This window comes from Syzygium oleosum, unplaced genomic scaffold (genome assembly GCF_021117445.2).
Source record: "Syzygium oleosum isolate NSW1041296 unplaced genomic scaffold, Sole_v2.1 Sole_v2.04, whole genome shotgun sequence".
Taxonomy (NCBI): Eukaryota; Viridiplantae; Streptophyta; class Magnoliopsida; order Myrtales; family Myrtaceae; genus Syzygium; species Syzygium oleosum.
In genome coordinates, this window is record NW_026607488.1 from 7821851 (window position 1) to 7960975 (window position 139125).

Sequence of the window (139125 nt, forward strand, 5' to 3'; positions counted from 1 at the left end):
ACCAAGAACAACTTAGACGAAATAGGAAGATTCAAACTCTCTTAAGAGATCACTTTTGCGGCTTTTGAACCTACTATCATGTCCGACAGATAAAAGTGCATTGAACACATTGATTCTAGCCTAACTTTGCAGGTTTGGATGTATTTTCCCCCACCAACTATATAGATCTTTGTACAGGTTTGAAACCTATTTCGTAACCGGGAAAGTAATTGGGGTTTATTTTGGAAAACCTTTAAAGGGGGTCCGTTTTTGTTGCTTCCGATCATCTCTTCATGTGTATATGAAAGACAACTAATAGAAAAGAGTTTGGTGGTGATATGTACAACAAAGATAAAAGTTTATAAATACAGGACATTGTTCAAAAGCTGTTTATGTTCAATTTTTTCTTAATTTTACTTAACAATTAAACCAGAAATTTATTCAACAATATGAAAATTATAAGTTTTCTTGAAAATTACTCTCTTCGATAAAGCTATTATGTATAGAGATATAATCTAATGATACAAAAAAGAATACATAGTGCTTTTAATGTGCGTTGTGAGTTTCGCGGTTTCATTTCTGATCGATTTATTTTATTATATTTTTTAGGAAAAACTCTTAGCTAGATTGTTTGGCATCTTGGCATTCAGTTTATTCTCCGAAATTTGCCGTCCATACATGTCTTTTCCTGCAATAAAATTGGTTACGGCTCAATCTCTCTTCTCCAATTGAGAGGAAATTAAAATCGAAGAATGAAAAACAGATGAATATAGTTGCTATTAAACTGTAGGATTAATATCACGAAAAACCTTAAACTAGTACACTTATGACAAATGTATCACAAACTAATTTTTTGACCATGAAAAACTCCAAACTGGTACATCTGTGACAATCTTATCCTCTTTTAGTTTCTGTTAAATTTTACCATCAAATTTCTAAGTTAGATGACACGTGGCAGTTGACGGGTATACTAGTTTGGGGTTTTGTATACTATTTTGTGATTTTTCGTGATATTAGTTGTAACGACCTGAGTCCCACTCGCAAGATATTGTCCACTTTGGACACTAAGTCCTCACGGTTTTGTTCCTCCGAGGGCAATCCATACTACCCCCAAAAAAGGCCTCTTGCAAGTTAAGGCTTCCCAAGCCCTTATAAACTAGCCCAGGACTCCCCCCTAGGCAATGTGGGACAAGAGACATGCCTCCCCTTGCCATCCTAGAAGCCTGCCAAGAGCCGCTCCTTGTCCAGGCCCTCTGGCCCCGGCAACCACTCCCCGCCCTCGTCGGACCGGGTCGTTACATTAATCCAATTTAACGGAGGGTAAATTTATCACAAATGTACTAGTTTGGAGTTTTTGGTGGTCACAAAATTAGTTTAGAGTAAGTCTGTCACAAGTGTACCAGTTTGAGGTTTTTTATGATCAAAAAATTAGTTTGGGATAAATTTATCATAGATATACCAGTTTAAATTTTTCGTGATATTAACCCTAAACTATATTAATAGGCGAAAGCGGCGAAACTCGAGCACATTTTTGACACTCAAAAAGCAATTTCACATATTACTAGTTTTCTAATTTATATTCTATAGACACACACTTTGGCTTTTTTTTCTAATTTCCAATACCTGAAACTCTTACAACATTGGAATGTCAACATGTAAATTGGCGGATAAAATTTTCATAAAATCTTGACATTTCAAATAATATTTTAACTGCAATGGTATATGAAAGGTTGTTTCTTTGCTTTTAATCATACAAATAAACAAAAAATCAAATTCTGAACTTGGGATAATGACATTACAAGTGTTATAATTTTCGTACGGTGCTTACTTGAAAAGTATAACTTTTTTTCAATCACTCAAGTGCCATAACTTCTAAAAATCATTAATTTGTACTTTCAATCGATTACTTAAGTACCATAACTTTTAACAAATGTTCACCAAAATGCTGGAAATTTAATGTAATATGGTACTTGCAAAAAAAGTAATCAATTTAAAAGTTTATATGACATTACATTCAAATTTTCAAAAAAAAAATTATGATATTCAAATAAGCATCCTATAAAAATCATGATATTTATAGCATGCTTTTCGCTCCTTTTATTCGGGAGTTTGGCAGGTAATTCTGACAAATAATTGATCGTTCCTTCGTTCGAGAAAGTAACAAAACATCGCAACTGGGGACTTTTGTCCTTGGATCCCATTATTGCTTTGAGGTTATTAGTGACCTCAAACAGCAACCTTTGTACTTGTACTTATGGCTGAGTTTCAAGGTTTCAGAGCAGTGGTTGGTTGCTGCTTTGCCACGAGACCCTCGACCGTGCTTGATGTGACCTTTCCAGAAAATATCAAGGGAAAGTAGTTGCTGCCAAAGGCCCTAAGGAATTCAAGTGAGACCGGGAGTCTACCTTGCGTTACATCGTGTACCTCCCCGCATGCTGCTGCAGGAAATCGCGCGTGCAATTATTGTATAGCATCCGTTCCATTGGCACGAAGAGTCTTGGACCATTGGATGGCAAGAGCGCAGCGCAATTTGGGTTAAGGTTTTTCATGACTGAGAAGATATATTGGTCCTGGCCACATTTACGATTGAAAATTTCTAGTCGGACTCGAACAGTGCAAATTCAGATGTGGGTCCAATTTTTTTAGTCCCACGTGATATCACAGATGGGATGGGATAGCGATCGACCATGCACATGCATCCTGCCAAAAAGAGACAAGGGATTGTCGGAACCTATATTTTAATTGAAATTAGTTGGTAAAGAATATGCTTGCCGACTGGGGCCATCTCTATTGCTCGTTAGTTTTCTCTTTTGACAAATTTATAATTTTAAATTAATATATTCGTGATAAATTTATCCCACATTAATTTATTTATCATAAAAAATTTTAAACTGATAAATATTTATGATAAATTTACCCTCTATTAATTTCTATTAAATTGAATTAATATCACGAAAAATTACAAATCGGTAAACTATCAAACTGATACGCTCATCAATTGTTGCATGTCATCAAACGAATAATACAGTGCTTGGGGAGAAAGACAAAATAGCTGTTGAAATGCGATTTTTGTTATTTTTCTTTTCCTTTTATGGCATTAAGAATTCTTACTTTTCACTGCATATGTGCACACTATTATATTCCGTTGCACTTTGCTTCGTCCTCTACAGTAACATTTGGAACAAAATTTGTATCAGTATTTGCCTTGGTCCTTCAGTGTCCTTGGCCATGACTATTGACGAATTGAAGAGGTAGAAGCGTGGTGTAGTTGGTCCTGTCGTGTCGGCGAAGCCTTCTTAGATACTGAAGAATAACACCATTAATGAGCCTGGGGAATTTGTCGTGATTGTGGTCTCGATGGTAGCCTTCAATATATTCACAAGTTTGAGAGAAATATACAAGTAAAGCAATAACTAAATCTGTTAAAATGGGTCATTAACTTATTTTTTAACTCATATTTGATGGGCTAGATTGTACGCGCCGGATTCGTAAATTGACTCGCTCGGGGTACTGTCTATTTAAATAACCGGATTTAATATTCAATCCACCTTAAACGGCGATTACGAGATGACTGCACCTATGAATTTAGCGGTCATCTGGCGATTTCCTAATGAAATAAGTTTGAAGTTTCCGCTTCACTACTTTTATGCTAACGCACGTGCCTTCATCATCAGGCGTAAACATGCGCCAGCGAAAAAAGAGGGAATCTAATTTTTTTGATTAAATTAGTTAGCGGTGGAGAGTATGATTACCAACCAGGAGCAATGCGCGTTGGTTCTCTTTTTCTGTTTTCTTTTACTAATAGAAAAAGAGCAGGTCAAAGTCAAAAAGTCACCTGCAGAGGTTCCAGTTCCACGCGCCTCCTCCCCTCCCGCTTTACTGCTGAGGAAATCAGGCGCGCGATAATTTGCCCTTTCCGCGCAGCATGCATCGCAGCGGTTCGATCGGCACGAAGAGTCTTGCACCGTTGGATGGCAAGAAAGCATGCACGCACAGTAGAGTGCGTTGTTATGTTGGTGATATAATGTCGGGAAAATGACGTAAAGAGTATGATCCTTAAATTTTTAATTTTTTAAATATAATTTTAGAATTTTAATTTAATATGTAATGGGATTTTTAAATTATTAATTTATTCAATATAGAATTTAAATTTTTTGTATATGTTCAATTTAATCCATAAACTGTATGAAAATGTTTAATATTATCCATGATGTTAAATTAATGAAAAGACTAAATCGAACATTTTCATAGAACATTTATAAAAAATTCAGAGATCATATTGAATAAATTAAAAGTTTATGAACCACATTGAGCATTGGCCTAAAGTGCAGGAATCATATTAAATAAATTAAAAATTTATAAATCACTTTTTACATTAAATCAAAATTTAGAAATTATTTATACCATTATCCATAAAATGTCCAAGGCTTAGGATCAGTGGAGATCACGGCAGTGATAAAAGTATTCTATATAATTCTTTTTTCGTGATGATGATCATTGAGTCTAGCAACATTTGCGATTGACAAATCTATTCGGACGCAGACGGTGCAAATTTAGATGTGGGGTCCAATTTGTTTGTTCCCTGGTGATATTATAGATGGGATGGGACAGCTACCGGCCCTGCGCAACCGTCCTGCGAAGAAAGACTAGGCGTTATGGCAATCTATATTTTTAATCGAAATTGGTTGGTGGAGAATATGATTAGTATTCATTGATTGCCAACTCAAGCAGGGAGCATCTCTATTGCACGTCGGCTTTCTGTTCTGTTTATTTTTTTATCAATACAAAAAGCAAATCAAGTAAAGTCATGCAGGATCTCAAAGCGCCAAGGACCAGGAGACACGTGAGTATGTGTCGGTGTGCATGTGAACACGTGAGTATTGCTCGTCAGGTTCCCCGCACCTTCCGCGCAATGCCGCGGAAATTACACGTGCAGTAATTATCCCCCCTCCAATAACGGGAGTCAAATTTTTTATGTTTTCAATCGATTTACCTATTTGCTGGAAAATTGTTTTATTTCAGGAGCCAAAACAAATAATAAAGCGATTGGGGAGAAGACGAAATAGCTCTTGAACAGCGATTTTTGTTATTTTTCTTTTCCTTTATGACATTAAGAATTCTTATTTGTCACTTCATATGTGTTATTCCCTTGCATTTTGCTTTGTCCTTTACGGTAACATTGGAACAAAATTTGCATTATTATTTGCCTTTGTCCTTTAGTGTCCTCGTCCATGACTACTGACGAATTGAAGTGGTAGAAGCATGGTGCAGTTGGTCCTGTCGTGTGAGCGAAGCTTTCTTAGATAACGAAGCACAACATCTTTAAAGAGACCGAGAAATTCATTGTGATTATGGTCTCAATGTTAGCCTTCCATTATATTTATAAGTTTGAGAGAGATATACAAATAAAATAACAACTAGACTTGTCAAAATGGATCATCAACTTATTTCTTAACCCATATTTGATGGGCTGAGTTGTTATATTGATTAGTTATATTCAATAAATGGGTTCACAACTTACTTAGATCTAACTCATCTCTATTTTTCTCTCTTTATTCTCTCTTGCCCTCACTTGATCTCTCGCTCACTCACTCCGTGCTCTCATCTCAGTTTGGGTATGATTTTTCCCGAATTGTGTCAATATTGGTCGGGTATGGATTAGGTCTGGTGTATATCACTAGATTATATTGCATGAAAATGGGTCAAAACGGGTTAAATTGATCAATTTAGGTATGACCATTTTCAATCCTACTAGACCCACCCGTTTGACAGGCCTAATAATAGCTACAGGTGAGACCATAAATAATAATCATGAGCATTAATTAGACTCACCACAGAAAAGAAGCGAAATTAAACAAGAAGATGATGATTGAGGAACAAACACTAAAATTTTGCTTTAAAATGATTTAACAATATTTTATGATTTTCTTAGGATTGTTTTAATGTAACACAACTAGTGTATCAGTTGTGTGTGTTGAAGACCCAAACGTAAAGATTACTTGAAACTTTCGTTAAGGTTTTTTTTTATCAATGGAAGCTGGACATTCTCTGGTTTTAAATATTATAAATAGATATATATGTTCTATCTAGCAACCTTTATAATTGCAAAATCTACTCGGACTCGGACAGGTTTTCTCTCGAAATGCAAAGTCCAAAGTAATGAGACTGACCCACCCATGGGTAGCTCAGTTGGTTAGGGTGTACTTGAGATTATGTGGTTAGGCGCACTAGTCCCAGGTTCGATTCCCCAGCTGAGCACTTGTGATTTAAGTAGGGGGCCATGGCGGTGGGTTGCTGTGCTAGTCTCTCCCGAAGAATAGTCGAGGTGTGCGTAAGCTGGCTCGGACACCTCGGTTATCCAAAAAAAAAAAAAGTAACGAGACTGGGCAGTTGCAATGAGAAAAATAATCGTGAAGAATATTCAGTTCCCAACTCACGTTGTCCGCAAAGGAATTAGTTTAATCAATAAAAAAATTGTTTCTTGAAGACTTTTACAAATTCCCAAAAAAAAAAAAGTTCCATCTATAAGTACGTGTGCGCAATCCGCAGATACCATAACTATGACAAAACCATTATTACTTCTTCATCGTAGAAAACCTCATGTTAATAGTCAATGAAAGAAACTTTGCATGTGAATTAGGCGCACGACAGATGTATGATAATTTACACTATCATTCTTAACGAATATTAAATTATTTAGGCTCTATTTATTTCATAAAAAATAAATGATTTATAAAAGATCTTTCTAAATATGATCGGAAAATATTTTCATCATCTACGGAAAAAATTAGACATAAATTATTGTCGATAATGAAAACGTATTTCATTGACTAATTATTTCAAGAGATCATTTTTTTTTAAAAAAATATTTTTCAAATCATTTATTTTCTGACAAACAAATAGAGCATTAATTATATTTTGTATTCAATACTACATAATTAATGAGGTTCACTGGGCTATATAACAAAAATGTGATTGATAAAATGTGATTTTCAACGTGGTTTTATGAGAATCTGTTAGGATCCAATATTGGAACAATATATACCCAAATAATTAAAAAAGCAGTCATTGATTAACATTTAGTGAGAGAACTTTTGTACTTTTAATAGTTAATGAAAAAGTTTTCATTATCAATAACAATTTATATGTAAACATTGCCATGCATGATCAAAAATATTTTTAGTTCATCCATTTTTATAAGCAATAAATACGATTATTTTTAGAAATATATTTATAATTTTCTTTATTTTTGAGAAATAAAGGGTATGGGTGATCGGTTCCTGGTATGGTCCGGTTCCACCTAGGAACAGGGAATTGGACCGGGAGGATCGGTTCTCAAAACTAGGAACCGACGAGTCCGATCCGATTCAGTTCAATGTAACTAGTCACATAAAAGTGCTTGCTGTTCTAAAACTTCTTTCTGTCCTTAGCATTAAGCAAATGAAATATCTACCAAACTTATTTTTTTTGCAAACAGATGACATGAAACCTGAACAAATCTGTGGAAAGAGTTGATCATATTACATTGAGAAAAATCATCAAGCTCCTTGGGACCTGTCTTTGCTGAATGTGAAGAAGATGCGCATGAACAACTTAACAAAAAATTAAAGGATCATGTTGTTTCCACCAAAGTTTCCACCACCGAGGGAGATGAGAGATCAAACGGCAATCTTTCTTGAAATGTTTGGCCTGAACTCAAATGGTGCCGAAGTGAAGGGACAAGAAAAGAGTGGTTTAAGAAAGGTCAGAAGGATCCATGTAGCGACATTAATCTTGCATAATCTCAGCAATTAAAAGAAGAAGACATCGATGACAAACTAAACACTTCAATCATCGAGAAATAAGGATTATTTTGCAACTATAAATGATCAAACATTAGTAATGATCCTCATATTGAAAAATGGAACCAAAAAACGAGCGCAAGTTGAAGCTCGCAACGACAAAACGTGGGAAAGAAGAGACGACGGGACAAAGGAGAGACGACTGCAGACGATGGACGAGCCAAAGGAGAGATGACCGCAGACGGCAAACGACGAACCGATGCTGGCGAGAATTTCAGAAGGGAGGACGAGAAGTCGATTGTCAAGGACTGAAGCGAAATTAAGGTTTCACAGATCAACTTTATTTTACTTAATTTTTTGAAGGAATAAAATATATATAATATATATATATATAGTTGGTCCGATTCCCATCCTGAAATCGGGAACCGCACCGACACTTTCTGAAATCGCACAAAATCGATCGATCCGGTCCGGTCCGTGCAATCTCCAATTCGATTGATCCGTCTTACACGCCCTTAATAAAGGGAGTCTTAAGTGAAAATTGAATTTTCTTTTCTGTTTTCCAACTTTATTAAAATGGGGATCACTTTATAGATCCAGTACATTATTCTAATTTAATTTTCTCTCTTTATTGATAGGCAAGTCCCATTATAAAAACCAAATATATATATTTTCATCTAATCAATTTTCGTGGAGCCCACTCTTTTTTGTCTTTTCTTTCATCCTTATCAGCTGTGCGTCCTCGTGACCTGACAGGCTGACATCTCTCTCTTAACTCGGTCCTCGCGCGCCACACACTCACACGCTCGCGGAGCGCGTGCGCGCGCGCGTTGCCCAAATGTTGTACTCGCTTATTGCAGATTGGGGGATCCACGACGACTAGATCAACGAGTTTTCAAGTACCCTCTGTATCTTTTGTTTCACTTTAGTGAAAATATAGATTTTCTATTTATTTACCAGCTTTATTTGTTATTTATTTTACACGTTTACTGCAGAAAGTCAAGCGAGGTCCAGATCAAAACTCACCTTTGATTTTATCTTGATGCTAGCGAGGAACATTCAGAGAGAGAGAGAGAGAGAGAGAAGATAGAGAGAATAGAGAGAGAGACCTTAATTTGCAAAGTGAAGCTCCTATGGCGAACTCAGACGCTGGAACGAGTAGCAGCAACGCAAGGGGAGCCGAGTATCAAGTTTTCTTGAATTTCCGTGGCGGAGATACTCGATTTGGATTCACCAGCTTCCTTCATCAAGACTTGGTACGTAATTCTATTCGTGCCTTCATAGACGAGGAAGAACTTCGAGTCGGCGAAGAAATCGGTGGAGAGCTTCTGCAAGCAATCGACAACTCCCAGATCTACATACCCATCTTCTCAAGAAATTATGCTGATAGCAAATGGTGTCTTCGTGAGCTCGCAAGGATGGTAGACAACACATCCAAGTCAAAGGAGAAAAAGATTCTACCTATTTTTTACGATGTGGAGCCAGATGACGTTGACCTTAAAACCCCAGTATACAGAACGGCCATAGATGAACACAAGAAGAAGTTACCTCGTCACAAAGTAGAATCCTGGGAGGAGGCTCTTAAGAAGGTCGACAAAATCAAGGGCTGGGTGCTGCCAAAATGTAAAAGGTAAGCTCTAAAGATCCCTGCCTTTCTAGCTCTAGAATCAAGCCCGTCCAATACAAGGAACGTTGGGAAATAAATAAATTAGCAAATCTTCACATCTTAAAAAAAAAAAAAAATCAAGTACAATCATATGCAAGAGTTATTAAGGGTAAATAAAGTAGTACACCGTTTTTTGGATTTAGAGGCGTACATGTTAATCTGTATTAATCACCGCCCTCAGCGGCTGCGCTGACTTTGGGCTTCCCTCCCCCACGAAGGGTAGGAGTTCGAATCCCAGCGCTGGTGTTAGGAATTCTTAAGCGTGACGTCGTGGTGGTGGGTCTTGCGCTAGCGTCACCCCGAATTTATCTCCTCGGCTGTCGGCCGTGCGGGGATTCCCGGGTTACCAAAAAAAAAAAAAATGTTAATCTGTACTATCAATATAGCTTTTGTAACTAATGAACTGGCTTCTATTTATGGCAGCCAAGCGGAACTTGTGGACTTGGTAGTTAAAGAGGTTTTGCATGGGCTGAAGAGAAAACATAAGTTTGTGACTAAAGATTTAGTTGGACTTGATGATCGAGTGGCAAAAGTTCTCGAATTGTTAGGTGTTGACTGTAGTGATGAAGTGAGGCTGGTCGGACTTCATGGAATGGGGGGTATCGGTAAAACCACTCTAGCCCGGCTTATCTACAATGAACTTTCTTCTCGCTTTGGAAAGTGTTGCGCCTTCCTTGACGATGTTCGAGAAATGTCAAAGAAGGAGGGTTTAGTCTGGTTGCAGAAGAAGTTACTAACAGAAATTGATAGTTCTAGTGCAGCAGAAATTATTAGTGGAGTTGATCACGGAAGGGAGACGATAGAGGCAACACTTGTCAGTAAGAAAGTTCTCATTATTCTTGATGACGTGGATGAGAAAGAACAAATTGAGAATCTAATGGGACAAGGTCGGTTGCATCCCGGAACAAGAATAATTATCACCACTAGGAACACAAGTGTGCTGAAGATTATTAGGCAAAGAATGGCTCGTCAAATGAAGGAGAAGAATTCTGGCCATGCACTCCAAATTCTGCCTTATGAAATGAAGGAGATGAATTTTGACCATGCACTTCAACTTTTCAAGAGGCATGCGTTTCTTGAAGGCCCTCTGGCAGAGGATTTTGACCACCTCTCAAGAGATATTGTCTCCACTACCGGGGGCCTTCCTTTGGCTCTTGAAGTTATAGGTTCGTTACTTTGTGGAGAGTCCAAAGCGAGATGGGAGAAATCATTAGACAAGTTAAAGGATATACCACATGAAGATGTACAAAAGAAGTTGATGATTAGCTATGACGCCCTAAATGATTATCAGCGCGAAATTTTTCTTGATGTCGCATGCTTTTTGATCAATGCGGATATTACTAATGCCAATTACATGTGGGAGGCTTGTGAATTTCATCCTGAAATTGAGGACCTTGTTAGAATGTCCTTGATAAAGATAAAAGATAACAACAAATTTTGGATGCATGACCAACTGAGAGACCTGGGACGAGAAATTGTTCGTCGAGAAAGTCGTCAAAATCTTGGGGAGCAGAGTAGGCTGTGGACTAGCGAGGAGGTCCTTGATTTCATAACAACCGACAAGGTAAGACAACTATTAGGTTCAAATGAAAAAAGCGACATCCTGCATTTGAGGATTCAACTTTCTGCTCATGATTTTTTTCTTCCATTTCATTCATTCAAGTGATGAATAAAATTACTAGTTACCGACAAACTTCGACTAATCACTGCAATTTTTTATTGGCAGAGGAAGAAAAAGGTTAAAGCGATTGATCTACGGCAAAGCAATTCTCATATCTCAATTAGAAACGAAGAAATTGAAAGGTTCGAGAGTTTGGCGTTCCTGAGATTATCCAATGGGACATTTCTTGGGGATTCCATCATTCGTCTACCAGAGTTGAGATGGATGTCCTGGTCTTCTCCCCTACCAGATTGTAGTGTGGCTAGTATGCATTCAAAGAATTTAGTTGTCCTTGAACTTTTTGACAATCACTTCACAGATGATTCGAAAGTATGGGACTTAATTAAGGTATGGTTTCCATCTCAATTTATGACAGTTGTCTCGTACATTATTTGGCTTCTTTTTGTAACGTTTATTCTTCCGTTTTGCAGATGGCAACCAAACTTAAAAGTCTATCTCTTGTAGATTGTCATCGCATTACTAGAACTCCAGACTTGTCGAAATGCCTGACTTTAGAGAGGTTGACTTTTGATTATTGTTGGGAGCTGAGGGAAATCAACAACTCCATTGGAAAGCTAACGTGCTTGCGCGACTTGAATATCACTAATTGTAAGCTCGTTGAACGAGTGCCTGATGAAATTGGAGGGCTAGTGAAGCTTGAGCGCTTCTCTTTGCAGAGATGCTACAAAGTGCGCGGACTCCCCACCTCTATCGGCAAATTAGCATCATTAAGGAAGTTGGACCTTTCAAATACGAGAATTACAAGCCTGCCGGATTCCATCGGAAAGCTGCGGTGTTTGTCAGATCTCAACCTACAACGCTTAGCAATCACTGAAATTCCAGACGAAATTGAAGGGTTGGTGGAACTGCGACATCTTTGTTTGGAAGGCACTATGATTAAACAACTTCCGGATTCCATTGGAAAATTAAAATCATTGTGCACTCTGAATTTGTCACATTACACGTATGAGGAATCAAATTCAAATCGATGGAAGTTACCCAAAGATATCGGAATGTTGGACAAACTAGAAGAGCTTGATTTTGGTCATCGGAGAGAGTTGGTAGGCGAAATTCCTTATGAAATAGGAAATCTATCCTCTCTAAGAGTCCTAAATTTATGTAACACCAGTATCTCTGGAGTTTCGGGAACAATCAACAAGCTTTCTCACCTCTCAACACTTGACTTAAAAGGGTGTCATGAGATTACAGAGTTGCCTGAGCTTCCAACGAGTTTAGTCCGTTTATATATTCTGTCTTACTCACTGAAGGTAATCCCAAATCTCTCGAGGCTTACCAATCTGGTAGAGTTGGTCCTATCCGATTGCTTTTATAATCGAAAATCATCAAACATAATGCACACATGTGACTTGGGGTGGATTGGAGGGCTATCCAAACTAAAGAAATTGGATTTGACTCTTCTCAATGTCGTTGTACCGCCTACAAGGTTGGGTCCCCTTTCTCTTCTAGAAGATCTTGACTTGTGTGGTCTACATCCGCACCCCCTCGAGCAGCCACGGCCTTCTTTACTTCCTTTAGAACTTGACAATTTCAGCTCAACAGGATCGCCACTGTCCAACTTGAAAATTCTGTCAATTTTGACGCGTGGTTTCTCGCGGTTGCAAGAAATTCAATTCAACGGTCTTTTGCAATTGCGGCACTTACGTTTGCACGAGTGTTCCCTTCAGAGCTTATCTATACCATCTAGCTTAACGCAACTGGGATTATATGATTGCCCTAATTTGATTGAGATTCAGTTTCTTGGTATGTCGGCATCACTGGAGGACTTATATATTGGAGACTGCGGGTCAATTGAAAGGATAGTATTTTGCGGTGAGGTAGGATCTCTCGGTGTCCTCGATCAATCAGAGTCTTCTTCGAGTGAGTCAACCTATTTTGCACCAGGAGTACTTCTTCTTCCCAATGCCTTGAAGAAACTAAAAACACTTATAGTGGTGCGTTGCAAAAACCTACTTGAGATTCAAGTCATCGAGTTATCAAACTCGAAGAACCTTCATTATTTGGAAATCCATGAGTGCTCTAAGCTGCGGGTTGTCAAGGGCGTTAACGAACTAGAGTTTTTGACTGAGTTGGTTGTCTACGATTGTCCTTCACTGGAAACATTGCTCGACATATCGAACTTGAAAATACCTGATAATTGCCGAATACTAGTCAGAGGGTGCAGGGAGTCGCTTAACACTTTATCACGAGGTACTTTTATTCCTTTCAGGCATTACAAAAGGACGGCCCAACAAGGTGCGCCTCAACCAGAGACAAACAAGGTGAGCCTCCACCAGGATTTTATCATAAGGCCAAAGAATTTCACCAAAATTGCGACTAGATGTAAATTTCTTTTCTGCAACTTATTCTAACATAATTAGTTAGAAGCACGCCACTGCACACACCTATCGTATTTCAGATAAATTTATAGAATGTTCAAGAATTGAATCAACAATGTAAATTTACCAAAAATTATAACAGCCTTCAACCAGTCTATAGAATCATTTCTTCACTTGCAAATGTCTAGGACTCTCAAATTTTCCCTACCATAACAAACTAAAAGTCGCCATATGAGAGGAGAAATCTGATACAGGCGATGGCATCGCGCTTTCCTTTCCATTTTCTTTGGCCCCCTCTCTTTGGTCATATTCTTCCATTCATTGACTTTATCTGCAATTTCTGTTTATACAGACACGAAAACGGAACTTTGAACTCGTAGACTGGATATAGATGTCATGTTTCATGTAGTGCATATTTATTTTAGTTTCCTGTAGTAATACTGTCTTTTCCTTTTGCTTCTTTCAGAAATACATTCAACTTCAGTCAACTGAATGTAAGAAATTCAAGGTTAAGAGATTTTCACTTCTGGACATTCTGAGGGATATGGAAGGTCATAAGGTGCTTCGTAGAGGAACTTAATTTGGAAAAGAAAAACCGACTTTGAAGGGAGAAAATGGAAGATTTTACACTGCATGGACTACTGAATCATCATCATTCAGGAGTATATAGACTCATGATGTCTAGCACATAGGAGCCATGAGTTTGTTGTACCCTTGTTTGTGAAAATAGAGAAAGCAATGTTAAGAAAAAGATTTATTTGATTACAACTGCATTTTCTCACCTACAATACTGGCTAAAGAAAATCTTATTTTTCATGTAGGAGGAGGCTAAAATGGAAGGGGACGCCAAAGAGCCCAATGAGCTTCAGCTTCAGTTACATCCATCTGCAAGTTCTCGGGATCATGAAATTAGCGAAGAGCCTCCCATTGACAATGTTGGAGAACGGACTCTGCCTCGAAATCAAAATCAGACGACGGAGCAAGACTTGAACCCTTTAAGTATATCACCACTATTGTCTATGTTTCGATCTACTGTCATCAAGTCAAAGACTGGAGGTATACATTGAATTTAATCACAACCTGTTTTTGCAGGTCTTGACGAACGTGGAAAGCAAAATCAAACAACAGAGCAAGACTCAAACTCTTTAAGTATATCATCACTATTGTCTATGTTTCGATCTACTGTCATCAAGTCAATGATTGAAGAGGTATATATTGTACTTAATCACAACCTGTTTTTGTAGGTCTTGACAAATGTGGAAAGCAAAATCAAACGACGGAGCAAGACTTGAACTATTTACGTATATCACCACTACTGTCTATGTTTCAATCTACTGTTATAAAGTCACAGACTGAAGAGGTATATATTGAACTCAATGATAACCTATTTTTGCAGGTCTTGACAAACCTGGAAAGCAAAATCAGACGACGGAGCAAGACTCGAACCCTTTAAGTATATCACCACTATTGTTTATGTTTTGATATACTATTATCAAGTCACAGACTAAAGATGTACATATTGAACTTACTCACAACCTGTTTTTGCAGGTCTTGACGAACTTGCGCCACCAAGAACATTTTGTGATAGGTTCAAGACATGCTTGGTGAGCATATTGGAATGTATCTGCAACCGCGATCTTTCCTAGCAGTTACGCTGGATTCTTTGGAGTTTGAAATGGAAAAAGCATTTTAAGGTTAATTCGGAATTCGTGGACATGGAAGGGCTTAGTCAAGTCTCGTCATTTGGTTGATTGAAGAGCCAAGTGATGGCTTCAAAAGACAATTTTCAGACTCCTCTTGATCAATCTCCAAGGCAACTACAGTTGAGGGACTAAGTGTTCCAGAAACAAGAACTCAGATTGCATAGGAATTTCCTCTACGCTTGCGTGAGACAGTTTCTTCAACCTTGGACGGCATGTGATAAACCAACGGACGCACTGACAGGCTGCTGATTGGTGTTGGCATTGTCAAGCAATGATTAGGTGGCTGGTTAGCAGTGATCTCTATAAACATTCATTGGCCAAGGTTTACTAGAAGCTGCTTGATATTGGAGGCAGCGAGTTTCTAAAAATGGACTCGGTGCATTTTGTAATAAAAGTTTCATCATCTAGTATGCACTTTTCATTGACAAGGGAATCCTGTCTCCAGAGTTGATAATCCGGTAGTCCTTCGATATTTGCTAAATTGCTCATGAATTGTTTGATCGTAGCAAGGAAGCCAGAGAAAGGATTTCACTTGTGGCCATGAGCTCTAAGGACCCTGATATCAAGCTTTCTCTTGGCTTGTTTCTCATGCCCACTTGGGAACCAAGAACAACTTACCAAAATAGGAAGATTCAAACTCACTTATCAAATCACTGCTATTATAATTGTAACCAACTTTCATGTCATACAGATAAGAGCGCATTGAACATATTAACTCTAGCCTAACTTTGTAGGTTTGGATGTATTTCCCCCCACCAACTATACAGATCTTTGTACAGGTTTGAAACCTTTTTCACAAGGAAATTAAGACCTATTTGCAAGACTAATTTGAATGAATTTCCCTCCACCAACCATGTAGATTCTAGAATCTGTGAAGGTCATATTGACATAGTAATTTTAGCATTTCACTATGCTTGGAGGATTTGCTGTTTTTGGTACTTTTGGATCCTATTCCCGGGCCTCTGCCCTTTATATATATGGAAGTCGCCTCATAGTTATGCCTTTCGATTTCAACGTCGAAAAATACATGCAATTGTCTCTGCTCCAGCTTTAATGAAGCAGCGAAGAAGAATATTGTGCTAAAATGCTCTGTTGGAGTGTAATTTCAAAATATCCAAGCAACATTGAGAAAGACTAGCAGTGCATAAACAAATAACCAACAAACCAGAGAGAGCTGGTGATTATGGTACAGTTGCTTTTTCATCTTATTGGGCTGGTGCTTTGTCTGTGTGGAATTTTTGGGAGGAAGATTTCGCATACAAGGAAAACATGATTAGCAGATCTTGAACTGTCGAGGGTATGCGAGATAAAATTAAATCACACAGTTTAATATCTAACCAACAAAACTGAAGATGGTGAAAACTCATCAGCATTCATACATGTCATATGGAGGGTTCTCGCGAGGCAGTGGGTAGTTCTAGCTCAGGCTCGGATATAAGTGGGGAGACACAAAAGTCGACCATATCCTTGGTTACTTCTTCCAAACTTGGAGGATCCCACTGCACATTGTTGGAAAAACCCACAATAATTTCTGTCATGTAAGTTGAGAAAATGCGTAAGGTTGGAAAAATTGGGACTTAATTTTACCTTCGGAGCGAAGTCCTTATCCACTAACCGTGCCCGAACACCCTACAGATGGCAAAGAGTACTATTAATCAGAACATAAACTATATCTTTGCAAACCCACATATGGCAAAGAGTACAATCATCTGACGATAAGGAGAGAAAAAAAAAAAAACCACAAGATTCAATCATACAATTGCAGTAGATGTTGAAGATTTGCATACCTCACAAAAGTCTTTGGAAACTTCTCCAGAGATTCCACGAAGGGATATTCGGTATTCCCGAGTTAAACATTGATCAAGAGTCTGGAATCTGCCTTCGCGAATCTGAAAAGTAATAATTATAACCAACTAAATGTCTGGAGAAGGAATCTATGTCCAACAAAAAAAATCAAAAGAATGGTCACTCACTGATCTTAAGGTGACTTTTAAGCTCAATGGAGAAGCTTCCCTTAGTTTCTTGAGGGTCATTGCACACCATTCACCATAAGAGTCAGCTTCTTCAATTTCCTAAGCAACACCAATTTAATAAGATGTTAATAAAAGAACATCTAGGATACTATCTATGCTGACTCATTGCATTTCTCAGTTGATCAGTGCCAATTCTAAAATCACGCATCTTGCAAAATAAAACATCAGTCAAACCATCTCAAAGACCAGTATGATGTCAAGCATTATGGACTTTCCAACAATAAACATAAGAGTCCTTTTCAGGGTCTCCCATCCAACTTACCAGTGCATGTATAATTTCCTCGACTGTGTCATGGCTAAAGCATTTATCGATCACATCAATCCTGAGTCAACACTAAAATATTGTAAGAGAACAAGAAAAAGATACCCTATTTAAAAAATTATTCAATACACATTTCAATAACTGCAAGAAATAAAACTTAAGAGATTAGAAAGCAAAAGAATTGCTGGCAGTAACCAAAACAAAATATGCAGGTTCATTATTTAATAAACGCATGAAGGAATATACTTGCACAGAGAAGGAAGAAACTTCTTTCCATAAAAGCAGCAATCACTATGCTATCTGGAACATTTACTTGTGCCCTGCACAGTTCTAATGTGCACAACAACTGATCATATGTCATAACTAATAACTTATCATGTATATTTTAAGTATTTAGAATGATTGATTCATAGATCTACTCAGGTTTGGATAAAACAGAATCAACCTCAGAAAAGTGTGAAAATAGCTAGTGCATACAAAAGGTTATGTGTGGTAGAATGCAATCTACTCACAATGTACATCATTTATTAGCTACATCACAAACTTCTCTAGTGTGTTCCCTAGACAGATGTATAACGTGAAGTTATACCGCATTGATCCAAAAGCATACGGTCATCCACACAGAGGAAAATAAATGTAAAGAAAACCATGCTGCAAAGATTCCAGAAGCTGTAGACTAAAGTTGAACATTACTTATGAATGGTACTCCTCCTGTCCGGATAAACAAGATCACCATATTGTGAAAGGGATGTCTCTATAACAGATGGATCATCGGTAGTCAGTCTACCAAGACGCTCTTCAATCAAAGCTAATCTCTGTCAAGGTCATTAATTGTAACTCAGAATAGATTATCAAGGTATGTAGTGTAAAAACACTGAAGCAGCAGTCAAAGGGGCATTGAAAACAAACCGCATTTAGTGAATAGTGAGTAGCCAAGCGACAGGCAACCATTTCCGCACCATTAAGCTTATCCCCCGTGAGAGCCAGGTATTCCCCTGGAAGAATAAGGCCACACATTCTAAGACAGAATCCTAACGCTAGTTATCGACAATTGCGATTCAAAGAGAAAGAGTAGTAAACCATGCAAAGACAATACTGTGGAAACTATATAAGCTTTACATTACAAACAGAAGGACAAACCATCAATATGATTTCCATGGTTTCAATAATTAAGTATATTGCAAACAAAGGCTTCCCTTTAGCGCAATGCATAGGATGGTCTTCAAACTAATTTCTGCAGGCCAAAAGGGAACTAATGGATACAGAAAAACATTCGCACATGCTGTAAAGATTACATTTACGAAGAACTTCTAGTTTACAGACACCAACAGAACATTTTGAGGCTTAAATGTTATCCGACCCTTCTGGCCTATTTTAAATTTGGTGAATGATCACCTTATTTCATGACACGGTTTAGCCAAGACCTCCCTTTTGTTTGCAGAGACAATGTACCTAGATAGCCAGGTAAACGGGAAAGGTGGAAGGAAGCTCCTGCATCTGGATGAAATCCTATTTGAACCTCTGGATGGGAAAAAACCTGCAATTGGAAGCATTAGCTCAAGCATTTACTTTGCAGAATTGCTGCGTATGAAACCAGGTGCATTATATGTTTGTTTGTTCAAGTTAGTCCTTCCATCAAAAAACTAAACAAAAAAGGTGAAGTAGCTGTCACAAGGCTGAAACATGCCACCTTGGCATCTACGCAGCCACGTAGGGTCCACGTGGCTATTACACAGTTAAAAAACATAAAAATAAAGTAGTGGTTCCACAAAAAAAATTGAGAAAAGAAAAAAAGGAAAACCATCTTCAGCTTGCTCTGGCAAATAGAGGGCAGTCACGCACCGACAGCCACCGGCAAGGGTGGCCAGACCCTCCCAGGCTCAGGTGACAGTGGCCAGACCTTCACAGAGCTTAGGCATGGTGCAGCCCCCATCCATCACAGAGGCACACACCTGGTGAGAGAGATACGAGGGAAAAGCAGTCCTGGTCCTCAGCCGCCCCTCGGCACACAGCGGCAAGGGCCACAGCCCTTGCAACAGATCTTGGTGAGGGTCACGGCCTCACGTTAGATCTGCAGTGGTTCTGCCAGATTTAACTTAGTCCCAAAAAGACGGACTATGAAAATTTCATGCATTTGTTGCCAAACCATTGTCGATAAATACCAAAAACTAGATCATAAGATTGAGTAAACCACAAGTGCTTGGTGATTTGGAGAGAAATCCCAACATTAAATTAAATGTTGCCAACGGAAGTTGAATAAACACAACCCCAACGAGCACATAAACGAAAGCAGTTAACATTTATATCAGTATTAAGGAAAAGTCACATACAGTTTTATCAGTTGCTAATCGAAACATTCCAGGAAGAGAAATCCCAGCTCCACTTGCCATAGTGACACCGTCCAAAATAGCCAGCTGCCCAAGAGTGAAGTAAATAAAAAGTGACCGACTCATAAGTTGAAACTAACGCAAGCGCTGAGACATTCAAACAACTTTGATTGACTAAAAATTAAATCCAAGAAATTGGACATTACACCTACTAAATGGTTAACGCTTGCAGTTTTTACTGTAAAATTTTGATAGAATATTAAATGCCAAAAAATAAATAATGAAAGTAACTTGGAGTACATCATGCAATTACTTTAGAAACAGAATCCTGCTTGACATGGAAGAAACTGTGCCTATAAGATGACTACTATAAACCAATTGCAGTAAATGTCACTCGCTTTACATTTGACTCAAGGTACAAAGAGGGAAACGTAAATGATTTTAATTGTTCTTCTTTCTTAATTAAGCATAGAGTAATAAGTTGACAAGAGCTAAACATCAAAAGGACTTACTTTTGCTCCAAGAAGAATCATGTCAAGAATCACAAGGACTTACTTTCTCCTCTCATCTCACCATGAATTGCCTTACACATAAAGATCGTGGTCAAGCAGATCATTAGTCAAAGATTGTTTTACTGATCATGCCACCAATGCGGAGGTACCTCATCTTCTTGAGATTTATCAGTAACAAAGTATGTCCACCTTAGTGACCTAGACTGCTTATGCTACAGAAAATGGTGCCGAAGCGGAATGGAGTAGATCACATGTTAAGAAGAACTATATCCAACTAGTAGGTTCAATAATTTTAATAATTTAGATCGTGATAGAGCTCCAAGGATTCATCCACCATCACTCACTTTGTAACACAGAAAGTTTCTTTTGCCAGTTTTTGTTCCATGATTACGAGTTTAGAGCAAGATTTAATTTAACGTTACTAAAATCACTAATCCAAGTTATTTCCAAGATTTCAAAAGTTTGCGTAAACGCTTTCTAATTGTATAGTGAACTGGTTTTGTTCGGATTGCCAATTTTAGCGATCCACAATGTAAGAGTACCCTATATCAGCATGTGTACATGAGTTGTAGTTTGCAGGGATATTAGCAATCTCCATATCACTGGAATCCAGTAATACCGCAAGATGTGAGATTCAAGCTTTTCATCCATGACAAGAAAACTAACACTTAAGCATACTTCAATCACTTATTCACAAAACTTGAAGCATCAATTAAAAAACTATAAGATGAAATTTTTGTAGTATCAACTATATAATTAATCAGAATCATAGGAATTTAGGGTGAAAGTTCCGTTTCTCATCCAGCCAGGAGAAATCATACCCTACTCTATGATGTCTGGCCAATAATATATTGTGTCAAGAGGTCATTACACAAACCAAGAGAATTTCGGAGGAAAATCCAAGCCCTGAAATTATCCATTACACAGTAGGCTGATTCTACATCTCAAAGAGCTAACAGTTTATAAACTTTAAAAGGAGGTACTCACATGTGGTTTCAAATACGTCCCTTGCACGTAAACAAACTTATATAAAGTATCAAAGAAAGTTTTGCACTCCTCAATGTTCCCTGCATGTATGTTGACTATTTGGTTAGAAACAAAAATAAGGAAAGAAAAGTAAAAGAACCAAAAGATCATAATCAAGGGAATAAAAGAAGATGATAGCAAAGTTGCATGCTCTTTGAAGAGCACTTGAGGGGCATTATTTCAGACCTTCCACCTTAGTTTATCTATCACATCCCACCTGATTCAATCTTTAGTTCCCCTCAAACACATTAGTTCCTAATCCGACCTTTTCTCTACAACCACAAATCCACCATTGCATATCGCCTCCAGTTATAAAAATTACCTTCACATGTTGATATTTAACACCCCAACATTGTCACGTATATAATATTCTTGCCCTCGAACGAATCCTCTACTTCTAATTCTTAAAAAAATAAATAGCAAAGAAAAAGGACATAAAAACCATGAGAGAAAAAAATGTCCAAAATAGAAAGCCAAATAAATGAAAGGATTCATCACCGTCCGACCTTCAGTGAGCAAATGATAAAGGGTAACGACATCTCCACCGGAGCAGAAAGCTTTGCCACTACCCTTCAGATCAGACAAAAAAGTTCATGTTAATTCAAAGACTGTGAACCCTGACAATAACAAAAGGAATGCCTGGAATGTGAATTCACTTCTCCTTCTGTTTAGACTCTAGACAAAACAAAACCAGGATCTATTGGATTCTATCAGCTCTTGGACGAGAGCATCTACCGGTAATACCTTCATCGACACAAACCCGACGTTTGGATTCTCTTCCCACGATTCATAGAGCCTCTTCAGCCTGGCCACCTGTGGAAAACATCAGCACAAAGTTGAAGCTTTAATTATCCCAGAAAAGAAAACTGAACCGGGTATCAAGAAACGCGAAAAATGAAAAGGCTTTCCGTTCCCATTGGGGTTGGTGAGAAATTATTTCGGGTCGGAGAGAGAGAGAGAGAGGAAGAACCAAACCATTGAGGTAGTGAGAGAATTAAGAGCGGATGGTCTGTTGAGGATCGCGGTTCTTGAGCTGGCTCTTCCATCCACTAGAACCTGACGCCACACAAACATACATGAATCGAAATAAAAGCACCCAATCTAAAACGAATCAAAATGGCTAGCAGGACAAGCTGCATCAAATGAACAAATTGAAACCCAGAGAGAGAGAGAGAGAGAGGGACCTGGTCTTGGACGTCGTCGTGGCTAGCGTAATGGGGCTGAGCGGACAGACTTCTCTGGTGCGGGAAAGAGCCGAGCTGGCGAAGCGAACGCCTGGCTCTCGCTAAACCCTTCAAGCTATGCATCTCTCCCTCTCTCTCTGTCTCCTTCTCTTGCTGTTGTTTGAACACCCTACAAAGGTTTTTGAAGGGTGTTTCTCCGGAGCAATGCCTGAACCTGTCCCTCCAGCATCCCGTCAAAACGAGAAGCGAACGCTGAACAGTGCACACTGAGAAGGCGAAGGAGAAGAGAACGGCAAAGCAAAGATCAAGCGGCCATTCGAATAAGGTTATTGTCCGAGTCGTAATCGAACGAGAGAACTTCCATTGGGCTTTTGTCATCTGGGCTTTATATGGACCGGTCTATGATCTGGACGATAAGGCCTGCCGAAATCAAGCTCTTGCGGTACCTCCTCCCCCGAATCGTGGGAAAATGACGTGAATGCTCCGTGAACTTTAACTCCATATATAATGTCATCTCTGAACTTTCGATTTATTTAATGTCATCCCTAAATTTTTAATTTATTCAATATAGTTCCTGAATTCTTAATTTGTTCATGTAGTCACGTAACTTTCGATAACATTTTTATATAGTTCAGAGACTAGATCGAATATGTATCAAAAGTTTAGAGACCACATTGAATAAATAAAAAATTAAGAGACAATATTGCACATTAAACTAAATTTCATATTAAGTCAAAGTTCAAAGATCACTTGTGTCGTTATCCCCCGAATTTTCCTTTAGTCCCATGACCAAATTTTGTGTCTTTGAGTTAATTTTTTTTCCATGCGATTTTTCTACAAATTCATGCTTGTATTCCAGCATTTCATGTTCAGCTAGTGTCAACTTTATGTTCTTAATAAGCTCCACCCGCTTTCATCTCGTGTTGATGATTTTGGTGTAGCTTAAAGAAATGCTGTCTTGAGATAATGTATACAAGCAATGAAGCTGGTTCTTTTCAGTTTGAGATTAAAAAGCGGAAAGAAATGCTTTATTCCATTGTTAACTACAAACGAATCATTCTGGTCAAATTGAAGTCCAAACAAATGTCCTCGTCTCAAAGAGCAGCACGACTCCATTGGCCGTACCCTTCGTGTTAGAAGACTTCATTTGATTGTCGTTGTGCCCCTTTCGGTTAACTGTAGCCGGTCCGTAACTCGTGTGTAGGCACTAGTCAGCTCGAAAACGAGTGCCCCTCCTCGGACTCTTCCACAGGAACAGCATATGGTGAATCCCAATCAGCATCGAAGACTTCTTGAAGCTGCGAAACTATGTCCTGGTCATACGTCCCGAAGCCGACGCCAGCAGTAGTATAGAAATAGTCCCATATGAGGTTGCTTGTTCCAACGTGGGCTCTCACATCGCTAACAGCATACTTTCCATGGTTGACCCGGGTGTAACCAGGATACAGATTCCCGGTGCTAGTCCCTTTCCTAATCGCAGCTCCAGTCATGTTAAAACCCGGCACTTTGTAGTATTTGATCTCAACTTTGCCAGAACACTTGTTGTATTTTGAAGAGGAGCAGAGGACATTGGAATAGAGGAGAGATTTCAGGTAAACATCAGTGTTGTTTATGAAATGTGCCCAATGTGCTACCAATATCTTCACTTTGGCATGCTTAGAAAAGACAACCTGAAAATTATCGTTCCCTCAGAAAATATGTTCCCAGTAACAGCATGTGGGAGGAAATAAAGTTGGCCAAAAAAGATAAATAAAAAATAGCCTGTGTGATTAACCCATTTTGTCAGTGAGCAGTTCATCACAGCAAAAGCTTTACACATTTTCCTTATTCATTTCAAAACAAAAGTGGCGTATGGTGATAGCAGGAAAATACTACTGCTTACAACAAGCTGAAAGCATTGTCATTTTTCTGTTCCAAGCAAAACAAGAAGCCAATGACAGCCATCTCCATAAAAGAAAATGGAATCGGGCAGATGCAAGACTGAAATGATTCTAAAAGAACATCATATTGACTTTTATCAGATGATTTGGATTTACACATACAAACAAGGGCAGCAACTGTCGCAAGAAAGGAGCCTACCTCTGACACAGCAGAAGAAATGGATGACCAATAAACAGTTTGATCAGCATATTGTGATTGACCAAGCCAGTCCATTGTGCTGATCCTAACGGTGGCTCCACTTCCAACTGATTTAATCGTGTCAACCCACGCCTGTTCGTCAGCCTGGACCTTGCCAAATGACAGCTGCAATGGCAGTATATTGTATGTTAAAGATAGAACTTGTCAGATGAAACTTAGGGGATCCTCAAAAAGGATCAGTGGAGCAATCGCAATGTGATCCAATCTACTTAAAAGTTGAGCACCCTCATTATTCATGAAGGAATCCACACAGAAAAAGTTTACTTGCTAAGATATCAGATAGAAGACAATAGACAACTAGACTGGGTCAATTAGCCAAATTCTAATTGAGCACATAGACACCGGAACTGCGATATCGCAAATCAACAAACTTAATAAACTCAACTTAAAATGCAACCATTCATTCTTTATCTTTTGATTCAACAACAATTATACGATGAAACAAGTCTAACCTGTGATGGCTAACTATTTTGATGATGTCTAAATGCAATTCTTACTTTCTATATCAAGACAAAATTACAAATGTTAAATAGATAGGTTTACAAGTTACCTCTGGAGGAGCAAAAGAAAGATAGCTAAGTTGAGATTGGGAAGATGTATGATTACGTCCAGGAGTATCTAATGGAAGACGAAACATGTGAGGATGTGACAGGACTGGATAGCCTGCTACATGAGGAACCTCCACAGATCGAGGAAGAGGCGACCTGCCATGACATATTTGCTCATAACAATAAGTGGACCCAGAAAATGTCAAAATCAACCTTCACCAGATCATTATGATGGCAAGTGAACTCAAAGCAAATCAAGCACAAAACCATTTAATTGAGCACTAAACTGATCGAATGGTTACGACATCACACCACCGGCTAATATCAGACCAAGAATAAGCTGCTGATTTCAAATTTAAGAATAACTTTTTGACAGAAGCCTGCGACCAAGTCTAAGCATTGGAGTTGCCAAACCAGAGTCAGCCGTGTCTATCCAGTTATAGACAGGCATCCAACTAGAAGTCCTCAAGAGAGTAAATCCTGTCCTTGTCTCTTATTTTAGAAACTTCTTTCTTCTTTTAAAGGCTATGTACCATGCACTGGAGAATATCTGCTTACTCATCAGTCCCGCAGAACAGCATTTCCAAAATGAACAGTTTGAAAAAATAAAATCCAATATCTTCCTTTCAATCTGGATATTTTTACTTTTCTTCTTTCAAAAGCTATTTACCATACATAAGAACTGTTCTACTTTCTCTTTACTCATATCGTTCAATCTTCTGGGAGAAAACAAACTGAAAAATAAGAAGCAAATGCAAGGAATAAGTATTTAAGATACATTTGGCAAACATTTATAGCTGATCCAACCTAGTGGGATAAGGCTTGGTTTGTTGTTGTCGTCATAACCATTTTGAAAGAACTCCGACAAAGATAAAACTAAAAAATCTATTAAAAACTTTAAGCTGCAGCACCAAAAACAATCTTAACAAACAACAGAAGATTCCAATTACCCATCACTTATCAATCATCATAACCTCAGGAGTTTCAGACCTGAGCCTAGAGTTAATCTGATGGTTGAAAGACCAAAAAAGGAAATTCCTTGACTAAAAGTGATACAGCAGAAAATCCTATGGAGCAGAGACATTCTTTATGAAATAAAAATGAACTTTTCTATCACCCAAAGAAACAAAGAAAATGAACAATGCAACCAAATGCAAGGGGTTAAAAAAAGAAGAGCATAATGATTCACAAATTCTTAAATTATGCAGGCAAAAGAGTCGCACAAGAAAAGGTGCAATATGGATGCTTTTGTCATACTTGCATCGCTCTTCAGATTCAAGGAAATGTGACCAACAGGGAACTTTTCTGGTGATCTGCCATTGTTGATCCCAGACATTCTTTGTGTAAGCTGAAGCATTGAGAGAGGAAAGTTTCCACAAGTTGTCATTGTAGGATTCCACCTTCTTTGCTATTTTGGGACAATTAACAAGGTATATTCCAAGTTCCTTCACCTGTAAAGATTTGATCATTATAATTCTTCTATATGGCTCTAATACACAAACAAATCTACAGATTGTAGAGATGAAAAATAGGCGATATGTCTTAAAAATGGTGTAAGTGTGGCACAATCTCCTACAATCTTACTTGCCAACAAGAATGGGACGCTTATAGCTGAGAACCCTCACCTCTTCTTTTGTTCAGTCAAAATTTATTTAGCCACAGTCGGATCGTTATCCTCACCAATAATAAATGGAGAAAAGGCAATACTATATTCCTGAGAAAGGGACTTCTTAAGTAAAGCATGTACCTGAGAAAGGGACTTCCAATCATTGTTCGCGGATCCAATATAAACATCTCGATTATCTGATATCCACACTTTGGCATGAACTATGCCTGATCCCCACCATTTGGTAAATAACAGAGTTGCAGACTTGACGTTTGTCCTTCCTGAAGCAAGGTCATTTGGTTCTTTGTCATAGTCAGGATACACTCCTGAGTGCTGTAAAAGCCTGATAAAGTTTAATATTTTTCAGAGGTGGGCTAATGTTTGCAAGAAGTAAATGAGAACATCTCTAATAGATATGGTAAATATGAAAGCAGAAGCCTCGAGAAAATGAGTCCGGGCTTATGAAGCATATACATTTTGCTTTACTTCCTACATACTTAATATCGGGCTTCACACTTCTCTAAAGTAATGATTTTCTCACTGCTTTGGTAACTAATTCTGGCACTACAGTCGTTCACTATCTTCATCCATCGGATTAATCTCCTACCTGAGGCTCCCTTGGAACTTTTGGAGGACTAGGATTCTCCAATGGAGGTACTTTTACTTTCTCAAAGTGAAATGTACATCAAATTCCATCACTTAGCATTCATGCAGTTCTCCAAGATAGACGACTTCCGGGATTTTACTTTGGGAGAACATGTTAAGCAAATTACCTACCACGTGCTTCAGAAACTTACAATAAGCAATCGTTTGACATGTTGACACATAGTGTGATTAAAGGGCAGGAGCAACAAAACTATGAAACAAACTACCAGATACAAAACAAAAGGTGGCCACGATTATCCATTTGCGAAATACCCCAAAGGCAAAGCCCCAATGGCTACTTTACACCCCACAAATCAGCATATGCAAAGGGCACGAGCAAGCAATACCCGCAATTACCTGATGGTGACATTCCGATCAGCGGCATCTTCGATGGCTTTGTAAACACCCCGACCCAAATCGGCCCCGAACCGGAGCATATCAGACCGAGAGTAACCATAATCGCCGGAGCGGGGATCATCGGGGCGAGCATTCAGCTGCCAGTACTGCGCTATGATGTCCAGCTTCTTCGTCGAGTTCCCCGCCAACCACCGCAGCACATCCGCTAAAACCATTCGTTTACCCTATCAGCAACTAATACACTTAAAAAAAGATCCAATTTTTAACACCAGCCCCACTCTCTCCTACTCCGTTCCTTCAATTATACACTTCCTAAACCAAACTGCACCGCACTGCTCAGTCGAAACGCAATCGTCGCGGCGGAAGAGGGGAGGGGGGAGGCGCTTACCGGTGGAGAGGACGCCGGGGACGCGGCGGAGGAGGGGCATGTCGGTGGGGATGGACTGGACGAGCCATGCCTGGCAATGAGGCGAGCTCGCCGTGACGGCGGGCGCGGGGAGTTTGGCTATGGCGATGACGATGAGTGTCAGAGCCAAACTGAGCTTCATCTTCTGGGTTCAATTCGAATCACCGTGCGCTTACGTGTGAATCAAGATCAAGGTGGGGCATGCGACCATGGCTGAAGCAAGAGAGAGAGGGAGGGAGAGAGAGAGGTGAAGAAGGAAAGAGAAGATTTGCGAACAGAGAGGGAGATTCCCTCCTAGGGTTTGACTTTTCGAGTCCTCCGAGGTAAAAATTGGAAAAATGATCGCTTGACGGTCGGATGAGCCACTCATCCGTAGGGTGATCGATTTTCGATCCGGTCCGGCTCCGAATGTAACCGGAAACCGGACCGGGAAAACCGGTTCTCAATTTTGAGAATCGTGGACCGGATCGTTTGGTCCTAGGACCGGGAACCGGACCGGACCGTCGGTCCGGTTCCGGTCCGGTCCAATAGAACCGGTCACTTAGGATTTAGTTTTTTTTTTTGTCAAATACTTAGGATTTAGTTCACATTTTACTAATTTTTATCAATGAATTTATATCAATGAAGTTCACTTAGAGTTTAGTTCATATTTTACTAATTTTTATCAAATAATTTATGTCAATAAAGTTCACTTAGGATTTAGTTTACATTTTATTAATTTTTTTGAAGAAAAAATATGTCGGTCCGGTCCTGTCGGTTCGGTCTGGTCTGGTTCCCCCTTGGAACCGGGAACCGGACCGTCCGGACACCGGTTCCACTTTTAGGAACCGGGAACCGGACCGGCACCCCTTAGAACCGCCCAAATAGTGTCGGCCCAGTCCGGTCCAGGCGGTTCCCGGTTTGGGCGGTTCCGTTTGCACACCCCTAGTCATCCGGTCACCAATTTTCTTCACATTTAACAAGCATATGTCAAAGCATATTCGCACGAACGTACCAAAGGACTGATCGCATTGGCACGCTATCCATTCTGTGTTACCTATGATTATAATCAGCCAAAAAAATTAAAATTGCTAGGGCTGCATCTATTAATTATTTAACTATATAATCCAATACGTTATGTGTTAAGTATAACCACATTCGGTGAAGATCGTATCAAGTATGCTCTTATTTTGTTTTTCAATAATCTTGTACACGTTGGAGCAAGATGGTCCTATAACGTTTTGCAGTGTGACGGTTTGTTATTGACAGCGTAACTATTGCCCTGGAATCAGATAACTTGCTCTTCGATCCCAAGGAAGTTGCGGCTTTTTTAAAACAGTAGATAGCTTCCAAAAGGTTCTTTATTCTTAAGTTATGCTTAATTAAACAAAAATCGTTAATGATCATAGCCAGTGCACCTACATATTAATGCAATATTATTATATTTGAAATTGATCAAGATAAACAATCGATGACATGTAATTATGATCATACGCATTGTCAATAATGTGTCTCATTTTATATCATCGATGCAACATTTCAAGGCATAATATGCGACATCATCATTTGATTACATGAACTGCAATTTATGGAATCAATTTATCTCTATGATGAAACCGCTAGTTATAAATGATTCCATATAAATCGAGTGCATTTATGTTAGTTATATAAGTAGTATTTTCATGATTAAAAAGCCAGATAAAGATAAATTATGTGTAGCTTTTGTTCCTATGAAGCAGCTACTTGTTTATAATTTTAGAACTGTGAAGTAAGTTTGTTGATTTCAGAAGGCATTTTGAAGGAAAGCATTCAAAACTTACCATGAATCATTTGGGGTTTTTTGAAAATGGAAGATTTCTTCCCATTGTATAAATCCCGAAAGCAAGGCCAAACATAATTTCGTTTCTTTTGATTAAAAGAAGAAGAAAGTATTTTTTTTTTTTGGTAAGGAAGAAGAAAATATTTTATTAAGGAAAATTATCCAAAAAGTCATAAACCTATTACACTTTTACAATTCAGTGATAAACCTTTCAATTTTGTCAATTGAATCCATTCAGTCAATTTTGACTGGAAATCGTTGATATGGACAAATTTTGATAAATTTTAATATTTTTTTCTTTTTCTTCTCTTTTCCTTCTTTTCTTTTTTCTTCTTTTCTTTTTTTTCTTTCCCTTTTTCCCTCCGCCAGCCACCGTCGGGCCTCGTCGATGGCCGGCGGCGGTCGCTAACGTTGGGCGAGGAAAAGAGAAGAAAAGAATAAAAAATTAATAAAAAAACTATAATTATTAAAATATCATTAAAATTTATCTACATCAGCACCAGCTGTACCACATAGGACGGTCGGCGTCCACGTCAGCAATTTTCGGTCAAAATTGATCAGGTAGACTCAATTGGCAAAACGCTAAAAGATTGAGAACTTAATTGGCAAAATTGAAAAAGTTTATGAATGAATTAACAAAAATGCAATAGATTTAGAATTTTTTGAACAATTTTCTTAATTTTATTAGCAGAGTAGCATCAAATAACTAAGAAAATAACAATAATTAATGACATATTTGCCAAAGATTCTGGCAGCTAAGGATGACCCATCCTCACCTTTCGTCCTACCTGAATTACGTGGAATAAACATGCACTGTCCATACACATTTGACTTCGTTTTGAAGATAGGTCGCGAAATAGTCTTTGTTTTACCAGGGAAGAAGCGCCGAAGGGGCGTGGAGTACCATGCAGAAAGAAACCGCCAGTTGCAACGATGCTACGTACGAACGCTAAAGAACGACATTTGTAAGGACACAAACATGTGCCAGACCCACGGAGGGTCGCCTTTGCTCGACACCTACGTAAACGTGTTGGGTCAACCTTAACCGATTCCTACCCCATTTGATCAGACCTGTATCACCTTTGTTTCATTTCATCAACCTCAGGTCGGTGAGTTCTCTTAAGAGAGACAGAGAGAGCAGGAGATGGCAGTGGACGATGCGTACAAGGCGAGGGCGGGCGGGAGGAACTGGCCGATGAGCCCGAGGGCGATGTCGGTCGGCAGGATCCTCCTGGCGGCGGCGGCGGGTTATTACGTCTTCTACAAAGACAAGAGGAACACGAGGGACGCGCGCACCATAGTCGGGAACGGAGTCACCACCCACGACCCACCTTCGGATGTTCGTGCCAGGAAGTGAACATATACGACTCGCATGAGGGATGTTAACCTTGTAATTACGTGTTCTGGAGTCTTGGTCAGTCTATATGTATCGGCCTTCCGACTAGAAATGATCAAGCATTAGTTTTTTTCTTTTGGGGTCAAAGATCAAGCATTAGTTAATTCAAACTGAAAGGTACATCTTTTCGCTATGCTTGCTATTACGGATGATAGAGGAGCTGAGGTTCTGATGCATGTAAGCTCCTTTCATTTTTCAATTAGAATCTCCGAGTGATTGTGACGGCTCTCCTCCGAGTCTAGATTGAAAGTTTTCGAGTCTGATTGAATCTTTCTAAAGTTTGCTGCTTTCATAGTTTTGACTTTTAGGTTCTTGAAATTAAATTTGAGAAGTGAAATGTGGAGAGTCATATATAACTAGGTCTGCATGATTTTATAAACTGAACCTTCTAGTGGTCATGATGCTCGTCGCCAGTTGCAGGGCGTTCCGATGGAGTCAACCGATACTTCACATGTGAATTTAACACAAAACATGGCCCGTCATCAACAACACACTGCCTCCATCAACCCATTCCTCTCCTTTTCTTGCTCTTTGCCGCACCATTTGGTCCCGCCGTCCCCGACCCGGACGGTCGTGTCTTCACTTTGTCTCCCGACTCGGTCCCTGTCGCCGATGCTCTCTCCCTCTTTTGATCTAATCAGAAAGAAGTAGACATGTATCTCATCCTCTTGACGGTGGCTGATCTGGCTCCGTCTGAGCCGTCACCGGAGAACGAGCTAGCGGTACCCGTCATCATCGACCGAATCGATGCTAACTCCGCGGAGGACGGAGCCAATTCTGGCCAGAGCCGCTCCATCGACAACACCCCCACGATGCCGTCGCTGTCGTGGTGGATGCCAACAAACCAACCCACTTGTCCTGAGTGGCCCCTTTCGCCCAGGGGACATTATTGGCGGAGATAGATGTCGGGGACAGGGCGAGAACCTTCCCGTTGAATACGCCCTTGTTGCGTACTTTCACTTTTCATAAACAAGAACTGTCAGGATAGAATTCAATGGCGTTCTTACGAGGATGCTGCAGCTGTTCCAAGACACATGATTCGGGGCGAGGTCGACGTTATGGAAATCTCCGAGAGTCCGACCGTCGTTAATAGTCTGTCGTTGGAGAAGAGAAGATGGTACCGAATGAGGGAGGGGGTAAAAGAATACGTGTATTTTGATTTTTTTTCTCTTGTTTCTTTTTCTTTTTTCTTGGCCATTAAAATGTAATCTCTGTAAAAGAATACGTGGGAATGGATGCTCATTGGGCGGTAGCAAAACCCTTGTCCTTATCTGTAGTCTCTGCCCATGATATGATTAACTTTTTTAATTGACTCATTTATTCATAAATAATGGTTCAAAATGATTAATAAAAAACCGTCAAAAGGACTTTAAGCCCGCTATGGAATTGACCAGTGATAAAAGCAGTTTCATGCTTCCGATTTCGATTGTGGATTAAGAGAACTCGTTTTCAAGTGGGAAATCATAGCAACAGGGTGTTGCGCTAGTTCCATCCAGATAATCGATTAGGTACCGATAGAAATAGGGACAACTGTCAGTGAGAGAAGAGAATGAGAGAAGATTGTGTATTTGATTTCTGATTGTGTATTTGATTTCTGAGTTGTGAATTTTTTCGAATTAGTGATGACTTCTATATATATACATTTAGAAAGAATCTCAGGTAACAAATATTGACAATAGAATTGGTAACCACCGGCGGAGATAATTTTGAATCAATTGCATATAATGCGGATATTTTATTTGTGCTCTGGTTCTGGCGATAACCTTTGAATCAATCTCAGATTACTTAGTGCGTGGATATTTTATTTGTGCTCTGATTTTGGTGAGAATTGGAATAACTAGTCGTAGACTAGATCAACAGTTACGACCAAACCTCTAAATTGTCAAATTGTTAAAAAGAATGGTCGTTTCGCGAGCGAATTCTTCCATCCTTTTTTTCAACTATATAAAACAAACGAGTCAGTTTTACATATTAGACTAAATCAATCAAAAGCATGATAGCCGTGGGAAAGAAAAGCGAGATCATACGTTCACAAGGGACTGCGTAGGGCAACAAATTTGATCCCTGGAGTAATTTATTAATAAAACGACATACATTTTATTTTGTGACTTATTCATTTAAAATTTTATTTGTTTCATAAAAAATGAATAATTTGAAAAATATTTTCTTAAAATTGGTTACTTCTATCGCTTACAATAATTATTATTTGCAAATTAGTAGTCTTCAAAAATATCCCTCGACTACACAAAATCCATGGTGTTAGATATGTGGGTTCTTCCCTCTCCGATCGCGCCATGTACGTATATACGAAAAACCACGTGTCCCATGCTACAGGAAGAGGCAGACATGCAAACTGCCACGTGGTGTACGACGAAGCGCGCACTTCGGTCCCTCAACACCTCGATCTCCAAACCCGTCCGACATTATCCCGAGCGAAAGAAGAAGAAGACGATCAAGAAATCGAACGAGAAGGGAGATGGCGAAGGAAGGAGATCGAGATTGGCGGAAAATGGCGGACACCCACAAGATGAGCCCGGAAGAAGTGAGGGCCGCCGGAGTCGAGGCGTCGAAGCGGCCGCCCGGATGCGGGCCCGGCGAGGTCCTGCACCAGCGTCGCAGCCTGCCCTACAGCTTCCCCGCCATGGCCGTCGCCGGCTTGCTCATAACCGGGGCCGTCGGCTACTTCGCGCTCTACGTGCTGAAGAAGCCCGAGGCCGATGCCGGGGACGTCGCCAAGGTGGCCACCGGCGTCGCCAGGCCGGAAGACACTCACCCAAGGAAGTAGCCGGCGGCGGCTCTTGATTTCGGATTCTTTTTTGTTTCTCTTTTTATCAAGAAGGTTGTATCGAAGTTAAGGATCTCAGTGCTCGCCTAGTCGCCTGTTTATGTCGGCGCAACTGTTTTTTGAGTTTTACTTGGGAGGTCGACGTTTTGTGGAAGTTGGAACATTATCTCTGCGTGAAAAACCATCGTGCCTTTATTTTTCATGCATTTTTTTTTCACAAAATTCCTTCTACCTTCTTCTTTACATAGAATACGGCCAAGTCTTTTCTATAATTTTCACTGATATAGCTGCAAAGTTTACAAACGTCTGCTCTTGAGGTCCTGACGCATTTTTTAAGACGACCAATGTGAGCAATGTGGCTGCACTCGCGACACCATAAATTACAGAAATGAAATTACAGAAATGACGGTTTATAAACATTTGGTTTAATGTTCAATGTCCTCTTTGAATTTTTAATTTGTTGAAAATAATGCCCGAATTTTGATCCAACATGTTATGTCGTTCTCGCACTTTTTATTTATTCGGTATGGTTCATGAAATTTTGTGTAGTGTTCAATGTGGTCCATGAATTTTTAAATATATTTATATAATTTAATGATTACATTGAAATAATTTAAGAATTACATTGAACATTTATCAATAATTCATGGATCACATGAACAAACTAAAAGTTTTGGGATGACATTGCACGTTGGGGAAAAATTCAAGGATCACGTTGCATAAATTTATAATTCGAGAATAATATTACACATTAGATTAAAGTTAAGGAATTATTTGTGCTATTATCCTTGAATCATATTATGATCCTCTTGTCATTGGGCTGTCACGGTCCACCTTTCATTGCAAGAATAGCTTTTACCAAAAAGCCCATTCATCTCAAGCCCATGAGCATTTTCCGTGCCCTTCTCGTTTTCGACATCCGCTCGTCACCCTCGCGTAATCTCTTCGGCAGGCGAATGCAAGTGCAACCCCCCCTCTCTCTCGAACAAGTCAAGAGTTGAAACAACCTTAAAACCCCAACCATTTCTGCTTTAAAGCCCTAAAATTTTCTCGAGCGAGCGAGAGAGAGAGATTTTTGGTGATTCCGGAGATTGAATTCGTTCGGACGCTGCAATGGAAAGCGGTCCGAGGGAGAGCATGGTGCCGGAACCGGTGCTCCATTCGGCGAAGTCCACGTTGCTGGGCCTGGAGGCGCTGCGGACCCAGCTCCCGGAGTTCCTCTCCCTCGCCGACCCCGACGTCCTCGCCGAGCTGCCTCCGCTCCAGCGCGCCCGTGCCCTGCTCGTGCTCGCCAAGGCCGCTTCCACCCTCCTGGCCGGTAACACTCCTCCCCGTCGCATTTTCCCGGCCTTCGACCTTCTGGGTTTCCTCGATGATGGAAATTTGGGTTCCGGGTCTTGATTTTGGGCCGCGCATTTCGCTGGTTTTTGGGTTTTCTTGGATAGCTGATGGCTCGGTATTTTGTGCGTGATGCAGTGAGGTTGAGGTGTAATGGCGTCGACCCGGACGGCCATCCTATCAAATCTGAGCTGGTAAGTGCTGAAAATCTCACTGGGTATTCTCTTTTTTCAGTTCTGATTCCTTGTAGATGTCGATCACAACATATTCCTGGCTCGATGGTTTATATCTGGCGGTAGAATGAGCTTAATTTCTGCGTGACTCTGGCCTCTACTTGAACTTGATTGTGTGCAGCAATTTCTTTATGAGTGCTGGCTTACTTTGTGTGATCTTCTGTTTGTTCCTTTTCGACGTTTGTAGGAGAGGCTAAGCTTGTATGAAGGCAAACTCGAGCGGCTTGTGGATTTGAGTAAAGGTACTCGCTAAGTCGCTATGTTACTGGGATTTCATTCTTTCAGTTGAGGTGGCAAATTGGTATGTTTGAGTGGGTTACCGATATTCATTCATAGTTGCATAAATACGGTCGTGCCTAATCTGATCATAAGTAACCTTTATACATGCATTTAACCGTTTAGTCTATATACATTAGGTTTCCAATTTGAGTCTTTTAACTGATGTTGTTCGGCCAAGGAAGTCTAAATAGAGCGACATTATCGCATGTGATAAGTATCTGCCGGAGCATACTCACCATAATCGTCTGCTAGTATTTCGTATCGGAATGAGAAAAAAAACATATGGGAAAAGTGAATCATATAGAAAACCAACACCAGAGATCCTCCCATCAGCCTGGCAACTATTTGACAAATGCACAATCTACGGGAGAACTCAAAAGGCAGACACCGAAGTTAATGAGTGAATGCTTTTTCACTTCCACAGAAAGTTCACTATTCTCTTCACAAAGAGTATTACTGCTTTAGGCTCGCCAGAGAAGCACTTAACCCTAGCACAAAAGCTCAATTGATGGCAATTTCTATTGATGATATTTTTTCATTCGTCGCAACATAATCGAAGGACAAATACCATGCTGAGGTTGGTTGAGTAATTGCAATGATATTTTTCTTTTTATGGTCTGAATATGATCGTCGGGATCAGGATTCAGGACGAATGAAAAAATGAAAGAGAGATCAGCTGTTCGAAAGAGAGAGTTCATTGCGAACCCATTCTAACCCCCATAAGAAGAATTTGAGCTACAAAGCTCCTGGTTTAGTTAAATTTGAGTTAAAACTTGGGTTTATGACCCGTGTTGCCAGCTCTATTCTTGTTCAATCCCCTCATTAGTACTTCCAAGAAAGTCAGATGTTAAATAATGAGTCATGGCAAAGTTTCATATTACTTCTAGAACTTTATTTTTGTCACAAAATTTTTTGTGGGATGGGATGATCAGAATTGTTTGAAATGGTGAAATTCCTTGGTGTTGTCTGCTGCTTTTAATTGTTGTGCTAGATGATTCGCCAACAATTCTACTTAGCAGTTTGCCGTGCCTGGTATTTTAGTTTTAACCTGTTTACTGTACTGTTTACTGAAGATGTACTTGCATCCTTGTTTCTTCTTCCTGAAGCTCCACTTCGGCCTTCTACTACCTTGAATCACCAAGCAGCCACCCGCTTCATCGAGCATTCTTTGCCTGATCTCACCCCAGGTATGCCTTCAATCACTTTCTTCATAGGACATCGATTGTTGCCCACAGATCGCAGTAGGTTTCATGGAGAGGTTCTTTTGCAGACCAGAGGCAGAGTATGAGGGAACTAAGTAGAGGGGCGCCAAAGAGCTATGAGAGGAAGAGGAAGTATCAGTCTCCCGGGTACCAGTCTGTTCAAGCCACCACCAAGGCATTCCTGGAGAAAGCTGCGCAGGAGCTTCTTGGTAGCAATAAAACTGGTTTTAAGGGACCTCTGATCGACGATTCAGACGATGAAGACGACCATGAGGTCATCAAGGGATTGGTGGAGATTTCGTCGGATGAAGATTGATTTTGTTGCACAGGCCCTTTTTCTTGCTTTTCTGTAGAGCGGTGTCATGCTTGTACATTGCAATCTATATCTGCAGAGTTCTTTGGTCATTCCTGGTGCTCTTTTATTTGGCCTCGTTCGCATGATTCATGCCATTCGGGTAGCCGTGCACTTCAAATACTCTGACACATCAGCTTTTAATGTTGTTCTTTCTTTTCTTTGGCCAAAACATCAGCTGAATTTTGACAATGGTGAATTTTGACAGTGGTGAGGGGTGTGGAGTATTGTAGTTAAGCGCCTTGTTCTCAATGAGATGACATGGGGATATACTTTCTTCTCTGTTTAGGATTAGAGCGTACTAAAAAGGTAAATGCTGCACAATTTCTTTCTTCTTCAGAAAAAAATATGAATGAATTGCTCAAGCCAACAGTAATACATGTTAAATTCGATAGCCTGCAAAATTCCAAAGAATGAACGAATCATGGTAAACAAATCGAGAAGGGAACATCACAATTCCATCCCATCCCCCACACAAATCGGAAATCCTGTATCTTCAACTCAAAACAAGCCCAAGCCGAAGACCGCCAACATCGAGCCCGCCGCCAAGCCCAAACCCTTCTCGAGGCCCAGTCTCGCAGCCCCACTGGTCGGAGCCACTGCCGGCCCCTCGTGCTCCGCCGGAGCAGGAGCGGGAGCCGGAGAGCTCACCCTGGCGTAGGCATTCCTGGGCGACAACACGAGGACGATCAACTTCTGGCCCTTCTCGCAGTGACCCGGGGCCCCGCTGATGAAGTAGTAGGGGCCCGACCTCTCCAGCTCCACCTTGGCCTCGCCGCCCTTATTGACGTACTGCGCCACGGGGCTGGAGGCGCTGCAGCTCAGGTAGTCGGCCCTGGTGACCTGGAGGACGGAGTCCTGGGCGGCGTCGTACTTGAAGACGAGGGCGTCGCCTATCTGGAAGCGGGAGCTCTCGGCCCAGGCGTTGAGGGTGTAGGCCGTCTCCGAGGAGGGGATCCTCCACCCGCCGCCGTTGGCGGCTCCCCCCACGACGACCTCGCTCGCTCGCGACGAGGAGACCATGCTTATTAGGAGCAGGAGGAGAAGGGCCAGCGAGAGGGAAGATGGAAGAGAGGTTGCAGAGGCTGCCATTGGAAGAGAGGTTGATGGTGGGAAAGAAAAGCTTTATCTGCTTCTTCGCCGTCGATAGTAAGGCGATGATGGTGGTGTAGGTTTTACTTGTGACCTGTGAGGGTGCTTGTGGGGGATATATATATAGCGTGGAGAGATGAGAAGTGGAACTAGCCGTTGGAGAGAGAGAGAGAAGCTGGGATGGGAATGGTACTGTACATGACTGTTTGCTGTTTGCTGGTGTGGTGGGTGAGCTTTTTTTTGTACGTTCTCGAGGTAAGGGACAAGATGGACAGATGGCGTGTCGTAGAAGAAGGTGAGGAAAGGGGAAAGATTCAACGGTCCGAAATGAGCTGATGCTTGCTCACATTTTTTTTCTTTTATGTCGGGTCGGATCGGGTTAGTTAGCGTGTTAATTTGTGTGGGTACATTTTGCAAATTTTTTTGCGCACAACCAAGTCAATCACACACACAAAAAAAGTGAATCACACAACTCGATAGAATAATTGAGGCTACATTTGGTTGAGTTTTGGGGAAATGTAAGGTCATTTCCTCAAAGATATCTGGCTTATAGTGTATTCGCTCAAAAGCAAATACCATTTGGTTAATGGCTTTTGGAGTAATTTGTTGCAATCGATGTTGAAAAAAAATGGAAATTACAGGGGGAGTTATCGTTCATCGTCTTTAAGGGCTTAGGCTACAGACTAAAGCAACACGACAATACTCTCACTATTGCCCGGGGCGAAGGAGGCGATGTCTCCCTCGACAGCCGTGGCGCCGCCAGAGAGGATCAAGCGAGGGTTGTGGGACTTGGTGGTGGTGACGTGTGGCCCATACGGGGGTCGGGGGCATCCTCATCGATGTCCCAGTAAGTTTCAAGTTTCGAAAGGTCGGAGCCGGGTACAACCACGGCTTCAAACCCATAAAACAAAAGAGCACAAGCTTCACTAGAGAACCGAGCTCGAAATTCAATTGACCAGACCAAATCGAAACCCTAGAAAGGTAGTACATCGAGGAGGGCTCTAGATATTCATGAGCTGGTTGTCATGACTGATTCAAATCATAATTCGTGAATCAGTCGCCGTTCCGGCCACTGAGGTTTCTCGATTTGAGGATAAATGAATCACGGTGATGATGGGTTCTAGGTACTTCTGAGAGAAGGCGCGGGAATTGGATTAAGTTGAAACTTGAGAACGCTGAACCAAACGCATCTCAAATTTAGAATTCTACGGATCTTATGGGTAATGTGTGGAAAGTGGCGCATCTCATCAAACCATCTTACCACTGAACATTTTTATTTACTTTACCAGTCTTTTCGATTTCATATCGTCGAATTTAACATCCGGCAATCATCGGCTTCGCAGCTAGACCACTAGAAGTTAAGAGTTAGAACGTTGAGATCTAAATGCGCTCGTTTTGCCTGCGATGCGTATGACTTAGAAAGCGAGCAAAAAGTTTTGCGCGGATCTAGACCCAGTTGTTTATACAAAGGGAAAGTGGGCCTCCTCCTTTCATCTTGTCTTTTCCACGATGTGATGGACCAACTTTCCTTATAAAAGGCTCGTCCATCGGCATTGATATAAGAAAAGCAACTATGCCCTCAGCATGCTGTCTTAACTTTTTAAAGCAAAAACTCGATACTAGATGGTCGATTTTAGAGTTGTTTAGGGTTTGCGTATTGGAACTCGAAATCAGATCGGGTAGGGTCGATTCCCCGTACGTGAAATCGGGTTTTGACCCATCCTCCCTTGGAACCGACGTGTTTTCTTTTTCTTTCTTTTTTGGGTTTCCTTTCTTCTTCTTTCTGCTGGCCAAAAACAAAACGACAATGAAATAACAATACCGGTCCGGTCTGATCTTGTGGCTGAATCATAAGGATATGAGAATTTGGCCTAACAAAAACTTTCAAGGGCCAACGTCATGTATTATATTTATGAAGTTAGACTCAATCAAAATTTGGGTCAGTTTTGTCGATTGGATCCGGACTTTGAAACCGGGAACCAGACCAATCTTTACGGGAACCACCTAGAACAGTCGAATTTGGTCCGATTCCCAGTTCAACCCAGGACCAATGCTCACCCCTATGTGACCTACAAAATTGAAAATAGTTCAGCTCATCTCCATTATCATGTCGATCTACGACTTATCTCTTGCGTATTATCTCATGTACATACATATTTGGTCAAAATTACAAGCTTTTGGCCCATTTTGCCTAAATTAACCCGAGACCATAAGCTCCCGTGTCAAAATGGAATCTTTTCGTCTCTTGTCACTTGATTTTTCTGACAGTTCAATTAACAATATATAATAAAAAATTAGGAACCTATATTTCTAGTGAAGATGAGAGTCTACAGATAAGACATTAATCCAAGTGATGTTAAAACCGATATTCATAATTTTATGAGGGGTGGTGTTAGAGACGAGCAGTTCCAGGTTCTGTCTAAGTTTCTCCTAAAACTCGGAACTTACCTATTTGAACAAATTCCCTAATTTTTAGAACCTGAAATCTATCATGCATACTCAGGAATCCGGAACCTACCCTGCCACAGGTTTTAGGGTCTACCCAAGTTCCATCAGTACTTTTAATTAAACGATTACGGTAAATCATCGCATCTAATGACCATAATTTGCTAGAATCCACTTATCACAACTCATAGTTAGATACACAAAAAATATGAAACATAAACAAAATAAAAAGTCCCAACCATAGATATCGTCGGAAATGGAAGCTCATGTCAGTGGTTTCAGATTGCTCATTCATCATCGGACATCATGGAATGTCGCAGGATGCCTGAAAGACATAAAATAAGAAAAACACAAAGACTTGCTCCACGTTCTAGGTTCCACGTCTGCTCGTTGAAACAAGTTTCCAAATTTTTGGAACTTGAAACCTCCCTTACGTACCCTAGATCTCGAACCGGTTCCGGTGGAAACCGGTCCGATTCTCGAGTGCCCGATTTCACCCCAGAACCATGCTTACCCTTAGGTGGTGTGACGAACCGCAATTGAAAAATTCATGAAAAAATGAACACTATCTTTACAAAATTAAAAATGTTACGTATTCTGGAATTACCACAAATGAGGCCAAAACAAAAAACAAAGGGTTAATACCACGAAAAACCCTAAATTGGTACACTTGTGACACATTTACCCAAAACTATTTTTTTGACCATAAAAAACCCCAAACCGGTATACATGTGATAATTTTACCCCGAACTAATTTTTAATATTATTTTTAATTTTTTGAATTTTTTATTCTTTTCTTTTTTTTTTCTTCAATTTCAACCTCTGACCGGTCGCCGGTCCGGCGACCGACCAGAGGCGGAAGCCGGCGAGGGCCGCCCTCGGTAGCTGCTGGCAAGGGCCGCCCTCGCTCGACTCGGCAAGGGCGACCCTCGCCGGATCTAGCGAGGGCGGCCCTCGCCCGGACGCCGACGAGGGCGGCCCTCGCCGACCCGGGCGAGGTTGCCCTCGCCGGATCCGGCGAGTACGACCCTCGCCTACGTCGGGCGAGGGTCGCCCTCGCTCGGGTGGGCGAGGATAGCCCTCGCCCGACGCCGCCGAGGATAGCCCTCGCCCGACGCCGGCGAGGGCGGCCTCGCCCGACGCGGCAAGGGCGGCCCTCGCCGGCTTCCGCCTCTGGCCGGTCGCCGGACCGGCAATCGGCCAGAGGTTAAAGATGAAGAAAAAAAAATAAAAGGAAATAAATAAATAAAATAAATAAAAATTCGAAAAAAATAAAAATAAATAATATTAAAATTTTAATTCAGGGTAAAATTGTCACATATGTACCAGTTTGAGATTTTTTGTGGTAAGTTCAGGGTAAAATTGTCACAGGTGTACCAGTTTGGGGTTTTTGATGGTCAATAAAATAGTTCAGGGTAAAATTGTCATACGTGTACCAGTTAGGGGTTTTTTATGATCAAAAAAATAGTTTGAGATAAATGTGTCGTAAGTGTACCGGTTTAGGATTTTTCGTGATATTAACAAAAAAAACAAAAAGGAAGGAAAAAAGAAGAAGAAATTTCACTATTTGGGCCTCTCTCGCTTTCTGTTCCTCGCTTGTTTTCCACACAACCTCCACCCCCCGCTTATAATCGCAAGAAGGCCAGAAACTCCTCTCTTAGATCTACAAGCTCCACACCCCCTCGTTCCTTCCCTTCCATCTCACTGTCCGTCTCTCTCTCTCTCTCTCTCTCTCTCTCTCGCTCTTGCTCTCCCTCTCCCACCATGGATCCTCCGAGGAGATCTTCTCTCTCCTTCCGCTCCCTCGTCCTCCCCTTCCTCTTCCTCCTCCTGATCCATGGCGCCCGCTCCTTCTACCTCCCCGGCGTCGCTCCCGAGGACTTCGACAAGGTCAGTTCCCTCCCCCCCAACCGCCGCATCTGAGCCTCCCCGGCTCGAGGCGATTTTAGGTTTTCGAGAGATGCCGTGCGGATTTCGAGAGTGCTCGCGCGGCGTTCGCGGTGGCGACGCGTTCGTCAGTGTGTGGTGTGATACCCCTCCCCCCCGGCCCGGGCGGCGCGCTTCGAGGAGCGGCTCGATCCGCGCGCTTGGTTGCTGGATCTGGTCGATTCGCGGCTTCGGCCCGCGCCTGCGATCGCGTCGCGCTTCGGATCTGGCCCTTTTTCTTTCGGATTCGCGGTCGAGGAAGTCAAGAAGAGCGTTAGGGATTTACGTTTTCTGTGTCGGCGCGGCGATGATTTGTTCTTCTTCATTTTTTTTTGCACGTGGAGAACGTGGAACGGTACTTGATTGGATTTGCCCGGTTCTGATTGACTGCCGACGCTCTCGATGGAAGGAATTCGGCAGTAGAGATGGTGAAATGGCGTTGCATTGGTGCGTTGAGCTAATAATAGAGAGCCTCTAGGATTTAAGCCGTGGAAATGGCTACGCCTGCTTACTCTAGGAGGAGGAGGATCTCCAATCCCTGTTCTTTAGGTCACTGCTGTTTGAGCTCTAGAGTAAGTCGGTGTGGGGATAGGAGTGCCATCTTGTAGCCGTGTGCGGGCGAATCCTTAGATTGGGAGGCGGACCTTGTGATGTAGTTAGTTAGAATCGAATATTCATTTGATTAGCTAGATTTTACCCTTTGGGAACTTTTGGTCGTTGGGTTCGCGTAATAAATATGTGCGCTCGCGATTGTTATGGCTGTGTAATTGAATTTATGCGTCGTGCGAGTAAGCTGTAGAATGTGATACATTTTGTTGTTTCTTTTTACGTTAGCCGTATCTTATATGTTTCCTTACGTATTGTTAGTCTGTAGTTTTAGATCTGGCGAGCGGGGGAGCAAAGATTTGGAGATGTAGACAACTTAGCTTTAGATATGTATTTTTCAGCCGTAGAGCTTCGAGCAAATTATGATGACTTATACGGTGTTTGGCCGCGAGATGATGATGATAGCTTTTAACGTAAAAACTGATGTAGCTCGATTCATTTCGTTCTGCTGGAAGGCTCGAGAAATACATTGCATGCACTGCCCATGGAAGGCTCACGATCGATCTAGACTTTGTAGAAAGAAGAAACAAAGTCACAAAAGAGGATGGAAGACGAGATTTAGTAAATGGCGTAGGTGTTAAGCATTGCGGAATCTATTTACCTAATTCTCTGCTTTTAAATCACGATGATTGCTGGTCAGAAACTTGTTTTGAAAGAAATTAATTAAATTATGAAACTTCTCTCTTCGTTTCTTTGTGTTGTGACATATTTTGGATGCATGGCCAATGTATAGCAATCAAGCCACTTGTTAGGGGGATAATTTGGTCGTCGAGCTCTGCTTCCTGGCATATTAATGTGTTTTAGCAGTGCTACTTGTGGACTGATTTTCATCGTTTGTTTTTCTTTTTGTAATTCGAATATTTTTTTTTGCTGTACTTGCATTATATGTCCAATTTAAGCCATTTTATCGAAGATGAGTAGTGATGATATGTTATATCTAAAATTCTGTTGAAACTGTGTCTGTTGCCACTTGCCATGATTGTCTTGTTGTGCTATGCAGCCTTTTTTGAGCTGTAAATATCTGTGCCTATGTTATTTTGTGCTTTCTGATATATGAGCGTTTTACTCGGACATAATCCCATGTCGACTTCTCGTTTGTCGCGTTCTAAAATGCAGGGACATCCGCTGATGGTTAAAGTGAACAAATTGACATCTATTAAGACGCAGCTTCCTTATTCCTTCTATTCCCTACCGTTTTGCCGCCCCAAAAAGATATTGGACAGTGCTGAGAATCTTGGTGAAGTACTACGTGGGGACCGTATTGAGAACTCTCCTTATGAGGTTAGTTTTGTTGTTCGCAACCTTTTATCTTGAGAATGAATTTTTTATTTTGCTAATTACCTAATGGATTTCTGCAGTTTAAGATGCGGGAACCAAAGATGTGCAAAACTCTCTGCCATTTAATCCCTGATGCAAAGCAAACAAAGGATTTGAAAGAAAAGATCGCTGATGAGTATCGGGTCAATATGTAAGGAACATGCTGAACATGCTTTTGGACCAGTCTAGCTTCTGTTATTTTCTAGAGCACATTGCTCAATTCAATTTTCTTGATGTGCTGAATGACAGGATTCTTGACAACCTTCCTGTTGTTGTTCCCTTACGGAGATCAGAGCAGGACTCTACTCCTGTATATCAACTTGGTTTTCATGTTGGGCTTAAAGGCCACTATTCTGGGGTGTGTTCTCTCATAACAGAACAAACTTCTCACTCTCTTTTTATTTTTATTTTTATTTTTTAACATAGCATGATAAATTTTTCACTTTATCGTGCACAGAGCAAAGAGGAGAAGTATTTCATCCACAACCATTTGGCATTTACTGTCAAGTATCACAGAGATGCAGAGACCGACTTAGCAAGAATTGTGGGTTTTGAGGTCAAACCCTTTAGGTTGGTTTTGCTTGCTTTTCAAATATTACTATTTGCTATGTCTTCCTCCCCTTCTTGCGAAACCTGATTTGTTTGATTTTGATTTCGTGAATAGTGTCAAGCACGAATATGAAGGGACATGGAGTGAAAATACTCGGCTAACGACGTGTGATCCCCACTCAAAGCACACAGTGGTTAACTCAAACTCTCCTCAAGAGGTTGAGGAGAAAAAGGAAATTATATTTACATATGATGTTGAGTTCCAGGTGAGGTTCCTTCCTTCAATGGTAACCTTTTCGGTGATATGCTGAAGAACTTTCGACATTGATGATTTTCTTCACTTTCCTTCATATTACCTGTATCTTTCCTGTGGAGAGTCTTTTCATTAGCTGAAGCACTTTTTGACAGTAATTAATTTGTTTTCAGTTACCTTCAATTTAATCTTTTAGATGAGAGTTGTCTATATCCTGACTCATATCTCATTATAGTAACTCCCCTCTCCTTCATTTATCTTTCAGGAGAGCGATGTGAAGTGGGCTTCTCGGTGGGATACCTATCTTTTGATGAGTGATGACCAGATTCACTGGTTTTCAATCGTTAACTCTCTGATGATTGTCCTATTTCTCTCTGGAATGGTGGCCATGATAATGCTGCGGACACTTTACCGCGATATTTCCAAGTACAACGAGCTTGAGACTCAGGAAGAAGCCCAGGAAGAGACTGGATGGAAGCTGGTCCATGGTGATGTTTTCAGACCCCCTTCCAACTCAGATATGCTGTGTATCTATGTAGGAACAGGTGTTCAGTTTCTTGGCATGATTCTCGTAACGATGATCTTTGCCATCCTCGGGTTCCTCTCCCCTTCAAACCGGGGTGGTCTCATGACAGCCATGCTCTTACTTTGGGTATTCATGGGTCTCTTTGCTGGATATGCTTCTTCTCGTTTGTACAAAATGTTCAAAGGGACTGAGTGGAAGAACATAGCTCTGCGGACTGCAATTGTGTTCCCTGCAATCGTCTTTGCCATTTTCTTCGTCTTGAATGCGCTCATATGGGGCCAGAAGTCTTCTGGGGCAGTGCCGTTCGGTACCATGTTCGCTTTGGTATTCTTATGGTTTGGAATTTCAGTCCCTCTCGTTTTTGTGGGTGCCTACATCGGATTTAAGAAGCCGGCGATCGAGGATCCCGTCAAAACAAATAAAATTCCCAGGCAGATCCCAGAGCAGGCTTGGTACATGAATCCGGCCTTCTCAATCTTGATTGGTGGAATCCTTCCATTTGGAGCCGTCTTCATCGAACTCTTCTTCATCCTCACTTCGATCTGGCTGAACCAATTCTACTACATCTTCGGTTTCCTCTTCCTGGTCTTCATTATCTTGATCGTCACCTGTGCTGAAATTACCATTGTGCTCTGCTATTTCCAGTTGTGCAGCGAGGACTATCTTTGGTGGTGGAGATCCTACCTCACAGCTGGATCCTCAGCCTTGTACCTTTTCCTCTATGCCACTTTTTACTTCTTCACAAAGCTCGAGATCACGAAGCTAGTTTCTGGGGCGTTGTACTTCGGGTACATGCTGATTGTCTCCTATGCATTTTTCGTGCTGACCGGTACCATCGGCTTCTACGCTTGCTTCTGGTTCACAAGGCTCATTTACTCGTCAGTGAAGATCGACTGATCGATGCAATGAGGGCATGCGCCGGTTAGCTTCTTCCCTTAAAAGAATGAAAAACAATGTGACTGTTCCGATCTCAGATTTAAGGCGTCTTCAAATCATTCATATGTATTCTTGCGTTTTCAATTTTGTATGTCGGCAGAACTATAATTTTTGTTATAGTGATTCTAAAATTCTCATGTCAAAGTGGTATACCCTTCTAAAATTCGTGCTCGGTTGCTTGAAGTTAAGCTTGTCTCCATACTTGCTTGATAATGTAGATTCTCTTCAGAAAGCTCGCTTTGGTTTTTCTGAGGCCTAGTCCCTGTAAACCCTTTGTTTTTCAATCTCAATTTTCGAGTGCGCTTGATTGGTAGGATTAGCGGATCTTGTTGCTGCTCTTAGTGGCTAAGTTCCATTTATGCAAACTGGTTTTCTTTTCCTTTTCCTTTTCGATCGAACTTTTAAAGGAACGCAGTCTTTTCATTAAGACAGCTCCTAAAGTAGCTTGCTGAGTGCTGGAAATTCTTATGTACCTATACATCTACAACCATTATGGACTTGAATTATGATTTCCCTATTCGTGTTTGAGGGTGGCTTGAGTTGAACTTTGAACTAAGCTTGTATTGGGGTCGAGCGTGAGCTCTCGAAATTAATCTCGAGTATCAAGAGGTATATCGAGCTGTGTATAGTTTGTCAAATATCAAAGGCATTTTTGGCATTTTCGGCATTTGCGCTACATTTTATGATTGATGCATTACAAGGGAAGAAGAATTTATTTCGAAAAGCTAACTTGCCCAGAGAGGGAGGGAACCCAGCTCGTTGTAAGTTCCTGAATATCTCCATAGTTGCCCGTCACGAGACTTTGCCCGCAACTTTTTTCAAGATACTTTGGAAAAAGAAAGAATTACACATCTTAATAAATTTACTTAAAATAGTACATTTTACATTACCAGAACCTAAGTAATGAAAGCTCAACGATTGCTCAAGGGGGCACTTTTTAATATTTTCCTTCTGTTTTGAAACATTTATCGGGACAATAATCTGTATGAGCTTTTCAAAGCGATATGCTTCGTACCCACCATTTTGAGCGAGTAGGAAACACGTCCACTAAATTTTCAATTACACGAAGCATGATTTGGTACCTAGCAAAACCAACTTCCCAATTTGCCACTCAACAATCGGAAGTGCAAATGTCAGAACAAGAAGTAGCGAAACTAACAAGCAGCAAAACCGTGTCTAAGGCCTACCAATTATTCTTTACGCGTTGAAAATTCAGTCAAGACAACTCGATTACACTATGTCACATGCTTTTCCACCAAGTAGAAATCCTTTGCAATGCTACAATAAACTTTACATGAGAGAGAAAGCAAAAAAACATAAACAACGTATTTTCAAGAAATCGGAATCCTTTAAGAAGAGATCCCGCAACTAAAAACCCCGTGCATCGACCTCGGTCCGTTTCGAATTTACTCGGGTCTGGACCCATTATTCTCCGGTTTCGTCTCTGCATCAGTAGGGCTGAGGAGACGGAGATTGCTCCCCGGCAGGTGTGGAAGACTGGATGGGTTTCTTGAACTGGACCAAGATCATGGTCATGTTGTCACATCCCTCGCCAGTCACGGTGGATGGTGCCAAACATCTATCCAGAACTCTCTCGCACACCGCAGACAGCTTGGTTTCCTGCGTTGCATGCCAATTGAAATGAAGATGCGAGATCGCGTCGCTCTGGGACAAACATCCATATGAGCATAAGCAACTTACCGACTTCAGCTGATCGTGTATGAAATCCACTAGCTGCTGGCTCGACATGCAATCCCTGAACCAAAGTGAAGAAAAATCACATGACCATCTCTTCTCCCCCACCCCCCCCACCCCCCCCCCCCCCCCCTTCCTTTTTGACCATGACATGATCATCTTAACTTCAGGTAGATGCCGATAATTGCATTTCGTATACCGCCGTGTTGTAAAAGAATCAATCTAATGACACATGAGCGCAAAGTAACCATGTTTACAAAAGCATCAACTACATGGAATCAGATAACCTTGAGATTTACATGTGAAGCATGATACTAATGGACCCTTCCTCAAATTATATCATAGAGGTTATTTGGTTTAATCAATGCAGACCTCAAATCAAGTATGTTCTATTCCATTCAGGCACCCAAAAACTCGGACTTCTTAATAATGGAAGGGGGGGAGGAATGTAAGGTAAAAATTAATCATTGAATACAATCCACAGACTACTATATATGGCAAAATCTTCTCCCTTAATGTTAGTTAAGCAAGACATGAAGAATGTCGACATATACCAGATTCCATCACATGCCAGCACAATGAAATCGTCGTTGTCACAAAGCTCCACCTAAAGATGAAACAGTAAAAAGAAAGGGTTAGAAGTAGCAACTATATAAATCCAATAAGATTAAACACTATAATGAGGCACAGCCACACCAAAGTCCTAGTTAAACACTAAATGATAACAAAGAGAAACGAAGGAACTCTAGATCAGGAAATCTCCGCAACTACCATTTTTGCAATAATGTACCTAGAAAACAAAAGAGTGATCGTTTGGAACTATACATACAGTATTTATATCTGGGTTGGCAGTTACAATTTGCTTCTCGACAGGCAAAAATTTGTTCTGCTTGAATTCCATGTCACCTGCAATATGTGGAAAATGGTATGCTTAAATTACTAAAATTGCAAAGTGGTGTTTATCAATGCCACATGCTGCATAATAAGTTCCACTGCCCGATGCGAAGAGTCAAATTTGCCAATCACACCAACAATGCGAAAAAATAGAAATGAATAGACACGAATGGAACCTAGAATCAAATACGTGATACTCACAATATAAGCATGTAACATAAAAAATCCCAAGGAGGAAGGAAGTACCTATAGCCCTGGCAAGATTCAAACTTCCATTAACTCGTCCGGCATGGATGAAACCCCCAGCTTTTATAATCCTCTCCTTTTCAGCCTCCAATTCAGGTTTATGGTCTCGAGAAAGATTGTATGCCTTTTCAAGGAGAATCCAAGATAGAATGTTACAGTTCTTATACTACCTCTATCCAGATATACAGGAGACATACTACGTCTACCAATCAGAATATCTTGACCACCACAGCAGATTTTAAGTTATATGGTGTCCTTAGTCATCCATGGTGCAGAAGTTAAACATCATTTAATAAATCAATCCAAGATAATAGATAATCTAAAAAGGCATGCAAATGCATGATGACCTTTTCCAATAAACACAAGAAAGATTTTGAGCTGTGGCTTTAAAATCCTACCTGACCCTTCCTAGATATGACACACCGAGAATCACCAGCATTCGCAACAACAAGCTGGTTGTTTCTAACAATTGCAACACAGGCTGTACTCCCAGAAGTTGGTCCAGAGAAATCAGAATGAGGCCCCTGACAAAATGCCCAAAGGACGATGTCAGTATCACTGCTGTGAAATATCAATAGAAATTTAAGTAACAGCTGGGGCTACAACGATAATGAGGAAACTCTCGATGTATGGCTTGCTGCACCTACATCCTCAAAAGCCCAATCATCAATCCGGCCGTTAGCGTCACTGCCCCTTGGAGACCATATAAGCCCTTCTATAATACCGGAGAACTTGTTTATTTTGTCCCCAAGAACAGCTAGCTCCCTCCACCCTCTTTGGCCACGCATCATCTCATCCATTCTGCAAAAGCAAAACCAAGCAATCCCAGTTTTGAACCATGATGTTTCAACAAAACTATGCACGCGAGTCTGTCTAAGATAAAATATATTGAGCCGAACTAATCATCCCGATAGAGTCTCTTAAAATTCAAACTCTGTCTTGCAGATCTCACCATAATATGATTCATCAGACATTTTCTGCAGTACAGAAGCAATACTTAGCGAACTTCCATCATCTAACCGAACACAATATGATCGAACATTTATTCCAGAAGAAGCATTGAAGTTTTCAACCCATTTTTGGTCAGAAAATTTGGTTGATGATCTTGTCCACCATTTAATTTGTTAATGAATATACTTGATTTACAAAACTCATTTCTTCAGAATTTAAGCTTTTAGAAATTGTTGCATATCATAATATTTGAGTATAGGTCGAGTGTTCACACAGCCACGTTCTGTTTTATAATAATTTTGTCTTTTACTCTATTCCCCCATTGTTCGTTTGACATAATTATGTCCACATTCTGCATATTACATGTCACACTCAACTTACATATAAGAGGCAGCACTGCGATATCTTGACTCAGATTCTGGTCTAATTTATACAGTTGTTTTTTTTTTAATTTATAGTAGACTATCCTTAAATTTAACAAACACTTAACAAGGCCAACAAAAAGTTAAATTTTGAAGTTCTATCATTTGAAGCAGCAATCCATTTTGTCTTTTGACTTGTAAACTGTTATTTACAACACAAGAATGACATGAAAGATTAGGATGCCGTGTAACCGAAGGAAGAACCGCCTGTTTGGTTACAATCAGATCATTGAGGACCTACATCTCAAATCATAAAAAAAAAATAGACAAAGCTGCAAAGAGAAAGAAAAAGTTAAGCGAGCAACTATGCTCTCCATTTCATGTGTTAACTTTAGGGAACTAAATGATTTAGCCATACATATTCTGCACCCTATCCATAACAATGCATGCTTGCACAAGAGATCAAAGTCACACAAGCAGTAACCACGTACTAAAACTCAAAAATCCTTAACCTGGTGAGAAAGTGGAAATACGAATGAACAACAACACATTCAAACTCAAATATCAATGAGCAGCAACCTGAAAAATGCCTTCTGAACAGAAGTTTTAATGTCTCCAGCTGAACAAGCCTCGTCCTTCAAAACCTGCTGGTGAAGATATTTGGCACAAAACTTGGCAACCACCTTACCTGCAAGTGATGGAAAATTGTAGCTCTGGTGTAACTATCGATCTTGCGGACAAAAAAACAGAGAGTTCAGAAAAGTTATTGAAATTGAGAATATACCAAAAGCATGTCGTTACCTCCGTGACCATCATAAACACCAAAGAACGAGGTGGACGAGTCCAGATTGGGATAGGCAGCATGCTAGCAGCAACATATACAGTAGTAGTAACTAAGCAACATCAGTAATGGCATCAGCCACCAAAAGTCATGTAATGATCTCAAAGGCCAAACGGCAAATGACGATGAATTCACTCACGGCGTCTTCCATAGTGGCACGCCACCCTTGCATTGACGACAAACCATATCTGAGCCGGTCACCCTCGCCATCTTCTGAGAATTTCTCAGTTTTGGGAGTGCTCAAGTATACTCCCATCTCTGCTTTTCACCCAAAGTCAAACACATCAGGGGGTTGTAGATTGTCACTTCCACAAACTAATTATAATAATGGCTGCAACCAGTAATCAGGACCTCTTTTTATGGTTCAAAACTCTTAAGTTCACATGATTCAATCCCTTGTCAAAAGCCATAGAGAAATTTTACTTAAAAAAGCTTCCTTGCTAAAAAAAGCTTCCTTGCTAAAAAATAAGAAGCGATCTTGTAGCTCCTCAGCTCTCCCGGAAATATCACTATTCACACAATTTGAGAAATGCGATGCTCGAGACAGCACTCGTCACCGAACACGATCGCTTGGAATGGAAACATAAAAGAAACGGCAAATAAAAACAAAAAGAGTCAAATCCTCACACAACAGAGCAAGACCCAGAAGCGCCCTGCACTACACCCACGTATTGTTCCCAACTCAGGGCGAAGAGACAGACCGTATGAGGTAAAAAGACACGCGGATCACACCAGTTACCGACCCAGAAGCAGAGACCAAGGCCTCGTGTACGGCACCCACTTGACTTACACGCTTGATCGAGCTCCGCACAGGGTCCAGAAGTCCAGAGCGAAACGCAAACAAGACGGCGAGGCGAACTTTCCGCGATTCAGCCCGAGAAAAAGCAGACGGATTTTCCGACGAGTCAGGAAGATTCAACGAAGAATTAGGTTTGGTGGGTGGAGAGAGAGAGAGAGGAGGGACCCAAAAAGGAGACAACTTTAGCAAAGCGCCATGGAAGGCGAGGAAGACCCAGGAGGAAGAAGGGAGGAAGGAGATGAGAGGGCCCTCCTTTTTTGTCCGGCAACGAGCGCGTGGGGCGGTGTGGGGGAAGACTGTTGATCAACTTGGAGACGTGTGTAAGCGAAGTCGAAGAAGAAGCGCTCTGTCTCTCTCTCTCTCTCTATTTCTCTGTCTTTCTGTCAGACCATGTTGTAGTAAAGCGACACGTAAGATAAGAGGTTACTCTGTTTCTGGCCATTGAACCTATCCACTTCCAGATTTTCTTTTCCCTGACCTTTGTCTGTCCCACTCTTCTCTTTTCCTCTTTTAGGATATGCTTGCTCAGCTAAAAATTTCCCCAATAAAAAGAAATCATTTTCCATAAAAATTACTTTCAAGGAAAATCGGTTTCGTTTCTTTTCATTTCTTTTGATGGTTTGAAGAAAGTGATTCCATTCCTATTAGGAATGGAAGTCATATTTTCCCGATCTAAGCTTGTTTCTTTCTTTCGATACATGGAAAAATGATATTTTCTGTAGATCGATTAATTTTTCGTTTCGAAACATGGATGAAAAATATTGATTATATTTATTTCAAGCTAATTTTCGACTCACGTAACACTCGAAATCGGCACTGTCGTGATGCATTTGATCCGCACGACGAATGACCGCAAGTCAGACGAATCCGATGTGAAGAACGGCAGATCCGACATGAAAAATCTACGTGTATCAATTCGTATGTACTTTAACAGATGGTAGATTTGAGTTAAAGATATCAATTTGAGATATTTTTTCTTTTGTGAGACGAAAATTTGAGTTTTTTATGGGACGAAAATTAATTTAGAGGTAAAAGTGTCATACGGGTATTAATTGGAAATTTTTAAAGGTATAACTCCCGATAAAAATAATCGGTAGAATTATTATACCCATAATGTGACATACAGTCAATCAGTCATAGTTAAGGTCCCAAGAAATGCATTTATACGTCATTTAATATGCATATCGACTTTTTAAATCAAATTTAATATAATTAGTGTTGCTATTCTTTTCTGAAAACAGAGTAAACTGTTATATACTGCGGAGTTATTTGTTTTGCTACACTTTTTAATATACATATATGAGTGTATGTTTTTACTAAATAATGTTGCTTATTGAAGTTATAACAAAAAAAAAAAAGAAACTACCCCAAAATACCCATTTCTTGGTTAATTCCAAGAACAGATTTTCTCTTTCTCTTCTGAATTTTCTGTAATCAGGATTTGAATCCTAGTTAGTCTCTAAATCACAACGTTTGGTGTCCAAGAATTTATCCCCAAAAGCTTTTTTTGGACATGTTTTTTTTTTCCATCTTCCCCACAAAATTCAGTTGAATGACTGGATTTGGCCAGAGTTTAGCTCGTTTGAACACGGAAAGAAAATGGTTCTCTATCTTTCTCTGGGCTAACTGGAAAGAAAGTGATTGGAGCACAAGCATCAGAAAGGGAAATTTGTTGGACCTCTCCTGAAAATTATGTGTTTGAGCCACACGCTTTGCCTAGATAACTGCTGAAAGCAGAAAAGGAAGAACTTTCTCCGATGTCGAATTCACACGGATCTCGCTTGCACGTCAACTCTTGGACCAGAGTTCATTCTTGTGAAAACATTGTGAGCAGCAGTAAAAGGAATATCTGTCACCGTATCATCTTGAGCAGCGATGGGTTTTGCTTCAAGAAATTGGTCTTTTTCAGCATCTTTTTCTGACTTTCCGTATACTTCCGGAGATAAATCTGGGCTCGCACGTCACCGCCAGACATTACTGCCCTATCAGGTTGTGGTCCAGATTCCACTTTGTCCACGGCCTTCCAAATGCTTCTGTCCATTTGTGTGTGACAAAACGTATTCGGGACAACCCAACAAGAGCCTATCAGCAGCAACCCCCAATTCAAGAAACAGAACGCATGAAGCATTGTATTCTCTACAAGTTCAGCAATTTTTAATTTCAAAAAATCGCGTGATTGCTTCTACCTAAAACGATAATGAATTTGCTCATGTGATCGCCAGATTTGGATTTTGTTGCATTGGTAAGAGCTCCACCGTGCGGGGATACAGTTAATTTTTGGGGGGTTGCTATTAAAGGTGGTCTTTTTTAATGGGGGGTTAGAGATCGATGGGCTGCATCTGCAAAAGCAACTGTGTAATAATGTGAACGAAATCATCTTTTTGCATTGGAAAGGACAAGATTGCCACGAAGGCCAAAGGAGCGATGTTGAAAGTTATCAGCACCTAAAGAAGTATTAATAATCTGGTACTAGTTAGGTGGGACATCAACTTTACAGGCAGATTGAATAGAAATGAAGTGGTACGAAAAGAGGGAGAGAGAGAGAATTCAGGGGTCACTCTTATTCTGTGTGCTCAGAGTGCCATTTCAGTCAAAGCCAAATGAATGGCTAGAGCATGGCGGAGTCACTGAGAAAAGTCATGTGTGGGATCATAGAATATTGGCATTTCTATGTGCTGATGGATGAACCAAATTTGACTCGTCTCCCAACAGGAAAATATCCAATACTAAAGAGACAGGTGGAGGCGGAGGTGGAGGCGGAGGTGCAGGTCACTTGGACCATATGGGCACTGTGATTGATTTCAAGAGCTAGAAGACGGGGGAAAATTCATGAAAGGTTTAGAAAAGAAGAGCTAGTCATTAGCAAGACACTCCTTTGCTAGATAGATTTATGGTCCGTTTGATTCAATTTTCCAAATATTACTTGGGAGAATACAAATACCTTTAGGTTAAAGCCCCTTAGGGAAATGCAAATGACGTTTGGTAAAAAATTCTTTATAAAGGTACTTTGGCCTAAATAGTGTTTGTCAATTTTTTTTTTTGCAAAAAGACTTTGGGAATTATCTTTTTTATTAAAAAAAAAACCTACCGTACCCTTCGCCGAAGCCGGCGAAGGCCTACGGCGGCCGGCAGCCGTCGCCCGTGGTCAGGTGATCCCCGGCGAGCCAGATTTGCCGCCAGCAGCTGTCGCCCGACCCCGAGCGACCCAGGCAGCAGACGGCCTCGGGCGACCCAGGCCGGCGGTGCCTGGACGGTCGCGCGACCTCAGGTGGCCGTCGCCTGGGTCGTGCGACCTCGCCGGCCCGATCCGATGTCGGCCGCCCTCACTGGCCTCTCTTGCCGGCTGCCTCACGAAGAAGATGAATAGTAACGAGAGAGGCAAAATCGGAATAAGCCAAAATAAGTGAGGGTAGTTAGGGGACAAAACATTTGGATTCAACATTTCCCCAAGGGGCTTTCGAGGCCAAAAGCTCCTTCCAAATGCTGAACCAAACGGGGCCTTAGTCTAACTATACTGAAGAGTGCAGGTTAAGAGAACTTGTAATTCTGATCCAATTTTGATGAAATCAAGAAATTTGTAAGCTCGGCGAAGCTAGGATGTGTTTTAGTAATTAGCCGGATTGAGAAAAGTACCATTCCGACAAGCAATTGCACATTACACGCAAAACCAATCTCTAAATCATTGATCGTACAGACATTTTTAAGAGGGTCTTGTTAACAAAACCCTTCTTAAAAAGCCAACATTTGACCTGATCAATCAACATTCTGCTGAGTGGTACTCCCTTGGATGTCACTCTCATTTGCCGCAAGAGTTAGATTAAGAAATAGGTTAACCACGATGGGAAGAAACTAGAAACATTTTCATCTCCAAGGAAACCAAAACTTATAAAAGCTGAAAGTCTCATCAATGGGTTTATCATAAGGTCACAAGACACTTGACTAATCTAATTGGGACTGAGGAAGTTTCCTAGGTCCAGGCAATTATCTTATCTAAATTCTGCAGCTTATCTCACAATGGACCTTTCGTGACAACTAAAGAATAGAGCGGACTCCTAATAAAATGTTCAGCAATCCACTCGTATTAGTTAGATAATGAGGACAATTCTATCAATCCCTTCTTTAATCCTACTCGGTACATAATCGAGAAAAGGGTCACCCAACCAAGGAAAGATATACCAAGTCATTGGCATCACATGATCATTAAATGTCCGGAAAGTGACTTAAACCGATCGCAACGAGGGATTGCTCAAAAGAACATATGGATCCTGTTGCTGACTATGGTCGATCCAGCACAGATTAGATCTCATCATCCCAACTTAAAGGACTCGGGTAAATCTAAACACTCCCGCGCGCATCTTCACTACAAAGGTTTGTGCCAGGAAAAAGTGTAGCAGAAGAAGACCCGTCATCATCTGGTGCAGCAAGGAGAACACGATGAGAAGATTCATCTTCACAGGCCCAGGCCTGATGAATCTGTTCAACAGTAAACAGTTCTTTTTGGGCAACTTTTATTAACTCATTCCATGCCCAACTTATATGACATGATCCATTAGCAAAATTGTGGAACTTCGACCAAGTTGGGCTGCCCATGGTGGGCTGACCCCCCCCTGTGGAGGCCCCAACATGATTAGGTACATGAAACTAGTCTCAGGACATCAGATGAGTACTAATCTTGGATAGATTCGAAACTGCCTTTTCGCGAGGAAAACAAGAAATTGTGTTAGAGATTACTAATTATTGATTCGTACAACATTTACTTTTCCTAATATTAGAAATTGCTCACCGTATTACTTACTATGATTGGTAGATATACATTGATGTTTTTCACATGACAAGTTACATTTGCTTTCCTATCCAGTTATTTTGACAAACTTGAACTCTTTTTTCCACACATCCTAAAAAAGCATGAAAAGAAAGGCTCGAATGGTACGATCACTCCATCGCCCTGTAATGGAAGAAGTGATCTCGTAGCTCTTGGTATGTCAAGATATGTGGTTAGGTACTCCATTTTATTTTCTCATCGAGGCGGACCCTAAACCTCGGGCTCGAGAGAGAGCTAGCTGTATGGATTCTTGAGAAGAGAGGAACCGTGCTGATGCGGATCTCTCTGCCGAGGAAGGCCATGTCCTGAGAAACATTGAATTGAAGGCCTCGAGAAAGCCCTAAAGGCAAAAGGGGCCCTTGCTTAGAAAAAAGATCATGTTGCATGATTCTTGCTAATAAGGAGATCGCTCCATGTGCTCTGCTTCACTATTTTAATTTGTACTCACTAGCCTTACCAAAATGTTAAAAAAAAAAAAGGGTGTTTTTAACGTAGGTCTGCTTCTTGCTGAGCGAATCGAACAGGAAACATTTTGTCGGGCTATTGTTCTCTTATTTTGTCGTCGCAAATACTGCTATACTTGATTTTTTTTATCCTTCAATTTGTTTTATTCTTCGTTATAACAGTGGAATGAACCCGGAAAAAAACATTTCTTTTTTTTTTTCCTTTTTTTTTTCGGAAGACTGGTGAGACTCGGAGAGAAATGGATCAGAAAGGGACAAAGGGAAAAAAAAAATTCGTTAAACGCCCCCGTAAAAAAAAGAGTTGTGATTTTCAATAAATAATCTCATTTATATTTTATATAATCATTGCAATAAAAGTTTAAAATTATTAAGTTAACAAGATTCAAAAGAAGAAAAAATAAAAAGAGGACTAAAATTGAAAACTCGGCTGACATAATATCCACTAGGGGTGAGCGGTTCCCGATCCGGTTCTGTCCAACCCAAGAACTGGGAACCGGACCGGGAGGACCGATTCCCAGTTTCTAGGACCGAGGACCGAACCGGCTAGTCTTGGGATCGTGGATCGGACCGATTCCAATGGGACCAATATTAAATATTATTTGTGAATCGGGAATCAATTGTTCCGTTCTTTCTTTTGTAGTTCTGATTTGATTTCATAAGGCCATGGAAAAAATTGAAAAAATATATATAATATATGAAAAAATTGAACAATCTGTTTCAATGGGATCAATATTAAATATTTTTCATATATAAATTAAATATTATATATATGAAAAAATTAAAAAAATATATATTTATCTATCTGGTCTGGTCCGGTTCCCATCCTAGAACCGGGAACCGAACTGCTCGAAAACTTGTTCTATTTTTAGGAACCGAGAATTAGATCAATATTCTCGAGAATCTGACCAAATCAGTCAGTCTGGTCTTGGTTTAGTCAGTCCATCTCTCTGACTCCTAATATCCACGTGGAACAATGGAGAAAAACACCATTTCTCCGTACAAAACAGCACCACGTGGAGCAACACCTCCCGCTGCCAATCAAGTCCCACGAAATTCCACAGCGCCTTCTTCTTCTCCACTTCGCCATTGGCCGTTCGCCATTCTCGCGTCTTCTTTCTCTGCAACTCTCCAATCTTCCCTTCAACGAGACCTCAATTCCGCAGACCCGTCAGAGCATGGCTTCGACCCCTTTCTCGGCTGCTTTCTCCACTCCTTCGCACGGCTTCCATCGAGCCAGAACGAATCGGAGCTCCTCCGTTCCAACCTCTTCTTGGTCCCCGTTAGGATCCTCGCTTGGTTCCTGTGAATCGGCTTTTTTCGTTAACGGGTTGCCGTTGTCGCTTCCGAGCTCGTCGCGGCGACTCGGCCCCAGTTCTCGCTCGTCGGGTGTTCATGCTAGAGCTGCCACCGGGAAGACCCTCTACGATTTCACTGTGAAGGTATCGAAATTTCTCTTCTTGGTTGTGGCTGAAAGTTGGTTTTTGACGACATTTTCTTTTGTTGATCATCAGGGAGCTTCGTAATTCACTTAAAAACGACGTTTTTATTGATTTTTTTTTTGGTAAGGACGTTTTTATTGATTTATTTTCTGTAGAATCAAGCAATTACGATGACTTGCCCAATCTACTTTGGGAATTAGAAAAAATATATATCCTAATTGTCTCAGCCGCCACACTGTTTTCGCATCTTCTCTGTTTTATTGTTTCTTTTCGGTGACGAGGAAGCACATTTTAGCTACTTAATCTTGGTGCTTTCAATTTTGGACTGAAAGAAATTAAGCTGAAGCTGAAGTCTCTTATTTGCTGTTTGTGCGCATGGATGAACTGGTTTGCAAATTCTCCGAGGTACGCAAATCCTCGGAATTAAGAGTTGTGCTCTTCATGGCTAAGAATTCTCTGTTGTTTTGGCACCTCAGACTATAAGTGGGCACTATTTACTATACATTTTTCTGTATATATACTGAATTTTGGGTGGAACTACTTTATTCGTGATAATTGCTAATTGCTGCACACATTTTTCTGCATGGTTCAGGACATTGACAGTAAGGATGTTTCTCTGAGCAAATTCAAGGGAAAAGTCTTATTAATTGTGAACGTCGCTTCCAAATGGTAATTGCTTTGTCGCCTTCGATTGTCTGATTTGATTTATTGGACGTACAGTCTCATCGAAGAATTTTCTTGTGATTTAGTGGCTTGACGACATCAAACTACAAGGAGCTCTCGCACGTATATGAGAAGTACAAGACTCAAGGTGAGATGAAATTGTGAATAGAGTTATAGAATTCCTTAAAAGCTTCCTCTGTTTGGAAGTTAGACTACTATCTTCGAGCTAGTAGGGATCATAAATCAGTAAATATAGGCAATGAAATCGTGATTCAACCAAAGGATGTGGATCACCTTACTATGTTGGTGTCTTTTCCCACTCATCTGCAAACGTGCAATAGCGCTGGAGTTTTGTCCATCCTAGATGCCAAAAGATTCAAGTAGAAGTTTTCTTCAAGTTCTCGAGACCATCTAATTAGGTGCTGAATTTCCATCTACGACAAGTTGTGTCAATCATTATGCTTTTCAATTTTAGTTTTTGTCAATGACATGGGTTCCAACCACAATTTAAATCTTCTGAAGCAAGCTTTCTTTTGTTTGGTCTGTGATAGCGTGTCTTACACAGATCACTAAAAGGATTGTCCAATGGTCTTGCTGCAGTTGAGTGTAACAGTGTTCTAGAAGTCAGTTGTCCTTTACTATATTTTTCTGTGGGACTTTTACCAAATGCACAAGTGCACAGCTATTGGAGTGTTTGTTCGAGTCCATTTTCTGGTGATATATTTAGCCAATCGTGTTAGTTACATCCTTTTTTTTTTTTTGGTATTCATGCACATTTATGAAGGGCACAGTTAGAGATGCTTCCTCTGTGTGCGCGTGCGCGCGCGCGTGTGTGAGAGAGAGAGAGAGAGAGAGAGGGACGCAGTAGTATTTCCTGGATGAGTGGATGGAAAGATAGGGGTAGAGAAAGAAAGATGTACCTCCACTGACGAAGGGGAAGAGAGAGAGAGAGCTATATACTTTGCTATATCGGAGAGACAGGAAGAGATCCACTTCCTAGAGAGTGAAATACGTTCTTTGCTTTGATGTGAGGAGAGAGAGATAGAGAGGGAGAGACCTCTGGCTCTAATGGAAGGGAGGGATGGCTGTTTCTTCGCTGTGATGGAAAGAGTGGGAGACCTCTTCCCTATGATATCATATATATGTGCGTGCGTGCATGTTTGTGTGTGAATTTTCTCTGTGCATTTGGATTTGGTTAGTCCTCTTTCCAAATCTTTGAAATTGATGGGAAACACCTTGGGCTGTCCATGTTACAGGTTTTGAAATACTGGCTTTTCCTTGTAATCAATTTGGTGGCCAGGAGCCCGGTTCAAATCCTGAGATTAAGCAATTCGCCTGTACAAGGTTTAAAGCAGAGTTTCCGATATTTGATAAGGTTTGACTCCCACATACATTCTTTCCTCTATTTTAAGTGATGACTGGAATGAACAACTGAGTTCAAGTTCTGTTTGAAACAGGTCGACGTTAATGGACCAGGTACGGCCCCTGTATATCAGTTTCTGAAATCAACTGCAGGAGGTTTTTTGGGTGACCTGATCAAGTGGAACTTTGAGAAGTTTCTGGTTGATAAAAATGGCAAAGTTGTGGAGAGATATCCTCCAACAACGTCTCCTTTTCAAATAGAGGTACGTTTTTATTTAATTTGTGAAGTTTGGAGAGTTGCCTAAGTAACTGATGTTCTGAAGCATGGTAACTACTGGCTTTCATGACTGCTTGGGGATGGTTACAGTCTTGTATGTTTATCACTGTATCTACGGTGTGCTTTATAATCATTCACCTTGCTGTTCACATAGAAAAAGCCGGTCCTTACTCTTTCTCTTTCTGAGGCAGAGAGCGCTGCACGTCCATTGTAACTTCTGTGTTCTCAGTGCACTAATTCACCTGAGTCATTGACAATGATAAGTTTTTACACCTCCCATTCACCAGAAAGGAGATCTATATGTCACAGTTGGTGATTCTAGAAACAACTAACAAAAGACTTCAGTGCAGATAATCTTTTGAACACGATTTGAGCGGTTCTTTCGATTAATATTCTCGAGTCTTCTTGCAGAAGGACATTCAGAAGCTTCTTGCTGCTTGATCATTTATCCAACAGTAATTCTCTCATCGTAGGAGGAAACAAACTGAATGAGTTGGGGTTAAAGGTTCTGCGGCACCTCTTTTTTTCTATGAACAAGATGTATTTGCGACGTACATTTGGACATGCTGAACTGGAGTTAGTGGGTTGTTCATTCATCTACAATTGCCTTTAGTGCTCTTATAGATCGTATGAATATGAAGCGTTGCAAGGTCGATATCGGCCAGACGGGTAAGCAAACGTAGCATGTACTTCCGTTTGTGAAACTCAGTGTACAAACGAAGAATGTGCAGCACTGGATTTAGTCTAGCAGTTGAACTGCCATAGCATGGACCTTTTCCTAGAAACAGCATCTCTTTTCACATTAGGATGCTGGCGGAAAGGCGAAAAGTGTTAAAGAGTCGGCTCTCGACTCCCGCGTGCTTAGACCTGAAAGTTTGGGATGATGTGCTAGTGGAACGCGACTCGAGCTGCGGCGAGCGTTAATGGTCCCATTCATAGTAGTGAGAAAGACGCTCGAGAAATCGAAAAGGGGGTCTGATTTGGTGCACTGACCATTTTCCTGCTTTTACTTGCGGCACATTTCATGATGCCCAGTCGAGTGTCATGGTTCAGGCAGCTTCGAATCGATTTCACATGTCTTCATGGGTCATCTCTCTAATCTTCTTTTAAGATGTTGCCAATAGCCTCGTGAAAATGGCGCCGCCGACCATGGCGACCGCCCTATTTCGAGATTTCCCCGGCAATGAGCGCACCTCCTGAAAATAAACTTCCTACAGTGGTATTGAACAACATCTTGTGCTTCCTTCCGCCATGGATATGGCGCTCCTGAAAATAAACTTCCTACAGTGGTATTGAACAACATCTCGTGCTTCCTTCCGCCATGGATATGGCGCTTGAGTGGAGCAAGCAAACCTCACCTTGATGATCAATGGCAGCTTGTGCTTATTCGCAGATTCCGATTTTTGACATTCTTTTATGCAAGTGTGGACATACAAATCATTTATCAAAAGGGTGGTTGCGTTTGATTATGTCGCAACAACTGTCATCTCGTCCTAGAAAATTGGGGGAGTTCCCCCTCCCAAGTTCCAAACTCAAAGAAATGATTTCTCATATCCTCCGAATTTGAAGTCATTCTCCTCGAATTTCAAAGCTAAGTGTTAATCTACGAGTCACCCGCACGTGTTATTCTCGTGGGATAAAAAAAATTAACACTCATCAGTCCTCATCTTTGCTTCCAATCTACTAATCACATGTAACTTAAATATGCAGTCAAGTATTATATAATAATATTGATGATATTAGATCATATCTCTCATTCGAAGTTATTACCCACTTTATTTAAAGGTGAAGAAATATAAAAGCTACTATATTATTTAGCGAGCGATACCGAAAAATTAATGTAAATAAGTAGAGTCACGCTCGTGAGATTGTGATACTTTCGATAACCGACTATATACGAATAAGCATAAAGTAATCATGGTTCATTAAATTTTTCTTATTAATTATACATGTTTTTAACTCACGATTCTGAACAGCTAATGAAAGTTTTCTCGCGCAGGATATATGATTCCCTGCGAGGACGTACCCCGCCCCACCACACATGAGGCATGGGACGGTGGCGAGCACGGCGAATGCGATTCCCAGTCCTGCTCTGGTGCCCATCCCTACTTTACTCTACATAAATATTTCATATCTCCATTAAGAGATGGATAGTTAAGACCCTTTTTCCTTGTTTGGTTTTCAATGTACAAATATAAACTATAATCTAAATTAACCCCTCCCAACAAATCCTCCAAACCCCTCCCTTCACATCTCAGGTTAAGGGCTTCTTCTTTCTCTTGATGTGTGCAAGTGGAGCAAGTATAGAGGTGGGAATTTGAGAGGAGAACTCATATGGGGTGGGATGATCCTTGGACCACCTCATCATTTGCTTTCAAATTAATTGGAGACATGTGTAGATCATGCCCGATAAATTAATTCCCCACAAACAAAATTATATACTAAAGATGCACCAAGCACAATGCATGTCCCAACCCAAAAAAGTATTTTACTACTCTAACGAATAATTTTTGCATATATGTGAAAATTATAAGTATTGGGAAGGAACCTCCCTAAGTTCAATCTCTATATTGATTAAAGAATCCATTCGTGTAACCCAAACCTTACGCTTGCAGCAATGTATCCCCCAAGAGTCAACTCTTCCCTATGAAAAGACTCTCTCCCTCTCCCTGAAACCTCAGCAAAATGGGCTCCCTAGAAACCGAGAAACTGGTCCAAGAGTCCCTCTCCGACCACCACCGTCCGCCGCCCTCTGCCGCCGCCGCTTTCCAACCGAAAGCTTCCAAGAACCGCCTCTTCTCCCTCCTCCTCGAGCCCATCCAATGGCTCCAGATGCTGTCCGCCAACCTCAACCCGACCTTCATCCTCGGCGTCTTCGTCGTGTACGGCCTCAACCAGGGCTTCGCCGGCTCCTTCTTCAGGGTCGTCTCCGACTTCTACTGGAAGGACGTGCAGCGGGTCCAGCCCTCCTCCGTCCAGCTCTACAGCGGCCTCTACTACATCCCCTGGATCATGAAGCCCCTCTGGGGCCTCCTCACCGACGTCTTCCCCGTGATGGGCTACCGCCGGAGGCCCTACTTCGTCGCCGCAGGGGTCCTCGGGGCGACCTCGGCGATGGCGGTGGCGGCCGGGGGCAGGCTGCCGGTGCCGGAGGCGCTGGCGTTCCTGGTGGGGCTGACCGCCGCCGTGGCCATCGCCGACGTGACCATCGACGCGTGCGTGGCGCGCAACAGCATCGAGATGGCGGCGCTCGCGCCGGACATGCAGAGCCTCTGCGGGCTGTGCTCGTCCGCCGGAGCATTGATTGGGTACTCCACCAGCGGCTTCTTCGTTCACCATATCGGAGCTCAGGTCAGCTCAAAGTTTCTAATTTTTTCTTCTTAAGTTTAGTTTAGTCAAATTAAGAATATTTAGCTGGCATTTTTTATTGGATTAGTTAGATTATCAATTAACTAGATCTTGGACAATTGGGATTTCCTGGCCCTACAGGGCCTACACGTTAAAGAAAGGCTGACCATTTCACAGTCAAATTTAACTGCACGAATGTCAGCAAATCTTGAACAGAATTTCTTCGTTTGATGCTGACTTTATTTACCAGAGATGGAGGGTAAATATTCGTGTTTTGATCTCACTATGATTTTCTCAAGTGCTATGTTGGAAATGATTTCTCAGAACACTATACTTTGTCAATTGAAATACGTTCGAATGATCGGTGACCACACGTCCGAATTAATCAAACGTAAGATAGAGAGAATATCTAACTCTTTTAAAGCCTTCGTTAAAGAAAAATTTAAGGAAATGGGTGCGGTAATAATCAATTTCGCGGCACGCAAGATTTATCCTTTGGAAATTGCCACTAATCTTATTTTAGATGAATTTCAAATTATTTTTTGTTGTGGTGGTGATTTTTTTGCAGGGAGCTCTGGGGATATTAGCAATCCCGCCAGCTTTGTTGATAGGTCTTGGTTTTGTAATTCATGAAGGGAGGACAGACGCTCTACATTCCGAGAAGAAGCAAAAGGTCAGCAATAATTCTAATTCTCGCAATGCTTTTCTCATGGTCACATCTTTATTTTTTTTTGCGTGCTACGGATTAATTCTTAAATAATATTTCCGCAATACAAAGAAAACACCCATAGAAATATTCACCTCGAGCATCTCTAATTTATAGCTAAATTGGGTACGACCCTTAGAGCTTCGTCTTAGCTAATTGGCCAATCAATAAGTCAACGAACGTTAAAGTCAATGGAGATTTAAAGATGGACGTGTCTCCATCTAGGGTTTTGGTCAACTTTAATGACGGTAGCGAATCCAAATCTGAGAAGTGTGTGGCGTGAAGGTGTTCACAACGGATCGAAACTCAACCTTCCTTCTCGGGTCAGGGGGGTCAACGATGAAAGTTTAGGCGATTTGTCTCGTTCAAGTCCTACTTTCCCCCTTTTTTTCTTTTTACCAAGGAAAAACAGGGAAGAATTAAATTGAATAAGCTAAAACAAATGAATGAATCGTGGGCAAAGTTGCTTGCGGTGACGGGTTTCTAATCGTTAAAAAGGGTGTGAAAACGAAAGCTTGAACATCTTAATCAGGGTTTTGACCAAAACAAGAACATCTTAATCAGTGCTTTGTGGTTTAATTATAAGTAGATTATCTTTAGAGGTTAGGTTAAGCGGTGGACTTTCTGACTTGCATTGGCTTTTCAACCTCGGAAAAATACATATTTTTTTCATCGAAGTATAACAACCCAGAAGCACCTGCCTTAGAAACACTTCCTTTATTTACTAAAAATTATCTTTTAGCTAGAAAAAAAAACAAAGAAAATGGCCATGGAACTGCCATCTCCAGCCTGTATTATTCTCGAAAGAAAGCACGAGATCTCTCTTGAGATCCTCCGTGTTGAATTGCTCGTTTTATAAAGTTCGTGAACGAGGCGGGAGATGAGCGTAAATTAAAACGAATCGAAGTAAATATCGAAAAAAAAGGCGACGCTGTTTTCACGGCCGTAACTAGTTTTTCGGTTCAACAGGGTTACTGCAGCTTTGACTAGTGATTCCCTTTTCCGGGGTGATTTTTTGACCTAATCTCGTCACTCGGGCTTTTTATTAGGGGTGAACGGTTTCCGATCCGGTCCAATCCAACCCAAGAACCGGGAACTGGACCAGAAGGACCGATTCCCAGTTTCTAGGACCAGGGACCAGACCGGCTAGTCTTTGGACCGTGGATCGAACCGGTTCCAATAGGACTAATCATTTATTGGTAAACGCAAGAGGGAATTTGGGAAATTATATTAGGCTTTCTATTTTTTCAAAAATTTTAAAAAGTAAATAAATATATATATATATATATATATATGAAAAAATTAGAAAAATATATATTTATCGGTTCGGTTCCTACCCTAGATACGGGAACCGGACAGCTCGGAAACCGGTTCCACTTTTAGGAACCGGGAACCGGACCGATATTCCAGAGAACCGGACCAAACCGGTTAGTCCGGTCCGGTCCCGGTTTGGGCGGTCCATCTTGCTTACCCCTAGTTTTTATCGGGTTGTTTTTGGTGGCCGAAATGATGTTGACCAAACTAAGGAGTTTTCAAAATGCCGAATCAAACGCACTCCACGTGTGAAGATGATGCATGCAACAATAATGCATGTAAAAACTGCACCAAAAATTGATTTTTCATGTGAGATTTCTTGATAAAATACCAAAGAGGAATGACGTGTAGATAACCCTTTTTTAAGGTGGTTATATACTATGTTTTGACAGGCGAAATGTCTTTGTCCATTGATATGAACAAGACATTATATATCCCCATTGACGTTAGCTACAAGCAAATCTTCTTATGCCTTGTTCTATATTCTTCTTCAATTTTCCGCTGGAGAGATTGCACGCGTTAATTATCTTATATACTGGAAAATTTAGAGATCAAAGATACAACAGAAACTTCTTCCTCACAGGTTCATCAAGAGTAAGCTGCAAAATGATTGAGTGTAGATCCGAATAATATTTTATTAGACGATAACACCGGCGGAATTATTGTTCCGCGCCTAAAAAATACAGAATTTATTGGTAAAGCAAAGGGACAAGTGTCAGACAAATCATAAACCTTTTGCATTGGTGTCAATTGTATCCTAAACCTTTTTTTTGTGCCAATTGAATCATAGACCTTTTGATATAGTGCCAATTGAGTCCTAAATCTTTTGATATAGTGCTAATTCAGTCATTCTGGCTAATTTTGATTGGATTTTGCTGACATGGACGCCAGCTGGCCTAGGTGCATGGCTGGTGTTAACGTGGACAATTTTTAATAATATTTGAATTTTTTTATTAATTTTCTGATTTTTTTTCTTTTTTTTTTTTCCTCTTCTCCATCCTTACTCTAGCCGGTTGCCGGACCGGCGACAGGCCAGAAGCCGGTCACCGACGAGGCTTGCCCTGCCCTCGCCGGCCATGGGTGATGCTCGCCCTCGCCAATGATGGCGAAGGCGAGCCTCGCCATGGCTGGGCGAGGTTGAGCTCGCCAGATCTAGTGAGGTCGGGCCTCACCCAGCCGCTGGTGAGGGCGACTGGCCATGGGTGATGCTCGCCCTTGCTAGCGACAGTGAAGGCGAGCCTCGCCATGGTTGGGCGAGGCTCGAGCTCGCTAGATCCAGGGAGGTCGAGCCTCGCCCAACCGCTGGTGAGGGCAGTCGGCCATGGGCGACGTTCGGCCTCGCCAGCGATGGCAAAGGCAAAGGTGAGCCTCGCCATGGCTGGGCGAAGCTCAATCTCACCAGATCCGGCGAGTTCGAGCCTCGCCCATGGCCGGCCGCCCACGCCCAGCCATGGCGAGGCTCGCCTTCGCCTTTGCCATCGCTGGCGAGGGCGAGCGTCGCCCATGGCCAGCGAGGCCGCCCTCGTGGCCATCCGGCAAGGGCAAGCCTCGCCGGTAACTGGCCTCTGGTCTCTGGCCTTTAGCCGGTTGCCGGTCCAGCGACCGGCTAGAGTAAGGAGGGAGAAGAGAAAAAAAAAAGAAAAAAAAAGAAAAAAATCAGAAAATTAATAAAAAATTTAAAATATATATTAAAATATTATTTTAAATTGTCCACGGTAGCGTCGGCGGTGTCACGTAGGCCGGCCGGTATCCATGTCAACAAAATCGGGCCAAAATTAGCCGGAATGACTAAATTGGCACAAAGACAAAAGGTTTAGGACTCAATTGGCACAAATACAAAAGGTTTAAGATTTTTCCGACACTTTTCCCGTAAAACAAATGATCGGTGACTTTCTTTCTATGTAATATGTTGGTAATTTACATTTCTATGTAATATGTTGGTAATTTACAGATAATTTTATGAAATCATTAAAAAAAATTAGTCATTTGTAGATTAGCAATTTTCATATAAACCTATCAAATTTTATTTGCATAACTCACCGACGCTCCAAATTGACTAATTCTTCTATGAAATTACCAAAGCGATTTACCAAGTTTTATCATTAGTGTGTTCTGGATTATCAATTCCCATTTGAATTACTTACCTTACGGTACATTAAGGCATTTCTTTGTCTATAGAGAGACACATTTCAACTTAACATTGTAACGTAATTCGCACGTCCTTTCAAAGCGTGGAAATCCGAGAAAGATGTTTCATGTGGTGCATTAACATTAAATCACCGAAACCAAGCATTCTGATTCATTCATTACACATCAAACGAGAGTAAGCTCAAAAGTTTGGAAATAAAAAAGATCAATAGGTATCGAACAAACAACCACTCGCCTGGGTGGCGCTGCTGGAACGCGCACTTTTCCTCTCGCAAAAGGTTGAGTGTTCGAATCCCGGGCGCCGCAGGGTGACTTAACCGGTGGCACGTGTGTGGTGGCTAGCACGTGTCGCCCTCAGGGTTTACTCCCCGGCTGTCGGCCGTGCAGGGGTTCCCTGGGTTACAAAAAAAAAAAAAAAAAAATAGGTATCGAACAATAGCATTGTACAAGATTTTCTTTGTCGAGGCGTCGACTTCAGCATCGGCATTGACTATAATGTGCGCAGGCCACGGAGAAGATAGGAGTAGCAATGAGAGGCATGTACGAAACAATCAAGCTCCCCCAAGTATGGAAGCCATCCCTCTACATGTACCTCTCCTTCTCCCTCAACATAAGCACGCACGAAGGCCAGTTCTACTGGTACACCGACCCCGAGGCCGGCCCGGCCTTCTCCCAGGAGTTCGTCGGCATGGTCTACGCCGTCGGCGCGCTCGCCTCCATGGTCGGCGTCCTCATCTACCAGAAAGCCCTCAAGGACTGCCCGTTCCGGAAGCTCCTGTTCTCCGTGCAGTTCCTGTACGCCATCACGGGGATGCTCGACCTCGTCTTCGTCCGGAGGTGGAACCTGGCGCTCGGGGTGCCCGACTCGTTCTTCGTGATCGCGGAGGAGTGCGTGTCGCGGGTGGTGAGTAGGATCCGGTGGATGCCGATGATCGTGCTCAGCACCAAGCTGTGCCCGCTGGGGATCGAAGGGATGTTCTTCGCGCTGCTCATGTGCATCGACAGCCTGGGGTTCCTGAGCTCCAAGATGGGGGGAGGGCTGGTGCTGCGCCTCATGCACGTCACGAGGACGGACTTCAGGAACCTGTGGCTGGCCCTGCTGATACGGAACGTGCTGCGGCTCGCCACGCTGGGGTTGATCTTCCTGGTCCCGGAGGCGGAGCAGTCCGACGCCATCGTCGCTTCCGGCGCGTTCAGCAATAAGAACGGAAGCACGGACGACGAAGACGACGACTACGACGGCCGCGGCCATGGCCATGAAGGGTTACAACTCGTTCCCACGAGCGAGCAAAGCGAGGTTTAACGCTAATTCGATTTTGTACAGAGATTAAGGCATCCATTGCATTAATTGATATTATATTTCAAATTTTCCAGATTATCTTGTTTTTCTTTGAGGATAAAAATTCGAGGTTTGGTTTGCCTTTTTTTTTTTTGGGGGGTTGCATTTGGCCAACGAAACGACGACGGTCCGTTTTGATTTTTGCGGGGATTCGGACTCCCGTGGACTTAGAAAGTTGTGACCTGGTGGTCCCCACTCCTCGAGGGTTTCGTCGACCGGTCTTTCACGAGGGGTACATTTGTCATTCGACCTTCCCTCTTTATCGTTTCCCGATGCGTCATGGGACCCAACTTCATTTGTCGTCGTTTTAGCTAGACCAAGAATTATTGTCGGGATCCCAATTAGATGGACAACAGAGAGTTTACAAAATTTAATCAAGCACGGCGATTAGGATCTAAAATTAAATTCGATGTTTCAGCGCGTGACCGAGTCGAGGCTTTTTCTTCTTTCGATTTTTTTGTTTCCTCTAGAGATTTACAACGTCGCGATCCAAATCGACACATGTTCGAGATTGGCACTGATCAATGCGACCGAATCGACATGGAGAAAGAAAAGTAGAGACACTAAAACCACGAACCCATGATCTCGGAATGCCATGCCGATTAAAGTCGGAATAAAAATACGACTATGTTTATTTCCTAGCTAGCAATAATGTATAAGAAGCATCTCGTTGCTTTCCATTTCCTATACCAAGGAAAATTTTAGTAAATTTGATTTTCAAGTACGAGACATCCAATGATTTATATCATTATATGAAATAAAAAAAGACACCAACCTTGTGATGTACGCGAGAAAGTAAGATCAATTTACTATTTTCTTTATTTAATTATACAAATCATCAGACCGTCTTAGTTATAGTTTCGATTGATGAGGAAATTTGGGAGATAGACAAAGCAGGAAACATGTTCCCACACGGCACATAAAAACACATCCAAATAACACTTAAAAATGACACGAATGATCAATATAAAAGAAAGAAAGGAAAAAGAACCAAAATGGTAAAAGTTGAAAAAAAGCCATCGACCAAATAAAAAGGAAAGAAAAAAAAACCAATAAAATAGCTCGCAAAAATTGGAAAAAAGGGCCAAAATGGTAAAAAAAAAAAAAGGAATTTAGCGCACGAATTTGATGAAAGAAAGAGAAAATCGAGTGGGTGAAGGATAGAGAAACGCAAATGCTTAGGCTCAGACCAAGTTTGCAGGGTTACGATCGAAGCCAAAGGGCGGCAGAGAGGCACCACCCACCCAAAGAAGCCGGACACCGCCGCACCGACCCCTCGGCTGCGACCAGAGTCGGTTGCCGGCGAAGAGAAGGGACGGTGCCGTCCATTTCCGTTCGCGGGCCATCCGGGTCGCCCCGCCGGGAGGGGGGCAAAAGAATGCGGGCGTGGGCGAGTGGGGCGCTTCCCTCGATGCCACCCCCGACCAGATCCCTCCGTGCGCGCACACGCTCTTCCAAACTTGGGGAACAACCGTCATCACGGCCTTACGGGTCGGTCGGTCCGGTCCGGGTCGGGTCGCGCGGTCGGAGCCCGACCGCGGCGGGGCGGGGGTGGGGGGGCGATTTTCAGATCATCAGAAAAGATGAGGAGCAACATCAAACAAGAAGCCTGTGAAGAAGAAGAAGAAGAAGAAGAAGCAGCAGCAGCAGCAAGATTCTCTAAGCAGCCGAGAGAATGAAGCAGACGCATCACAGAGAGAGAGAGAGAGAGACAGCGAGTCATGGTCGAATGGTGTTCTAGGATCGTCGGTGAAATCACGGGCTTCTTCCTTCCACCATCAGATCCCGCGGCGGAGGGAGCGAGGTAGAGGGGGAGAGAGAGCCTCATTCAAGATTCGAGCGTGCCCGACGAACCCTAAAAACGGAGGTTTTCTCACCTGTGGGTGGGGTTTCGGTTTATGATCTTCTGGTTTCCGTGGCCCTCGGCGATTTTACCTTTCTGCCCTTCGTCCTTCCCGAAAAGGACAAATCGCGGGAGGGCATTTCGGTCTCCACGGCCGGTGCTTTTTCCCTCTTCTTAAAACCGGGAGTCAGTGACCGACGGACGGTAGTGATCGTCTGATGTTAAACGGACAGGGCTTCGTCGGCACTGATTAAAATAAATATAATGAGATAATCGTACGATTTTTAATGCATTAATCATTTTTCTTGTTACTTTTCCAAAAACAGATTATTTAACATGACTATTATTCACTCGCCACGAGAAATATATCGAGAGAAAAAAAATCTTGGAGGAAAAAGGGGGGAAAATTTCCAAAGAACGGAGCAATCTGCAGGCGAGATTAAAATTGGGAAAGAAACAATTTTTTTTTTTACATTAGAGAAATAAGAAAAACCCTGCATGTAGGGCCCAAATCTTCAACCAAAAAAGAAAGAAAAGTGAAAAAGAACAGAAGAAGAGAATTCAGGAAGAAATTCGTGAAAGACAGAGAGAGGGAAGGAGGCTCGGATTCGACAATGATCAGGCAAAATGATGAAGAAGGAACCCCGCCATGGCTGCGTGCCGGCTCTGGCCGCCCCGCCAAGATACGGTCGGTTCTCAGCGCCTGCCTTCTCTCACCCCGCATTTCGTCACAGCCTCTCTTACCGCATTTCCCTTCTTTTCTTCTGTAAAACCCAGAATAATCTTCTGCGGAGATCGTAGGTTACAGTTGGGGGGTTGGTGGTGGTGGTGAGCATGAAAATGGAGAAGCAGAGAACGGGTCGGGTCGGATCGGGAAGCAGCTGCTATGGGAATGGTCGTAGTTTCAAAAAAAAAATTTTTTTTTTTGGTCGAAGGTCGCTGTTGTTTCAGTTCAATTCCCCTTTGTTTCGCGGAGCGGCTGTTTCGGACGGGCGGAAACGCGCGCGCGAAGAGGCACGCGCGCCCTCGCGCCCGCCCGCCCGCCCGCCGTGGGTCGGCGAAATCATCGGCTCCACCGTCGACCGGAGAGGCGGCAACCGCCCCAGGAGCCTCTCCGGGAGGCAGAGCCTCAATTCTCTCAAAGCTAATGAGCTGAACGCTAAACCCTAAGGTTGCCCCTCTCGCCTCCTGGCTTTTATATTGCGGAGGTTCTTTCCCATTTTTACCCCCCTTCTTTACGACGGTATCATCAATGACCCGGGTCCGACCGGTTCTCAATTCCAAACCGGCTCCTCTTCTTCGTGATTTTCTAATTTTTATTACGGAATTCCCCTAAATTTTTAACCAATTTATTTGGTGCTGCAACAAACGCGATAAAACACAAATAGAAAAGGCCAAAAAAATTAAAGAAAAATTAAACACGACTGCAGGCGAGCAGGTTTTTTTTTTTTTTTCAAAGTGTTTCCTTTTTCATTTTCCCGAGAAAAAAAAAACCCGTTTTTTCCAGAGCAAAACGCAAGAAAAATCACCATCAAATTGGGAAAAACCAGAACTCCAGAGCTGAAGAAAACGAGAAAGAAAACCAGGGGAAGAATCGTGGGAAGACGGAGAGAGAGAGAGGCTCAGATTCGCCTTTGAATCAGGCAAAACGGAGGAGGAACCCCGCCATGGCTGCGCGCCGGATCTGGCCGCCCCGCCAAGATACGGTCGGTTCTCGATGCCTGTAATTTTCTGTATCCCCGCATCTCGTCATCGCCTCTCTTTTTCTCTCAGCGCGTTTCAACGCCGAGCGTTTCGTCGACGAAGCGGAAGATCGGCATCGCCATCGGAGAATTGCTGTGCGGGTGTGAGGAGAGTCGGGTCAGATCAGAAAGCAAGCAGCATCGTCGTAGTCGTCGTAGGTACCATGGTTTAGGATTTTTCGTGGCATTTTCCCTATTCTTCTTTTTTTCTTTTTGGGACGGCGGCCGTTTCGGACAGATGAGCACGTCCTCCGCTAAGGACGGACGCACCCATCGTCCTGGATCGGCGAAATCACCGGCTCCGCCGTCGACCGGAGAGGCGGCAACGGCCGCCGCCGGGACACCCGGGAGCCTCTCCGGGAGGCAGAGCCTCATTCTTAAACCGACGAGCGACGGCGGAGACCGACCGAAACCCTAAGCTGGATTTTTATATCTATTTTCTCCTCTGGAGGTGAACCTTGTTGGAGGGCTCTTTTACTCTTTTACCCCTTCCCGGTGGGAGCTGAGCTTCCGTTTTTTTGTTTGATGATAAGGTATTATAGCCCGTCCTACACCGGAGGGCAAAAATGTCAGGAGAGAAATTGGGTAAAAATAAGTGAATTAAGGAATGTCTACCGTTTTTTAGGCTCTGTGAAAAAGGAAATGGAAAAAATTGGAAAGACATAATTTGAGAAAATCACAAGGTATTTAGAGCGCCTTTGTTTCGCGAAAAATGTGGCGTTCCTGAAAAATGTTGAGGATTGAGAAAAGAAAAGAGGAGAAGGTTGTTCTCACGTGAACGATTGATGATGAAACCATTTTCCTTATTATTGAGCTACCGTGCTTAGTCGCTCTTCTTGCTCTTTCTTTCTAATTTTGAAAAATGACATAAAAGATCTATAAATTTTGATTTAATGTGCAGTGTCGTACCTGGACTTTTAATTTATTAGATATGTTTCTTGAAATTTTGATCCAATCTTCCATAAAGAGAGAATTTCATGTCATGTGTCCCAAAAGCTGTCATTGACGGCGTCATCTTTAGGATCTTGTCCATAGTCGAGGCCATCGTCCTCGTTTCCACGTTTTGCTTCTTCTACCTCTGATATGGCTACCACATTTAATCTCCTCTCTCTCTCTCTCCTTCTTCACCAATTCTACTGAACTATTCGAACTCGGCATCTTGACTGGGTTTTGATTTGTAAAAACTAAGGTTCAAATTACATTCGACATAAGATTGGACAAGAAAAAACATCGCCAAGTGGTCGTCCGCTATTTACGGCTGTCCTCACCAGCCCTAATCATCCTTATCGATGAAGAATTGGAATCTCCCGACGACTCGCCTAATAAAATCAACAGGATTGATCTCTTCCGATCGATGGACCGCGTGTCCTCGAGCAAGGTTTGTGGGACATTTAAGGTTCTTTAGGAACTCCTGCATTGCATTAGTTGCCCATGTCTGCTTCGCCAGCCTATCCTTAGCTCGAGGGGCCAACTCGGGAACTAAGTGTAACTCAGCCTCCACTTTCGAGTCACCAAACTTTAGTCTTGTTCGAAAATATTTGATTCCCATATTATCTATATTGGCTAAATATTTTCATTTATGTCGAAGTGGACATCCACATGTTTTACACTTAAAAACGGCCGCATCAACTGAATTTGATTGAATTTTACTTTGATTGGGTTTTAGACAGAGGACTTCATCAAAAAGTTTGCGAAATCAGAAAAAATTCGACTAGTCAATCTAAAAAATAATACAAAAATTTAATCAGAAATAGCAACAAAGTATTGGGATGAATAGTGTAATTTTTTCAAAAATAAAATTGTTGTTTGCACGTTCAGAAATTATCAAGTGGTCGGAGATGAAAAAAAAGTAACGGGAAATTCTACTAACAACACGAGGTCGAATTCGTGGATTCTCGAAACGGATGTAATCAATCTGGAAAGTCTGTTCCAATTCGATCCGAAACAAAGTCGAGTGGAGCGATTCAGTTCGGTCAGGTTCGGTTCGGTTCGATTCGGTTCAGTTCCGCATAATTCCCTCCATCTAAATCGAATGTGGGCGAGGACGAAATAGGCCACTTTCAGGCTCAGTTTCGCCGGTCAAGCCCACGTGACCACGTGACCGATAACTGCACAGTGCAAGTCTGCAACTAAAATCGATAATTCTCTCACTTCTCAAAGAGGACGAAGAAGATGACCATGGCAACTCTCTTGTTGTATATTAACGCAAAAAAATATCGGATTTTACGATTTTTTTTATGCAAAATTATCAAAAAAATAAAATGAGGAATAATAAAGGGTGCTAATAATTTACATGGTTCGATCCGAGTATGAATACCTACATTCACGGAGAGAGCCAGTAGCAAATAATTTTTTAATAATTAGAGAATCAGAGTTACAATCGCTCACACGCTCAGAAGTTTCCCAAATCTATATTAAATCCCAAATCTAGAATGTTTCATAAATAAACAATTCAATTCGAATGTAAAACTCACAGCACAAATCCTACGTGTTTACGTACGTCCGTATGGCTCATTAGGAAAGATTACTAGTGCAACCCTCGAAAAGGAAATAATGGAGACGTCCGCTATACAGTCTCTGAAGAATCCGGTCTTAACTAGTCAAACTTGGTAATTTTTCTCCAAAAAAGCAAAGGCCAATATCACAAAAAACTCCAAACTGATACACTTATGATAAATTTACTCAAAAAATTAATTTTTTTGATCCTCAAAATCCCTAAATTTGTACATCTATGATAGATTTAGCCTCTGTTAGTTTCACCTAAATTTTACCGTCAAATTGCTAAGTTGGATGATACATGACAATTGACGGGTGTACCAGTTTAGGGTTTTACCCCTCCGTTTGTCAAAAGTTTATAAATTTGTGATTTTTCGTGATGTTAATCCATTTTAACGGAGGGTAAATTTGTCACAAGTATATTAGTTTGAAGTTTTTCATGGTCAAAAAATTACTTCAGGTAAATTTACCACGTGTGTACTAGTTTAGAGTTGTTTTTGCTCAAAAAATTAATTCGGGATAAATTTATCGCATATATACTAATTTAGGATTTTGAGGAAAGATTTTTAAATTCAAAATAAGAAGGTGATCCGTTAAGATTCCTTTTCTATATAACGGATTCTGTTTACCGAACCGAATCTTACCCTCCAATCGCATCGAATTTAAAAGAATAAGAAGGGTGATACGTTAAGGTGGTCGGTCGTTACCGAGAATTTGTTAATCAGGTTGGTGTTCGTTCCTATGGAGCGGCGCTCCTCCTCCTCCTCCGTCTCCTGCCTCCGCCGCGTCCGATCCGAGGCCTCCGACCTTCTCCCCTCCATCGACTCCAGGACCGGCGTGTTGCGAGAGATCGTCCGGTCCCTCCGCGAATCCGAGAAGCCCCGCCTCGTCATGGTCTCGCGGGTCTACCGGGACATTCTCCAGCTATGCGACGAGCGCGGTGCGGGTGAGGACGAGTTGGAGTGGAACCGCGAGATCGGGGATGAGATCAGGAGCGAGGCCATGAAGGTGCTGGAGAGAGGCATGGAAGGGCTGAACCAGGCGGAGGTTGGTACTGGGCTGCAGGTGTTTCACAATCTAGGCGAGTTGAAGGCCACCGTGGCGCAGTTGGTGAATAAGTACGAGGGAACGGGAGTGAAGAGTGTTGATGCCACATTCGATGCGAAGGCGAAATCGAACATTGGACGAGGTTTGATTGTTTCGATATTGATTGGAGAGAGCCTGGGGCCTCCACGGGATGCGATCGATGCGCTTTGGAAGGGGACCGAAGAGTGTATGGAGCAGTTGCGCTCGGTCGTGGTCGCGGTTTGGCACTTGCAGCGGGTGTTGTCGCAGACGACGGATCCGTTCACGCACGTATTGCTGCTTGACGACGTTATTCAGGTTTAGTAGTGTGTGTTGGGATTTCGTGGCTCTTGATCAATGTAGTAGTTTGCATTTGGATGCTCCTTGATGTTTTCTCTGTTGTGTTGTGAGACTTTGAAGACCATGCTCTTAAATTAGTCGGCTGAAGCCTTGCATCATCATCGGCCGGCGGGGAGATTTGGCGCGGTGATTCGTCTGTGTCGAACAAGTTATGAAAATGATTTTTTTGCATCACTTGCCATCCTGTTCTGGTGCACGACGTCGGTTGTCTTAGTTTGCTTAAGGAAATGATCTCCTTTTGGCTTTAGAACCTGAGGAAATAATATGCTAGCTCTGTTTCTCAGTCTCTGCAGATCTCATCCCTTTGAACATAATGCCATTTTGATCCTCCTCTTGCTACGCCGGGATTGTCCAATTTTATTTAAACAATTTGGTTCTCCAAATTATAACTTCCGAAACAAAAATCGAAGAAAAAGCACGTTTTGACTTGTGATTTCCTCTGTTTCCTCTCACACTTGGACTGTATGCCCTTGCTGAAGTTACTTTATTTGCTTAGGACGGCGATGCAATGTTATCAGACCGCGTCTGGGAGGCACTTGCTCAGGCCTTTGCAAGGAAAATGGAATCTGCTTTCACCAAAGAGAGTTTTGTTAATGATATTTTTACGACGGGATACCCGAGGATGCTTTCCATGGTCGAGAATCTTCTAGAACAGATTTCACGCGACACCGATGTCGAGGGAGTATTGCCGGCTATCACTCCCGAAGGAAAAGATCAAATGGTTTCAGCAATAGAAATATTCGAGATTCAATACTTGTGTGAATGCTCCAGAGGTCTTAAATATCTTGTCAAACATGAATTCCCCAGAAGTCTTCACTCCAAAGAACATATCTCAAGAATCGTGTCATGCATACAGGAAGAGATTGAAAAAGCTGTCCAGTTGGACCGGCGTTTAACTCTGCTTGTCTGGCATGAAATTGGTATGGCGTTCCGCCTGCTGGCGCCACAAGCTGAGAACCAGGTAATTTACTGGACATTATATGTTGCACTAGGGTAGATTTCTCTGTTCCTGTGAATGATTCTCCAGATTTTAGTTGTTCAGTCCATTTGTTAGGATGAAATATCCCTAGAGCATATATACATATAGGGACCTTAGCTTGCCCTTACGGCAGGAGAATAAATGTTTAGTTGATTGTGGACAAGGGATTTTTTTTTTCTCTTTCAGGCGGCATGTTTAGTAATTTTTTTTTCTTCGCTTGGGTTTTCTTTTCTTTTTTTTGGGGGCAGCGTTGTTATATGCATTGAAGGAAAACCGGAAAGGGGTGCATGTTAGTGGGGAATTTGAGGCTCAACAGCTTCATAAACGATAGACTTCAGCATGTTGGAAGTGGCAACTTAATTGCCTTTTCCCCTCTTTATCAAAACTAGTCAACCCTAAGAGGAGCATTTGGCTTGGAGGAGGGAGGTTTTGGCTATCACTGTGATCATGTTACCTGGTTTCTCAGCGAATCAATTTCTAAACAGATGCATGCATTCAGAGATGTTGCTCATTTTTGTACAGACAAGAAAAAAAAATTTGTTCTATTATCCCTTTTGGATGATGTGGTTAGTAATAGCATGGATAGAGGTGAATAGAAGAACTTCCGTAGTATGGAGAATGCCTTACAGGCTTATATAGAATTGAAGCTGGATGGTTTGTCTATTGAAACCGTGCTTCAGTTTAAGTTTCTGTAAATGATCAAGTCTTTTGACCACCATAGATTGAATAATCGTGTTGGAAATGGGATATAGGTTCTTTTGTGATTTGTAAGGGTACTTCTCTGAAAAAGTGGTCCTCTTACAATTTGCGAGAACAAAATATTGCTTTATGCAAAGTGGTCTATCTCCACGCCAAAGTCAGTCAGGAATTTCACATATTGGCCATTCTCATGTGAAGTCTCGTGAGTTTGAAGAGCACAGTGCCCGTTGCGCTAATAATCTTAAACAATATTTGCCTTGGAATATCAACTTCACTACATGTATCCAGCCAGATACTGCACGCTTCATAATTAGTAAAAGTTCCAGAAGCCATCTGTTTGATAATGCTTGCTCCAAGATTCTTCCGAGTGGTTTATAGATCGAATTCCAGTTGACAATATGGACTTAAGAACGACAGTTTGGTACCCTAAATGTGCCTGCTTATTCCACTATTAAACATACCTTGTATGATCTGACGGAGTAGCCATCTCAATCTCGTAGTTGAAACAAGAGTCAATCACTTGAAATGTTTAGGATCTTTATCTATATGCTAGATGCATAGATAAAGATCTGTTTTTCGTAATGAATTACATAGGTCAATTGAGGTGTTTTTTAAGACGGTAGGTGAATATGTATTATTGGGACATCTGTGTTTGTGTGATTCTAGTAGTAAGTTTCGTGGTTGATTCTTTTTTTAGGATGCAGGGAGAACACACGATCCTAATTGTGATGGCTACAGAAAAAAAAATATATTCTGGTAAATACAAGAGAGACAATCGAATTTCACGTAGCCTTACCCTTATAATGTTAGTGACAGTTTCCATGATTTGAATTTGTGACATCTGGGTTAAAATGAAGTCACCTTATGATTCTTGTATATCATAATTCTGAATGGCGGAGGGCAACTTTTGTAATGCAGATATCTACTGGTCCTGACGCACTTCAAGTGACGGGTCCTGCTACAGCAGCCCAGCTGAAGAACTTCGCCATATGTCAGTATTTGCAAGAAATTCACACCCGCATATCATCTATGATCCGGGAATTCCCGCCTGTTGCTGCCGATGAGCTTTCCCCTGCAATGGGTGCAATATATAAGGTCGCAGGTGATGCAGTGACACCCTTATTTCAAGCGATGCTGGATCGACTGGAGTCTTGCATACTGCTAATTCATGACCAGAACTTTGGCGTGCTTGCGATGGATGCTGCTATGGACAATTATGCATCATCACCCTACATGGAGGAGTTGCAGAAGTGCATTCTTCACTTCCGTACTGAGTTTCTAGTCAGGATGATGCCTCCGGCTAACGCAACAACTGGAGGGACAGAAATGATATGCACTCGGCTCGTTAGAAACATGGCTTCCCGAGTTTTGATCTTCTTCGTCAGGCATGCTGCTCTCGTGAGGCCTCTATCAGAATCAGGGAGGCTGAGATTGGCTAGAGACACGGCCGAGCTGGAGCTGTCGGTAAGCCGGAACTTGCTCAAGGCGGAACAGCTAGGCGAACCGTACCGAGCCCTTCGAGCATTTAGGCCCCTCGTATCCTTGGAAACATCTCAGCTGGGAGGAGCATCTCCTCTTCTTCAGGATATGCCGGTCAGTGTACTTCACCATCTCTACACCCGCGGTCCAGACGACCTGCAGTCCCCGATGCAAAGGAACGAGCTCACGCCGTTGCAGTACTCTCTGTGGATGGATTCACAAGGAGAGGATCAGATCTGGGAAGGCGTGAAAGCAACTTTGGATGATTATGCCGCGAAAGTAAGGGCAAGAGGGGACAAGGAGTTCAGTCCTGTGTATCCCCTCATGCTTCAAGCGGGGTCATCTTTGACCGAGAATGCCTCTGCGGTTCGGTAACCCTGAAAGCGAGCATATAACTAACGACAGTTACTTACATTAGGAGCATACCCCGTTCTCTTCTTTTTTTTCTGAACGATGATGCGTTTGAGATATAGTTGGAGAAGGCTTGTAAATAGTGCTAGTCCTAGGGTCAGCAATCGATGCAAATGCACATGAAGTTCATGACATTCTTTGGTTAAATTGTCCATAGCTCAGGATGAAACATATGTCAAATTCGACCCGGTATAACGTGCGCTGCCGAGCCAACATCTTTCTACAGTGTTGCAGCCATGGCTTCACAAGCAATCCGATCCACCTGCGCCCTAAACTGACAGGATTTTGCGACACTAAATAAATTAGCTTATATCGAGAAAATCACACGACTTTTAATGTATTGATTATTTTTCTTGCTACTTTCAAAGATATATTATTTAATATGACTATATTCACCGTGAGAGATATATCGAAAACCAATCTTGGAAAAAAAAAAGGGGGGGTAAATTTCCGGAGAACAGAGCAATCTGCAGGCAAGATTGAAAAGAGAAAGAAACAATTTTTTTTTTAAAAAAAATTACAGAAGTAAGAAAACTCTGCCAGAAGAGCCAAATCTTCAACCAAACAGAAAGAAAAGTAAAAGATAAGAGGCAAATTTAGCAAGAAATTCGTGAAGGACAGAGAGAGAGGGGCTCAGATTCGACAATGATCAGGCAAAATGATGAAGAAGGAACCCCGCCATGGCTGCGTGCCGGCTCTGGCCGCCCCGCCAAGATACGGCCGGTTCTCAGCGCCTGCCTTCTCTCACCCCGCATTTCGTCACGGCCTCTCTTAACTCCTTTCCCTAGTTTTCTTCTGCAAAACCCAGAATAATCTTCTGCGGAGATCGTAGGTTACAGTTGGGGGGGTTGGTGTTGGTTGTGGTGGCGGTGATGGTGAGCATGAGAAAATGGAGAAGCCGATCCGGTCGGGTCGGATCGAGAAGCAGCTGCTATGGGCATGGTCGTAGTTTCAGTTCATTTTCCCTTTGTTTCGCAGAGCGGCTGTTTCGGACGACGGGATGGAACCGTGCGCTAATAAGAGGCACGCTCGCCCGCCGCCGCGGGCCGGCGAAATCATCGGCCCCGCCGTCGACCGGAGAGGCGGCAACCGCCGCGGGGACACCCCAGGGGAGCCTCTCCGGGAGGCAGAGCCTCAGTTCTCTCAAAGCAAATGAGTTGAATGCCAAACCCTAAGGTTGCTCCTCTCGCCTCCCTCTTGGCGTTTTATAGCGCGGAGGTTCTTTCCCCCGTTTTACGCCCTTTCCGACAAGGGATAATGACACAAACAAGCAGTCTTTGAACTTTGGCTTAATATATAATTTAATTTATAAATTTTTAATTTATTCAATATAGTCCCTAAATTTTAATCCATGTTCATTGTGATCCCTGAACTTTCAATTTGTTCAATTTGATCCCTGAACTTTTAGTAAATGTTCAATTTAGTCCATGAACTATATGAAAATTTACAATATAGTCCTTGAACTTGAATTAATGAAAGAACTACATTAAACATTTTTATAAAGTTCAGGGACTATATTGAACATGTATCAAAAGTTCATAGACCACATTGAACAAATTGAAAGTTCAGGGACCATATTGAACATTGAGTTAAAGTTCAGGACTACGTTGAACAAATTAAAAGTTCAGGGTCCAAATTACACATTGAGTCAAAATTCAGGGACTGTTTGTGTCATTTTCCCTTCCGATAATGGTACTACCAATAACCCGGGTCCAACCGGTTCTCAATTCCAAACCGGTTCCTATCTCTTCTTCTTTTTTATCTCGTGATTTTCTTATTTTATTAGGCAATTTCTCTTAGTTTTTCAACCAATTTATTTGTTGTTGCAACAAACACGATGAAACACAAAAAAAAAAGGAAAATAAATAAATGAACACACGAATTATGACCAAAAACAGAAATGAACACATGAACAGTGAACACCACGGCAGCTGAGCAAGGGTTGAAAAATGTTTCTATTTTTACATTTATGAAGATGTTTTTTCAGACCAAAACGCAAGAAAACTAATCATCAAATAGGAAACCCGGAACTCAAAACTAAAGAAAAACAGGGGGAGAATCGTGGGAAGACACAGAGAGAGAGGCTCGGATTCGCCTTTGAATCAGGCAAATGGAGGAGGAACCCCGCCATGGCTGCGCGCCGGATCTGGCCGCCACGCCAAGATACGGTCGGTTCTCGATGCCTGTTTTACTTTCGTAACCCGCATCTCGTCATCGCCTCTGTTTCTCTCAGCGCGTTTCAACGCTGGAAGTTCCGTCCACGAAGTGGAAGATCGGAGTCGACATCGGTGAATCCCTGTGCGGGTGTGAAGACGAGGAGAGTCTGGGTATGGTCAGATCAGAAAGCAAGCAGCATCGTCGTCGTCGCCGACGGCGGTACAAGGTTGAGGACTTTTCGTGGCATTTTCCCTTTTGTTCTTTTTTTTTCTTTTCCTTTCGGAAGAGCGGCTGTTTCGGACGGATAGACGAGCACGTCCACCGTCGTGGATCGGCGAAATCACCGGCTCCGCCGTCCACCGGAGAGTCGGCAACGGCCGCCGGGACACCCAGGGAAGCCTCTCCGGGAGGCAGAGCCTCATTCTTAAACTAATGAGTGATGGCGGAGACGGAAACCCTAGCCTGGGTTTTATATCGCTGGCAGCGTGCCCCACTGGAGGGCTCTTTTACTCTTTTACCCTTCTTCGGATGGTAGGACTAGGTGAGCCCCGCCCTACACTGGGGGGCAAAAATGGACAGGAGAAAAATTGGGTGAAATAAGCGAATGAAAGAAAATCCATTTTTTTTCTTTTTAGGCTTTGAGAAAAGGAAAAGCAAAAGCAAAACTTGGAAAGACATAATTTTGAGAAAATCACATGGTATTAAATAACCCATTTGGGGTCAATATCGTATAAGCTTTTACATAATGAAGCATGTTGAGGATGGTGAAAAGAAAAAGAGGATGACTATGTTTCCTCGTAAAAGATAAGATGAAACCGTTTTCCTTGTTATTAAGCTACCGTAATTAGTAATGTGGTCCCTAATGCAATGTCGTCATTTAACTTTTACTTTGTTTAATGTGCTTCCTGAAATTTGGTCCGATATTCCATCTGATCTAGGCTAGGGAAGATATTACATATTAAGCTAAATTTCACAACTACACAAATTAAAAGTTTAGAGATAATACTCGTTACACTAAAGTTCATGGACCTTTTTGTAGTATTGTATATTCTAATTTCGATTTTCATCCTTGGAACTGATCAATAGAGATGAAGTCAGGCCCCGCTCAAGCCCCAAAGAGCAAATGGGCGGTATTGGACAATAGTCCTACGTTAAAGATCCCACCTACCCGATTGTAGTGCGGTACATTGCAAGCCATGACCTGGCTGGGACCACAGACGAGACCCAACTTTCAGGCTCCAACGTAACACAAAAAGCATTAGCTGCAGAACCGATACTCGAGACCGGGCCTTACTTGGGTAATGAGGGTACGCTGGCCGGTTCGCATGGATTGCGAATGGGATGTGATGGGAAAGACTGCATTTTTCATTTGTGAGCACCGTGATGAATAAACCCCATCAAGAACAGAAATCGAGCGGCCGAATGGCAGCGAGGGACGAAATATTTTGGTTTAGACGATCCGATGCACAAGACACGATTGAATTCCAGGCATTATGCTATGGAGGTCCTCGACGGCATGTTTGATTATACGACACCCTTCTTTTTCAACCAGAAATGACACAAATGTGCAAAGATTGGACAAATTTTGCTGTTTTCGCACAGATTAAGGTATTTTCGGGCTAACGAGGTCGCATTCGAAGCTGGAGCTTCCTTCCCCATCAATGGCTTTCTTCACCGAGCCCAGTGAACACAGAACAAACAATGAAGCAAACGCCTGAAGAACTGAACGAAAAAGCGTGATTTTTTGAGAACGAAAAAGCGAAAGTGTGTAAGGATTTTGTGCATTAGGCTCAGATCAAGTTTGGACTCGGGTCGAATGCCGCAAAAAAGGGACGAGTGAGAGCGAGCGCACAGAGCCCCCGACCGTGGCTGCGAACGCCGGTTGCCGGCGAAAACTCGCCCGGCCTTCCGGGTCGCCGCGCCACGAGGAATGCGGGTCTGCTCGTCGCTCGCCCGCTCGCTCGGCCCTCGAGAGATGCGGCGACGACCCGATCTTTCCCTCCTGCGCACACACGCTCTCCTCCGAACATGAGCGAACGGGATCTGATCATCACAGCCTTAGAGAGACAACACTGTTGGTTCCGGTCGGCGTACGGCCGCTCGTGCGGGCGCGGGGGGGGGCGATTTTCGTGAGAAACAAAAGAAACAGGAAAAGAAAGAGACAGATGTGTACATGTTCCATCACACACGCACACACGCACACAGCACAGAGCTCGGAGATGGAGAGAGAGAGAGAGAGAGAGTACAAGTCCAGCCAAGAAGATCCCAGCATGGACTTGAATACAGAGAGAGAGAGAGAGAGAGAGAGAGAGAGAGAGAGATGGAGGGGTTGGTTCGGGTTGAGGGTCGGCGTGAAATCACAGGCTGCTGCTTCTTCTTCTTCTTCCTCCTCCTCCTCGAGCCTCATTCAAGCTTTTCTGAGCGTGTGTGCAGAAACCCTAGTCCTAACCCCCTTCCTTCCTCTCTCTCGGTTCTTGTTCACGGGCCTGCCAATTTATGGCGGAGATCTTTTCCTGCGCTTTCCCAACCATGCCCTTCGTCCTTGTACGACCCTCGAGGAGGATCAATGGCGTTTTTGGGTCAGTTTCGAGGGTTGCCCGGGTTAAAGATTTTTCGCCATTTGGTTTTTAATTAGAGAATAGAAAGCTTAGAAGAGTCACATTTAGAGCGACGATCCACGCAGTAAGGCTATGTCTGGTGGACCGACCGAATATAACTTCAGATAGGATAATTCTTATTCTATTAGGTGTTTGGCATAACACTGGATTCTCATATGTTCAGATTTAAGCCGGATAAAAAAATCTCACCTGGGGAACGTGATAAAGCTGGAAAAAATATTTAATATGAAAAAAATGAGGAAAAAAACAACATAGAAAAGGAGAAAAATCCTATGGACTTAGCCTCTCTGTTCACCACTCAACGTCGTCCAAGCCAAGTTTGCAACTCTCAATCATCTCTGTGCCAGCCATCCAAAGCATTGATTTCCTCTAACAAGTTCTAGATTGTTTTTTCCCGGCAGAAGGTCACATTCTGTCTGTGAAAATTTTCAACGCCCGTCATCAAGAGTTTCAGCGAACACTACTCTTGTTCTCGATCATGCTATGCTTTTGCTTTGATTTGAAGGAAAGGATGGCGGCAATGGGTTAAATTGATGGGCTCACTAAAGAGGGTTCGTCTCCACGACCCATTTAATTTAATGACAATGGGTCATCGAAACTGGAATCTGATTATGTTTGCTGGGACTTTGTGGGTCTACATATCGTCCCTGTTTAGTACCTTGTTCTGCGTTGTCAGCAAGTATTGAGGGAACAAAGATGTGAGTTTTATATTTGTCCTTTGATTTTCAATTTTGGGTGATAGTCTTTCGTTTAACTCTGTTTCAGAGAAGAATCTCTGGGAGGAAACAAAGGATTTGAGTTCAGAGACAGAGGGCTCAAGTATTGATTTCAGACCAACAAAGATGGAAGGTTGAGCAATCAAAATGAGAAAACAGAGAAATGCTGCGGCAAACACCAGACGTGGAATCGTTAACCTCCTGCCATTGCTGGAGGACGAAGATGACGATGGTATCTGGTGTCTCATCTTCCTTCACCACCGACTAAAATTTTGGGTGATAGTCGTCCAAGTTGTCTATCCGAAACTCAAAAGACTACATCAGGTCAGAACATTTGAAAAGATTGGAAACACGATTTGACCTGATGTACTACAACCCCTGATTTTCCTCAAGCAAATGTTCACAATTGTAGAGCCCAGTTCGACAAGCTGAGATTGGAACTGGACATATGCAGCGAATCAAATCGGAACGATGAATGGTTCGAGCTTAAAACCACATGATAGGTTGGGGTGGCAACTGAATCGCCATCTTCCATAGCCAAACACATGAACAATACAGAGGGCGTTTATCCCCCCTTAGCACAGCAAAAGGCGAAAGCCTCTCCGTTCAAGCAGATATTTTGACAATTTCGACACAAGTCATTCCAGGGTATGACTAAAAAAGGCATATTTCAGCTACTGAATAACTTTTCCAAAACTCAGCCTATTTCACACGACACAGCCAAAAAACAACTTGATATGCAAAGTGCCGATGTCGAAAGAGCAAGCCACACACCAATCATATGAAAAAAAAAAGTTTAACGAAGAGGCCTTGTGAAGAAGAAGAAGAAGAAGACTAACTTCAGATTCCTCGACTCGATACATCAACAAAGCTTCGTCAACTGTGATTGGAATCCAAAGAAACTCAAATCTGTTGTTGGAATCTATAACCCCCTCCCAAATAGAACTCTAGATTCCCTCCTGAACTGATTTTCATAAACTACGCACGCCATAATCATTTTACCACTACTTGATAAGAGTTGTATTTACCAAAAGAAAACAAACTCTTGACATGGTTTCTTTCTTGCTTTTCAACTGCAATTAGATTGAATTATACAGTCCTCTACCTTCTATGCCAGGTCAAGGCCTTTGAATGCACTAACAAGAAATGACCCTACTCTAGTGACAATGTGTGATGAAATATCAGTAGTCTCAGATCAGGAATAAGTTATCCTACAGAATATGTTCTCCCAAATCAACGGGGCAATCGTAATGCTACCTTTTGCTTATCTAACGCGTTTCAGTATGCTGAAATCTCTTTCATCCAGGACGAAAGTAATAAATGCTGAACATCAGAGTAGATAAAAATGACCATTAGTTTGTAAAAGCCAGTAGCCCACCTTGCCAGGAGAGAATGTAACAGAGGAAGCCGGTAGTAGCAGCAAGTTTGCAACACAAGCCAATAATTTGGCGCACAAGATCTGCCTCCTGCACTGCTATGACATCCAAAGCTCTAGGTCACAGTCGGTAAAATTTCATAATATCCAAGGCAGGGGAAATTTCTTTAAGCAGCGTAGGTTGTCTGCTCAGAATAATAAGTTAGCATATCATGAGTGCATGATGATTCGACACCACTTCCAGGACAAATTAGACATTAATAACAGAAAAGACAAGCAGATATGCTGAGAAATGTATGATTCCCACATAAAGAAAAAAACCTGCTCAAAATAAAGACCTGGCTTTAACTGAAAATCCATACCAATGTTTAAAAGGCATATGGATAACATAGTGGAAGAAGCCTCGACATGAAGACAGACCGAGAAACTGAACAGTCAACACTATGAAGCCTCTAGTCGCATAGGAGTGATCCAGATGGAAAAAAAGAAAAAAGAACTTCACAGGCTACATACAAAACAAGCTTTTGTGTTCTTAGGTATAAGACAGGAGAGGGAGAAGACAGGAATTGAACCAAGACCTCCGGGAACTTGGTAAGGGCAAACCACCCCACAGTCAAGCCCATGTCCTAACCCAGCATAAATACTGCTTAAAGTAACAGATGAAGGCAAATTGGGGGGCATGCAAGGTATAGTCAGATGGTTGTGTTCGTTAACTTGTCCATGACCCGAAACTAGTTGACACAAAAGGATGGATGCGCATGAGGTGAGTGGGCGTTGTGTGCTGTGCACGTGTGCACGTGTTCTGCGCGCGAGTACGCACCCTCAGATTCTGTGCACTATTAGGTTCATCCTTCAGATATGTCCTCCTAAATCTGATAAGCTCTAAAACACAATGAAGCCTAGTCATTTTGTCTGCAATGCTTCAATGTGAAGCAAAATGAGAAGCATGAATGCCGTTTCCTAGGTGAGCATGTCCATTCTCCTATCTCAACTGCTTGCTAACATTCTCAAGGACCTCAAACTATGTACCACATCACTCTTGGAGAGTGAACAGAAATATAATTGACTGTACTGCGCAAAAAAAAAGAATGATGTGAAGAGGGAACACACAATCTGGCAGACAAATTTATATTTTAAATTTTTATTTCGAATACTTTTTTTTCCTCATCTTAGTAACCATTCTGTCCATTCTCAACACCAAGACCATACAAAACCCCAGCATACTTCTCGGGAGAGCCACTAAAGAAATTCTCCTTCAGTTTCATGAAAGTACAGCAAGTGAGCAAACTATCAGAACCTGCTTGATGACATACACCAACCCGTTCCACTTCCAACAACTCAGCAACCTTATTCAAACCCCCATGAAGGCTATTGCAAAACTTCATCAGATGCTTGATATCGTAGAGCACGGGGAAGTACATCTTAATCAGATCAAAGAACCCGGACTGTGTACTCGGCAGACTCTGGCAGGTCAACACCTTAAGCAAGTATCCGAAGTCATACCCGCTGTGGAATGTGACCCAGTGAACACAATCATTCAACACTATTCCAGACGACATCAATAGCTCGCTGAAGCGGTTAGCATCGACGCCCGCCTCGTTGTTCTTCTTGAAGTTGATCCCACTTTGAGACAACAAGTCAATCGAGTCATGAGCATAAACATCCTCATTTAAATTAAACTCGCGGAAATTGAATTGCCACACGTAGTATTTATCGGTTCCGCAGGTCGGGAGATTCCCCTTCTCATCTGCGAAGGTGAGGCCCAACTGAATTAGCTGCAAAAGATCAACATTGGCCTTAAGGGTCTGGTAATTATACTCGGAGCTGCTCTTGAAATTCCCCACCGGGCGAAGAACCATCCCGGGGAACTCGGTGTCCATAGCAATGTAGGGATAATCATCTACGATCTCGCGAATCAACGAAAACTCGTCTTCCAGATTGTAATCCCAGACATCCCTAATCAGAACCGAATCGCTTTTCGACAAAACGGACATCCTGGAATTTTCCGGTCCTCCCAAATTTGCCCCAATACGCCAAACACGATCCCGAACGAACAAAACAACAGCAACAACCCAGAAATCTGCGTCACAACAAAACACGATCCCAAATCAAAAGGACCTACACCTACCACCCCACATCGTCAAATAGCAGCAGAATCGCGCATACCCATCTCAAGGCAAGAACTTAGCAATGACCCGACAAAAGAAAAAACACGATGGGACAAGATCTTTACCGAAGGATATTCGAGCTGAGGAACGTTCGTGGGCTTACGAGGAATCCCAGAAAAGGGTCACGACCGACGAGCTTGGAAATGGGATCTGGGCGTTTTCCGTCGGGAAACGATTCTTGAACTTTTCAGGGGAAAATCTTTCTGGGTATTGTCGTTCGACAGGCTATAAAGATTGGGTTTTTTTTTGTTCTTGTTTATTGTTGGTTTTTCTTTTTCTGGAATGTGGAGAGGAGTGAGGATGGAGCAGTTGCAGAGGAAGGGGCTAGAGGCACTTGCAGAGAGCGAGGGCAGCCTTCCTCTCCCTGTGCTCACATCGCGAGGACATGTGATTGGTATTACGTTGTAGATTGGAAGAGATAAGTCGGTGGTCGTCGAGTGAGATCTCTTTGTATACCACACCTTGTCTATCTCTCTCCCTCTCAAATTTTTCTGTATTTTAATTTTTTAAAAGTTTTGATGTGGCGCATGGTTTTTCATAATTAAATGTCATTTCAATGTTAGAGGCAATTGCAAGATATCTTTCCTTAAACGGTTACTGCCACGAAAAATCCTAAATTGGTACACTTGTGACAAATTTACCGCAAATTATTTTTTTACCACAAAAAATCCCAAACTGGTACATCTATGACAATTTTACCCCGAACTATTTTTTTGACCACCAAAAATCCCAAACCGGTACACCTGCGACAATTTTACCCCGATCTAATTTTTTAATATTGTTTTTTTATTTTTTCGAAATTTTTTTTTATTTTTTCTTTTCTTTTCTTTTTCCTTTCCTTTTCTTTTTTTTTCCCTTCGTCTTCTTCATCTTCAACCTTTGGCCGGTCGCCAGTCCGGCGACCAGCTAAAGACAGGGGCCGACGAGGTCGGCCCCGCTGGCCACTAGCGAGGCCGACCTCGCCGGCAAATGGCGAGGTTGGCCTTGCCCACCCCTGGCGAGGTTTGACCTCGCCAATTGCCAGCAAGGGGTCGTCCTCGCCGTTGCTGGCGAGGCTCGGCCCCGTCGGCCACTGGCGAGGCCGACCTCGCCGTCACTCAAAAACCAAATCAATGGCCAGCGCAACAGATCATAACACCACAAAAGGTGGGGATTCGGCGTACCGTCTTGGATTGGCAGGGCTTCCCGCAAGAGCTGCAGATGAGATTGAGGACGGCCTCGGTGGACTCGGAGAAGTTAGAGTGAAAGGTGAGCTCGGCGTGCCCTTGAGCTTCCTCCACAGACTTCAAGAGGGCGCCACAGTCACCGCACTTGAGAGAGACGCCGGCCATGGCTTCGGTCCTCCGATCGGGGAAGGGAAAATCAAGAGAGAAACGCTTCGCGATCGCCGGACGAAACGGCTGGGATTTCGCCATTGCTGGCGAGGCTTAGCCCCGCCGGCAATCGGCGGGGCCGAGCCTCGCCAACGACGGCAAGGACAACCCCTCGTGGACAACTGGCGAGGTCGAACCTCGCCAGAGGTGGGCAAGGCCGACCTCGCCAGTTGCCGGCGAGGTCGGCCTTGCCAGCGGCCGGCGGGGCCGACCTCGCCGGCCCCCGCCTCTGGCCGGTCGCCGGACCCTGCCTCTGGCCGGTCACCGGACCGGCGACTGGCCATAGGTTGAAGATAAAGAAGATGAAGGAAAAAAGAAAAGGAAAGGAAAAAGAAAAGAAAAGAAAAAATAATAATATCAAAAATAATAATATTAAAAAATTAGGTCGGGGTAAAATTGTCGCAAGTGTACCAGTTTGGGGTTTTTGATGGTCAAAAAAATAGTTTAGGGTAAAATTGTCACAGGTGTACCAGTTTGTGGTTTTTTATGGTCAAAAAAATAGTTTGGGGTAAATTTGTCACAAACATACTAGTTTAGGGTTTTTCATGGTATTAACCCTTCCTTAAATGGGTGTTTAACAAGTGCCCTTAGGTTGCGTTTGGTCGACCGGATAAAAGCTAGGATAGGATATATTTTATCCTATCATGTGTTTGGTGGTGGTCCAGGATAGGATAAGGTCGGATATAGACCGGATATAGCCCGAATAAAAAAATCCGAGGGGGGTGGGATAGACCTGGATATGATTTCTAATGCCTATTTTTTCAGAAACCCTACGCTCCACTCGCCGTCATCTTCATCCCCACACCTTGTGCGCTTTCATCAAAAAAATTTCTCGGCTTTTTTTCCTTCACCGACTCCTCCGGACCCGTGAATAGCAACAAAAAAAAAATTATCTTATCTGACTTTAAATCAGTAGTCCACCAAACAGTGGATAGGATATGAAGAAATCTCAAGATTTCTTATCCTATCCTATCCAGTCCTATCCTGTTAAGAAATCCGGACAACCAAACGAAGCCTTAGAGTTTTCGTTAACTTATTTTTCTTGATTAAAACGCGCAATTCTTCCATTTTCAGAGTGTCTTGATAGGTGTTATTCTCATTTCTAATTAATTTATTTAGTGTCCTAAGTGCGCTTATTAACAGGACTTATTCAAATTATCTAAAGTTACGATGAGAAATGAGGCATCACAGAGAGTTTGCGATAATCACTCTTTCACAATAAGGTTATTTTAGTAATGAGATAGGACGTCGGGGACAAAATGTACTACGAATGCTTCTTTGGATTTTAAAAATAATTGGGGCTTCAAATTCTTTTTTCGGTCAAGAGAGAAATATACTCGTATTGTATTATTTGACAGTACAGTAAGCCATTACGATATAATATGATAAAACATTATTTTGCATCTAATTACAAAACTTATTATCCTATACCTTTTAAATTCATCATTTGATTAACTCGACCAGGATGGAAAATAAAATACTCACTTTCTCCCGATAAAGATATTGATCATGGTTATGATCGTCTCAATACTGTATCGAGTGAACTTTTTTTCTTCCATTTTAACATTTGAGATTTGAGCTTTATTTGATATCGAGCTCCTAAACTTTTTCTTCTAAATTTTCAAATTCATTCAAAATCTATGAAATTTCAATTCACCGCCTTAGAGGATGACTCTCGTGTGAATTGATCTCCAATGCATTTATATTAGTTGCAGGAATTATTTTCCTCAGGCTGTGCATTTTGCACTTGATCTAGTTAAAACTTTAGTGATCATATATGACCATTCAGGCTTAATCAACAGGAGTTCTGATTCTAAGCAAAGCAACTATTGTCTCAGTGATGATGAATCTCGTAGAATGCTGCAATAGTCAAAACCGAAGAGTCAGTATGCGACTGAGTACTTATGCAGTAACAACCTTAAAGCTACCAAGCACACAAACATGACTACAAGAAGTCCCCAAAGCACATGCTATTGCTAGATAATGGTCAATACAGAGGAGGAGAAATGGAGAAGATGGTTTCGTCATGCACGGTCTGAAGCTCAGTGCATGCGTGAACCCACCTTCTAAACCCATGCTGTCACGCCCCGAACCCCAACGGGCTCGCGACACCCCTTCCACGGTCGTATTGAACGCGACGTCCCAGGACGCGTCGCCGACCCAAACGAACTACGCAAGCGGAAGCGAAATAAAACAACCCAGACAGTAAAATATGACGAAGGGATAGCACAAAACAATAAATTCCAAATACACAACATTAAAACGGAGTAGTGGTTGGATATCCTACTTCGCTATACAAAAGAGGGGCACACAAAAATATGGGGCAACTTGACCCGTCCTTGATCCCCGAGATACCCTTGCCGGCGTCTCAGTCACTCATGGTCGCGGATCCGAAATGGTTATATAATAACCGTGAGAACGAGTCTCAATAAGCAACCCCCTATACCCCACGTAGGCCAATGCGTACCCAGACAAGTCGTACATGCAATCTACCCCATAACATATAAAATTCACGTCATTGTACTTACTTCGCCATCAAACGCATGCTCTGCACGTTAGTTAAATGTGACAATGCAATATTAATAGTCTAATAACATATCACAATCACTCAAGCACCAACCACACTAGCACTCAATCAATCCAACCAATTCAATCACACATTCAATCAGCCAGTCCAATCAATTCAATCACACTCAACTCGCATACGTGGCCGAACAACTTTCCACGACCTCCCAGGTCCTTTCACACTGCCCGCGCCACTGCGCCTCAGGCCCAATCTCACAGCCCGCGCCACTGCGCCTCAGGCTCAGCCCTTAGATCAAGCCGGGCTCGGTCCAGCGTAACCACGCCTCAGGACATTTTTCCCCTTCCATTGACCCGCGTAACCTACGCCTCAGGTCTGGTCATGCCTTTCTCGCCACACCCGCGTAACTACGCCTCAGGTTGGCAGCCCTCCGATCAATCCGGGCTTTTCTCATGCACATGCACCATAACACAATTCGCAATTTTCACAAGTCGTATCAATTAAATTCAAGGCATGCTCACCACAATATTCCACCAACCCGACCTTCAAGTCGGTCACATTCAGCTATCAATTCCACTCACAACCGCCACGATAAGCCAATCATTGACTCACCACAATAGCCACAAATATGCACCCTCAATCATCCCAATTTCAAATCACAAGCTCAGGATTCCGACATTCGAGTCAACACATTCAATTAATCCAATTCACCCACAAACGCTACGACAATTATCTCAGTCAATCCCTAAATTAGCCACACAATTACCGCCACAATAATTCACAAATTGAGCACAATCGGTCAAATTAGCCACGCCTAATTTAATTTCTAACCCGGTACCAAACACATCCTAAACAAGTCTAAAAAATACACATGGTCCTAAATAAGGAATAGGAGGTCACTTACTTGATTTTGGCCCGGAGAAAATCGGCTCGGGCCTAAAATGGCCCGGGTGAACAGTGACGAACTAGGCGCGGGCACGGGCCAACGGGCACGGTGGCCGATCGGCGTGCCTGGCGCGCGGGCGCGGTGGCCGAACAGCGTGCCCGGGGCACACGGGCGAGCGAGACGGGCGATGTGCCCGGCGATTTAGCTAGGCCGAGCCGGCAACGCGCGGTGCACCTGGCGATGGGCCGAACGCAGGCCAGGCCAAGGGCCGAGCAATGGCGAGTGGCCCGGGTCGAGCGGGTGACGGGCCCGGTCACGGCCACTGGGCTGGCCGGCTGGGGATGGCCTGGTCGGCGGGGCTGCCGGGCCGGCCCGGCGGCGACGCTTACGCGGCGGCGACGGCGACGCTGCGATGACGAGCTATAGGGGAGGAAAGGTGAGTCGAGGGGGGGTGGTGACTGAAGAGAGAGAGAGAGAGAGATCGAGAAATTTCGAGGGAGAGGGGCAAACCGGCGGCGATGGGGCGGCACGGCGGCGACGGGCAGGCGGCGGTGCTAGGCGAGCGGCCGGACGAAGCTGGCCGGCAATTGGGCAGGACTCGCGGCCTGGCGGGTGGACGGTCGGAGCCAAACACGGGGAGGGACCGGGAAGAGAGAAACGGGGAGGGATCAGTCGCGGCGGCCGGAGGCGGCACGGCGGCGTCCACGGGTGGCGGGCGACGGAGGACAGTGCCGGCGGGCGGGCGGGTCGCTGGCGGACTCAGCGCAGGCTATGCTCGCGCTGCGCCTTGAGACAGAGCACAACGAGGCGGACAGGGCCGACAGCGGCGGTCGCGGGCGACGAGCGGCGTCACAGCTCGGTCGGGCGACGGTGGCGCGAGGCGGACGGCGAAGGGCGGTCGGCGGCGACTGGTCGGACGAGCAAAGGCAAAAGCAGAACCAGTCGGGGTCGACGAAGGAAGAAGGAAGAAGGAAGAAGAAGGAGAGAGAAGGAAGAAGAAAAAGAGAAAGAAGGAGAGAGAGAGGAGTGGATGAGTCTGACAAGGGGGGCCAAACGTACGCAAGGGGGAGGGTGACCGGGGAGAGAGAGAGAGAGAGAGAGAGAGAGAGAGAGAGAGAGAGAGAGAAAGAAAGTAATTATCGCGATCCAACGGTCACGATTCGAACTCGAAAACGATCTAACGGCCCACGAAAATCCTAATTAATAATATAGGAAACAAAAAAAAGGCTAAAAGAAAATAACCCAAAACACACTACGAGGGAGGTCTACTAGTCCAAATCCGCACCCGGTAAAAAATCCACTTTTCACATATCCCGGGTAATCTCGAGGCTGGCCACAATAATATCGACACCGTCCAATTTATTTCGTCCCGGAACTCCCAGAAATTCGACACCAAAGTTTGGGCTCTAAATAACGGCCAAATTCGATCGAGCGCGATTCTAGCGAAATCTCAATTTTAAAACAATAACCGAGAGTGATCAGTTCCCGGGCGAGATTTTACTATAAGCACACTGACGAATTACACGTTTTATAAATCCCAACTATGGGCCGAAATTCGGAATGTCACACGTGCCGTGCTTCGAATTGTGCATCCTCCATTTTGCATGCGACTGCGCATGCGCCCAAAGTCAGATGGCCCAATTACCAGAGCTCGGATGTCTGCAACTTTGCTGCATTTACATACTCTTCTTCAGTGATCATCAATCTGTGACAGAGTCATTATCCATCCCGTTCCAGTCACGGGTTTCTCTTTCTTTCCAAGCAAAACTTCTCCAAGCAACCAGTGTAACTTCTCAAGTGTCTATTTAGCATGTGCAGAAACTATCATAGAGCTAGTGAAAACTCCTCATAGGATCATTTTAGTCCGTTTTGAGACATCATTTTGCCTGCGATAACAATGAGGCCTTGAAAACAATGTGCTGAGAAAGTTCTGTCACCCGTTGGGTCTTTAAAAAGTAGCAAGCTATACCATTGCAGACGGAAAAGAGGAAGCTATTCATTATGAAGCCAATTAGTCCAAAAAGAGGACTACATATATGCTTGAACCTGTGCACGATGAAGGGACCCTACCAATCCTAGGAGCTGTGGGATATAGAAAAGAAAATGGTAGCAGGGAAAGGGCTAATACCAAAACAATCTGCACTATCATGGTTGATGTTTGGATAATCGAGTTTGAGCATAAGAAAGAACATCACATGGTCGAGCTCTATCTTAAAAAATCAAGCTTGGTTGAACTCAAGTCAAACTATCAAGCTCTTGACTTTTTGACTTGGGTTTGATTACCAAAAATGATTCAGACAATTTGAACCAAAAGTCATCTATAACTGAAACTAGGGGTGAGCGGTTCCAGATTCCAAGTGTTCCAGGTTTTGTAGAGATTCTACCTGAAACCAGGAAACTACTCATAAGAACAGGTTCATCATTTTTTGAAATTTGAAATCTATCCTACATACCTTGGAACTTGGAACCTACCCTGTCATAAGTTTTAGGGTCAGTTCTAAGCACAGGGTAGGTTCTAGAGTTTACCTAGGTTCCACTTGAATTATTAATTGAGCAGTTGCAGTGAATTATCACTTTTAAAGACCACCACTTGCTGCTACGATCCACTGACCACAATTTATATTTAGAGATACGAAGAATATGAAACATTAATAAGTCATAAAATGAAAACTCATATTAGTGATTCCAAATTATACACTCGTCATCTAACGCCATGGAATACCGCAGGATCACGCGAAGACATAGACCAAGAAAAAACACAAAAGGGAAAATGACACAAATAGTCCCTAAACTTTGACCTAATGTGCAATTTGGTCCATAAACTTTTAATTTGTTCAATGTAGTCCCTGAACTTTAACCTAATGTTCAATTTGGTCCCTGAACTTTTGATTTGTTCAATGTGGTCCCTGAACTTTTAATATATGTTCAATTTAGTCCTTCAACTATTTGAAAATGTTCAATATAGTCATTCCGTTAATTCAAGTGCAGAGATTATATTGAACATTTTCATATAGTTCAGGGACTAAATTGAACACATATTAAAAGTTCAGGGATCACATTAAACAAATTAAAAGTTCAGGGACCAAATTGAACATTATGTTAAAGTTCAAGGACTACATTGAACAAATTAAAAGTTTAGGGACCAAATTGCACATTAAGTCAAAGTTCAGGGACTATTTGTGTCATTATCCCAACACAAAAACTTGTTTAAGGTTTAAGGTTCCACCTACTTAGAACCTAGAACCAACTTGGAATCTATCCGTCGAAACAGGTTCTCCAATTTTTGGAACTTAAACCTACCTTGCATACCTTAGAACATAGAATTTACAGGTTCTCATTGGTTAGGTTCTCAAGTTCCAGGTTCTACCCTGAAACTATGCTCACCTCTAATTGAAACAAGTTGTCACTTGAACTTAAAAAGTGCACCAATAATTGACTGTCATGTCTATGAGAAATATATATCACATGATTCGTATCCAAAGTCGATTACACAATTAGACCCACAATCCCATCGAGTCTCAAACTTGACTCAATTAGATACTCCAACTCAAACATTCAAACTTGACGAGAATGAATTACACTGAAGTGTACAATTTCAAAAAACCTTAAGAAATATCTTACATACATAAACGGAGTGAACAGAACCCCAAGTTTTTTCCATTGCAGAGAACATAGGCCACCGCAGAGAATGAATAGTAGAAAGTAAAACAGTCATTAAAATATGCCGCAGATTTGACCACAAGCTTGCATGGCATTATTCTATCATATACTGAGAAAAAGTTTTAAGAGAATGCGAAACTCATGTGCATTGAGCAGATTGCCCAAATAACAACTAACCCAAATTCGACAGTCAGGTTAGAGTATTTCTGAAGCTGGCCAAGGCATATATAACAAAGAAGAGCCATAAAGTTACACACCACACCCTCAGACATAGCTAAGGAGTACAACATTGAAGAAAGTTATCATACCAATGACACTATAATATACATAGATAATGCACAAACCTGGGGAAGTTAAATGGTAGAAAGTTACAGCAGTATACAAGTGATTCCCACAAGCTCAAGCTCTGAAATTATGACATAACAATATCAACAAGATATAATATAGAAGAACACACTCTATCCACAGCAATGCTTCTCCAAAAGACTTCATGGACTAAAGTACCAAAGCATATGCAGAGCATATAATTTGCAGGGTATGCTGTAAGGAGCGAGAGAGAATCTTCATAATATTTGTAAAGTTCAAAAAAAGAAAAATATATGGCTCAACATAAATAAACAACTTGCATTTCATGGTTAAGTACAATGTACATCAAAGAGAGAATCCGATTTGAAACATCAAAGAACTCCACAGTAAGAGAATCCCAACATCAACAACCAACTAAATCATCCAAGGCGAACCATGATTTATGAATAAACACCCAGTACGGCCAAAGACAGCTCAAAAAGGGTACTCAAGTTTCAGATCCTTCCAGAACTAATTCCTACCAAGCGGGAGGGATCTGCAAGAATACGTCTCTTTGAAGCCACCTTTCTTCGAAGACGTAAAAATCGATGCATAAATTTCCTTTGTAGCATTTTGGGGGACCATATCTGTCGCCTTAAACCTCTTCGCTGCATTAGAAGTTACACCCTTGACTCCAACCCCACCATTTTTCACTAACCCATTTTCATCAACTTTAACAGAGGCTTTCTCAACCTTTACATCAATGCCGCGTTTAGCACCAGTTAACTGAGTAATTTCTTCTCCACCAGCAACCACCTCTCCATTCTTCACCTTCTTCGCCTTCTTATCCCTCAATTTTGCCTTCTCCCCCTCCAATCTCTCCCTCAGGACCGCCACCTCCTCCTCGCTCCCATTGATCACAATCTTATCCAATTCATCGAACTCCTCATGACACACCAAACAAGACGACGACTTCACCTCCTTCACCGCCTTGGCGCTCAACACGTGCCCGCAAGTCCTCAGCGCGAAAAACTTGTACTTCCCATTAAACTCGAGACCCGTGATCGGGCACTGATACCGCGCGCCCCCGCCCCCGCTGACATCATCCTCTAGCCCAGGAATCTCCGTAAGCTTAATCCTGACCATATCCTTGAGACCCTTTATGTACCCGAACTCCCGGGGCAATTTCTTGCCCAGAAGAGCCTCAACCAGAGCTTGCTTATTGAAGATATTCCCCAACTTGTCCACGACGCAGGGCTCCCTCAGGGGCTCGCTGGACAAGGCGCAATTCAGCCACTTCGAGAGCCGCTGCTCGTTCGGGTCCACCTTATCGGGCTTCTTCTCCGCGTACATGTTCAGGTAGCAGTCGCGCGACTCCGCCCCCGTCGCGCCGCCATCGCCGCCGCCGCCCCGGAGCCTGCACCGCAGGACCAGGGTCGAGAGCGGCGGGACCCCGGAACCCGCGACCGGCGTCGAATCTTGGAGAGGCTTCCCGTTGAGGGTGAAGTAGAGATCGGGCGAATCGGCGGCGGCGGGGAAGAGGGATCGCTTGAGATGGCGGAGGGTGTAGGACGGCGTCGGGGTTAGGGTTAGGGTTCGGGTAGGGATCTGAAGGTCGCGAGATTGGAGGAAGATTTGAAAGGGTTTCTCGGATTGGATCTGCATCTTCGAATCCTTCGAACTGCGAATCGAAGAGGAAAGCTCTCAGATTGCAGAAGAAGATGAAGAAGAAGAAGAAGAAGATCGAGCTTCGTGAAATTGGGGAGAGGTTTGATTTCAGTTTCGTCTTCAATTGATGAATTTTGAGAGTAAAATAAATGCAGACGGGAACGATTTGCAATCAGATGGGCCCAAGATAGCAGATCGATGGGCTTTTGCGCAGAAGGCCCAAAATCAATTTTCTGGACTCCACGACGAAGATTCAAGCCCAAGCCCAAGCCCAACTCAAATGATACGAAGTATCCGGTGATGGGAGAGATGATGATTTAGCCTTCTTAAGAAGTCGGTACGGAACATCCACGCGCCTGTCGAATGCAACGACGTCATGCGTGGAGTATCCGACGTTCGCGGTCATGGGAAGTGGAGATTTGGTCAAGGGGTCAAGCGCTTGATTCGAATCTAACGGATAATGTGTTAACCTCGAAGATGGGCTCGCCATCTTATGAGTGGAGTCTTACCCGATGCACGTGGACAGTGCGGTTTGTGTGAATTCATGAAGATAAGATGAGCCGTGATATTCAAATATAGCGCGGATTAGGGGCTTGATAGCCAACAAGGCTTGCCGAGGTACAACGTGAAATGCTGCGATCCCTTATATATTTGTTCGCAGGGTACTACGCCACAGGATGCGAAAGGTAGTTGTCAATTAGACCCACTTCTTCCTTTTCGCCATTCCGGCCGCCCCGTCACAAACACTGTCGCCACGAGAGACATTCGCATTGATGGTCTAAGTGCGGTCCTCTCTACCAATGTTTGTCACAATCGTCATCGCCGGCTATGTGGTCACGATGTGCTTTAAGTGAGGCGGTTGATGAGCAATTCCCCGCGGGTTTTCAGATGTTGGCGAAGGCGAAAAGTGATGGCATTGGACATCAACAAAAGTTGTAAGAGTCCGACACGAGATAGCAGCAACTCGGTCCGACGTTGGTCGTGGAACAAAAACTTCTCGTCATCCATTGTTCTGTGGATCTGCGTGTATCCCAGATGGGCCTTTTGCCTTTGATTGCAGGGGATGCTTGGGTACCTAAACGATGTTGGTTTATTGCTACGAGCACTTGCGTTAAGCAATGTCCGCCCCAAGTTCTTATCTTTTTACTGAGACTAGACTAGGGTTACTTATCTTTCAACTTGTGTTTTCGCATAGTTCCAAAAACTCGAGAACGGACAGCCACCTTGTATTTGATAAAGACCCCATTCTCCCATCCTAAACCCCGACTTGTCCAACGACGCAGGGTTCGTAGATTCCACAAACGCAAGCTGCATGCGTCCTGCTGTAATAATTCTTCAGCCCTTAATATCCGGATAGGTAGATGGCTCTCTCTCTCTCTCTCACATGAAAGGACAAGACAGGGACCTGCATGAAGAGAGGGAAAAAACTGGTGGGCATCGTGAATCGAGAGGAGAAGCGAATTGTGCTCCACCAAAAGCATGGACGGGGTGGGGTCGCGGGCTTTTGTGGCTGATCGAGAAGTGGTCCATTCTTTCTTTCAAGAAACATCAACGCCGCAGCATCGCTCTCACAGTCACGGTTGTGGCTGCAAGGACAAACTGCTGCCAGACCCATATGTCAAAAACGGTGTGCGTGGACCCGAAGCTCCTTCAAGTTCACTCCTGATGAAGTAGGCGCGGAAGCTTCCTTGTTGGAAATTTCAACAACCCCCCGGATCTGTGCTTCACAGGCGCGGAGCTACTCTTCCTCTTCTATGTTTTTGACCATCTGTCTGGTCTCCAAGACAGGATCTTAGAAACCCCCATTTGTGTTTGTTCACGCTATAGAGCCGGACCATGAATTTTCTTTTGGGGTGGCCTATAATGTTTTAGCAAAACTTGAGGGAATTAGCAAAAGGGTGTGAGGAAATACGAATGTTTTAGAGGGAAAAAGATAAATCTCGGTGACATCTAATAACGCTATTAAATGAAAGGAGATCGCTCCTCCCCTTGAAAGAGAGAGGATATCGAAAGTACATAATAGCGACATGCATTAAAGATTATCAACATGAAGAACACATTTTCCCAAAAATGGACTTTTTAAAAATAGAAGTATGGCAATTAGGAAAAAAAAAAGAAGAAAAAAAGAGTTTTTCATCGAGGAAATTAGGAGTCAAAATTTTTTAAGTTGAGAATGAAATATTTTGAGTTTATGTTAGTATTATTGTTAAAATTAGTTTTAAATAGACAAGTATAAAATGAAAAGCAGTGAAGAATCTAAAAGAACAAATTAATATAATTAGCAAAAAATAAATGATGAACTTAATTCACTAACAACGGAAAAAAGTCGCATTGAGATATGGAAAGAGAACTGGAGTTGGGTATGTAATTAAAATCGTGAAACTCAACTTTAATTTCTAAGCACATTTATTAAGCTTTATCAAATTGGTACACTTGTACCACATTTACTTCAAACTAATTTTCGTGTCACAAAAAATCTCAAACTGAAATACCCGTGACACAAAAATTAGTTTGGGGGTAAATTTAGCTATATGTACCTATTTTGGATTTTTTATGATAAGAAAATTGTGGAAAAATTACCAAAAAAGTCTTAAACCTATTGCACTTGTGCCAATTTGGTTCTAAATCTTTTAATTTAACCAATGCGGTCCTAAACCTTTTAACAATTGAGTCCTTTTGGCCAAATTTGGCCGAAAATAGCTGACGTGGATGTCCGACGCTAGCGCTGATGTGGATAATTTTTGTAAATTTTTAAATTTTTTAAATTTTTTGATTTTTCTTTTCTTTTCTTCCTGTGCTTTTTTTTATTGTGCCGCCAAAAGTTACCAACGACCCTTGTCTGCCACAGGCAAAGGCTGTCTCGCCTGCCTTGAAGGCCCTTGCCCGGGGCCTTCGCAGCCCCGCCGATCGCGATTGAGGGAGTGAAGGCGCTAGCCAAATCTGGGCGAGGGCCGCCTCGCCCTACGGTCGACACAATGAAAAAAATAGCAAAGCAAAAAAAGAAGATAAAAAATAAAGAATTACAAAAGCTGTTCACACCAGCGCTGGCCGTGCTACGTAGGATGGCTGGCGTCCACATCAACGATTTCCAGCCAAATTTGGCCAAAAGAACTCAATTGGCAAATTGTCAAAATGTTTATAACTAAATTGGCCAAATTGAAAAATTTATGACTAAATTTGCACAAGAGCAATATGTTGATGAATTTTTTGGTAATTTTCTCGAAAATTAGTTTGATGTAAATATGGCACAAGTGCACTAATTTGAGATTTTTTATTATGTTAGCCCTTAAATGTATATTCAACTTAATTGACCAAGTTATATTAATGGAATATGACGTCAATTTCTTTTTTCTTTGGTTTAATAATTTGTAATCGGTATGTAAGATAAATAAAATTTTAGGGTAACATTAAATGGTAATATTCATATGTTTTCAAAAATCTCACGGTACTTAACATCATGCAAAATTTCGGTTTAATCTCTAAAGTTAAAGAGAAAGATAAATTCATAAGTAAATGAAAACTCATACGGCAATACCAGACTGATAGCAAAATTTTAAACCAAAAATGTACGGATTTTGCTGGATCGATGCGAACAAAATGTGTGGGACAGATGGTTTGAGCATTTTTGTCATTCTAACTCCTTATGGTATGAATGGAGCCAAAACTTTGAGTGAATTTAGTGGTGCGCTTTCTTGCACCACAAAGAAAAATCGAATTATACTCCGTCGGTATAAAGAAAAATTTACGCAAGCGACCTTATTCACTCTTGATTTGAATGTTATAATTTTACACACTCTCGAATCCATAACTTGGAAGACTAATTTAGGTAGAAAATAATTTACACTGGCGACGTATCACATAATTACTCTGTTGCAATCAAGTCAAGACCACTTACAAAATCAACTCGAGACCGCAATAGCACTGTTGGAACTTGAGATATGCGGCTGAAAATTCAATGGATCGTTACTATTAAATTATAGAGACTAGCTAGGATACGATAGCCTGCACCTTGATAGAGCATATGAGTCATACAGATTGAAATAGTGAAGACGAGAGAGCTGATCCTCTACAAGCTCATAAATTGCTTGAATGGGAAGCCCGTCTTGACATTTTCCCCTCTTGTTCTCACCCTGCCAATATGTGTTTTGACGGGATTCACACAAGGGTAGATTGATATAATATGAACCTCTTTCAACCGCAACAAGGGTAGACTGATATAATACGAACCTCTTTCACCCGCGACGTAACACAGCGGATGCAATACATTCCATAATCCGTTTTAGAGATTGGTGCCCAAAATGGGTACACGCCTATTGGCATTCGAGCCTTCCTTCTCTTTTCAAGGCCTATCGGAAAGAGAATACAATATTTCTTGATTGTGAACATCATAATAGCACAAACCGTTCCGTGGATATATTCGCTTTAGAAGAAAACAATTAGAATTAGGTTTGGTCAATTGGAATATGTACTATCAAATAGGGGATCCTTCAATCAAGACAATCCACCGATTGGAGATGACGAGAAAAGTCTATCTCAATTAGTTATTCGTTTGAACTTAAACCAATGATTCGTCATTGAGGCCGATAGCAACAACTATTTCATCTAACATATGTAGTTTTGATTTTCGAATGGATTCACATCTTTTATTCATGAATTTTTTTTGAAATAGTGAGTAATAACATTGATTTTCTCTATTTGAAAATTCTTGTTTTAGGCAGTTCATATCATCTATATATAATGTTTTGATTTAAGATTTCAATTCTTTAGTATTTTGATAGTAGCATATATTGTTTTGTGTTAATATGATCAGTTCATTAATGGTTGGCAAGTATGATGGTCTTAGTGATGATCCTGCATGAATTTCGTGTGCATCTCATTAGAAGTTCTAAAAAAAACCACGCAAATTGATTTGGGTTAAAGGCGTGGTTTTGGTTGTATTAACAGCATCCTTTGTATAACCGGTTACCTCTTACGTTGGGATCGAATTGGTTATTGGCCAGTCAAAACTGTGACATGTGTACCAAAAGCTATTCCCATAACATGATCATTTTAGTAGAGTTATTACACGGAAGTGCTAGCGTGGGACAATTCACATTGATTCGTTTTTATAATTTACAAAATTCCGTACTACATGGTCGTGTTTACACTAATGCATTCCACTAATGACACATAAGCAAGGTATTTATGGCCCTTAGCAGAGAATATAGATCATAAACATTTGTAATCAATCATTTCTTACTTAATAGGGAACGTTGGAATTTTCATTGCTACGAAGATGAATTGTTAAAAAGGAATGTGATACGTATTTGGATATTTCCCGTCAAGTATACAATGCCGAATTCTTTATTTGACATGAATAGTTGATGTGATTTTGAACTATTAAGTACGCCGTGCGTTTCTTCGCCACATTAAAATTCACAACCGAACGATTGCAGAGTTGAAGATTATGGGCATTATAGGCATGGGACATTCCCATTCCCTCTTCGCGAAGCATGGACAATATAAAACAAAACACAATAAATATTGTTTCAGCAATGTTCGACAATTGCCCATAATTTTTCAGAAGAAATTATTGGTCGAATTTGTCATGGGCATGCCAAGATATTTCCACAACTTCAAGGATTTATGTCCCTATATAAATAAATAAAAAGCAAAGAAAAAAGGAAGAAAAAAAGAAAGAAAAGAAATGAAAAAAAAGTATGTTGGCATATTGAAGAATTTATGTCTCTGTATAGACGTATTCCGCGTTAGGTATGGATGGCGCATGGACGGATGGAGTCACGCGTGCATTTAGAAAGTTATTTTGAGAAGCGAAATCTCCCTGTCACAATCAAAGTTCACATCAGTTTTAATTCAACGACTAGGATGAATTTGAATGAGCTATTCTTTATTGTCACGAGAACGTATCTTGAATTAAATCAATTTTTACTATTTCCTGCTTTTGACCAACAATATGCTCCAACATTTGTACAATATAGACAAAAACTTACGTAATCCCACATTTTTAAAATGCATCTTATTTATTATTATTTTTAATTTCAGTCATATGGTACATGCGATAGGATCTTCTTTTACGGCATTTGACAAAGTAGTATCTCATGGCAGCCGTATGTTGACTCAATCCTCCCGGTCATTAGGTTCATTACAGCAATGATATAAGTCACCTAGCACGTGTGTTGAAGTTCGATTATCGAATTAATCTAGAGAGGAATTCATTAATTGGGTTTTGCAAGCACTTTCTTATTTTTGCTAGTAAATAGTTAAACGAACCGTTTGGCAAAAAGAGAGAGAGAGAGTGAAATGACGTTAAGGCTACGCATGACAACTTGCCAAACAGTGTTTGATTCTGTTATTTGGTTCCCAGAATCAGTGTGGGAACAGAAATGCGTTTGTTTAATTTTTTGATTATGGGCACAATTTTGTCAAAAATTGTTCACAGAATTAGTTTTCAAGAATAAAAAAAAAGTAGCTTCTTGATTCTGGGAACAATTTTGAGAATCAATTTTTTTTTCTTCTTCCTTTTCTTGGTTTTTAATGTAGCTTCTAATGTCCGGTCCGAGGACCGCCCTTGCCGGATCTGATGAGAATAAATATTATAATAAAAAATATTATTAAAATAAAAAATATTTTACCGGCCATGGCCGGCGACCAGGCCATGGCCAAAAAAACGAAAAAAATATATTTTAATAAAAAATATTATTAATAAAAAAATATTTTACCTGCTATGGCCGGTGACCAGGCCATGGCAAAAAAAGAAAAAAAATATATTTTTAATAAAAATATTTTAATAAAAAATATTATTAATAAAAAAAATATTTTACCGGCCATGGCCAGCGACCAGGCCATGGCAAAAAAAAATAAAAATATATATTTTTAATAAAAATATTTTAATAAAAAAAATATTTTACAGGCCATGGCTGGCGATTAGGCCATGGCAAAAAAAAGAAAAAAATATATTAATAATAAAAATATTTTACCAGCCATGGCCGGCGACCAGGTCATGGCCAAAAAAAATAAAGATATATATTTTTAATAAAAAAAATATTTTACCAGTTATGGCCGGCAACCAGGCCATGGCAAAAAAAAATAAAAAATACTTTTAATAAAAATATTATTAATAAAAATATTTTACGGTCATGGCGGCGAAAGCGTGCCATGGCCAAGAAGGAGGAAAAGAAAAAAGAAAAAAAAGAAATATTAAAATATTTAAAAATATTATTAATAAAAAGAAATTTTGTAGCGTTACCAAACGCATTTCTGATCTTTTTCTATTCCAGGGATGGAATTTTGGGCCGTTAACAAACGCCTTAAAATGCTCAGAATCAATTCCGGGCATAGAATAAAAAAAAATCATTTCTGAACAGAATCTGTTCCCGGGCACAGAATCGTTGTCATGCGCAGCCTAATAGCCTCTAAACTTTGGCCCATTCGTGAGCTTTTAATTTGTTCGGTGCAATCCTTAAACTATTCCTGCATGTTCAATATAGTTCCCAATCTTTCAACCACATTGAATTTTCCACTGTAGAGAGGGATAATTACATAAATAGTCCATGAACTTTAGCCCAATATGTAATGTGCTTCACAAATTTTTAATTTGTTCGACACGATCCCTCAATTTTAACCCAATATCCAATGTCGTCCCTAAACTTTAATTCTATTCAATGTGATCCCTGAACTTCCGGTTCCTGCAATTCAGTTCCTGGATTATTACATCCTGTATTCGATCTAGTCTTGGATTATCTAATTCAAAGACTAAATTAAATACATACCAAAAGTTAAGGGACCACGGTAAATAAATTAAAAATTCAGAGACGGCATTAGATATTAGGTTAAAATTGAAGGATCATGTCGAACGAATTAAAAGTCTATGAACAACAGTGCATGTTGGATCAAAGTTCAGAGATTATTGGCGTAATTTTTCTTCCTAAAAAAATGGGAAAAGAAACGAAAATCGGCTGACTTCTAATCGAAAAGCAGAATAAGACAATTTTCCACGTGGAAGCCCGCGGGAAGAACGAGGGTGTACGAGAATTCCCGTTTCTTTGGTTGCGGTGGATCTTCACGGAATATCCCAAAAGGAAAAGAAAAATAGGCCAGAGTGTCCAAAGAAGAGGAAGAAGAAGAAAGGCGAAACCAATGCATTGCCCGACCGACGACCCTGAAGACGGAAAAGACATCTAACGCTCTCGCTTTGGCACGCTTTGAACCACCACACCAAACCGAAAACCGAACGTGGCTCACCTTTCCCCTACTTATACCACTCCCACCTCCGAATCATCACCACACAATCCTCTCCCTCTCTCTCCCTCTCTCTCTCTCTCTCGAAAGAAGCCAAGAAGGGGGGGAGTGGTGAGCAGGTGTGTGTGTGGTGTGTGGTGTGTGGAGTGAGTTGGGTGAGTAAGCTTTGGGAGACAGAGAGAGAGCTGCAGAAATGGCGGGGACTGGTGTGTTTGCGGAGATCCTGGACGGGGAAGTGTACAGGTACTACGCCGATGGGGAGTGGAGGAAGTCGGCCTCCGGCAAGAGCGTCAACATTGTCAACCCTACCACCCGCAAGACCCAGTACAAAGTCCAAGGTATTTATATACTTGCTTCTCCTCATCATTTCCAACGACAGAAACTGTCAGTTTGGTCCTATGACGTTACGATATGGAAGCTCACTGTTCCATCGTACTTTCTTGATGATGCGTTGCGGAAAAAGGCTAGGATGAGTGAGGGGATTGTGGGTCTCTCGTTTCTTCCGAGTTTTTAGTTGCTAGTAATGCAAAAATGTTACTTGAAAACATGCTCTTGCCTGTGCAAAACTCGGTTCATCCCGGGGACCAATCTAGTTAGTCCGGTTCCTTGGTAGAATCGGCAGGTTCAACCCTTGACCAGGAAGCTAATCCGAACCTGGTCGGTAGCCAAAGTTTCTTTCCCGTGAATCCCCAGAATTGGCATTGAACCGAATGGCCAGGCCGGCTTCCGGGTTGAAATTGTACCGTTGCTCGCACCTACCTATATCTAAGGCTCAGAGCTTGGACTTCTTGGCAGTTGTCCTGCAAAATTGATTCTAAAAAGGGTTACTTTTACTGAAGTTGGACCACCGATCGCCCCTAGCTAAATCAAAGGCATAGAGCTTGCATTTCTTGGGAGTACTTCAGAATCGATTCTGAGAAGTGTTACTTTACTTAGGAAATTGATGTTTAATTGACTGCTTGCAATTGAGAAAGTGAGACCTTGACTTGCTTATGTGGTCTTGTGATATGAATGGGCTTTTTGTGATGGTGTGATGAGACAGCTTGTACACAAGAGGAGGTGAACAAGGTGATGGAAATAGCCAAGAGCGCACAGAAAGCCTGGGCAAAGACTCCACTCTGGAAGCGGGCCGAGCTACTTCACAAGGCCGCCGCGATCCTCAAGGAGCACAAGTCTCCCATCGCCGAGTGCCTCGTGAAGGAAATCGCTAAACCGGCCAAAGATTCAGTCACTGAGGTATGTAGAGAAAGAGAAAGTCTCGTAAATTGATCCTGCTCATGTTGTGATGATACCGACTGAAATTATGCCATTTCTTTTGGATGTAATTAAGGTTGTGAGATCTGGTGATCTGATCTCGTATTGTGCCGAGGAAGGAGTGAGAATCCTGGGACAGGGGACGTACCTGGTCTCCGACAGTTTTCCTGGAAATGAGAGGACCAAGTACTGCCTCACTTCTAAGGTAAAATTTCTCTTGGTTATATGCCGTTTACTTGATCAATTGCCCTTGATTACTCAGTGGGAAGTGATAAAAAGTTTGTAAGGTCCACCTATAAAATTTTACCAAAACAGAGAAAGGGTCCACCTATATATAACTAGCTTGCAACCAGCGCCGTTTCTTGCAATAATTTCCTTAGAATCACAAATAAAAATTTCAATATTATGTGAAGCTACATTTTTAGACGAACATTGCCGTGTGGCCTCTTTTTATCCTAACCGTTTTGTTAGGTTATTCAGTAACGGGCTAACAATGTGTATCAAATGGATGTGTATAGTCATCTTTCACCTGAAAATATATGATGTGAATGTAGAGAAAATGGGAAATTATGGAACAATGATGAGAGTAATGGACAAAACAATCTAGAGGTAATGCCAGATTTGAACAGTTGACCTATGCCCTGGTTCCATATTAGATAGTAGTTGTCCAGAAAACTTAACTTGTGAAAAGACTAAGTTGTGATATATAGGAAGCTTAATCTAAACAGGCACTGCAAACACGAATTTGGCGATTGAAGCTCTGATGTATATGATACTCAGGAGAAACCATGAACATGAATTGTTTTACTAGCCCAACATGAAGGGCAAACACAGCGGCAGGAGCAACAGCGTTGCATTTTGCATTCACTTTCTGACTGGTCGAGGAAGACAAGTAGAAATTTTATTCCATCCAAGCCATGTGCTTCCATATCTTAGATCTGCTACCGTCCATGTCTGTGTGTGTGAGAAAGAAAGAAAGAGAGAGCTGGAGATATTTGGGTTCTAATGGTCGAAATTATTTGTCACGTGCTTCAGATGTTTTTGTTTTGAACTGCAGATTCCGCTCGGCGTAGTGTTAGCCATTCCACCGTTTAACTACCCAGTTAACCTGGCCGTCTCAAAGATTGCCCCTGCTCTGATTGCTGGAAACTCTCTTGTTCTAAAGCCTCCCACCCAGGTATGTTCTTACCGTTAAGTTACTTTCACTAATTATTAACTAAAGCTCTAACTATAGCGGCTACTCAGTTTTCATGCTATTGGCCACGCCTATTGTAGCCCATTCACTCTTGTGCATGTTCATGTGTTGTGAGTTTGTGTCTCAGTGTGTTGTGTTATGCATGCGCGCGGAGTAGAAACTTTTGCATACTATAGGCCTTGTGTTTCTTCTGTTAGATCCTGCCAATTTGGCTATCCTGAAAACCGTACGTTGACTCCTTTTAGGGTGCTGTATCTTGCCTTCACATGGTGCACTGCTTTCACTTAGCTGGTTTTCCCAAAGGCCTCATCAGTTGCGTCACCGGAAAAGGCTCTGAAATCGGCGACTTTCTCACTATGCATCCCGGGGTGAACTGCATAAGGTAATTTTTGTAGCCATCTTCTCGCTATTTATGATCTCTTTACTTCCCGCATGGTTCATGATTACTTGCATGAATTGCAATTTTCTGTTCAGCTTCACTGGCGGAGACACTGGAATCGCTATTTCAAAGAAGGCCGGCATGATTCCTCTCCAGATGGAGTTGGGTGGCAAAGATGCTTGCATCGTGCTCGAAGATGCCGACATCGACTTGGCAGCTGCCAACATTGTGAAAGGAGGCTTTTCTTACAGGTGACCCGAGTCATCCGCTAACATTCAAAAACTTTCGTCATAGTTGAATTCTTTCCCTTTAGGCCACCAAAATTGGCTGTTGCTCGCATCATCCGCAAAATCTGTTACCCGATGCGGATGCTAACCCATATTTATACTGTCCTTATTTACTACAGCGGTCAAAGATGTACAGCAGTGAAAGTCGTCCTGGTGATGGACTCTGTTGCGGACTCCTTGGTTCAAAAGGTGAATGCCAAAGTGGCGAAACTCACCGTGGGGCCCCCCGAGGAGAACTGCGAGATAACGCCGGTCATCTCGGAATCGTCCGCCAACTTCATCGAGGGCCTGGTGATGGACGCCAAGGAGAAGGGTGCAACCTTCTGCCAGACATACAAGAGAGAAGGCAACCTCATATGGCCGTTGCTGTTGGACAACGTCAGGCCAGACATGAGGATCGCGTGGGAGGAGCCGTTCGGGCCGGTCTTGCCTGTCATCAGGATCAACTCTGTCGAAGAAGGGATCAACCATTGTAATGCCAGCAATTTCGGCCTCCAGGTATGATTTAATCTCGTATCTGCGCAATCCCTTGCACTCTTGTCAAATTATAAGCAGCCACGGTATAACGAATTAAAATCAAATCAAGAGAAGAAGTACACATCATTATTTGTGTGTCAAGGTCCCCGCCTGCACATTCACAATTTCTATCACTGAATGACCTATCTACATGTTACACTTTTTGGTTTCCAACAAAATCCCAAAAGCCACAATTGGATGAAATCAGAGAAAGCATCCTAGTAGAGACGTCATCACGTCTTCTTAAAGATAAGAATCAACAAAAGTTCTCTCTTCCTTCTAGTAATACTATGCCTTAAAAATTGCAGGGTTGTGTCTTTACACGCGACATCAACAAGGCGATGTTGATCAGCGATGCAATGGAGACCGGCTCGGTCCAAATTAACTCCGCCCCTGCTCGAGGACCAGACCATTTCCCTTTCCAGGTAAACTTGAACTCATAAGAACCCTATAAGATTTCTGTCCCATAGTAATTTCCATTTCAATTTTTTTTTCCTGCAAGCACTGGAGAAATGACACTGCTGAAATGCTTGGTGGTGCAGGGTTTGAAGGACAGTGGAATAGGTTCACAAGGAGTAACAAACAGCATCAATATGATGACTAAGGTCAAGAGCACCGTCATCAATCTGCCTGCCCCTTCTTACACGATGGGCTAAAAAACTTAGTAATAACGTATAGATAACGACTAGTTCTAGAGAGTACGTCGCTATGAAAATAGCTCCGATTCGGTTTCGTTCTTGAAGTTCTTTTGCATCACCCTCCCCAGATGTTGGGACGAAATAAAGTAAATATATGTATATGTGTATTTTGATGAGTGCCCTGGTTAGTATGTTGTTGGACAATGTCCACCTCGAAATATGAATTAAGACTTCCTTTACTGCAAATGTTTCAAGTTATTGCATGTACCTATTTAACAGAATCGTGAGGTTTATGTGTTTTAATCTTTGAAGAGGTTAGACATACGTGGGGCTCAGGTTAGAGTCAATCATGATCTGGCATTGTCCCTGAAGTCAGGTCTCTTGTCTAGGGAGGGAGGTGGTACTGTGTGAATTGTTTCCTAGTACGAAAGACTTCCTTCCTTTTGTTATGTTTGTGGAAAAATGGGCCACTATACCAGAAGTTGTGAGCATTTCAAAGATACAGGAAGAATGCTGTATGGATCGTGGTTGAAAGCAGAATTTGGTTAAAATTCAAAGGATGGGAGATGGGATGAGGTGGAGGGCCCAAATCAGCCGACACTGGTTCAATGAGTCTAATAAGTTGGAACTGTCCGGGACTGGGCGATCCCCTCCATTATTCGAGAACTCGAGATCCTCATGGTTCAGTTTTAGGCCCATTGTTCTTTTTTCGATGGAAACGAAACATCCCCGAGAGGTTTTACCTAAACTAAAAGCGCAAATAATATAAATGATTCATAAACTTGGGTTCAATATGCAATATTATTCCTAGACTTTTAATTTATTGAATATAGTTCATGAACTATTGATCAATGTTCAATCTAGTCCGAAAATGTGCAATGTCATTTTTTCATTGATTCAAGTTAACGGAATATCAATTCACTTAGGGAAAAGTGCTAGAAAAGTCCAAAACCTATTGCATTAATGCAAATTTAGTCCTAAATCTTTTAATGTTGTCAATTTAGTTCTAAACCTTTTGATATAGTGCCAATTTAGTTATTCCGACTAATTTTTTCTGAATATTGTTGACGTGGACACTGGCCGGCCTACATAGCACAACCAGTACTAACATGGATAAATTTTAATATTTTTTGAATTATTTATTTTCTTTTTCTTTTTCTTTTTCTTTTCCTTCTTCTTCCTCCTCGCCGGACCTCGACGATTGGCCAGGGTCGACGAGGATCTCACTGACCTCTAGTGAGCCTTATTGACGAAGGTGAGGCTTGTCGTTACTATTGCCGACGAGGCTCGAGCCCTAGCGCGAGGATGTGGCCTTTAACCTCGCGACCTCTAGTGAGGTCAAGCCTCACCCATGGCCAGCAAGGCTTGACCCTCGCTCGCCTAGCGCGAGACCGCCCTTGCGGCCATTTGGCGAGTTCAAGCCTTGCCAGTGGCCTGCGAGGCTCACCAGAGGCCGATGAGGTCTCCCTTTGGCCTGTTGCCAAGGTTCGGCAACCGGCCGGAGGAAGAAGGGAGGGGAGGAAAAAAAGAAGAAGAAGAAAAAAAACGAAAAAGAAAAGAAAAATAAATATTAAAATATTATTAAAATTTATCCACGTTAGCGCTGGCCATGCCACGTAGGCCGGTTGGCGTTCACATCAACAATATCCGGCCAAAATTAGCCGGAGGATTGAATTGGCACTAGGTCAAATGGTGTACGACTAAATTGACACTATTAAAAGGTTTAGGACTAAATTAACACAAATACAATAGGTTTATGACTTTTTTGACACTTTTCCCAATTTGTCTAGTTTGGACAGTCAACAACCAGAAAAAAAAAATTACAAGTGGATTATCGAAGTAATATATTCATCTTAAATAAGGATATGATAATCAACGCCATCAAATAACGATGGACATATTTTAATGCCTTAATTTTCTTTTTCTTTTTCTAAAGTCGATGGATAAAAAGATAGATATATACTTATCATTTTTTAAAAATCCAACTCAGCATATAATAATCCATGCCATCAAATAATGTCTAATTTGTCGTTTTAGCAAATGGAATGACTATATTGAACATTCACCGGCACTTCATGGCCCATATTAAACAAATTAAATGTCAAGGGACGATATTGTACATTGAATCAAAGTTCGTGAATTATTTGGGTCATTTTTCTAATATAAAACAAAGGCTACGATTCGGGTACATGTTCACTTGTGATCCTAGAGGCGTAGCAAGTGGTTTATGTGTGTGTGGAATGATAGTGGTGATGTTACAGTTGATTCACAGAGGGATTATCATATTCATTTGGTAATACATTGGCTTCTCTGAATGCAATGAAGTTTCTTTTCTCTGGGAAAAGGAGGGTAGGCGACCAGCTCACAATTTTCGAATAGCGTCTTTAAGATGCATCGGAACGATCGACTGGAAAACTCCTTTTCCTTGTGTTCGAGTTTGGGCTCTCCGTGCGAGTCGCTCAGATCACAACCCTCTTCTATCATCGCTGTCGGTTGAACGCATAAGAAAGACGGAGATGAGGAGTGTTATGGCATTGTCAATATAGAATGGACTTCAGTTTCAGATCCCAGTAATGATCTGGGGGTATAATCAGGGAAGTCTCCCCAGCTTTATCTGCTTGGAGAAGGCGAATGCAAAAGTGGAAATCGAGCAGCTTCAGCAGCAGATAACTAACTTGGTAGATCGGGCACCTTTGATCAAGAGAGTCAGAAAGCTATCAAGGCCAGAATTGGTCAACTATGGTGACGAGAGGAACAATGTTAGCACCAAAGATCCCATGTTGATTAAAAGTAGGTGATAGGTCTGCTAAATTCTTCCATGCTTCAACTATTCGACATCGTGAAAGGAACGAAATTCGGTGTCGCTCACCTGAAGGTCTTGACACCATCTCGGTTAACTTTTTTCAAGGACTTATACACGATGGAGGGTGATCGCAATTTTCGACCTATTCCACATAAATGTACTCCATTAGTCACAGATCATCTTGATGCTGACCCTGTTAAACCTCTGTCTGTGAAGGAGCTTCGACTAGCAGTACTTGGAATGGGAGCGAGCTACGAAAGTGCCGGGCCCTGATAGTATGAATTGGCTTGTTTTATCCAAACAATAAGCAGTGAAGTTTGATATTTTCTTGGCAACTGTGATTACTCTGGTCCCCAAAGTCGCTTCCTCGGAGAATATATCTCAATTTAGACCGATCGGCTTATGCAATTTTGCTTATACAGTAATTGCTGAAGTGTTAGCAAATCACTTGAAGCCATGATGTCCCAATTGACCTCACCAGTGCATAGTGCTTTCGTGCTGGGGGAGACAGAGTCAAGACAACGTCTTTGTGGTCCAGGAAGCACTCCGCCAGATGAGAATGAGGTCGCGCAAAAGGAAACTCCCATGCGGTGCTGAAACTTGACATGTAGAAAGCTTACGATCGCGAACTCATCGTCTGCACTTCTAAGTGGAAGAAGGTAGATCGGAAGGGATTAAACTTGATAGAGATTGGCCCAATGTTATCCCGAGATGATTCCATCCTTTTAGGTTTTGGGCTGAATAGATTCTTGTATCTTAGGTTGTGGACTAACCTCAACTAACAGAACCCCAAAAATCGTGGGCTTAACTGGTGGTTGAAGGGCACGTTATGGCCTTCAATAGAAGATGATTGGCCTAAGCAGGCCTAAATGATCTTGTGATCAAATTTCATAGAAATGTTGATGGCATTTTAGACCCCAAATTTGAATTGGGTTTCAAATTGGGACTTGAAATGTAATTATTTTTCCCATCTTTTTTTTGAATGGCGGGTGGGTTTGCATCGAGAAGCTTGTTTTCATTATGAATTGTGTTGGCCATCGGAATCATTTGATTAGGATAAAATAGGATAAGAAACTCATATGGCTCGATCTATTCCAAACACTGTTTTAAGAGATGATTGGACACTGGACCGCGTCGGGGTCGTTGGCTTCCTAAGTTACAAGTAAAATTTTGCTTTTCATCCTAAACCGATCTTTTTTTTTCTCAATCAAGCCGTTGAACTTTTAATTTGTCTAGTCAAGCTATTGAACTTTCATAATTTTCTAATCAAAGCCCTGACTTCAAATTCAAGTAGTTAGAGTTGACATGTCCGACCGAATTGCAAAGTGTGATGTGAAAAAACTTTTGGCTACTAGTGGCTATTAAGAAATGTGTGGGACTCAAAACTTGAAGTGGAAGGCTACCATCAAATCTCGAACAATTGAGATATTGTATTATTAATATTGAGATATTGTATTATTAAAATATATCTCAAGTTTGAACTCGAAAAGATTTAGCTTAAAGTGTAGTGGTCGAATTAACCGGCCATGTGAAGTACGTGGGTTTGATTGTGAAAATTGAAAAGAAAAGAAAAGGGCTCACACTCACAAATCGGCTTCCACATAGCCAGCCAAGGAAAATAAAAAAGGGAAAGTTGACCACAAACTTTCCTTTCCGTGTTGAAGTTTGCTTCAAGAAGGTTTATCCTAATTTTGCTTTGGATGTGCATGTATACGGCCTGATCTCTTGTTTTTGCCGCAAGAGAGTGCTCCGCGGTTGATGTGAAGACTTCTTCGTGCAGTTTGTCGACTCGTGAATTACATTCAAGAAAAATTAGTGTTCAGGCCAGATAATCTTGTGGTAAAGCCTGTTAATTCCTCCGTGAGATTGAGATATTATTTCGTAAAAAATTATTGGGCTAAATTATATGCGAGTTATTAGGTGTAATTAAAGGCTGTGAAACACAGAGATTATTTGAATAGTTCAAGTGTGGTTGTAATCTCCATTGTATCGCTTGATCTATAGTAGAATTCTTTGTCGCTCTTCCTGTAGACGTAAGTCACATCGATCGAACCATCTGGTGTCCGATTTATTTTCTTGTTTTATCTATTTTATTATTCGATCGCTTACTTCTGCAACACTTAACAGAAACACCATACTTGAACTTTTTGCATCGGGTTCTTGCCAAATACACCATGTTTCTTAAGCTCCAATTAATCAGATCCAGAACTAGAGCGGCTCGATTATCTGAGTTATACAAAAGTAAAGGAACTCGATCGTACAAATTAAAAGTCTAAAAACCTTGATGGAAAGCATGCCAGAAGGCTTATTTGTTTGACCCTCAATTGATACATAAACATCCATGGGCAGCTTCCCTGTAAAACGTGGATTTTCACCTAAACCATATCCCATAAGGTCTCTCTCCACATTTGGAGAAAATCCCGAGCTCTTTTTGGCGCACTCCTAACCCTATACGAGCCCCCCAACTCCATTATGATCCGTCAGATCATGATGACGACTCCCACGCGATGGATAGCTCGATAGATCACCAGTTAACTCCCCTATCCACAATTTGACCCGGTCTTCCCCCCCACCCAAAACAAACCCGATCAGCAGTTATAATCATATCCCCCCAAAAAACTTTCTCCCTTGTTTTTTTTTTTGAAAATCCACACCCCTTTTCTCCCCCACGAGACTCAACACAAAAAAAAAAGAGTACAAAAAACGGAGAAAAAAATTTCGGGGTTCGGTTCATCTACTCCACGCGCTGTGGACAACTAGCACCATCAAAATCTCAAACTCAAAAATACACACACCAAAGAAGAAGAGGAAACTGAACACACACACGGAGCAAAAACATATCTCTCAGATTCACCTCTCCATATCACTCCAACCACTAAAATCCAAACCAAGTAGAAGAAGACCTCTCCCTCTCCCTCTCTTTCTCTTTCGCCTTCTCCTCTTCTTCCTCCTCTTCTTCCTCTGCCTTCTTCCTTCCAACATGCAGCCCTGCAGCAGAGAGATGCAGAGCCTCAGCTCCCTCCTGAACCCTCCCCAGGTCTCCTCCCTCCACGACCTCCAGGGCGGCAACGGCGGCCACCACCACCACCAGATCCCGGCCGGCGGGGCCTTCGACCCCTCCTCCTCCCCCGGCGACGACTTCCTCGACCACATGTTCTCCGGGATCCCCCCCTGGGCCGACCACCTCGGCGGCCCCGCCGCCGACGACGACCCCGCCGCGGCCGCCCTCCCCATGGCCCAGAGCGGCGACGTCCCCGTCGACCTGTCCGAGGACGTCGGCTTCCGCGGCCTGGAGGAGGCCGCGGTCCTGGCCGCGAAGCTGAGGCAGCACCAGATCGGCGGCGGCGGCGGGGGAGGGGGCTCTCAGGCTGCGGCCGCGGCGGCGAAGGTGATGATGCTGCAGCAGTTGCTGATGGCCGGGGGCGACGGGTCGTCGCCGTCTTCCCATTTCAAGTCTGCGAATCTGGTAAGCTTTTCGGGATGCCATTTTTACTGATATTTTTTTTTTGAAAATGTTCGAAAGGGTATTCGAGTGTTAGTGTGGGTCAAATTTTGAGTACCGTGTGATCCATTCAAAAAACTTTGAATTTTTGAATAAGAAAAGCACGACGGTCAAATGTTTCGTAGAAGTTGAAAACTGTAGTGAAGTGGGTGAGTTTGATCGCAGGGAGGTGAGAGCTCAGTTCAAGCTCTGTTCAGTGGCTTCGCCGGATCTCTGCATGGCAATGGCCAAACTTCGAACCAGTCACAGCATTTTCCTCTATCTCAGGCATTTCCCTTTCCCTTTTCTTTCGTTTTTTTTCCTCACTTGGTGTTTTCCTTTTCTTTTTAGCGTGCACAACTCTCTGAGAATCTGTTCTGGGAAACAATCGCAGGGGGGATCAATGCCAACGGCACCGAATTTCGGCGCCCAAGCGGCGAGCGGGTCGGGCGGCGCCGCGGCCACGGCGGCCGCGCCGGGTCAGCCGAGGCAGAGAGTGAGGGCGAGGAGGGGCCAAGCCACCGATCCTCACAGCATCGCTGAAAGAGTACGCATCAACTAATCAATTTGTTCTTGCGAAAAGACACGATTTTTATCTTTTGGGGCTGCTCAAGTTTTCCTTTTTTTTTGTTTTTGTCCTCTTTATTTTTTTTTTCCTCTTCTGGGTTTTGTACTTATCGAGTTCCTAAAATTTGGAATTGTGCGTGGTGGGGTTGCAGCTGAGGAGAGAGAGGATAGCGGAGAGAATGAAGGCACTGCAGGAGCTGGTTCCCAATGCCAACAAGGTGTGCAGCTTCATTTAATTCCACTGCGAGTTGAATTTATGGTCTTCTGATGATTCCCCATTTCTCTAATGCCTGAAAACTTCGTCAAATCATTTGTTTATTCGGTCGGTGATTACCATGAAGATTCCCTCTCCTCGTAGTCCCATCTGGGAACCCTGTAACCGCTAGTCAGACACAGCCTCTGGCAGTGTGAATTCGAGTGTTCATCAGTTCGTCCATTTCGAAGAAGATCAGTATTGATTATGCAGGAAAATTCTAACATTTTCTCGTTTTGTCTTGGGGGTGTTCGCGATGTGGGGTGGTGGCTTTGGGGAATGACAGACGGACAAGGCATCAATGCTGGATGAGATCATCGACTATGTGAAATTCCTCCAGCTCCAAGTCAAGGTTCTCTCTCTCTCTCTCTCTCTCTCTGTAATTAAAAAAATGGGATGATTCCCTTTCGTTGACATTGTTGTTAGGGACATAATCAGTAATTTGAATTGTATATTAGTAGTTTAAGGGGTCACTCGTTCATGTGTGCGCATCACCATCTCGGTATACCGTGGGCTCATGAACATGTGCAGAGCTGATGATCTCTCTCTCTCTCTCTCTCTCTCTCTCTCTCTCTCTTCTGTCTCTGTTCGTTTGGTGGGCGCAGGTGCTGAGCATGAGCAGACTGGGCGGTGCAGCTGCGGTGGCTCCTCTCGTCGCCGATATGTCCTCTGAGGTAAAATACCCCAAAACCACCCGCGACCACTAGAAACGAACCACGCTTTGACTCATCCTCCATTCCAAAAAAAAAAAACGCAATTCGAAAAGACCCCCGAAATTCTTCAATCAACACAAGACGACAAAACCCAAAGCAGCACGCGTGCCTGCCTTTTTCAGATTCCACTCTCTCTCTCTCCATGAAAAATTGCAGAAAACTCGCTGTCGAACCCTTTTCCGACTTGCCCTGTTCCCCACTTCTCTTACCCTTACCCTCCGTTGTCCTCTTTCGTGATTTTTGTATGCGTTTTCCGTAATGAATGTGAAAGAGGATTGAATCGTGGCCATCCTTTGTCTTACGTAGGGAGGCGGTGGCGGCGACGGTTCTCGGGCGAACGGCAACGGGCGGAGCAGCTCCAACGGCGGCGACAGCCTGACGGTGACGGAGCACCAGGTGGCGAAGCTCATGGAGGAGGACATGGGGTCCGCCATGCAGTACCTGCAGGGGAAGGGCCTCTGCCTCATGCCCATCTCCCTCGCCACCGCCATCTCCACCGCCACCTGCCAGTCCCGCATCCCCCTCCCCTCCCCCTCCCCCTCCTCCGCCGCCGCCGCCGCCCACCACGGCCTCGGGGACTGCCCCACCTCCCCGAGCGTGTCGGCCCTGACCGTCCAGGGGGGCGCCGCCGCCGCCGCCGCCGCCGACGCCAAGGACGCGGCCTCCATCTCCAAGCCCTGATCCGCCGTGGCGCCGCTGCTGACCGTTGACCGCGTCCCCCCCCCCGGTCTCCGTTCGTACTTCTTTTGTTTTTTTTTTTGTTTTGGTTTTCCTTTGACCCGCGGAAAAGAATGAGGTGGGGCCCGACGAAGAAAGGGTGGCGGGAGGGAGACGTGGGGTTGGACGGGTTTCGTTTTCGCTGTGCGGAAGTCTACGAAAATAAGGTGGTCCTGCGTCTTGGCCTCTCCTGCGACGCCGTATTTGGGTAGACTTTGGCCCCCGGAACGAGAAAAGCTGACTCCGTCAAAATCCGAAAGCAAGAAGAAAAATACTAAAATGGAGGAGAACCTTATCCCGAGGAAATTCCAATTCCCTCCTTTTTTTTGGGGATTAGTCGCCCCCCCCTTTTTTTTTTTGCTTATTTTTTTATATTATTTTTTATGCTTCCCCTTTTGGTTGTAATCTCTCCTTTTTTTTTCTCTCTAATTAATTAATCTCACTTTCTAGTACTTTATCGAGGCAATTATTGAGAGATAATTCCGAAATTACGTGTATTGATATGTCTCTCTCTCTCTCCTAAACCTTTGCGTGCAATTTCATGAGGCCTTTTGTAAAGGGAGGAGTCGAAAGCAAATAAGGATTGGATTCAATTTGGGATGAGATCGATCGAGATCAACGAGTCACCCACCCCGAATTCGTGAGGAGGATTTGGTCTCTAGCTACTCTTCTTACCGAATCACCTTTCGTAGCATCCGATTGTTACCACAAAAAGTGATGCTTTTATTATGATTTCGATCGAAATCGAACTAATTGTTTTGTCTTTACCCATAATCATGCTTTTTATGTTAAGGATGGTTATGTCGTGGAGGCTTTTACAAATTGTATTCCGTCATGTAATTAAGGACACGAAACTTAAACTGATTTATAATAATAAAAAAAAGAAATCATTAGTGTCGGGCACTGCATCGGATTGTCAATGCCGACGGTCAACCTTAGTCGAGATAATTATTTGCTGCATCTCATGAACCACACTGCAGTCGCTATACTTAATGGGGAAATCGTCCAATCGGTCATATACTTATTGTAAGGATGTCAATTCAATTCTCAACATTGCAATTTTCTCAATTCAGTCCTAAATTTTTGCGCGAAATCTCAACGTAGTCATTCCAGCCAATTTCCTTGAAAATCGCTGATGTGGCAATGTGCCACGTAAGAAGGTTGGGGATAACTGGGCTGCCACGATAGCGATTTAAAGGGAAAGTTGACTGGAATGACTACATTGAAATTTCATGCGAAGGTTTAGGACTGAACTGACATATATATAATAGGTTTATTACTGATTGAGTAATTTTTCCCTGTATCTTGTACTTGAAAGATTGCAAGTGAGAAAGCAATAAAAACCCCAGGTTATGAGTCCAATTTTAAACTTTGCAAATTTGTTAATTTAATTCTAAATTTTTGCGTCAAATTTCATGAGGCTTTTTACGAAAGGGACGAATCAAAGCAACAAGGATTAGATTCAATTTGGGATGAGATCAAGATCAACGAGTCACCCCAATTCTCGAGGAGGATTTGGTCTAGCTACTCTTCTTACCGAATCACCTTTCGTAGCATCCGATTGTTACCACAAAAGTGATGCTTTATTATAAATTTTGATCGAAATTGAACTAATTATCTTGTCTTTACCCATAATCATGCTTTATGTTAAGGATAGCTATGTCGTGAAGGCTTTGTATGCCGTCATGTAATTAAGGGCATGAAACTTAAACTAATGTTTTATAAAAATAAGAAATTATTAGTGCCACATTGCATCGGGTACCGACAATCGACCTTAGTTGAGATAATTATTAGCGGCATCTCATGAACCACGCCGCAGTCACTGTACTTATCGGGGCTATTGTCCAATCGGTCTTAAACTTATTGTAGGGATGTCGATTCAATCCTAAATTTTGTAATTTGTCAATTTGGTCACAAACCTTTGCATGAAATTTTAAATGTAGTCATTCCGATCAATTTTTACTGAAAATCGCCGACGTAACGGTATGCCACGTAAGACAACTGGCGATAATCGGACCGCCATGTTAACGATTTAAAGAGAAAATTGATCGAAACGATTACATTAAAATTTTATGCAAAAATTTAGGACTGAATTGATATTTGTATAATAAGTTTAGCATGCTAACACGCTAAGTGATGTAAGCGTTATCTACAAGGCTCCGACATATGGGTCCAATCACGTCTTTTAAGTGTCGTCCAAACTTATGCCTCGTTCAAGTACTCATTAGGGTTTCCAAGTCAATTGACCGATTTACTTCCAAACTTTGTTCACATTGCTTATTAGTGGTGGTCTGGTCTAATCGGTGTCCTTGATTTTAGACACCACTTTGACCACACCTAAAGTCGTGCACTAGTAATGCACCCGATACCGCGTACTTATCGTCCATGAACATTGTAAACCTTTGCAAAAACCACTAGTAAAACTATGGACTCGCCTTATCTAATGATCGCGCTTGCGTTCGGGGAAGGAATTACTGAAATGCCTTATCGGGATAGGGTCTCAGAGGGACAGATACTTACGGCTCTCGCAGAACACGGCATCGGTGTCCATTTAAATCGAAGTTTTGGAAGAGGAATAAAAAGATTAGTTGCACTTAGGTGGTCATATACATAGTTAAAGCCGGAGTTGAGAGAAAGTTCGCTCCTATGCTCGCCACGTGACAGTCAACTTTACCTTGGTTAGTGTCACGCAGCATAATTTAATGGTGCTATAGGGCCCATATTCGAGCAATTATCATTAATTTAGTGATTTGTCATCCTCAAACGTCTATCACTTATTCAATTTAAGTGAAAATTTAAAAAATGTGTGAGAACAAAGTATCTTCAAAAGTATTCTTAATGTATCCGACAAAAATTAGTCAATTGAAAATACTTTCATTATTGCTAATAATTTATGTCAAATTATTTTCGTGGACGATGAAAATATTTTTCGTCCATTTATTTTTGTAAAATATACAAGCAATTATTTTAAGAAATTATTTTTTAAATTATTTTTTTTCGTGAAATAAATGGAGCCTTATATTTTATTAGTTTTATATTTTTGTTTTCAAATGAACTTTGTATTTAATATAGCTTTCATTGCTGTACTCTTTTTTGGCCGAATTTCATCATTGCACTCTAAAAACTCACTTTTTTTAAAAAAAAAATTTTTGTTTTACGTTGCTTAGGAAACATAACATCATAACGTCTTTTCTACCTGAATCTTAAGCATCTTCAAAATTATGACATTCTTCTAGAAAAAGTGTAAATATCACTATCGAATAAGGTTGACATCTTATCTTATATCACACATACTATTTTATCGGTATTTTTCGCGCAAAGCCCGGGCTAAATAACTAATTTAAGCAGATAAATCAGAATCATACTCCGAATCATGCATCCTTGAAAAAAGTAGAATAAAAATAGTTTTTTTTTGGGATGCCACGGATCCTATTCCTGGCATGTTAAGGCGTGTTTTGAATAAATTAAACTACGGTAAACTTAGTGGATCAAAGTACATCTTGTAAAGATTGGTATTAAATAAAATAAAAAATGTTAGGGTTAGGTCAAGAAACATCGAGCTTCATCTTGTTTTGGCAGTGAATAAAGTGGGATGGGATGCAAAGAGTGGGAGGCGACTAAGGTCTGTCTTTGGATCTGATTTTATATCCCAAACTATATTATAGATGAAATAAAATTGGAGAAGCTGCAAAGGCCACGCTAGGTCAACGGAAATGTACACGATCACGTAAGTAGATCTTATGGCATCCATACTAGATCCTATAGATAATGGTTGCGATCGATCTGGTCCACAACCCTGTTTATTACTTCAGCCGGCCTACATCTAATCAATCAATATTGAGAACGAAAAGATCGATTGCATCGATATGATACATTTCATGCGCGTCCAACCAGAACGACCTTTGGATCGAGGGTAATCGATGGCCAAGGATCCTCTCCTAAGAATCGGGAGGTGAAGGTTTCGATTCTGGCCTCTTGCAGTTTGCCCTACAGGGCGATGCGCGCGAGAGTGACGATGCTGCTATAATCTCGCCTTCGAGTGCCGAGTTGGAGTCTATCCTCTCATACTCACGTCGGACTTAACTGAGCGCAGCAACAAGGAACCTGCTGCACCCCCATGGAGTTTACTGGCCATAATCAGTGCTGGTAAGGTTTGAACTCTTCGCACACTCTGCTCATATTCGAATCCCACTACTAATAGGCCCTCTTAGTAGGTGATCTATATATCCACTATAAGACCTAGGCTTGTGGTATGGTACAGGGTAATTTCTCCTCCTAAACTTTCGTTTACCCAAAAAAACAGGAAAAAAGAGAGACTATTGGTTCTGACAGCCTAAGTTTTGTTGATTATAATAAACGCTGTGCTGAAGGGATGATTAGTTTGAACTTGACTTTATAAAGGATTTTTAACCTGTGAATAGTAACTTTTCTCTAGCCAAGGTCTAATTTTCATGATGCAACAGCCAACCACAGTTCATCATATATATGTAGGAGTTGGATAGCTCATTCTCAAGTTTGAGTCATCTATTTCTCATCAATAAGTGATCCATGTACTCACAACAGGAAATCTCCAAGTTATTCTGAAGATCACGGTAAACATTCTGATAGTTCAATGACTAGGAACAGATCCTGCCGAATCACGACCTATCAAGCGCCATCTTCGTTGCACTAAAGGAAACCAACCATGAATTATTCTCTGTCATCCTTTCTTGAAAACATGTTTCGCGAGAATAAATTTCCGAAACTCTAGTATAGGACCTAAAAGTATTGCGATCTCCCGACATCGTCACCAATATCCATACCATGCATTTTCCCCGAGTGTACTTTCTGAAAAGAACTAGTAAACAACTGGTGCTGAATGTACGGAATAAAAGAGAACTCCATCCAGAAGCACAATCATTGATTCAAGAAACTAGATAAGGAAAGAAGGAAATGTAGGAAGCTGAGCATACCCAGTTCCTTTTTTATGTCGCAATGCGAAGGAACAGTAACTTTTTCCCTCGTAAATCAATGTAGACTGAGAATATTCACATAATAAGTCGTCTGACTTAACTAAATGTACTGCTCCAAAGCAAGCCATTCACGTAGAGAAAAATTTCTGCATCCCTTCTTGCTGATCGTTAGGGTTGCGGCTGTCGATGAAGCTCCCTAACACAGCATCATACAGAGCAATTAAGTACTAAGAGGAAAACAGCAGCTTATGATGATCAGCAATCAGCAACAAAATAAGCTTGAAATCATGAGTTCATGCAAAGTACGATCCAGAGAAAACAATTGAAAAACTGTGTGAGGCAGCGAGGGTGGTGATAATCTGTCCCTGTTGTAACATTAGCACAAATGATGTTACAGTTTCAAGTATGAAGGATCCGAGATACTTAAAAGTCACTCTCTTTTTTAATCCGCATAATCATAAACAATGGCAGCAGATGAAAACAGCAATAACACAAAGCATGTCAGTTTAATCAGCTATTCAAACCGAATAAAACTGATTCCACATGGAGAGTAATAGAACACTTGGATTTCATTGACAGTTGGAATTGCCGTAACAATCTGCTGTCCTGTTACAACTTCATAGTCGCACATCAATTATTTCATTAGCTAATCACCTAAAATGTTCAAACTAAGATTTATCAGTGGCAGAGGTATGCACCGCCAATCTAGGTCATGCCACTGCTGGCAGGTAAGTAGCTACTACAGTGAATATGTCCAATGCACCATGCCATCTCAGATTCTCAGTAGACACCCATTGGTTGATGTATCAAATTAAACAGAGAAAGCCGGCCAGGTGTGTGTTGTGGAGATGGCAATACTAAAAGGATGACAGTATAGAAACTACTTTCAGCTTTCCCTCATCTGCACTCTTGTTTTAAAACCCAACACTTTACGTCCCGAGATTTCAAAAGAACCTACAATTTAGACCTTGGAGTCTAAGAAAAATAAATGTGTAAAGAAGAATTAAAGAATTTTTTCTGCAAAACCTTAGGTGCAAAGTACGGTTTTGAAAGTAGCAAATGCAAAGTGTAGGTTTTGGAACTAGACGATACAAAGTGTAATTTAGGAGAAACTTGAGGATGATTGATGTTAATTACCTACTCTTAGAGGACTGAAAAGTGAATCCAAGGAATAAAAAAATTGAAGCCTGATAATCTAAAAGTGTAAACAACCCAAAAATACATTGTCTTTGGAATTTACCCTCAAAAGCATAAAGTCAACGGTAGACGAAAGCATGAGGTGACAATCAACCCATCCCGACGTTATACATTTCAGTCTCCTTTGGGACCACTTCTCAACACATCCTTCAATGATCCTCACAAACCACTGAGCTCAGATTCGATGATTTAATTCCTAGCTTTTAAAAACGTCCACGAGCAATTTTGATGAATAGCCTAAAGGAAGATATCTTTGTTTGTGGAATTTCTGATATTTAAGCAAGGCCCACTCTACCAAAAGCAGGCATTTCTATTCCTAGCTTTTAGAAGAATTAAGCTGATATTGCCAACACAACATCAAATCTATCCAAGAAACATCATTCAACTGGTAAGACCGAGATCAATACAAAGAACTGCAGCAACTAGCCGATCAAAACAGGTCTTTCTTTATCAAACAAATTTAATTTCACAGGTTAGAAGCTGCCATGATGTAAAAGGAGGCATGACACTTGCATATAATTCATCCATATATTGCTCAATTACATATAATTTGGTGCCATCTGGCATCTGTCGATCACTATCTTTGGATAGAGATTGAAGCATGAAATCTACGGCTTGTAATGTAGCAAAGAGATCCCGGCATTTTAGCATCCAAGGTTGCGTTCTTGTAGTAGTGTAAATTTATCAATTAACAACATAGAAACAAAAGGGCCACCAGGCAGTGACAATAGGATATGTTGTGGGATAGGATTTTCAGGGGTTCAAAACCCCAAAAAAGCAACAATGCGCACGTGCGCACGCAGAGAGAGAGAGAGAGAGAGGGGGGATATTAATGCAAGAAAAGAAGAAAACACAGAAACATGAGGGCTTTTCGAGTCTGAAGACATGAAACACTAATGCAGCAACTGAATTGCCTATTTTGTCAATCCGGTGGTAAAAGACACACCCTCCATGGATACTCTTAAGTAAGAATCCTCTCAAAAAAATCCTATTTTAGCATTTCCTCATACAGGGTAAACCCAAGTATCTAAAGTCCTCAACAAGACCATATGAAGAGATCTTTCAAATCTTTATATCAAGCAAATTCATGATTATTCATCTCCAAAAATAGGGGACACTATCATTCCACAATGGCATAGACATCCGTTAGCAAATTTGCCTCATAAGAAACAAACACCTAATAGTCTAGAGTAAGAATCGATACTATAATATTTTATACTGAAGAATCTTCCTAAGCAATAGATTCAGAAGCTGAGCTCTAGAGAGTCACTGGACAGATATTAATGTTTCAGAATACATTTCAATCAAGTTCAATTATCCCAAAATCCATCGAGGAACACTATTTATAATTGACAACGACAGACACATAACGATACAAATTTATGCATAAAACAATGCAGTGCTAGCCAAAATTTTTGCCAGTAATAGTTTTCAGCACATAATTAACAGACAGTGTCGGCGTATACAGCCTTCAACTTGATGGCTCGTGGCATAGGAATACAATTACCGAAACAGAAACACATCCCACCAAGCAAGGAATTCAGAGCAAGTCTCAACTGGGGGGTTTGAAAGTGGAAGGCTGCGGGACCGTCAAGGGACCGCGCTTCGAATCCTTATCGTCCAAGAGCCTCTGAAGTGTCTTGTTCTTACAGTGCTGCCTATCAAAATGCTTCACCTACATTTCCACAAAAACCAATGACAACAACATCAATACAAACCACCAAAACGAAACAAGCGTAAACAAAATCACAGCAACAATCTAGCGAACAGATTTGAACTCCCAATTCACATACCCAAGAAGCTCGACATCGATTTTCGTACTCGACCCTCGATTTTTTACACTCTGTAGGGTACAACAATCCGACGGAGCCGATCTCCGTCGGCTTCTTGCTCGATTCCTTCTCCAGGCACGCGTAGAAAGCGTCGCGAGCCTGCCCAGAAGAACGTAATCACGTCGTGCCTCAGTATTCCAATTCGCCATTCAAGAGCAAATCACGCATTACATGAAGGAGGCTCATCTCTACATGATCAAGAAACGAGAGAGAGAGAAAGAAGAAGGTGACCTTGTAGCAAGATTCGCGAGCTTTGGAGAGGACGTCGGTGTGGACTGTATCTGGGTTTCTTTCTGCGTCGGTTTCTGCAACAGCAGCCATGGCTGCAACGACGCTGGCGACGCCACCCGAGGCTTCCCCTTCCCCGCTTCGAACGATTCACTTCGGCTTCGGCTGCAGATTCTGATGGACTCCGTGAGAGAGAGAGAGAGAGAGAGAGAGAGAGACTGACTTGGATCTTGGGCTCGCCATTGATCCAGTCCAGTAAGCAGAAACCACAACAAATTCATCATCCCACCTGATCTGTTGGGCCCAAAAGAAATGATCACTGCCCCATCTCCATAGACGAATCAAACACGAATCTTGTGATTTGGTGAAAGTTCTCAAAAAAAAAAAATCGACAACTTTCAATCTATTCATAAATCTAATCCCGTGGCCCGTCCCAAATTGACATGGGATTTCCACGTTGATAACAAATCCACATAAGCATGGTGACATGGAATATGATCTCCAAAAATGAAATCATTCTAGGGTATAAAAATTAGACATGAGTAACAGCGAATTTTGGACAAAGGGCCAATGGAGGCAGATTTAGGACTAGAGTAAAAATTGGTGATTTTCCTCTTAGACCAAAAAAAAAAAAAAGAATTGGGGTAGATATGGGGCCGGACCTAAAATTTGAGGTTTCTTTAGACAAAAAAAAAAGTCGGGAGCTATTTGGGACTGGATCTAAAGTTTGGGGTTTTTCCTATGACAAAAAAAAGTTCGGGACAAAATTGGGCTAGACCTTAAGTTTGGGGTTTTTCAGGGAACCGGCCCAGAATTGTCGACAAGCATCTTTCGTAGCATTCGACAAGTTTCGATCAGCTGCTCGTGTCAAAAGTAGTTTATCAGAAGATCATATTCATCATCGTGATCAAGCACGAGATGCAGGCCCCGGCAAGCCAAGAAGAAGCCCAGTCCTTCGACCTTAACTTGCTCGAAAACTAATGTTCGACCGTGCGTCTCGGCCCAAGCATCTCTCTCGAATTGAGAGGTCTTCAGCCTTCGTGGGGGCGAGCTTTGCTGCAGATACACACACGAACGAGCTAAGCGATCGGGGTTGTTCTCACCGTTTTTTGAGAAGTAAGTATTCAATATATCTTGACAAGATAGCAGTGCAAGCTATAAGCAAGAGACATTCATTTCGATCGTTCTCGATATGTACCATGATCGACCCCCCATGCGGTCGGGCTTATCGGTTAAAAAAACTTATTAGTGTGTGGATTAGGCGCACGACACAAGTTCGATTCCCTCGCGATTCCATGTTTCTTTCGCTCGACGGGGGCTTGGGCTCGAGTCTTACTCGGTCCATGAGGTTCGCGAGGCGGTTCACCGGCCGGGAATTCACCCTACACGAGGCGAGATTCCTCGCCGGTCGATAACAGTACGTATCACGACCACCTTCGGTCCCTAAACTAAACCAATTGGTTATCTACTCTCATGCGCCTTCCTTCTTCGAACCTTTTGGTATGTATTGCTCCCTAACTGTAGATCAGATCCACCGGACGAGAAACTCAATTCCGCACTGCTGCCTTCCTACATGTCAAGGTGAATGAATGAACAATACAGCCTCGAAAATGCTTGCTGAAAATCCAAGAAAGAAGGTCCATTTTCCCACGTAGTTCGTCGGTCAAACCAACACTATTCAAGGAGATCCCGATACATCACATAATCGAGAGCGAAGATCGAACCAAGCGTAAGTTTGGCGGTCGAAATCGAAAGCAAAGACATTCATGGTTGTTTCTTGATTTGAGGCTTCACCTACACAAGCCAGATTAGACCATTAAGCATTTCTTGGTACATCAATAAACACTAGAAAACGACACTAATCAACGAAGGTTGTGGCTTTGGATGGCCCGTGGTTTTGTCATCAGCCTCCTGCCTGTAAAAGATTCCGCAGTGCAATGAGCATTTCCTTCTTCTTCCCTCAGCACAATGATTGATCAAGCTGAATCTTAGTTAAAATAACGCAAATTATTCAGCATTATAGAGCGAGGTTGGACACCTGGTCATAGCATAGCAGTGCCTTGTAGTTGGGGACTGATCATCAATAATTATAGAGCGATCCATTTCATTGGAATGCCATGATTAGCTTATTTTAACTCGAAAATTTATAATTGGGTCTAATTGAAAGGTACCCAAAAAAAAGTTATGTCCTTAATAATAATTCACTTCAACAGCTCAGGTGCCTCTAGCCTCCCCCACATAGGCACTGACTACTGAGAAAGGAAGGAAGGAAGAGGTGCATGTTCCCATCTTTTCGAGTAAACTTTCAATTTCTTATTTTATTTCGTAGGTACTAAGCGATGTAACCTATCATATTATAATGTTTGTTAAATGCCAGAGTTAGTATGGTCGGTGTACGAGGTTGCTTTCCAATGTAATTAGCTGGGAATTAGACATGCTCCTGCGCACTAGTATTGGACTGATTGATAAAAACTAATTTAGTTTTGACATTAGGTGCAGTGTAGGTACTGTTATTAGATACCAATTGTCGCACTCCCATGTCTCTTTATATGTATGGTTCGTCCGCATGTAATTCGAACTTGGGAAGGTCCTATGTGGCTGGGGTCTGTTTATAATACAAAAAACGGAGGGAGGAAATAAGTATTATCTACACACTCGTTTCACTAGATCGTGCCGTTTACAATGCTAATTAATAATTTGTCGCATCTTATTGGGTTCTATTGTGACTTCTCGAGCCCCACAATTAAATTAGGGAGGCATTGTCAAAAGATTCATAAGTCAACACTCACCCTCGAATATCACCACTTTGTATGATTACGCATGTACTCCTCCATCATCAAGGCATTGACTTAGATGGCAAGAGAGCTTGCTCCTATCTTCGCGGTCGTGAATTCACGTCTTGTCAAGAGCACTCCAAAACTAAAATCCTAAATGCACTATGCCAACACTCGGGATTGTCCGAGAAGGTGGATATATCAAGATGAGCGAAAGCTGGCCTGACAAGAGCAATATACTTTATATACTTGACAAGTATGTTTCTTGTCCATTGCCCTTATTAGATAGGATTAGTAGTGGTCGAAGCTCGATTCTTGGCGTTCCATCTTTCTTATTGCTCGACTCGATAATCGGTTTCCACGAAACAAGCTCATAAAAAACAATAACCAATTACGAGGAAACTCCACTAAATATATCGAGCTAGTTCTATCGGGATAGATCATCTTATTAAACGGTACGATGGACCACAACATGGCATCCGAATAACAAATTTTAACCAATCTATCTTGATACACTCTGGCTCATCCTTTGAAGTTTCTTCGAGATGCTCTCAAATTTTATTCCGTCAAGGCGTACCTAGATATACCTTAGTCTCAGCTCAATCATCAGAAAAGACGCATCAAATCAGTGGACCTTCACAATTACTACTCAAAATAACGTGTCCCAATCGCAACAGCGGGACAATTCACAAGGTTCAATCATAAATTAATGTGAGTTGCATTATCGTATTTCTTTTGGTGGTAGGCCAGCGGACAAGAACCTAATTCAGAATAAGAATAAAAATAAGAAGCGTCTTCGAGCACATTCGTGCTGGCTGATGTCACGGAAGGAGCTGTGCGACATTTTCCTGTGTCGCGATACGGGAATCAAATTAAGATTACGTGGGGTCACATTTTCTTTTTGTCCCCGTGCCCAATAGATTCCTCTGGTCGTGATTAGCTTAGGCTTCTTAATCTCTGATTAATTGGTGCGGTAATGGAGATTGTATCTGGGGATCTTCCGAGCATGAGAGGACACTTAACAGCAATTGATCTTTTGCTTTGATTCTCTCAATCGATGATTACTCTTCGAGCACTGAGTAGGCTGAGGGACTCGGCTTTCTATCGCCTCCAAGTTCTTGTAGATTGTGTGCAATAGGAATTAGCAAATTGCATCCTCACAAATTCATATCTCAAATTTAGGAAAAAAAAAAAACCAGAAAATCCATGCCAAGGCAAAGGATTGAAGTAAACACATCAATAAAAGAAATGGTTAATATCATCAAAAGCTCCAAACTAGTAAATCTGTGACAAATTTATCTCAAACTAAATTTTTTATCATAAAAAACCCCAAACCGATACACTTGTAATAAATTTACCTTCCGATAGTTTCCGTTAAATTTTACCGTCAAATTTCTGAGTTAGATGACACGTGACAGTTAGCGGGTTTACCAGTTTGGAGTTTTACCCTCTATTTGTCACATGTATATCAGTTTGTGATTCTTTTTTTTTGTATTAATCCAATTTAACGGAAGGTAAATTTATCACAAACATATCAGTTTGAGGTTTTTGATGGTCAAAAAATTAGATTTTTTAGGTAAATTTATCATAAATGTACTAATTTGAGATTTTTCGTGATCAAAAAATTAATTTAAAATAAATTTATCACGTATAGACTGATTTGGAATTTTCGTGATAGGAACCCTAAAAGAAAACCCACGACACCTTCCGCCTAACAAGATGAAAATGGAAGTGGGGACAAACGAAGCCAGAAGGCAAATGTCCATTTGATGAGAGGGAGGGAGGGAGGAGTGTCACATTTGCAGGCTTTGGTGCAGCAGGGAGTCGCAGGGGAAGAGGACAATCATCGAGAAAAGCGCAGCGACAGCCAAAGAAGGAGACGATCGCTTTCTGCTGGTCTCAATAATTCACAGTATTCCCCCGCCCCCACCCCCCAAGCTCGCTGAAAGCCACACACACACTCTTGGTTCGTAGACGATGAGCCTTTTTCCCCCCCTTCCCTTGTTGGGGTCTGCAATACTGCGTTGTGACGTATGGTGTGCCCATCCTGTGGACATAGGATTTTTAGGGTTTATTGCATGAATCGAGGAAATTATCCCCAAAACAATCTTTTGAATCAATAATCTTTTACTTGTGTTAATTAAATTATAAACTGTTTTATAATTTGATAATTGAGTTTGGAAGATCAATTTTGCCTGAAAATCGCTGGCCCGACCCTTAACAATAAAAAAAAGAAGCAAAAAAAAAAGAGTAAAGAATGAAAAAGAAAAAGAAAAGAAAAGCGCAAAAAATTCAAAAAATATAAAAATATTATTAAAAACAACCCATGTTAGTGCTGGCCTCGCCATGTAAAATGGTCGATGTCCGTGTTAGCGATTTTCGACCATAATTAGCCGGATGGACTCAATTGACACAACGTAAAAAAGATTTAGGACTATATTTGTCCAATTAAAATGTTTTAAATTGAATTGTAAAACAGCCTCATATTGACCTTGATATGTGGCCGTTTTACAATCCCTAAGTGACTTGGCCGGTGAGTAACGTGAGAAGAAGCGGGAGTTCTAAAGTGAGCTATATTTGCCTCCATCCTTGAATGTTAGTGAAAACTTTCTCCAATTATGTCTTCCATTAGTGTATTCCAGTTCATCGACATTACCGACATACAAATTTAGAATAAAATATGAAAAAGACAGATACGAGAGATACGAGCGACGTTCGTATTCGTAACGGATCAATCGAACTTTGATAGGATGAAGCTTTTTCTTCCAACCATAGACGGGAGGAAATAAGCTATTCTAGCAGCAAAAGATGTATCTGAAGGCTCCCACCTAAACTAAGTACGGAACGAATTATAATCAATTGGACATTAAGAAGTCAACCGAATTAAAAACATATGTTCAGATTTGAATTACCACCTTCACCCATACCCATAAAGTGCACATGCAGCTGCCTTAAAATTTAATGTTCCTTCTGTAAATTGTACGGTTACAAAATATCCCCCGAGTGAATTTAAGACATCCTCCTTTCGAGTTTTTCTATTAATTTCTTGGATCTCACCAAAAGTTCATGTGGGAATCTGTACCGACTGTACGACCTCTTTGATTAACCCCAAGATTAAATAAAATAAAAAAATTAACCAATCCCCACGTGCTCATTAAGCTAATTTGACGCTCCGATTTGGAATTTACCTTGCCGAATTAGAATGTTAATCTCGGACCCGTCTCTTAATAATTCGAATTCCTAAGACAAACGACCTGCGGAACTGAAGGTCTCGAGTTCAATTCTTCTCGGTTCCCTTCCCTTCTTCGTGCGAACCGCGAGACCCGATCGACAAAAAAGGACGCCGGATTTGAGCTTTCAGGATCGAAGATTTTGCTCTTACTTGGAAAGAACACGTCTCACTTGCAACATATTCACAAGAAAAAACCCACGAGAGAACACAAACACCAACCACCGAACTCTAACCGCAAATCACAGACCAATTCCTCTGCGATCTGCTCCTAAAGTTGACGACACCTAATTCCGACGTAATCCGACAACACGTACATGTACAAACCCGCGCGCTCTCAAGCAGGCAACGAGTCGTCGCCGGGGGACGTCCAGACGATGTCCTTGAGCGCCGGTCTCAGCTCCTTCCGGCAGAACTGGTTGTACTCCAGCGTGTCGCCCCGGTCCTTCTTCACCTCCACCACCAGCACCGACGGGGCCACCGCGAATATCTCCGCCTCAATGGCCAGCTTCCCTTTCCTCCCCGCCTCCTCCCCCTCCAGCTTCACCCTCGACTCGCTCTTCGTGATGCTGAATTTCCCGGCCCTCGCCGCCTCCTCGATCCTCGATATGATGCTGCTCGCCGGCCGCGTGGTCGCGAACCGCAGCTCCTCCTTCTCCTCCCTCTTCTTCTCCTCGAAGAGCGGCGACAGGTCGAACCCCTCGGAGAGGGAGATTATGTGGAACGCGTTCATCGTCTCCGGCGGCCGCAACTTCGCCGCCTTCTCCTCGTCGAATTCCTGCTCCTCCTTGGGGACCAGGGTCTTGGGGGCCGACTTCTTGAACCAGGAGCTGTCCGTGATCTTGGAAATGGTGATCCGCGTGCTCGGGTTCGGGTCGAGGAGCTTGGTCACGAGGCGCCGGGCCTCCGGCGAGAACCAGGGCGGGCACTTGAAATCGCCCCGGTAGATCTTCCGGTACATGACCATGATGTTATCGTCCTGGAAGGGCAAGAACCCGGCGAGGAGGACGTATAGGATCACGCCGCACGACCACAGGTCCGCCTTGGAACCGTCGTACCCCTTCTTTCCGATCACCTCCGGGGCGACGTAGGCCGGCGTCCCGCACGTCGTGTGCAGGAGCCCGTCCTGCCTCAGGTGCTCCCCGAAGGCGCTCAGCCCAAAGTCGGTCACCTTCAGATCGCCATTCTCGTCCACCAGCAGGTTCTCCGGCTTCAGATCCCGGTGGTACACCCCCCGGCTGTGGCAGAAATCCACCGCCGAGATCAGCTGCTGGAAGTAGGCCCGGGCGACGTCCTCCCGGAGCCGCCCCTTGGAGATCTTGGCGAAGAGCTCGCCGCCGCGGACGAGCTCCATGGCGAAGTAGATCTTCGACTTGCTCGCCATCACCTCGTGGAGCTCCACGATGTGGGGGTGCTTCACCATCTTCATGACCGCAATCTCGCGCTTGATCTGCTCCGTCATCCCCACCTTCACCACCTTCTCCTTCCCCACCACCTTCATCGCCACGCTCCGGCCGCTCCGCAGCTCCCGCGCGTGGTACACCTTCGCGAACGTCCCGTGCCCGAGGAGCCGCCCCAGCTCGTACTTCCCGTGCAGGATCGACGAGCTCCCGTCCTCCCCCCTCTTCGTCATCCTCCGGGGTGTCTACTTCCCCCGACCGAGAAAAAACCGTAACCGATCGAAAAACCGTCGCCGAGAGATACGGAAAAAACGCAAAGAACGACAAGAAGCGAAAACCGGAAAAAAGGGCCGAGGTCGGAGGCGGAGCCGCCGGATCACCCGTCCTCGACGTGCTTGCGGTGGCAGGTCCGGCCGCCGATGCGGGAGTTGGCTCGCCAACACGACTCAGGCCTCGCCGTGGATGAAGAAGGAGAAGGGCAGTGGGCTACCATCATCTCTATGCATTCCCTAGACGCGAAGGAGAATTCCGGGGAGTTTCTCGAGACTATCTACCTCTCGGGATCGAAGAGCAGGCGAGGATTTCGAGAAGGAGGGAGGCAGAGAGAGCGTGACGAATGATTGGACTTGAAGTCGGAGGAGAGTTCTCGCTTTCTTTTTCCTTCTCCTTCTCCGTCCTTCCTTCGTCCTCGTTCGCTGCGCATGGTTCGCCCTATATAGCGGAGCCGGGGGGCCGGGGGGAAGTTACGCGTTTGCCCCTTGGGGATTTAGGGAGCTGCCGTGGAAAGGGCGGATTGACGATTTATTATCTTGACAATTATTGGTGCTCATGCCAATCGAGGAAGTGAGGATTTCCCCCAAAGGATTCACCCACTTGTTGTCCTGGAGGTAAAAATTCGAGCTTGCCAAATCGATCTCGACTTCTACCCATTCTTCCAACTTGAAAAAAATGAATGCCCCGCGGATCGGATCTGATATTTGATGCCCCGGGAAGCTGATCGATTTACCCGGAATTAGAAGAATCCCGGGTTAATTTAGCGATACCCGAAAGAGAAAAAAATAAGAAGTTAAAGTAGATCGAAAAGATGATGAGAAA

The 139125-nt window shown here is 42.3% G+C and overlaps 16 protein-coding genes across 29 annotated transcripts; 8 read left to right on the forward strand and 8 right to left on the reverse strand.

Annotated features, from left to right (window-relative positions):
• The first annotated feature begins 8840 nt into the window (after nucleotides 1-8840).
• Nucleotides 8841-15558, forward strand: LOC115685278 (disease resistance protein L6-like). Of its 7 annotated transcripts, XM_056310563.1 has the most exons (9): nucleotides 8841-9390; nucleotides 9850-10990; nucleotides 11153-11434; nucleotides 11518-13365; nucleotides 14244-14421; nucleotides 14515-14571; nucleotides 14667-14723; nucleotides 14819-14875; nucleotides 14971-15558. In XM_056310563.1, exons 1-9 carry the CDS (start codon nucleotides 8894-8896, stop codon nucleotides 15066-15068), a joined length of 4215 nt encoding a protein of 1404 aa, XP_056166538.1. In that variant the 5' UTR covers nucleotides 8841-8893; the 3' UTR covers nucleotides 15069-15558. The 7 variants fall into 7 exon arrangements, with proteins under 7 accessions (XP_056166538.1, XP_056166539.1, XP_056166541.1 ...); XM_056310564.1 differs by lacking the exon at nucleotides 14515-14571 and having other exon boundaries at nucleotides 14244-14478; XM_056310566.1 differs by lacking the exon at nucleotides 14667-14723.
• An 850-nt stretch (nucleotides 15559-16408) lies between these two features.
• Nucleotides 16409-22847, reverse strand: LOC115685280 (3-hydroxyisobutyryl-CoA hydrolase-like protein 2, mitochondrial). The gene is given in 16 exon segments (XM_030610315.2): nucleotides 16409-16624; nucleotides 16713-16754; nucleotides 16913-17014; nucleotides 17099-17197; nucleotides 17421-17481; nucleotides 18114-18235; nucleotides 18330-18415; nucleotides 18873-18957; nucleotides 19751-19834; nucleotides 21247-21326; nucleotides 21792-21855; nucleotides 22030-22098; nucleotides 22261-22341; nucleotides 22470-22641; nucleotides 22643-22745; nucleotides 22748-22847. Coding segments are annotated over 16 exon segments (1467 nt in total). The 3' UTR covers nucleotides 16409-16507.
• Nucleotides 22848-23440: 593 nt separating this feature from the next.
• On the reverse strand, nucleotides 23441-28476 carry LOC115685279 (uncharacterized). Its single transcript, XM_030610313.2, has 7 exons — nucleotides 28153-28476; nucleotides 27765-27969; nucleotides 26904-27105; nucleotides 26414-26607; nucleotides 25159-25312; nucleotides 24549-24713; nucleotides 23441-24139 (listed from the first exon to the last, which is right to left on the reverse strand). The coding sequence occupies exons 1-7, from the start codon at nucleotides 28310-28312 to the stop codon at nucleotides 23681-23683; spliced, it is 1539 nt and encodes a 512-aa protein (XP_030466173.1). The 5' UTR covers nucleotides 28313-28476; the 3' UTR covers nucleotides 23441-23680.
• A 6663-nt stretch (nucleotides 28477-35139) lies between these two features.
• Nucleotides 35140-37790, forward strand: LOC115685315 (uncharacterized). The gene is made up of 5 exons (XM_030610356.2): nucleotides 35140-35467; nucleotides 35626-35681; nucleotides 35908-35962; nucleotides 37106-37186; nucleotides 37270-37790. The coding sequence occupies exons 1-5, from the start codon at nucleotides 35263-35265 to the stop codon at nucleotides 37515-37517; spliced, it is 645 nt and encodes a 214-aa protein (XP_030466216.1). The 5' UTR covers nucleotides 35140-35262; the 3' UTR covers nucleotides 37518-37790.
• A 124-nt stretch (nucleotides 37791-37914) lies between these two features.
• LOC115685316 (early nodulin-like protein 14) lies at nucleotides 37915-38740 on the reverse strand. Its single transcript, XM_030610358.2, has one exon. The coding sequence runs from the start codon at nucleotides 38643-38645 to the stop codon at nucleotides 38055-38057; it is 591 nt and encodes a 196-aa protein (XP_030466218.1). The 5' UTR covers nucleotides 38646-38740; the 3' UTR covers nucleotides 37915-38054.
• A 4060-nt stretch (nucleotides 38741-42800) lies between these two features.
• LOC115685318 (transmembrane 9 superfamily member 8-like) lies at nucleotides 42801-47347 on the forward strand. The gene is made up of 7 exons (XM_030610360.2): nucleotides 42801-42980; nucleotides 44739-44903; nucleotides 44981-45090; nucleotides 45189-45297; nucleotides 45397-45509; nucleotides 45604-45754; nucleotides 46007-47347. Exons 1-7 carry the CDS (start codon nucleotides 42855-42857, stop codon nucleotides 47162-47164), a joined length of 1932 nt encoding a protein of 643 aa, XP_030466220.1. The 5' UTR covers nucleotides 42801-42854; the 3' UTR covers nucleotides 47165-47347.
• Nucleotides 47348-48354: 1007 nt separating this feature from the next.
• Nucleotides 48355-53297, reverse strand: LOC115685320 (probable protein phosphatase 2C 11). Of its 5 annotated transcripts, none has more exons than XM_056310490.1 (11): nucleotides 53004-53297; nucleotides 52332-52450; nucleotides 52153-52216; nucleotides 51931-52039; nucleotides 50686-50839; nucleotides 50437-50562; nucleotides 50039-50162; nucleotides 49728-49804; nucleotides 49453-49505; nucleotides 48905-48959; nucleotides 48355-48823 (listed from the first exon to the last, which is right to left on the reverse strand). In XM_056310490.1, the coding sequence occupies exons 2-11, from the start codon at nucleotides 52446-52448 to the stop codon at nucleotides 48653-48655; spliced, it is 1050 nt and encodes a 349-aa protein (XP_056166465.1). In that variant the 5' UTR covers nucleotides 52449-52450; nucleotides 53004-53297; the 3' UTR covers nucleotides 48355-48652. The 5 variants fall into 5 exon arrangements, with proteins under 5 accessions (XP_056166465.1, XP_030466228.1, XP_030466225.1 ...); XM_030610368.2 differs by having other exon boundaries at nucleotides 52983-53297; XM_030610365.2 differs by having other exon boundaries at nucleotides 52936-53297.
• Nucleotides 53298-59361: 6064 nt separating this feature from the next.
• On the forward strand, nucleotides 59362-62621 carry LOC115685321 (probable phospholipid hydroperoxide glutathione peroxidase). Its single transcript, XM_030610370.2, has 6 exons — nucleotides 59362-59716; nucleotides 60309-60385; nucleotides 60466-60527; nucleotides 61636-61754; nucleotides 61837-62004; nucleotides 62430-62621. Exons 1-6 carry the CDS (start codon nucleotides 59453-59455, stop codon nucleotides 62457-62459), a joined length of 720 nt encoding a protein of 239 aa, XP_030466230.1. The 5' UTR covers nucleotides 59362-59452; the 3' UTR covers nucleotides 62460-62621.
• A 1935-nt stretch (nucleotides 62622-64556) lies between these two features.
• On the forward strand, nucleotides 64557-70919 carry LOC115685319 (probable folate-biopterin transporter 6). The gene is made up of 3 exons (XM_030610361.2): nucleotides 64557-65369; nucleotides 65935-66039; nucleotides 70040-70919. Exons 1-3 carry the CDS (start codon nucleotides 64704-64706, stop codon nucleotides 70835-70837), a joined length of 1569 nt encoding a protein of 522 aa, XP_030466221.1. The 5' UTR covers nucleotides 64557-64703; the 3' UTR covers nucleotides 70838-70919.
• A 6730-nt stretch (nucleotides 70920-77649) lies between these two features.
• Nucleotides 77650-82030, forward strand: LOC115685335 (conserved oligomeric Golgi complex subunit 5-like). The gene is made up of 3 exons (XM_030610389.2): nucleotides 77650-78337; nucleotides 78876-79340; nucleotides 80976-82030. The coding sequence occupies exons 1-3, from the start codon at nucleotides 77696-77698 to the stop codon at nucleotides 81909-81911; spliced, it is 2043 nt and encodes a 680-aa protein (XP_030466249.1). The 5' UTR covers nucleotides 77650-77695; the 3' UTR covers nucleotides 81912-82030.
• A 7897-nt stretch (nucleotides 82031-89927) lies between these two features.
• Nucleotides 89928-91400, reverse strand: LOC115685308 (probable CCR4-associated factor 1 homolog 7). 2 transcript variants are annotated; one of them, XM_030610347.2, is made up of 2 exons: nucleotides 91047-91400; nucleotides 89928-90893 (listed from the first exon to the last, which is right to left on the reverse strand). In XM_030610347.2, exon 2 carries the CDS (start codon nucleotides 90805-90807, stop codon nucleotides 89983-89985), a length of 825 nt encoding a protein of 274 aa, XP_030466207.1. In that variant the 5' UTR covers nucleotides 90808-90893; nucleotides 91047-91400; the 3' UTR covers nucleotides 89928-89982. The 2 variants fall into 2 exon arrangements, with proteins under 2 accessions (XP_030466207.1, XP_056166942.1); XM_056310967.1 differs by having other exon boundaries at nucleotides 89928-90931.
• Nucleotides 91401-100034: 8634 nt separating this feature from the next.
• Nucleotides 100035-101512, reverse strand: LOC115685307 (uncharacterized). The gene has a single exon (XM_030610346.2). It carries the CDS (start codon nucleotides 101372-101374, stop codon nucleotides 100241-100243), a length of 1134 nt encoding a protein of 377 aa, XP_030466206.1. The 5' UTR covers nucleotides 101375-101512; the 3' UTR covers nucleotides 100035-100240.
• Nucleotides 101513-109660: 8148 nt separating this feature from the next.
• LOC115685305 (NADP-dependent glyceraldehyde-3-phosphate dehydrogenase) lies at nucleotides 109661-114130 on the forward strand. Its single transcript, XM_030610343.2, has 9 exons — nucleotides 109661-109953; nucleotides 110658-110851; nucleotides 110946-111074; nucleotides 111927-112046; nucleotides 112310-112446; nucleotides 112539-112694; nucleotides 112850-113228; nucleotides 113555-113671; nucleotides 113789-114130. The coding sequence occupies exons 1-9, from the start codon at nucleotides 109809-109811 to the stop codon at nucleotides 113900-113902; spliced, it is 1491 nt and encodes a 496-aa protein (XP_030466203.1). The 5' UTR covers nucleotides 109661-109808; the 3' UTR covers nucleotides 113903-114130.
• A 5454-nt stretch (nucleotides 114131-119584) lies between these two features.
• Nucleotides 119585-123025, forward strand: LOC115685306 (bHLH transcription factor RHL1-like). Its single transcript, XM_030610345.2, is given in 8 exon segments — nucleotides 119585-120153; nucleotides 120355-120456; nucleotides 120563-120715; nucleotides 120888-120953; nucleotides 121275-121340; nucleotides 121594-121662; nucleotides 122008-122226; nucleotides 122228-123025. Coding segments are annotated over 8 exon segments (1245 nt in total). The 5' UTR covers nucleotides 119585-119667; the 3' UTR covers nucleotides 122312-123025.
• Nucleotides 123026-127397: 4372 nt separating this feature from the next.
• LOC115685309 (cytochrome c oxidase subunit 6B-like protein new16) lies at nucleotides 127398-130821 on the reverse strand. Of its 3 annotated transcripts, none has more exons than XM_030610348.2 (4): nucleotides 130631-130821; nucleotides 130361-130498; nucleotides 130125-130242; nucleotides 127398-127566 (listed from the first exon to the last, which is right to left on the reverse strand). In XM_030610348.2, exons 1-4 carry the CDS (start codon nucleotides 130718-130720, stop codon nucleotides 127499-127501), a joined length of 414 nt encoding a protein of 137 aa, XP_030466208.1. In that variant the 5' UTR covers nucleotides 130721-130821; the 3' UTR covers nucleotides 127398-127498. The 3 variants fall into 3 exon arrangements, with proteins under 3 accessions (XP_030466208.1, XP_030466209.1, XP_056167067.1); XM_030610349.2 differs by having other exon boundaries at nucleotides 130075-130242; nucleotides 130631-130817; XM_056311092.1 differs by lacking the exon at nucleotides 127398-127566 and having other exon boundaries at nucleotides 129846-130242; nucleotides 130631-130817.
• Nucleotides 130822-136577: 5756 nt separating this feature from the next.
• Nucleotides 136578-138687, reverse strand: LOC115685293 (CBL-interacting serine/threonine-protein kinase 6-like). The gene has a single exon (XM_030610331.2). It carries the CDS (start codon nucleotides 138261-138263, stop codon nucleotides 136968-136970), a length of 1296 nt encoding a protein of 431 aa, XP_030466191.1. The 5' UTR covers nucleotides 138264-138687; the 3' UTR covers nucleotides 136578-136967.
• Nucleotides 138688-139125: the final 438 nt, after the last annotated feature.

Excerpts from the sequence above, each read along its gene's own strand:
- LOC115685278 (XM_056310564.1), top strand. The coding sequence starts at position 8,894 with ATGGCGAACTCAGACGCTGGAACGAGTAGCAGCAACGCAAGGGGAGCC. Across the intron at positions 13,366-14,243 it reads CTCAACCAGAGACAAACAAG|GAGGAGGCTAAAATGGAAGG; the intron begins GTGAGCCTCCAC and ends TTTTTCATGTAG. Across the intron at positions 14,876-14,970 it reads GCAAGACTCGAACCCTTTAA|GTCTTGACGAACTTGCGCCA; the intron begins GTATATCACCAC and ends CTGTTTTTGCAG.
- LOC115685279 (XM_030610313.2), bottom strand. The coding sequence starts at position 28,312 with ATGAAGCTCAGTTTGGCTCTGACACTCATCGTCATCGCCATAGCCAAA. Across the intron at positions 27,106-27,764 it reads GATCGGAATGTCACCATCAG|GCTTTTACAGCACTCAGGAG; the intron begins GTAATTGCGGGT and ends AAACTTTATCAG. Across the intron at positions 24,714-25,158 it reads TTTCTTTTGCTCCTCCAGAG|CTGTCATTTGGCAAGGTCCA; the intron begins GTAACTTGTAAA and ends CTGCCATTGCAG.
- LOC115685315 (XM_030610356.2), top strand. The coding sequence starts at position 35,263 with ATGGAAAGCGGTCCGAGGGAGAGCATGGTGCCGGAACCGGTGCTCCAT. Across the intron at positions 35,682-35,907 it reads ATCCTATCAAATCTGAGCTG|GAGAGGCTAAGCTTGTATGA; the intron begins GTAAGTGCTGAA and ends CGACGTTTGTAG. Across the intron at positions 35,963-37,105 it reads GCTTGTGGATTTGAGTAAAG|CTCCACTTCGGCCTTCTACT; the intron begins GTACTCGCTAAG and ends TTCTTCCTGAAG.
- LOC115685316 (XM_030610358.2), bottom strand. The coding sequence starts at position 38,645 with ATGGCAGCCTCTGCAACCTCTCTTCCATCTTCCCTCTCGCTGGCCCTT.
- LOC115685318 (XM_030610360.2), top strand. The coding sequence starts at position 42,855 with ATGGATCCTCCGAGGAGATCTTCTCTCTCCTTCCGCTCCCTCGTCCTC. Across the intron at positions 42,981-44,738 it reads CTCCCGAGGACTTCGACAAG|GGACATCCGCTGATGGTTAA; the intron begins GTCAGTTCCCTC and ends TCTAAAATGCAG. Across the intron at positions 44,904-44,980 it reads TTGAGAACTCTCCTTATGAG|TTTAAGATGCGGGAACCAAA; the intron begins GTTAGTTTTGTT and ends GGATTTCTGCAG.
- LOC115685320 (XM_056310490.1), bottom strand. The coding sequence starts at position 52,448 with ATGGGAGTATACTTGAGCACTCCCAAAACTGAGAAATTCTCAGAAGAT. Across the intron at positions 52,217-52,331 it reads GTGCCACTATGGAAGACGCC|CATGCTGCCTATCCCAATCT; the intron begins GTGAGTGAATTC and ends TGTTGCTGCTAG. Across the intron at positions 48,960-49,452 it reads CTGGCATGTGATGGAATCTG|GGATTGCATGTCGAGCCAGC; the intron begins GTATATGTCGAC and ends ACTTTGGTTCAG.
- LOC115685321 (XM_030610370.2), top strand. The coding sequence starts at position 59,453 with ATGGCTTCGACCCCTTTCTCGGCTGCTTTCTCCACTCCTTCGCACGGC. Across the intron at positions 60,386-60,465 it reads GTGAACGTCGCTTCCAAATG|TGGCTTGACGACATCAAACT; the intron begins GTAATTGCTTTG and ends CTTGTGATTTAG. Across the intron at positions 60,528-61,635 it reads TGAGAAGTACAAGACTCAAG|GTTTTGAAATACTGGCTTTT; the intron begins GTGAGATGAAAT and ends TCCATGTTACAG.
- LOC115685319 (XM_030610361.2), top strand. The coding sequence starts at position 64,704 with ATGGGCTCCCTAGAAACCGAGAAACTGGTCCAAGAGTCCCTCTCCGAC. Across the intron at positions 65,370-65,934 it reads TTCACCATATCGGAGCTCAG|GGAGCTCTGGGGATATTAGC; the intron begins GTCAGCTCAAAG and ends ATTTTTTTGCAG. Across the intron at positions 66,040-70,039 it reads ATTCCGAGAAGAAGCAAAAG|GCCACGGAGAAGATAGGAGT; the intron begins GTCAGCAATAAT and ends TAATGTGCGCAG.
- LOC115685335 (XM_030610389.2), top strand. The coding sequence starts at position 77,696 with ATGGAGCGGCGCTCCTCCTCCTCCTCCGTCTCCTGCCTCCGCCGCGTC. Across the intron at positions 78,338-78,875 it reads TGCTTGACGACGTTATTCAG|GACGGCGATGCAATGTTATC; the intron begins GTTTAGTAGTGT and ends TTATTTGCTTAG. Across the intron at positions 79,341-80,975 it reads CGCCACAAGCTGAGAACCAG|ATATCTACTGGTCCTGACGC; the intron begins GTAATTTACTGG and ends TTTGTAATGCAG.
- LOC115685308 (XM_030610347.2), bottom strand. The coding sequence starts at position 90,807 with ATGTCCGTTTTGTCGAAAAGCGATTCGGTTCTGATTAGGGATGTCTGG.
- LOC115685307 (XM_030610346.2), bottom strand. The coding sequence starts at position 101,374 with ATGCAGATCCAATCCGAGAAACCCTTTCAAATCTTCCTCCAATCTCGC.
- LOC115685305 (XM_030610343.2), top strand. The coding sequence starts at position 109,809 with ATGGCGGGGACTGGTGTGTTTGCGGAGATCCTGGACGGGGAAGTGTAC. Across the intron at positions 113,229-113,554 it reads CCAGCAATTTCGGCCTCCAG|GGTTGTGTCTTTACACGCGA; the intron begins GTATGATTTAAT and ends TAAAAATTGCAG. Across the intron at positions 113,672-113,788 it reads CAGACCATTTCCCTTTCCAG|GGTTTGAAGGACAGTGGAAT; the intron begins GTAAACTTGAAC and ends TTGGTGGTGCAG.
- LOC115685309 (XM_030610348.2), bottom strand. The coding sequence starts at position 130,720 with ATGGCTGCTGTTGCAGAAACCGACGCAGAAAGAAACCCAGATACAGTC. Across the intron at positions 130,243-130,360 it reads ATCGATGTCGAGCTTCTTGG|GTGAAGCATTTTGATAGGCA; the intron begins GTATGTGAATTG and ends GTGGAAATGTAG. Across the intron at positions 127,567-130,124 it reads TTCCACTTTCAAACCCCCCA|GGAGCTTCATCGACAGCCGC; the intron begins GTTGAGACTTGC and ends ATGCTGTGTTAG.
- LOC115685293 (XM_030610331.2), bottom strand. The coding sequence starts at position 138,263 with ATGACGAAGAGGGGGGAGGACGGGAGCTCGTCGATCCTGCACGGGAAG.